The sequence below is a fragment of the Apodemus sylvaticus genome, chromosome 8 (genome assembly GCF_947179515.1).
Source record: "Apodemus sylvaticus chromosome 8, mApoSyl1.1, whole genome shotgun sequence".
NCBI lineage: Eukaryota > Metazoa > Chordata > Mammalia > Rodentia > Muridae > Apodemus > Apodemus sylvaticus.
The window spans coordinates 80,392,220-80,536,398 of NC_067479.1; the positions used below are offsets into that span (position 1 = coordinate 80,392,220).

Genomic DNA, 144,179 nt, shown 5'->3' on the forward strand with positions numbered 1-144,179 from the left:
AACTCAGAAATCCACCTGTCTCTGCCTCTCTAGTGCTGGGATCAAAGATGTGCACCACCATCCCTCAGTGGGAATGGGGGAGGTGCAGGGGAGCGAAGTATTTTTAAATAACTGAAACTTTTAAAAACTATTGGCTAAATTGGGCGGTAATGGTACAAGCCTTTAATCCCAGCACTCAGGAGGCAGAGGCAGGTGGATCTCTGTGAGTTTGAGGGCAGCCTGGAAACGAGTGAGTTCCAGGACAGTCAGAATAGAGGGGCTGGACAATAGGCTCAGTGCTTTTTTTTAAAGATTTATTTATTATTATATATTATTATATGTAAGTACATATTATTATATGTAAGTACACTGTCTTCAGACACTCCAGAAGAGGGAGTCAGATCTTGTTACAGATGGTTGTAGCCAACATGTGGTTGCTGGGATTTGAACTCAGGACCTTCAGTCTATGCTCCTAACCACTGAGCCATATCTCCAGCCCAGGTTCAGGGCTCAAAAGTATTTGCCACTCTTCTGGAGGACTTAGGTTTGGTTCCCAGAACCCACAAGGTGATTCATAACTATCTCTAACTCTAGTTTCTGGGGATCCCACATCTTCTTTTCACAACAGACATTCACCATATATATATATACAAGCAAAACACTGACAGCACATAATAAATTTAAATCTAAAAAATATTTTTAAAAGGATAGGATAGAATAAAATCCATGTCTGATCTCCTAATTAATTGGCTTATTTGATTTTTTAAAGGATTTTTTTATTAGAATTATGTGTACATCTATGTAGGAGTATGTGCACACACTTGTGTGCATGTGTGCTGGGGGAGATTATGCCCGTGGAGGTCAGAGGCAACCCCTGGAGCTGAAGTTACAAGATGTTGTAAGCAGCCAAACTTGGGAGCTGGAAGATGAACTGGGTCCTCTGCAAGAGCAGTAAGCACTGTTACCTGCTGAGCCATATCTAGTCCGTAATGTGCTATTCTCGGGTCTCATTCTGCAACTCAGGCTATGACTTGTAATTTTTAAGTTTTCTGTTTTGTCTGGAAATCAGCTGGCTTCTGCTTGCTGTACTTATTGTGTAAACACAGTTGAAAATAAAATAAAATGCTTGTGTTGTGATTTTAAAATCAAGCACATCCAGAGGAGCCTTGTACCTGGAACCCATCAGTGTTTAACAAAGTGTGAGTCGGTGAGTCTAACCACAGCGAAGGGTTGGACACCCATTCCTCACTGCTGTGAGGTCACCTCTTGAAGGCAAGAGCTTGAAAAGGAGGAAATTAAAGAACCAGAGGCATGCTGGGTCATTTTCAGCTCACGGTCTCCTGTGCATTACGGAGTGGGTATGTCGTCTCTTGACGAGGGACTGCATACTGACCTGGCATTCATGTTCATACACTGAAGATCAGAGAGGCAGTGCATCCAGACACTGAAGGGACAGTCTGTCCAACTGGCCTGAGCTTGATTTGCCTTCATGCTTCCTGTGTGACCCTTAAGGTAATGCACATCGAATTGGAAAACTGTCACATACTCTTGGTCTTAGTTATGTTTTTATTCCTGTGAAAAGTCACCATGACCAAGGCAACGAATATGAAAGAAAGCACTTCACTGAGGTTTGCTTACGATTTCAGGAGGTAAGTAAAGTCCATGGCCATCATGGTTGGAAGTGTGGCAGCAGGCAGGCATGGCGCTGGGACAGTAGCTGAGAGGTCACACCTGGTCCACAGGCAGGAGGCGAGAGACTAGGCCTGCATGGGCTTTTGAAAACTCAAAGCTCATCCCCAATGGCACATCTCCTCTAACAAAGGTAGCATCTCCCAGTCTTTCCCCAAACAGTTCCACCAAACTGTGGACCATCTATTCAAACACAGGCGCCTCGTGGAGGTCATTCTAATTCAAACAACCACAAGGGACCTTCCCAAAAGGAAGTCATGTTCATCATGTTCGCAGATTCTGGGTGGACGTGTCTTTTTAAATAACTGTGAACTTCGCGTTAGGAGTTTGCTCTGTGCTGCCTCCTCTGTGAAGTGGAGCCTGCCCTCCAGCCTCAGCCACCAATGCTTCCTAGACTCTGCCAGGAAGCTTCCCCGGACTGCGTATTGTTGTGACTCGGCAGAGCTTTTCTCCGGGGGGAGTTGTTTCACTTCCACAGATCTCTTTTCCCTCTTTTCTTATATTTATTTTTATTGATTCTTGGAAAATAAGCTAAATTCCAAGTTTTCCTTTCCCAGACCCAGCTTGCAGAAGAATGACTAATTATTTTTTTTTTGGGGGGGGGGGGTTGGTTTTTTTGAGTCAGGGTTTCTCTGTGTAGCTCTGGCTGGTCTCCAACTCAGAAATTCACCTGCCTCTGCCTCCCAAGTACTGGGATTAAAGACGCGTGCCACCACCGCAGGGCGCATGTAAGTATTTTGCCAGCATGTGCGTCTGTGCATTGCTGGTGCCTGAGAAGGCCAGAAAAGGGTTGTTGGAGCCTCTGGAACTGTGGTTACACATGAGTTGTAAAATAATAATAATAATAATAATAATAATAATTCTTGTCTTTAGTTTATGTGAAACCAAGCCATTATCCCTGGGAATTCAAACTCAGCAAGTGTTTGACGGCCAGCGCGCATACCTACCTGCACAGTCCTGCCTGAAAGCTGGGGCTTTTCTAGGGGGAAATGAGGTGCCATCATGACTCAGGGTTTTCAGATGATTAAGGAGTGTGGGGAAGTGGGAGTAGGTTATGGCAGAATAAGAATTCTTCCTGGTGCCCTAGCTCTACTCAGCCACCCAAAAGGAGAAATGTGGCTTATTGGGCAGTCAGGAATTTGAGTTTAGGCAATTATTAAAAGGACAAGAATCTACTGAATTTTGATCTAGAAAAGACCTTCAAGCATCTCGTAAATCAACCTCCATATTCTTGTGATATAAAACCCCTGTCTGGGAACTGACAGTTCAGTGCAAACTTAATTAGAACCATGCCATTGGCTCCCAGGAAAAAGACAAGGCTGCACGGAACAAAACTGCCACCAGATTAAAAACTGTCCTCCAGCCCCTAACCATATTTATGCAGATTCTTGATTCTCCTGTACTTCCTAGTTAAAAAAAAAAAAAATGCCTCCAGCATTAACAGTTGCCGAGGTGCTGTGCTCGAGGTGAGATCACACTTCAAGGTTAGCTAATGTAAACAGAGCCTGCCAGTATACACCGCACACACATGTCTACATTAACCAATTCAGTAACTGAGCCGATGTATTTGAAGAAGTAGCCTCTGGTCCTCTGCACCTGAACCGGAATGTACTTGCACCCCTCCTAGTCTGAACCCCCAAACCTGTTTGCTCTCCAAACCAGAAGCTCTTCCTTTTGTAGAGAGGAAGGAGCGCCCCCTAGTGAAACAGTCATTCCTAACCCCAGAATCAGTTGGTAAGACACTATTGCTAGTCTGGAGAGATGGCTCAGTGGTTAAAAGCATTGACTGCTCTTCCAAAAGATCCAGGTTCAATTCCCAGTATCCACACAGTGACTCACAACCTTCTGCAACTCCAGTTCCAGGGGGAATCCAACACTCTCTGCAAGCCTCTATAGGCTCCAGACACACGTGTGTGCATGGAAACAAAACACCAATACACACAAACTTTAAAATTTTATTTACTTATCAGTGTGTGTGTGTGTGTGTGTGTGTGTGTGTGTATGTATATATATATATATATGTTTTTTGGGGGGGTTGGATTTGGTTTTTTTTTGGATTTTGGCTTTTTTGTTTGTTTGTTTTTTGTTTTTCAAAACAGGATTTCAGCCAGGCGGTGGTGGCACACGCCTGTAATCCCAGCACTCTGGGAGGCAGAGGCCGGAGGATTTCTGAGTTTGAGGCCAGCCTGGTCTACAGAGTGAGTTCCAGGAGAGCCAGGGCTACACAGAGAAACCCTGTCCCGAAAAAACCAAATCCAAAAAAACCCAACGCCCCCCCCCCAAAAAAAAACCCAAAAAAACAGGGTTTCTCTGTGTAGCCCTGGCTGCCCTGGAACTCACTCTGTAGACCAGACTGGACTTGAACTCAGAAATCTGCCTGCCTCTGCCTCCCAAATGCTGGGATTAAAGGCAAGAGCCACCCATATCAGGACTTTTAGCAATCATCTGCAATTCCTAAATAGAATGAAGATGGCTCCATTGACCCATAGGGACTGGCATTATTGGGAGGTGTGGTCTTGTTGGAGAAAGTGTGGGAGTAGGCTTTGAAGTCTTAGACATTCAAACTAGGCCTAGTGTCTGACAGCTCCTGACTACTGCGTGCAGATCCATATTTAGAATTCTCAGCTCCTTTTCCAGCACCACGTCTGCGTGCATATGACCATGCTTCCCATCATGATGCTAATAGACTGAGCCTCTGAACTGTAAGTCAGTACCAAATTAAATGTTTTCCTTTATAAGAGTTGCTGTGGTAATGGTGTCTCTTCACAGCAATAGAAACCCTAACTAAGACAGGATACAATGCTGTCTTCTGGCCTTCTCAGACACACTCACATGCACAAGGACACATAGGTACATATACACACAGAGACACACAAAAGGGGTAGGATATAAAGAATACTTATCTGTTTTAGTTAGTTTGAGATGCCATAGCAAAAAATATCATAAACTGGTCAGTTTAAACAACAGAAATCCTCTTCTTCACGGTTCTGGAGGTTGAAAAATCCAAGACCAAGGTACCTGAGGTTTGGTCTCTCCTGAGGCCACACTCCCTCCTTCCCTTGTAGATGGCTACCTTCTTGCTGTTCCTTTTGCAGCCTTTTCTCTGTACATGCACAACTCTGGTGTCTGTGTGTCCTTGCTTACTATTCTTATGAAGACACCAGATTTATTAAATTGTTGCTTACACCTGTGACCTTCAGGGGACAAGCCATCTAAGTGCAATTATGAACCCAAGAGTTCCTGATCTGTCAGGCTGTCACTGAGCCTGCAGCTCAGTAGGCTGCCACAGTTAGCACACATTATTAAATTAACTCATGCACCATTATATAAATTCCAGCGTTGTCAAAAGGCTCCCTTTATCCTGATTAGAGAAATGATGCTTGGAGCCATCCCATTGGTTCTGGGACATATTTCCCAGACTCCACTCTTAGGGTGGATTGCTTCATTAACTAAGATGTATTGAGCAAATGAGCTTGGAATGAAGACAGGAGGATGAATAATTAAAATTTTTTTTCTCTGAAGCAGTAGAATCAAATGGGAAAGACATTATTTTAAGTCTCCAAGTTCATTTTGAAATCTCTTACATAAATGTGTCTGTTTATAGAACCATTCAGCACAGTTAAGTTCCTAAGAAAGCCAACGCATTGGAATTAATGATTTGAAGAAAGACAAATCTCTAGATATTTGCTTTTGCATTATCTTCTTGAATTATATGGACCCTAACTGTGGAGCAACAGAGCTCTGTATGTAGCTAAAGGCAAATTCTCTGTAATTGCTGAAAATATACCTGGGGTTTGAGGGTGCAAAATAATAACAGAAATGCCACATCTGGGTGGGTGGGATGGCTCAGTTGGCAGAGCCACTTAGTACCAAGCCTGACGCTCTGGGCTGGATCCCTGAGTTCCTTCCACAGGCTGGAATAAGAGAACCTACTCTTGACAGTTGTCTTTTGACCATCCCAAGTTCTCTGTAGTGTACACTCGTCCATGGACACTCCAACAAACATAATAAAAGTAATAAGAGATTCCACGCCTGAAAATCTGCATATGATGGGGAACCCTGTAATGTCTATCGGCGCTTGGTGGGTAGAGGGGTAGAGGATACATAGTTTGTGGCCAGCCTGAGCTACATGAGAAGAGAAGAGGGAAGGGGAAAAGGAAGAAGAAGGAAGGAAGAAAAGGAAGAGGAAAGTGAGAGGAAGGCATGCCTTTCTCACTATGAGCCATGGCCAGCCTCTCCCCCACCCCCACCCCCTCACAGCCCTCAGCACCTCCCTCTCTTGTCAGCTTCTCTGCATCCCTCCTGACTCAGCACCTCGCCAGAATGAGCCTGCCATGCCATATCGCCTGTGCCTTAGAAGCGGCCTCTGCTCTCTGCACAGACAGCCTCCTCGGACTCTCCCTGTGACATACAGAGCATCCACGATGGCAGTGTGCCCTGTCTCAGAATGTTCTGGAATTGTGCTTCAACTACAGTAAGCATGCTTGCTTTTACAGTCAGTGCTTCTGGGTGCACAGTTTAGGTTTTAGACATGAAAACTAACTTCAGGATAATGGGGTAGAGAGGAGAAGTTCAGATTATCCTATTCTTTTTCTGTTCTTAATGGATTGTAACTAATGACAGTCTGACTACTTATAAAAGGAAGGACCAATTCTTGGTCCCTTAAGAGGAAGTTCAAGATTAACAGACACATTCTTAAAGGATTGTGTTGTTTTTACCAACACACTTAAGTTGTTAAAAAAAAAAAATGGTACTTTGGGGCTAGAGAGATGGCTCAGAGATTAAGAGCACTGACTGCTCTTCCAAAGGTCCTGAGTTCAATTCCAAGCAACCACATGGTGGCTCACAAACATCTGTAATGGGATCTGATGACCTCTCCTGGTGTATCTGAAGAGAGCCACCATATATATGTATATATGTATATACATATATATAAAATAAATCATAAATCTTTGGGGAAAAAGGTACACTTAGGACTTGGTAAACACAAAAGATATAAAATTTACTGTGGTTTGCAGTGGTAAGGCTGGGCATGGTGGTGCATGCCTTCCTTTAATCTCAGCATCTGGGAGGCTGAGGCAGGTAGATCTCTGTGAATTTGAGGCCAGCCTGGTCTACATATTGAGTTCTAGGTGAGCCAGAGCTATGCAATACCCCACCCCACCCCCAAAAAAGGGGAAAAAAAGAAATAGAGCCAGGCAGTGGTGGTGCATGCATGTAATCCCAGCACTTGGGAGGCAGAAGCAGGTGGATTTCTGAGTTTGAGGCCAGCCTGGTCTACAGAGTGAGTTCCAGGACAGCCAGGGCTACACAGAGAAACCCTGTCTTGAAAAAAACAAACAAAACAAAACAAAACCAGACACAGCTGAAGAGGGCATCAGATCTTACTAAATACAGATGGTTTTGAGTCACCATGTGGTTTCTGGGATTTGAACCCAGGACCTTCTGAAGAACAGTCAGTGTGCTCTTAACCACTGAGCCATCTCTCCAGCCCCTAAGGCAACTCCTATAAGGGACAATATTTAACTGGGGCTGGCTTACAGGTTCAGAGGTTCAGTCCACCAGCATCATGGCAGGAAACAGGGCAGCATCCAGGCAGGCATGGCTCAGGAGGAGCTGAGAGGTCTACCTCTTCGTCAGACTGCTGCCAGAAGACTGGTGTGTAGGCAGCTGGCATGAGGGTCTAAAAGCCACAGGACCACATCTCCCAATAGTTCCACTTCCTAGGCCAAGCATCAAATTACAACACAGACAGTTCTGTCCGGGGTGGTGGACCCAGGGGCTCACAGGTCTTAGGCAAGTGCTCTACCTCGGAGCTACATCACCATCCCAGCCTCTCCCTTGCTACCTTCTCTGTCAATCTATGTCACAATCTTCTTTATAGCTTACTATGAGTAGTTGCCCTTCATTTTGTAATTCAAAAACATGCAGATAATAAATACTTGTCAACCAACTAAAATGCAGGGACTAAAATCCAGGTGAGTATTGTGTAGTAGATGCTAGGGTGACTACAGCCTTTGTCCCTTACCCACGTGGACTTCACTGACTAAAATAAAGACAATCTGTCAATGATAGTCACGAACTGTAGTCATGGCCACAGAGCAAAGACCACTCTGTGCCATGGGACTCTGAACAGGGAAGGTACGTTGTGTTACTGAGGATGTGGAGAGGTCAGGGGTCAAAGGTGAGGTGAACCTCACCTTTGGTCACCTCATATGACCAAAGGTGGGGTGTGAGGCTGGAAGATGACTCAAGGTTGAACTGTCCAAGAAACCACTGGGTGTTTTTGATATTTAGTCTCTACTGAATGGCCTCTGTTCCTCTATATTTTCTTATCCTCTGCTTATCTCCCAACCAAACTCTTGTCAAACTCTTCAGGGAGGCTTTTAATAAAGCTCTACAATGTTCAAAGGCAGGGGTTGGTTAACATTATCTGTAAAGGAACAAACAGTAAATAGTTAGGTTTGCTGGCCCCATGGGTCTCTGCTGGAGCTGGCATCATAGAGGAACGGGTGTTTGTTTGCTTGTTTGTTTGTATTTAAAGATTTATTTCATTTATGAGTACACTGTAGCTGTCTTCAGACACACTAGAAGAGGGCATCAGATCCCATTATAGACGGTCGTGAGCCACCATGTGATTGCTGGGAAATTGAACTCAGGACTTCTGGAAGAGCAGTAAGTGCTCTTAGCCATTGAGCCATCTCTCCAGCCAAGGAATGGGTTTTGGATCGTGAATTATGTGACTATGTTTTAAACAAGTCATATAATAGTATTCTCATTTTCTCCTAATTACTAGCATGCCAAGGGCTAGCCTTGGCTTAGAGAAGGGGTTCCTGAGAGAAGGGGTGTTTGGGAGTGGTAAAGGAACAAATGACTCAGGTCAAATTGTGAGTTACAAGCCTATGTTCTCCTCCAGAGAGCTTTCTCTTGCTATTCTAAAAGCTCTCTAGGTAGCTGCACAGCAAGCACATTTCTTAAAATTTATTTATTTATTTATTTAGTTTTTTGTTTTTTTTTTGAGACAGGGTTTCTCTGTGCAGCCCTGGCTGTCCTGGAACTCACTCCGTAGACCAGGCTGGCCTCGAACTCAGAAATCCACCTGCCTCTGCTTCCCAAGTGCTGGGATTAAAGGCATCCTCCACCACTCCACTACCCAGCAAAATTTATTTATTTTTATTCACTTTACATCCTACTCACTGCCCCACATCCCAGTTACCTGCAATGAATTCAGAGATTTGTCTGCCTTTATTAACCACATACAATAAACAGGCTGTGAGGGACCCTGCCCTGAAATTACTATTCCTTCTATGCCTGGGCCTGAACCTAAATTTTCTCTGTAGACCTAGGCTGACCTTGAAATCAAGAATCTGCTTGCCTTTGTAATCACGAACAAAAAACTTAGCTGGGTGGGATCTTGCCCTGTAATACCACTTCCTAAATCTCTTATCTCCTTCCTTAGTATCTTTCTGACTGGCTGGCTCATAGTGCAGCTGCCTCTGTTCTTTTAGATTTGTGAAGCTCCTTATACAATTCATTTTGCATCCTTATATTTTGCATAGTTGATAAATTACATATTTTTAAACTCATGTTTTTAGAGTTCTTTCCCAAAGCCTTGAGGGCTGTCCTGAAGGTCTCAGCATTTACCATTTTGATAAGACATAGAGGGACCCTTGACTCCTGGACTAGTGCTGTTTCTAATTATCATGGAGTTATTACCATTGTTAGGGAGAATTTTCCCCGAAGGAGGAATGTGAAAATATGTACACACATTGTTATACATAAGAGACCTTGAGTGTCTGCTGGCTCTGTTCCGGGGAGTGGAAACCGTGACGTCATTCTTGAGTTACAAGCTGACAAATAGCACACTGACTTTGTCAGCCATCCTCTGACTCCCATTCTAACAAGCTACTGAATAAAATGTATACTCCCATTGGTAGATGCTTCTGTATTCCTTTGTGTTTGCTACATATCAGCGAGACAGACATTTGACTTTTTTTTTTAATTTGTGGAGAATTATTAGTGCAAATGCTCAAAAGTGAAACTTTAAAGCATATGGCTGTTTTCAAGGTTTTGGCATAAATGCCAAATTTAAACAGCATCTACAATATAGTCTCCTATATCAAATCTTCCTCCCAACAATATATCTAAACATTTTTCCCAGAGCTCCAGCAGCATTTGAAAGATTGTATGGAAGGCTGGGTGTAGTGGCATTCACTTTAATCTTGACTCTTGAGAGGCAGAGTCAGGAGAATCTCTGAGTAAGATGTAGCCTGGTCTATACAGTTGCAGAACATCCAGGGTTATATAGTGAGACCAGGTCTCAATTAGTTCTGTCCCCTTCCCCCCCCCCCCCCCAACACACACACCCTAAACACCAAAACATGTTTTGGCTAGTTCAAATCATTGCATTTCTGGTTGATGTGTTAGCTGCCTAAGACATGAAGATGAACTCACAAATCTGGTGTCCAGTGACTGACTCCTCATTTGTGGTACCACCAGATGAATGTCCTGTGGTAGGATGCAGCTACCCACTGGGAGGCGATCTGGCCTGAAGGAGACAGATGATGGCATTGCGTTGCACTAGCTCTCCCTGAACCAAGAGATGAGCCTTGTGGACTTGGACCAACCACCCAATCCCTTATCCTGCCATGTGTTCTCAAGGACAATCAAGTGGCCTGGGTTTTTGTAAATCATTATGGTTTTCTCAGGCCTTCCCACAAATGTCTGCACACATAACTCTGTCACTACTGAACGAGAAGGGCTGCTGTCCTTCTGGTAAGGAAACTGAAACTCAGATGTAAAATGTCTATGATCCCAGAGTTATTGGTAGTGCTGGCATGTGTGCTGTTACTTGGTTTCAAAGCCAGTCCTTTATCTGGTGTACCAGGCCACGGCCGCGTCACCACCTCAGTGTCCACAGTGGCCAGGGTTAGGAATTCTGTATATCCCAATGGGTCAGTTATTGCAGCACACAGAAAAAGCATGCTACACTTCCCTTCAATGCAAGAGTCACTCAGTTGGGGCTGGAGTTATAAGGCAGGGCATTTTATTATTAATTGTTAATTGGAATCTACATTTTCCTTTGTTGTTCATTCTTCAAGGAGGAAGTGCTGACTGAGGACTGGGGCAAAGCTCAGGGGGAAAAGGCTTTGTTCAGAATTTAAAAGGGCCTGGGTCCGAACCCTGGCACTAGAATGGTACTAAAGTAGCAAACTTAACTAACTTAACAAAATCTCATCAATGCATGTTAACGAGCACGGGTGGCGTTTGGTTGATGGTTTCCGGTGTAAAGGGAAGAACAGTGGCTACTTGTCTCCCTCATGGCTGCTGCTTTATGTTTTAGGTAACTTCCATTTCTTGGGCCAGCATTATGAAATGGGGAAACTGTACCCCCCCTCTATTATGTCAGAAACCATTTTTCTTGTATGTGAAATAATGGCTGTGTTTCTGTATCCAGGGGTGTCCAGAGTGGATGTTCTTCATGTTTGAATGTAATGTTCTTAGGGATGGTATTTTTATATAAAGCCTTAAGGAAAAAGCAAAGCAGTGTTTATCCCAAATGCCAGACCTGGATGCCCTGTCCCTCAAGAGAAGCATCTTGCACCGGGGTTTGCTCTGAAGGGCATGGTTGCACCCCCATCCCATGGCCTTTTCTGATGGCAAGAAGCCTGTTCCAGATACTCAGGTCTGCAAAGCCAGAGGCAAGCTCCTCGTCGGTAACCCTGGACTTACAGTATCTGCATCACTGTCTGCTTTACACAAAACTTATCCTTTGGAAAGGAAAACTTTAATACTCTAAACTCTGAGACTTTGGGGGATTCCTCACCCCAAAGGTAGAGGTTCTCTCTCTCTCTCTCTCTCTCTCTTTCTTTTTCTTGAGACAGGGTTTCTCTGTGTAGCCCTGGCTGTCCTGGAACTCACTCTGTAGACCAGGCTGGCCTCAAACTCAGAAATCCACCTGCCTCTGCCTCCCAAGTGCTGGGATCAAAGGCGTGCGGCACCATAGCTCACCTTCTTTGACACTCTGCCATCTTTCAGAATGGAAACCTCCAAACCTCCAAACTGGCAACTCCCTAGCAAGGAATAAATACAACTTTGTCATTAGCAGTCCCCACCCCCAAATTATCAAATTATAGACTTACAAGAATGTCCTCCGTCTTCCCCCTCCCCCTGTTTTTCTTTTTTCTTTTCTTTTCTTTTTTTTTTTTTTTTGGATTTTTTTTTCCCCGAGACAGGGTTTCTCTGTGTAGCCCTGGCTGTCCTGGAACTCACCCTGTAGACCAGGATGACCTTGATCTCAGAAATCTGCCTGCCCCTGCCTGCGCCCAGCTTCTTCCCTTGTCCTTATGTAGGCCTCCAGTAGAAGGTGAGACCCAGATTAAGGCCATGAACCACGACTTCCTGACCCAAGCTGTTCTTTACTTGTGGAACTTGCTCTGCCCCAGGCTGGCCTTGAACTCAAGATTTGTTTGCCTGTGTCTCCTGGGACTAAAAGTGTGTACTACCGTGGCTGGGCCTAAGATTTCATGGCCACTATGCCTCAAGATCTGGATCACAGCTGTGCCCTTCATTTCTGGATTGTAGTTCATTCCAGATGTGGTCAAATTGACAACCAGGAATAGCCCTCATAATCCCAACCCTTAAAATTATAAAATTTTATATGGTCATCTTGAAATGACCACATAAAATTGTTTATTTCAAATTTTTAAACTTTCAGAAACTATTCAAGTTTAGGGAAAACTATTTGTAAAATGATAGAGGAAGTTTGATTTTTTTGTTTTTGTTTTTGTTTTTTGGATTTTGGTTTTTTCTCGAGACAGGGTTTCTCTGTATAGCCCTGGCTGTCCTGGAACTCACTCTGTAGACCAGGCTGGCCTCAAACTCAGAAATCCACCTGCCTCTGCCTCCCAGAGTGCTGGGATTACAGGCGTGTGCCACCACCGCCCGGCAAGTTTGATTTTTTTTTAAAAATTACTTTTCTAATCCCAATTGTATTTAAACAGATCCTGGAGAAGAGGCAACACTCTAGGCAGGTTGTAGTTACCCGCATTTGATGACAGGCACAGGAAGGTTGACAGGCAACTGGCTCCTATAGCCCAGGCTCTAGGCCCTACATGGCTGCTGACCCTGTCCTTTCTAAGGCAGACTTCAGTCTCAGGTGGAGTGTGAGGAAGACATCAGTGGGTACCCAGCAGGCAGCTCTGAGTGCTGGCAGTGTGACTTGGGAGAGAGTTAAGAGCATTGGTGGACACCCAGATGAAGCCATCCTTGACAATCAGTAGTCCACTGGACCTGCAGCCTCGCTTCTGTTCCCTTCTATGGTGTAGAGACATATCTAACAACATGGCATAAGCTTCCTCTTTCTGAAGAATCTTTTTTTTTTTTTTTTTTGTTTTTTTCAAGACACGGTTTCTCTGTATAGCCCTGGCTGTCCTGGAACTCACTCTGTAGACCAGGCTGGCCTTGAACTTAGAAATCTGCCTGCCTCTCTTTCTTTCTTTCTTTCTTTTTTTTTTCAACCTAAGGAGAGCACTTTGCAGTCCCGGCCCTTTATTTCTCTTTTGTACATCAGGCCATGAATTCGTATGAGATGGGCTCCAGCAGCTCGGGCTCCTTCCCGTTAGTCCTCACAAAGTGGGCTTCTCTGGGTGGTGCAGGCTGGCGCTTCAGCTGAACCCAGGTGCCCTTCTCTCTGGCCTCCTTTAATTCTGATCATTCTCTTTCACCCGCTTCAGGAAGCAGTCTCTGCTCTTTGAGTGCTTGATGTGCTCAATCCGCGCATTGATCCTCTTGGCCAGAATCTTGCCCTTAACTTGCTTGTTTACAATGATGCCCACAGCATGCTGGGTGACATTGTAGACTCTTCCGGTTTTGCCGTGGTAACACTTATGGGGCATTCCTTTTTGAACAGTGCCCATTCCCTTGATGTCTACAATATCACCCTTCTTGTAGATTCGCATGTATGTGGCCAAAGGAACAACTCCATGTTTCCTAAAAGGCCTAGAGAACATGTACCGGGTGCCTCTCCTCTTTCCCTTTGTGTTCGTCATTTTGGCGAGTTACTGGAAGATGGCTGCCGCAGCCGAAAGCTGCTTCTCTTTCTTAAGAATCTTAAGGTTCAAATTCTCTTAGAGCATGGCCCAGAGGTTAGGGAAGGACAAAAGACAATAGAATTCAGTTTTCTGGCTATGTTTACAGCTAGAACTCTGTGATTACACACTTGTAATCCATTAGGTCACGAGGCTGCCACAGGAGGATTGGAACTCGAGGGAAATGGAGGCTATGTAGAAGCACTGTCCATTAAAACCGATCTCAAAAACATGCATCTTTGATTTACATCTTCAGTTTGATTTTTAACTGATGTGGGAAGTGTTAGCCTGCTATGGGAGGTTTTTGCTTAACCCTCCAGGGTTATGGAGGTAGGTAAATCAATTACATCCCCAAACCAACACAAAGTCGGGCAGAGCGGTAAAAGATTTTCTTCAAATTCCACTGCTCTGAAGGAGGAAAATCCCAGCACTTGGGAGGCAGACGCAGGTGGATTTCTGAGTTCAGGGCCAGCCTGGTCTACAGAATGAGTTCTAGGACAGCCAGGACTAGCTACATAGAGAAATCCTGTCTCGAAAAATCATAGATAAATACATACATACATACATACATACATACATAAAATAGGGAGGAAGGTGAGTCAAACTTCAGTTAGTTCTGAGATCCAATTCTCTCCCAACCTTGCTCCTTGCATTTTTAGTCCGAACCTAAACGTAACCTTAATGAATGAAATGATATCCTTTGTTCTGTCCCCGCAACTTTCACTGAGAAAGTTTGGGGCACTTATTACTATATTTTGCGTAATGTAGAGGCTTCTCTTGGCGCCACTCCACGGGCTGAACTGCGCAGCCTCCTCGCAGAAGGAGGAGATGCCTCATTCTTAGACAATCGGCCTCTGGGCTAAGGCCCCAACCTCTGGACCGCCCCCTCTCCCGCCCAGGCCTCTAGACCACGCCCCGGCCTCCAGGCCCCGCCTTCGAGCCCAGGATGCACCTGGATGAAAACAAAATCCCACGTGACTGGCCCTGAGCTCAGATCATCATGGCGTCTCCCAGTGGGAAGGGATCTTGGACGCCCGAGGCTCCTGGTTTTGGGCCGCGGGCGCTAGCACGGGACCTGGTGGACTCCGTGGACGACGCCGAGGGGCTTTACGTGGCTGTTGAGCGGTGTCCTCTGTGCAACACCACTCGCCGGCGGTTGACTTGCGCCAAGTGCGTCCAGAGCGGTGATTTCGTCTATTTCGACGGCCGCGACCGGGAGAGGTACGGCAGCCGCCACGGCCCCTGTTGTTTCTGCTACTCTGTTTTCCTCTGGCTCAGTCACCAGAGGCTGGAAGCTGGACACCCTAGTCCGGGCCCAGGAGCCCGGCGAGTGTGGAAAAGAGAATGGAGCTGCTCTGCGCCGGCGCTTTGTTGCCAGTGGCAAGGTGGGGGTGGGTGCCAGGTGAACGTAGGTTGCTGTTCCCCATCACCCACCAGAGTTTCTCTACGGTCTTCTTGGGTACTGGGGAAATGGAAATACAGTCCCTTTGGACAAGTCTGCGTAGAGGAGTCTTAATTCTCCCATTCAGAAGCTTAGTTTTACCTTTTCCCGTCTTCAGACATACATACGTTTTACAGAAGGAATCCGCAGAGAACTGAATTGGTTAAGAGGGATTGAGCCCTGTTTGTGTCACAGGTTGTCACAACTCCATTTGAACGAGGATGAGAACTAGATTACTTCCTTCTGTAACCCCAAAGATGATTTTGTCACTGGGGATTTGGGACTGTTTTTTGAGTTGCAAGACCTTAGTTAAAAGAAATGCGTTTAGGAAAATATTTTGGCTTTCTTTTGAATTAAGGTAATTAAAAAAAAAGAATGCTTAGGTGAAGAGTCTTTGTCTCCTAACTTTTGTTTCAACAGTGTAGTGTCAACGATAATAAGATATGTAACTTTTTAGCATTTTTTTTTGTTTTTGTTTTTGTTTTTGTTTTTTTTTTTTAGAGACAGGGTCTCTCTGTGTAGTCCTGGCTGTCCTGGAACTCACTCTGTAGACCAGGCTGGCCTCGAAGTCAGAAATCCGCCTGCCTCTGCCTCCCAATTTAGCATGTTTGCTTGTTTTTTGTTTGAGACAGTGTCTCACAATGTAGCTCTGGGTGTCCTGGAACTCACTGTATAGATCAGGTTGGTCTGGAACTCGGAGAGATACTCCTGCCTCTTGCTTCCTGAGCGCTGGGAAAAGTATGTGTGCTACAGTGCCTGGCTTAGACAATTTTTTTGTCCTACAGTTGAAACATATATTCTTTTGTAACAACCATAAAAGTTATTGCCAGCTGCTGGGTGGTGGTGGTGCACACCTGTAATCCCAGCACTCTGGGAGGCAGAGGCAGGCAGATTTCTGAGTTCGAGGCCAGCCTAGTCTACAGAGTGAGTTCCAGGACAGCCAGGAACAGAGAAACCCTGTCTCGAAAAAAAAACCAAATCCAAAAAACCAAAAAAAAAAAAAAAAAAAAAAAAAAAAAAAAAAAAAGGGTATTGCCAGCTGATTACCAAGGAGACTTACACATATAGTAAGTGCCTTGTCCCAAGATCCCAAAAAAATTAAAACCCAGACATCCTGAATCCATATACTGGTGCATTTAACTGCAAGACTATGTAACATATAAATTTTGGGGTGTTTTAGTTCCCATTATTCCTGGGAGCATGAATGGGGCCCATTTTTTTTTCTTCTGAAAATATTGGTGTTTGTTTGTTTTTTTCTTTTTTTTGGTTTTTACAGACAGGGTTTCTCTGTATAGTCCTGGCTGTCCTGGAACTCACTCTGTAGACCAGGCTGGCCTTGAACTCAGAAATCCACCTGCCTCTGCCTCCCAGAGTGTTGGGTTTACAGGCGTGCGCCACCACCGCCGGGCTTCAAGGTTTGTTTGTTTGTTTGTTTGTTTGTTTTTTTAATGTATATGAGTATACTGAAACTGTACTGATGGTTGTGAGTCACCATGCAGTTGCTAGAATTTGAACTCAGGACCTTTGGAAGAGCAGTCAGTGCTCATTACCGCTGAGCCATCTTTCCAGCCCCTGAGAGTTTTCTTGAACTTAACTTTTTTCTCCAAGTCCAGCAGCCAGTTTAATTCAGTCCAGCACCAAAGAATATCTTGAATCTGTCTGTTTGCCATCCAGGTCTATAGTCACATGTAATCCTGTCTAATATGTATACGTGACCACCCTTGATTTTCACCTTTAGAAAAGCAAGCAAGATCATGTTAATCTGTTGCTTAAACCCTTCCCTTGCTTTCCACTGCAATTATAATAAAATTTGATCTCTTGCCTACTTATTTGTGGTTTCTCCTCCCTTGCCCATACTTTCTCTCTTCTGCTTGAACCTTTCTGTTATCAATATTCTTTCCTAGATCATACCACGAATTTTATTGCCCTCCACTCCATTTCCTAGAGCCTCTTTTGCCCCCCCAACACACACATACACACACACACACACAAACACATACAGAGACAGAGACAGACAGAAACAGACAGACTAGGGTCTTCATATGAGTGAGAATTTGTTGTATTACTCTTTGTGAGCCAGTGTTACCTCATTTAATACTACATTTCATCTCTTTTCCTGATAATTTCATTTTATTTATGGCCAAATAAAATTCCATTGTGTATATGCAGTATGTTTTCATTATCTCTTGGTGGACATCTAGAGTGCTCACCTGAAGTTAAATGTCCCTTCTGATCTTCCCTGCAAGACTCTCAATCCTTGCCGTCTCAGCACTTGGTGTATTTTGCGGTGGGATAATGCTTCCTTCACATGTAATGCTTTTTGAGTAAAATGTCAGCATCTAAAATGTCTTTCCTTGAAGGCACAGCTTCTTGTTCTGTTTTATCATCAGCTCTGAGCGGCAGGGTGTAGCATATTAGCATGGCCAAGGAGGGAGGTACCACTTCTCAACAGTCCTGTAAGTGTGGCTGGTGGGAGAATGCTTACCTGGTATGTGCAAAGCCTTCCTTTGACCCCCAGCATTGCAAACTCACAAATACAATCTCACATAGAAAGCTGTGTCTAGTTCTGAGCATTAGGCTGAGCTTTCTGGAGAGGGACGCTCTTCCGGTGGGTTTATTTTCCTTTGCCTTTTTGTTTTGTTTTGTTTTTCAAGAGACAGGGTTTCTCTGTGTAGCCCTGGCTGTCCTGTAACTCTCTTTGTTGACCAGGCTGGCCTCGAACTCAGAAATCCACCTGCCTCTGCTTCCCAAGTTCTGGGATTAAAGGCATGCACCACCACTGCCGGGCTTATTTTCCTAATGAAGTAGAAAAATGAAGGGCAAGTATCTCAGCCATTTACACCTTAGAGGACCACCACAGTGGCATCATGGCCGGCTTCCCTCCACTCATCCTTCCCTTTCCTGAACTGTGCATGCCTTCAGAAGCTATTTGTCTGCCTTTTGTTTCCAGAACATTACCCAATGTCTAATAGGATGAAAGACTCTCTTCAGGCCAGGACCACTGTCCTGATGATAGCCAGGCACCTTTGAGAGCTCTAGTTGGATGTCAGTACATGGATCAGCTACCCTGGCAAATTGCTGAGGAGAAAGGCTGCCTTACTCTCACACATTCAACTGATTCTGACATCTCTTGAACTTCCAGAGCAAAGGTTGCTTGTGCTACTGTTTCATTTGTAAATAATTCCGTAGTCTGTTTGCCTTTCAACTCCTTTTACTTTTACTTCATGAAAACTTTTCACTTGACCGAGTGCACGTAAAAATAAAGCCTGGAGCCTCACGCTCTGCTTTAGCCTAGACCAGCTGAAGGGGGGCAGGTCAGGGAAAACTAGATAATAAAGTAGGAAATGCCAATAATTAGGTCTTTTGGAAGAAATATGTGTCTTTTGGCTTTGGGGGATGACCTAGAACTATGTAGCCCAGGCTAGTCTTGAATTTGGATAATCCTCCCATCTCAGCCTGCCAAATGGTTTAATTCTGGGGTTATAGGCATTAGCCATCCAATCTAGCTGAGTGTCTTTAGATACTGTTGGGAATGGTATGAGTGTAGCAGACATAGAAACATTTCTTTCTTTATTGTCCAGGATACTGTCAGTCTCATCTCTCTGCCTGTGTTTTCTTTTCTTTCATCTGAACTTAAACTTCCACCTATTCATAAGGAACAAAGAACACGTTTCCCGTTTGTCATCCCTGTGGCATGAAGCAGTTTTTCCAGCAAAGTCTGTATCTTGTACTGCTGGTTGTTTACGCTGTCTTATCAGGAGCCCGATTTTTCTGGATTATTCGTTTACCTAACTAACAAAATAGCACTGTTGCCCAATAGAAAACTTGTCAGGTTGTGTAATCTCTTTCCTCAAATCTGGGAAACACTTACTGATTGCTTCGTGCTAGGTAGATGACTGGGAGCGGGGGTCTGCCTGCTGGGTTAGGAGCCAGGGTTTTCCTAGTGTGCAGGAGAGAGGGAAGGACCATTGTCTGGCCACGTGATAAGGTGAGGCATCAGCATTTTTTTTTTTTTAAAGGAATGGTTGTTATCTTCACCAAAGACTTAGAAATGCGCTATTGCATCTTTTACCCAGAAGCAGAAATACAGGATTTTAGGAAGTTGAGCTGGGTTTAAGGGATAAGGAAAAATGTTAGCTGTTACCTACCATAGGTTTCAAGGGAAATGCACAGCAAAAGTGCATTTAGATGCCTCTGGTTTCCCTGCAGTGTCCTTTTGGTTGTCTGTCTATGTCCTGTGGAAATGGTTTCTGGGGTGTCAGATGACTGGCTGAACAGGAAGGAATCTATGTTTGCTAAAACTTTTCTTTAAAAATTATTTTTCATATGTATATAGGTATTTTGCCTGAATGATGTTTGTGTACCCTGTGCATGCCTGCTGACCTCAGACCTCAGAAGAGGTGTCGGATCCTCTGGAACAGAAATTATGGATGATTGTGAGCTGCTGTGTGAGTGCTGGGAGATCAGACAGTACTTCTAACCTCTGAGACATCCCATCTGACCTGCTAATACAGTTTTAGTTGTTGGCTGTAGATAAATGCAGCCAGTACTGTAGAGATTCAGATTCAAGAAGACTAAGAAAGCCTTTGGTTATGATGGAAAAGAACTCTCTTGGCTTGAGAGTGCAGTACTCTAGGCAGATGAGGCTGAAGATTTATCAGTCTTTCTTCTGCATGAGTTTGTCCTTCCAGACCCCAGCTCCTACCCTACAAAGGTTGGTAATGATAGCCCAGCAGCAGACAGAGTTGCTAAGAAAACACAGCTTTTTTGGTTTTTCAAGACAAGAGTTTCTCTGTGTAGCCCTGGCTGTCCTGGAACTCACTCTGTAGACCAGGCTGGTCTCAAACTCAGAAATCTGCCTGCTTCTGCCTCCCAAGTGCTGGGATTAAAAGGCGTGCGCCACCACCGCCTGACTGATTTATTTATTTTCTTTCTTTCTTTCTTTCTTTCTTTCTTTCTTTCTTTCTTTCTTTCTTTCTAGATTTATTTATTTATTTTATGCATATGAGTACATTTTAGCTATACTGGTGGTTGTGAGCCGTCATGTGGTTGCTGGGAATTTTGAATTTAGGACCTCCAGTCAGTGGCCCCACTTGCTCCTGTCAGCCCCCTCTAAGTACACTGTAGCTGTCTTAAAAAGCACCAGAAGAGGGTATCAGATGGTTGTGAACCATTGTGTGGTTGCTGGGATTTGAACTCAGGACTGTTGGAGGAGCAGTCAGTACTCTTATCCACTGAACCATCTCTCCAGCCCAAGTTTTGATTTTCATAGGTAGATTTGAGGTGTATCTAAAAGGTCATAAACATTTTAATGAGTCATCTAAAGCATAGGCAGAAGGCCTAGTCCCCCAGGCTTGTCTCCCTGCCACTGTGTGAAGATTGCTGATGAGCAGGGTTCCTCTCAGGTCCAGACTGCTCCATCTGCTGATCTGCCATAGTTGAGTACTCCCAGACCCACCATTCAGAAGATCTCTCTTCATCTGCCAAGATTTCTACCCTGTGCTTTCTATTTACTTATTTATTTATTTATTTATTTATTTATTTATTGGTTTTTTTGGATTTGGTTTCTTCGGGACAGGGTTTCTCTGTATAGCCCTGGCTGTCCTGGAACTCACTCTGTAGACCAGGCTGGTCTCGAACTCAGAAATCCACCTGCCTCTGCCTCCCAGAGTGCTGGGATTACAGGCGTGCACCACTACCGCCCAGCTGGAGTGATTTCTTTTAAAGGAATATACCCTAAAAATGTAAGGAGGAATGTAATAAATAAATATCTGAGGCTGAGAATATAGGCCTGTCCTACCACATTTGGCTTTAGAAAGTCATTTTTAAGCCAAGTGTGGTTGCCCACGCTGTTAATCTCAGCACTAGGGAGGCAGAAACAGATGTTGAAGGATACTTGATCACATTATGGACCCAGCCTATGGCTCAGCTTTTGATCCTATAGCTTCCTGTTTACTGTAAACAAATAGTTTCCATGTGGCTTAGCCCTTGCACACACCTTAAGAGCTAAATAAAGTCAATCCTAGGTCAGGAGGCAGAGCAAGCAACCAGCCAACAGGGAGTCACCACAAGGAAAGAGAAGGGAGGACCGTTGACTTTTTTTTTTTTTTTTGCCAACCCCACTTTTTTTTTTTTTTTTGAAGATTTATTTATTATATGTAAGTACATTGTTGCAGTGTTCAGACACACCAGAAGAGGGCGTCAGATCTCATTACGGATGGTTGTGAGCCACCATGTGGTTGCTGGGATTTGAACTCAGGACCTTCTGAAGAGCAGTCAGTGCTCTTAACCACTGAGCCATCTCTCCAGTCCCCGGACCGTTGACTTAGAAGGGCATTTCAGACAGCATGGAAAGTAGGGAGGTCATCTGGGTGCTTTCTCTGCCTCTCTGAGCTAGCAGACTTTCACCACAGTGTCTGGCTCCTGGGGCTTTATTTGGTAAAATTGAGTGGCCAGGATTTAGTTTTTTAAAGCAACTGATGGATTTCTGTGAGTTCAGGTCAAGTCAGAAAATAAACAGTTTGTAAAGGCCACACTGTGTTGTCCATCTGTCCTGTTACTGGTGGTAGTGAGCTATTGGGGGCAGCAGTGTGCGTCTCAGTAAGGGCTGTGTCAGCAGCTTTATTTAGCTAGCCAGCTGTGAAGAATGCGATAGATCTCGGTATGCTTGCAGTGGGGAAAGGTACAAGAGAATCTGTGGCACTAACTTAGTCAGTGTTTTATCGCTCTGAAGAAACACCATGGCCAAGGCTAATCGGTGGTGGCATTCAGTTTCAGAAGTTGAGTTCATATCATCATGGTGGGCAGTGTGGCATCATGCCGGCAGACATGCTGCTGGAAAAGCTGAGAGGTCTGCATCTTGATCCAAAGGCAGCCTGGGAAGGCTGTCCTCACTGTGGGTGGAGCTTGAGCATAGCCTCAAAGCCCCCTAACCACAACACTAACCAACTTGCAAACCAGTGCATAAAACAGGAATCTACCTTCCACACAGCCTATTTTAACATAAAAGATGAACCATTAAGATTTCTTTGAATGTGGTGACTGTTTCTTTTCACTTTCTTTCTTGGAAACTATATGGTGTAATGAATCCATTTCTTGGAGCAGTGGAGTGGAGAATGGCCGAGTGTTAGAGCAACTGCACGCAGCCGCAGTCAGCCCTGCCCGTCACCACTGCTGCCTCGCAGGTGCTGCCCTACTTGTTCTTCCGTGAAGGATATCATAACATAACTTGTCAAGTATTTGGGGTTTTATTGTTATTTATTCTATTATTCCTGCTGTCATCTGTAAAGGTTTTATTGTACTGGGTTTTGTTGTTGTTTTTTTGTTTTTTAATTACCTTTTCTGAAGAAAGCCCGAGACTCAACCAGCACAGTCTCAACCAGCACAGTATAGACTTTCTGGTCTATATTGGAAATATAACTATATTGTTTTGGTTGTTTGTTATTTCATGTTATTGCTGTTGTTGTTTGTGGAGACAGGGTTTCTCTGGGTAGTCCTGACTATCCTGGAACTCAGTCTATATACCAGGCTGGTCTTGAACACAGAGATCTGCCTGGCTCTGTCAGAGTGCTGGGATTGTTACCTCATTATTATAGCTTATAAAAACATTATTTTATCCTCTGCACCAGTTTTCTGCCTAGTTTGAGAACCTCATGAGTTTGAATGCAAGTTTCTGTTGCTCTGTTGAGGTCAAAGCCAGTAATACCACTTTAGTCTCAACTCCTTAAAGGGGTTTCTACCCAGTTTGAGAAGCACTGTTTTTCAACTGTTTAAGGAGTTTAGTCAGTCTTGCTCTCCCCAAATGTTGCCCTATACTCTGCTGGATTGGAACTCTGGATTCTCCTGCCTCGGTCACTGGAGTACAGAGGTACAGGCATGCACTACGATGCCTAGCTTACTGTCACATGCAAGGCCGGGGACACACAGGTTTGTAGAGTGTACAGCAGTTCTTAGAACTCTATAGGATGCTTGTTATGTGTTGCAGGTACATGGTAAATGCCTGCTTTATTGCTGAATCTAGGGTTTGGTTTCTGAGTTCTTACATGGGATTGGCCTCATTATTACTGGGCACTCCGGTGCTTCCAGTAGAAATGTCTGTATCAATGGGGCTATTCTGTGGAGCTTATTTAACTTTTTATGTATTACATGTAAAGTTGCTGCCTTTGCTTAGTTGTTTAGTATATGTTATATATTTTCAGTGCTACGCTTTAAGGTCATGATTAAATCATGTTATCTTGTCCCTTTAGAACAGTGCTTCTCAAACTGGGTAGAAACCCCTTTAAGGAGTTGAACAACCCTTTCGCAGGGATCACCCAAGACCACCTACATATCAGACATTTACATAATTATAACAATAGCAAACTACAGTTATGAAGTAGCAGTGAAAATAATTTTATAGTTGGGGGTCATCACAAATAAGGAGCTGTATTAAAGGGTCACAGCATTAGGAAAGGTGGGAATTATTGATTTTTGAGGTAAGCTTCTGTTAGTTTTTTTTTTTTTTTGGTTTTTCGAGACAGGGTTTCTCTGTGTAGCCCTGGCTGTCCTGGAACTCACTCTGTAGACCAGGCTGGCCTCGAACTCAGAAATCCACCTGCCGCTGCCTCCCAGAGTGCTGGGATTACAGGCGTGCGCCACCACCGCCCGGCTCTGTTAGGTTTTAAACATGAGATTATAGAATATTTTAGAGAGAGCTTATGTCTGGATTATATCCCTGCGCCATGGTAGTAGCACATAGTTGCCTATGCAGGGATTTCAGGGGACTCACACCAGGGTGGCTGCTGTTTGCTGCTTTCCTAATTGTTTCATTCATAAATCCTAATTGTGCAACAAGCCACAGGAGTCCAGATATTGTCAGCCACTGTGAATTCAGGGACAGTAACATACGTTGTACCAAATGGTTGTAGAAATCTTTCAAGGTGGAACTTTCACAGACAAATGTCCATATTTCACAGATGTCTCATAGAGTACAGACTACAATATTACTATAGACTGCCGGGCGGTGGTGGCGGACACCTTTAATCCCAGCACTTGGGAGGCAGAGGCAAGTGGATCTCTGTTGTCAGTTCCAGACCAGCCAGTGCCATGTAGTAAGATCTTGTTACAAAACCAATCAACCAAACAACCAAACAAGAGTGATAAGAAACTGCTTAAATGCCTACAAATATGGAAACCACCATGACACCTCTGAATAATTATGGGGCAGAGAAGTTTCAAACTAAATTATAAAACAATACATGTTTATCAGAAATTGTATCAGTTGAACTGAAGAGATGCTGAGAGGGGCATTTATAGTTTCATATTCTATTAAAAAGTACTCTAAACAACACGGTCAGAGCTAGAGATTGTAGTGTTAAATGACAGAAGCCAGGCATAGATAGAGAAGTATTCTACAGTCTTACTTGCATGTGTGACCTAAAAGAGTTGGTCTCAGCTGAGGGTCTGTGTGGTTACAGGGCTGAGAAGGAGGAAGAGTAGCAAAAGCTTGCTCTGTTATCCATAGGTAAGAGCTGCAAGTCCTGGTGTGAAGTAGAATGACTAGATAGTTGCATAAGATAGGTTTTATTTTGTCTTTTTTTTTTTTTTTTTTTTTTGTAACAGAGCTGAGGACCGAACCCAGGGCCTTGCGCTAGACAAGCACTCTACCACTGAGCTAAATCCCCAACTCCCGTAAGATAGATTTTAAAAAGTCTCGAAAGAGTTCAATTATCTGTACCATAAAGATGCGATAAATGTTTGGGAGATTGATATGCCTAAGCAGATGTATAAACATTAAACAATCCATTTATGTATGAACACATCACATGTGTGTTCCTGGTGTGTGTGGGGGGGGGGGTTAGAAGAGAGCTTTGGGCCTGGAACTCTGAGTCACATGCTTGTGAGTTGCCATGTGGGTGCTTGGAATTAAACTTGAGTCCTGTGAGAACAAGTGCTCAACCATTGAGGCAGCCCTGATTTTTAATTTTTAATATTTCAAATAAATTTTAAATTAAGAGAGAGGTAAGCTATTCTAAATTTAACCTAAAAACTAAGTCCAAATGTATAGCCAGAAGACAGTGGAAATGATAGCAGCCGAAGACCAACACACCTAGAGAAACAGCAGTGGTGTGATACGCCTTCCTTTGCTAATTTGTAAGCTTCCAGTGGACATAAACCTACTTTACAAGTTGTCAAGATTCAGCCAGGCAGTGGTACACACACTGAAATCCCAGTGCTCAGGAGGCAGAGGCAAGTGGATCTCAGTAAGCTCAAGGCCAGTCTGGTCCACAGAGCAAGCTCCAGGACAGGGAAGACTCTATAGATCCTTTCTCAAAAGACAGAACCGAAGTTGTAGAGGAAAGCAGGATTAAATTAAGTGTGGCAATTAAGATTCTTTTCATATCGAGAGCCTTAACTACCTTGATGCAAGTTCATATTAATGGTGCCGCACACTGTCAGTCATGTGCTCCTTTGAGAGCATTATTTGGGAGGGGGGCGTCAGACAGCTCTCTGAGAATTCAGGCCCAACCTGATCAGCATAGGGAATTCTAGGTTAGCCAGGGATATAGAATGTCTCAAAAACAACAAAAGTTCATGTTGGTATTCTGATATGTGTGTTTTGGGAAACAGTCAGCATTGAGGTACAGGATACAGGATCTATAAACACTTTAAAGTGAGGAAAGAGCTTTAAAGTTGACAATTCTAACTTGGTTAAAAAATACCAAGCCAGGCTGTGGTGGCGCACGCCTTTAATCCCAGCACTTAGGCAGAGGCAGGCGGATTTCTGAGTTTGAGGCCAGCTTGGTCTACAAAGTGAGTTCCCGGACAGCCAGGGCTACACAGAGAAACCCCGTGGGGGGGGGGGAGTGGGGGGGGAGACAGAAAAAAAAATACCTGGTGGTGAGCAGCATCTATTTAGAAAGTGTTTACTTTCTGGATATAGGCATTATTTCCATAGGAATTTGCAGAAGTGGTCAGCCCAGGAATTGGTGGAATCTCATTTAAATGGGGTGTGTGTGTGTGTGTGTGTGTGTGTGTGTGTGTGTGTGTGTGTGTATGTATGTTGTAGGGTGGGGTGGGGGTTGGTAGGGTGGGGTGGGGGTTGGTAGTGTGGGGTGGGGGTGGGGAAGGACATGCAAATAAACCAGGATTTTTTTTTTTAAAACAGGTTTATTGACAAGAAGGAAAGACTAAGCCAACTTAAGAACAAGCAAGAAGAATTTCAGAAAGAGTAAGTTTTTATTCTTTAATTTGTAGAGATTGTTTCTTGCCACTTGTTTTAATCTGTTGCTTCTGTGTTCATATTTGTGAATTGCCTCCTCATTTGGCAGACTATCTTTAAAAGTTTAGGTCAGTGTGTGGAGTATCAGACTTACCAAGTGGGGAAAGAAATCGTGTCTGAGAGAAATAAAGCAGGAAAGAAGATCAAGTTTCTAGAAAATCTTGGCCTAAGACCCAAGTCTTTTCTGCAGTAATCCCAAGTGGTTGGGACAGATGAGTCACTCACTTGGCCCTGCTCACTAGTGGCCGGTGGACCTGCACCAGTAGGCTTTATAAGACCTAAGTTAGGGTTCACACAGGTCATTCCCATTCAGCTCCGTTCGTCTTCTTTGGGAATTGGTAAAGGGCAGTGTATCTTTTGGTAGTCAGTTTAGAGCAGTAAGGCCCAGCTGTCTGTATCACAATTCAGTAGCTGAGATAGAATGCTGTAGGATGCAGATTCTTGGATTCCTAGCCTCAGACTCTGTGATGTCTAGGCTAGGCCCAGGACTGAGTTGTTAGCCAGCCCTTTGTGACTGTCTTACTTTAAATCCAAGTTTAAGAATTTCTGTAGAACCTTCTGCCCTAAACTGACCTGGTAGCTCGCTCTCCTGTGGTGCCTGGTGGCCTTTGACCCTTCCTAAAGCTGCTCTTAGCCAGGGGTGGCAGGATGCCTCTGGATTCAGAAGACTGAGGTCAAGACTAGCATGGGCACATAGCCAGAGCCAGTATTGAAAACAAAAGAAAAGCCAAGGCCTAGAGAGAGGGCCCAACCCTGAAGAGCACTAGCTGCTCCAGCGGCCCCGGGGTCATTCCCAGCACCCATGTGGAAGCTCACAGTAACAGCAGTCTGCAGCTCCAGCTCCAGGAGACCGACCTGATATCAGCTCTAGTCTGGCATTTCCTCAGGTCCAGGTACACCCATGGTGTACAGACATACACAGGCAGACAGAACACCCATATACATGATGCATACTTTTTAGAAAATAGATTTATATCTTTTGAGCTTTATAAGATTGTCAGTAAGGGTTTCCATCTGTCTCTTTCCCATACAGAGTACTAAAAGCTATGGAAGGAAAGCGGCTAACAGATCAGTTGGTAAGTTTCAAGAAATATTTAAGCTGATTTTCTTCATACAGGAGGATGCATATTTTTAAATTGGTAGAGCTTAAAGAAATAATTCTTTAATTTAGGTTTTCACCACATTTGACAGTTAAATTTATTTGTAGTATGGTCTACTAAACTTTACATGGAGCTATGCCAAATGGAATCGGCCATTAAATTATACAACCATCATAAAGGATAATTAGACAAATCTGCTCTTGGCATACTAATATAGAACCAATAGAGCATTCGTTTTGTAACAATTATTCATAATAAACACATGATTAAATGCAAGATACTAAAGATTCAGCAAGAGCTGTGCATGGGTCCGCCTGGAATCCCTGTTCTTGGGAGGGGGGATGAGAAGGCTGGGACTTGGAGCCAGCTGGGCCTACAAGACATGCCAGCTCCAAACAAAAAGAAAAATAACTTAGCAATGGACTTATGCAGTGTGAGGGTGATAGGACCTTTAGAAGCCACAGACAGAAGCATCTTAGCATAGTCAACTAATTTAAAAGCTTTGCACATTAAACAAAATTAGCCACTAAGCTAGTGAATGAACACAAGTGTGTAAATTAGGGCCTTTTGACCCCTTCCCCCTGTCCACAGCATCAGAGTCTCCTGACTTGGGAAGAGTCTATGCTGCTGACAGAGCACTTATGTTGTCAACAAGTTCCTCCTAAGAAATGAGCACAGGACACAGACTTACGGCTAGTGAACCAAAGCTAGTAAAGGTATAGATAACTCTAGGTTCAGGAGTTGAGAAGAAACCATGGCTTGTGGAGCCAGCTTTGTCTCAGCGAATCTTACAACTATGTCCAGTTAATGTGGCAAATCAATTTTAATGATGTAAAAATGTGGTTAGTATATATGTATCCAAAAGAACTATGTAATTTTCAATGAAAAAAAGGTTAGATGCTGTTGTTCCCTTTGAATGTGTATTTTAAATATACTCTAAATGATATTTGGCAGCCAGGCGTTATCCCTGAAGCGTAGCCTGGTGGAATACGAGATTCTGGGCTGCCTGTCAAAGAAAGAGCTTATCTCTGACAAGGGGGAGGGACAATGGTCAACTTTTTTCTGTAGTGTCTAGTGGTAGCATCATGTATAATTTTTATGACAGGTAAAGAATATAAATGACTCATGCTGTGAATATTATAAATAAATAAGATGCTCAGTGAAAAAATTTTCTAAAATCTTTATAACATTCTCAGTTTTCTGTAGAATCCTCAGCCTGACTTAGTGATGCACCGTGGAGAGGCTAAATCAGGAGGATCATGAGTTTTACGGTCAGACTGGACTACATAATTGCATAGTCCTCACAAGATAAAAATAGGAGCAGATGTATTAAGTTTCTCTAAAGGAACAGAACTGATAGAACAACTCTGTATATGGGTAGAAAGGAGACTGGTTAGCATGACTTACCAGCTGTCGTCCAGCCAGTCTAATAGTGCCTGTCCACCAGAGTCCAAGAATCCAGTAATTATTCAGTCCATGAGGCTGGATGTCTCAGCTGGTCTGTAGTATATGTCAGAATCCTAAAGAAGTAGGCTCTACTAATGCCATGGAAGGAACACCTCAGCAGCAGGGTAGATGACCTTGGCAGTGATAATGAGGACAAGTAGGCATATCTTTCATACATAGTGTATGAGGTGAGCCCAGATTTAGAATGGGTCTTCAAACCTCAGATGATCTGTGTTAAAGGTAGATCTTCCTACCTCACTCAAATAATCCACTTAACCAGATGTCCCTCACATGTATGCCCAGTTGCTTGGGTTTTTTGTTAATTCCAAATGGAGTCAAGTTGACCAACAAGAGTAGACATCACAAGTCCACCACCCTTTGTTAGCTTGACATGCTTATGTCACACTTAATTTCCAAATGAAAACAATAACTAGGTCATAATTATACCTAACATTATAGATAGAAATATCCCACATACAATTGCAAATACATTGTATATTTCAGGCTAGGTAGCAATCCCTTGAGGGACATTCTTTTAGTATCTTAGAACGTAGATATGATAACCCCTGATATTATCTCAATTGATGTTACATTACATGATAAAGAAAAAAATCTATACAAGCACATTTTTAACAAAATATGACAGAAATACCCATGTCAATTATAATCCACATTGTTGCAGCTGGTCAAGTGGCCTTAGCTGGTATTTATAGTACTGTGCTCAACGGCCCTTTCTGTAGTTCCTCCACCTTTAGCAAACACTCAGCAGGTCTTGGTTCTTTTCTTGGAGAAGTGACCCAAATTTTCATACCTGAAGGATCTGTTCCCTTTATTATCTTGCCTGGTTTGGATTGTTGTAGTTTCCCAGGGCATGATAGCACCAAGATAAGACCAAAAGGATTTCCTGCATCCCAGACAGATCTTTCTTCTGTTTAGGAGAAGCAAACCAGTTTTCCCTTGGGAATCTGGATCAGTCACCCTACTAACACTGTATTCCTTTCTCTTAGCCTATTGGCTTAAGGGCACCAGAAACCTGAAGTGATTAGCAGGAGTCTGAGCTTCCTGATCTAGGGGATGTTTGTGGTGTCTCCTGGCAGGAGTGCTCTCTACTCTGCAACCAAAACTTCTGAGCAAGCAGAACTTAAGGTCATGGGAACAGGAAGTAAACTTTGCTAGGTGGTAACCAGGGCCTAGAGTGGAACCATTCCCGCCTCCGCCCCTGGATCCTGGCTGTGGGCGAAACTGTACCATATATTGGATGCTGATTCACAGCATATACAGCCATATACTGTACTTCTCTCCTCCCACCGTTCTGTGGATTTCAGGGGTGAGGGATGGAGGAGGAGTGGGGAGTGGAGCTCAGGCCATGCTTAGGCAGTCCTTTACCTGTTGAGCCGTCCCGCCCCCAATACTGGTCTTAACATGTTCTCCCCATCCTGAATCAGCTGGCCTGATAGAAAGATGGACTAGCCTTTTGAAGACACAGTTATAGTGCCAATTTTGGTGACAGCAGCCTGGAGGGCTGGCCAGGGTTCCTCAGAAGGCATTAAGAGTCCATTATGGGGGCCTGGGAAGATGGCTCAGTGGTTAAGAGCACTGACTGCTCTTCCAGAGGTCCTGAATTCAATTCCTAGCAACCACATGGTGGCTCACAACCATTTATAATAGGATCTGATGCCCTCTTCTGGTGTGTCTGAAGACAGTGACGGTGAACTCACATATATGAAATACATACATATATACATACATACATACATACATACATACATACATACATACATCTTTTTAAAAAAGAGTCCATCATGGGAAGTGAAGTAATAGCTGAGAGCTCATATCCCGACCATGAGACAGAGAGGAGGAGGGTACTGGGGTCATCTGAAACCTCAGAGCCTGCCCTCAGTGATAAATAACACCTCCTCTAGCAAGGCCACACTGCCTCATCTTTCCAAAACCCTCCATCAGCTGTGGACCAAATATCTAAACAGTCTGAGCCATTGTCATTCAGAGCACCACACAAGCCCTATAAGCTTTGGTGCTTTACTAACTGGGGACGTTGTGCCTGGCCTTACCATTCCTAGTGATGGGAAGGGACAGCTTCATGTTTCATATACTTTTCTGAGTCATCTGAATGTGGAACTGGGTTGGTGTTTTTGTGATGATACAAACACTCTGAATCTGCTCTGTCCTTATGGTAGCCACTAGGCATGTGTGTTGTTTACCCTATGACTTTTGCGTAGACTATAGGGGAATGAATCTTGATGTATTATAATTATTTTATGTTGGGTTTGAAGCAGGATTTTATATAGCTCAGGTGGCCTTGAAGTCCAGAACCTTCTGTCTCTTACCTTCCAAAGCTAGGATTCTAGTTGTATATCCCACCTGCGGCTTAGCCAGCTTGGTAGGTGGCTGTGAACTGGGTAGGATCTGTTGTATTCTGTAGCTGCGAACAAACTGGGTACTTGGAACAGAAGCTGAGGGATGTATGGGGAAGGGGTGAAAAGAAAGAGGCCCCAACTTTAATGGCGGTCAGACTGTTTAACAGTTTGGGCAAAGCCCCTCCCCCCAGACTCCAGGCTGAGTTCCTGCCTGGCGTCCTTGGCCCGACTGCTCAGGCAGCTGGGTGGGTCACCTTCTTATCACGAATTAGATCAGGAGGAACAACTAACTTCACCTACACTCTGAGCCTTCCTCCCTAGGTGGAGCAGGATCCTGCTGTAACCTACTTCCCTATTATGCCCTAAAGTCTGAGTCAGATTCCTGCCTGAAGACCTTGTCCTTGGCCAATGTCAAGTTCCTACAACTTGGCTTGACTCCCCAACATGGCTCTGTACATTTCCTCCCTTTTTTATTAATTTGAAAATGAGGTGGGGCTGGAGAGATGGCTCAGCGGTTAAGAGCACTGTCTGCTCTTCCAGAGGTCCTGAGTTCAAGTCCCAACAACCACATGGTGGCTCACAACCATCCGTAATGAGATCTGATGCCCTCTTCTGGTGTGTCTGAAGACAGCTACAGTGTATTTACATATAATAAATAAATAAATATTTAAAAAAAAAAAAGAAAATGAGGAGGTAGAAAACAAGTGGATAAATATTCTTCATAAGGAGGGCCTTAACCAGGGAGGGAAAGAATTGACCTAATTCCTCTTAAATATTGTATAACCTCTTTTTCAGAGAAGGGTAATAGGCTCCCTTATTATTTTAAGGACAGACGTTAACCCCTATGCAATTAGGTGTACTTCCTGGGGACTCAGAGGCAGAAATTCACCTCCCCATGCGGCGCCTTTTCTCCGTGCTCTAACCCATGAGAAAGAACTGCATATGTTTCTTTCTCATTGATTTCCCAGCAGCCACTGTATGGAAGCAGAAAATACGTTCCCCTTTGTAATCTACTGTAGGTCAACACAGTCATAACAAATGAAGTTATTATAGCTTTTTCTTCACTGCCTTCTAAGGTGGGCTGGAAAATCAGCAGTAATTCAGGTAGATAATCCCATGAAACTGACATTTGTGACATCTGTTGTATATTTTTAAGAGATGGAAAATAATGTCATGCAAGATGAGGATTGAACAGCTGAAGCAAACCATATGTAAAGGAAATGAGGAAATGAAGAAAAGTAAGTAATCCTTTGCGAGTGCCTGGGGTGGGTGGCCGGGGCAAAGCTGGCATGGGGTTGGTTAGTTTTCTCATGCTGTGAGTCCACACCTGACAGAAGCACCTTCTTCAAAGGAGCAGGGAGCTGAGGCCTCAGGTCACCGTGCAGCCACAGTCAGGAGGGAGAGACTGTGTCAGTATGTAGCTTGCTTCCTGTGCTTGTTCAGTCTGGGAAGCACACTTAAAGGGGGGTCTACCCTTCAATTAACCAGTCTAGAAACTCCCTTACAAACATGCCCAGAGGTTTATCTCCTGTAGTACTCAATCCTGCCAATCAAGTTGGCATATTGACCATCACAGGGTATTAGTGACTTTGGAAACTTGACTATGGGTTGCAAATATCAGATCCCTAATTTGAAATGCCTGTAAATAAGAAGTGTTTTGAATTTCAGATTTTTTTGAATCTTGGAATGTGTGTGTGTGTGTGTGTGTGTGTGTGTGTGTGTGTATTGAGATATGCTGTTGGGACCTCTCTAAAGATGAAAGTTGTTTGTGTATCAACGTGGAATTAAAATTGGAGCATTTGTCAGCAGTCAAAATGTCTGGATTTAGCCAGTCAGTGGTGGCACACGCCTGTAATCCCAGCACTGTGGGAGGCAGAGGCAAGCGGATTTCTGAGTTCGAGGCCAGCCTGGTCTGCAGAGTGAGTTCCAGGACAGCCAGGGCTATACAGAGAAACCCTGTCTCGAAAAAACCAAATCCAAAAAAAAAAAAAAAACAAAAAACAAAACAAAACAAAAAAATGTCTGGATTTGGGGCTGGAGAGATGACTCAGCGGTTAAGAGCACTGACTGCGCTTCCGGAGGTCCTGAGTTCAAATCCCAGCAACCACATGGTGGCTCACAGCCATCCGTAATGAGGTCCGATGCACTCTTCTGGTGTGTCTGAAGACAGCTACAGTGTACTTATATATAATAAATAAATAAATCTTTAAAAAAATGTCTGAATTTTAAGGCTAGGTGTAGTGGCACACACCTTTAATCTCAGTGCTCTGACCAAGGCCAGCCTGGTTTACACATACAGGACAGCCAGGGCTACATAGTGAGATCCTGTCTTCAAATGAAAGAGAAAAAAAATGAAAAAAAAGAAACCTCTGCTTTTAGAGCATTTTGCTCTCCAGATTTATGTATTTATTGAATATATCTTGCTCTGTAGCCCAAGTTAGCCAGAAATTCACAAGCCTCTTCTCAAGTGCCGCCCTGTACAGCACCACAGTCTATGTTACTTAACAGGGAAGCTGAGCTCTGCTGGCCTTCCTCTATTTTTATTTTTATTTTTATTTTTATTTTTATTTTTTTATTTTTATTTTTTTTTTTCAAGACAGGGTTACTCTGTGTAGCCCTGGCTGTCTTGGAACTCACTCTGTAGACCAGGCTGGCCTTGAACTCAGAAATCTGCCTGCCCCTGCCTCCAAGTGCTGGGACTAAAGGTGTGGGCCACCACTGCGCATGTCTCTCTCTCTCTCTCTCTCTCTCTCTCTCTCTCTCTCTCTCTCTTTCTCTCTCTTTCTCTCTCTCTCTCTTTCTCTCTCTCATACACACACACACACATACACACACACACACACACACACACACACACACACACACCCCACATTCTGCCTGCATGTATGTCTACAGGCCAGAAGAGGGCACTAGATCCTATTACAGATGGTTGTGAGCCACCATGTGGTTGCTGGGAATTGAACTCAGGACCTCTGGAAGAGCAGACAGTGCTCTACCCTTGAGCCTCGATTGCTTTTCTCTTTCTCGAAGACATCTGCATAGGGATTTTTTTCTAGAGTCCTCAGTAGTTTCTGTCTGTCTGACAGGGATGCCTTCACTTTAGTGCTCGAAGCCCTCAGCGCTAGGCTCGCTCACCAACACTGTAAAAACCAAACCCTCGACCACATTTGCACAGTCTGACTTGGCACTTACTTGTGATATTCAGTACACATGCAGGACTGTGAAACCATGGCTTTTCCTCTAGTGAATCCACCTTCATAAAACCTGTACTGGTTTCACATTACAGATAAATGCTTTAGATGTTACCATAATCATAGGTAATCAAATTTTGTGTCCTATGAAATCTTACATCTCTGGACACATTTATTTCTCAAGATTAGTGTTTTAGTTACCTGTTGTTGTTGCTGTGGTAAAACACCATACCAAGGCAGCTTATGAAAGAAAACCTTTAACTGGGCATTTGATTCCAGAGGTTAGTGCCATGATGGTGGAGCAAAGGCATGGTAGCAAGAAAGCTGAGAACTCACATTTCAAGCCATAAACTGGAAGCAGAGAGTTCAGTGGGAATAGCAGGAGCTTTTTAGGCCTTAAATACAATCCCTGAGCCATGCCTCCTAGTCCTTCCTAACTTCTACCAACTGGAGACCATTCACACTTGGGGCCATCTCATTCATACCACCTTTAGTCTTAAAAGTTTAGAGTCACCTTCATTATCTCATGAATCCCATGGTTTAAAAGTAGTGACTTAATGGTGGCATGTGATGCTATCAGAGCTTCCTTCCATGGAAGGTGTTTAGTCTCATGAAGTGTATATGTGATGTTGGATGGGCTGGACATCTGGCATTGGGCAGCATGGTGTATGCCTGCAGATCTATTTGCGGGGGGAAAGGGACCCGGCGTTTGCTTGCACTTTCCAGTGCTTGGGTTCAGCAGCACGAGAAGGTGTTATTTAACAATGGCTCTGCGTTTCCCCAACATCCTCCAGTGATACTCAGGTGAGTGTCCCATCCTTTTGAAGCTGCATAGTATACTGAACAAGTACATGCATAAAACTTTAATCAGCTCATTCCAACAGGTTCCTAAATTTTAAAACAAAAAGATAGTCACAAAGCAGTGTACCCTGTAGCTCATTAGAAAAATGACTTTGTGAATCTGGGAATTCAGGCAGAGAAGTTCAGAGTCTATCCTAGGCTTATGGCAACATCATAATGCTCTGTTGAAAAAAGGTTGTGCATTCTATTGTAGATTTTCAGACTGCTGTCAGCTCAGATCCAGGGCCTCACTTTGGGCTTCTGTGGATAGATAGCTTGGATGACTGCCAGAGCTGAAAGTGGTGCTTGATGAAGGTGCCCCTGGAGCCTCCCCACTGTCTTGTAAGCTGTGTTTAAGGAGCTCACAAAGCTTAGAAGTGAGTCATGCATGCAGCTCACAGATGGAGTGGCCGCAGAGAGGTGACTGAGGACCCTGTCACCACTGCTGGGCAAGATAATGAATCTTAAACTGTCCTGTCTGCTTGAGGACCTCAGCTAGGCAGATTCCTGAGTCTTGTCAAGGGTCAGTAGATATCATGGACATGATGGAGGTTTTTTTGTTTTTTTTTTTTTTTTGGATTTGGTTTTTTCGAGACAGGGTTTCTCTGTATAGCCCTGGCTGTCCTGGAACTCACTCTGTAGACCAGACTGGCCTCAAACTCAGAAATCTGCCTGCCTCTGCCTCCCAGAGTGCTGGGATTACAGGCGTGCGCCACCACCGCCCGGCTCATGATGGAGTTTTTAAACTACATAAAAGTAAACTTGTAGGGAACCATCCTGGGACAGTTTTACCCAGACACGTGCATGGAGCTGGCGTGGCAAAGGGATGTTTCCGAGGGGAGATGGGGAACTAAGACGTTCGTGCCAGCGCTAACCTGCAAGCTTAGCTCCTCAGAGACTGCAGCTGTGTCCCAGGGCCTTGTCAGGTGCCTCTGACAGCCTGCTTAGGAGGTGGCCAGGCTGCTGTGAAGGACTGAGAGTCGTGTGCCTCAGAAGCCAGAGGCCAGGCTGTGAGAGACAGGTGGGGGCATTTAAGGGCAGAGCTTGCCTGCCTTCCTTGTTTTGTTTTGTTTTGTTTTTTTAAGATTTATTTATTTATTATATGTAAGTACATTGTAGATGTCTTCATGCATCACAAGAGGGCATCAAATCTCCTTACGGATGGCTGTGAGCCACCATGTGGTTGCTGGGATTTGAACTCATGACCTTCAGAAGAACAGTCGGTGCTCTTAACTGCCAAGCCATCTCTCCAGCCCCCCTTCCTTCCTTGTAAAGTTTTATTTATTTATTTCCTTTTTTTCCCCCTCAAGACAGGGTTTCTCTGTGTAGCCCTGGCTGTCCTGGAACTCACTCTGAGGACCAGGCTGGCCTTGAACTCAGAAATCCGTTTGCCTCTGCTTCCCAAGTGCTGGAATTAAAGGCATGCGCCACCACCACCATTAAATACATATATTTTATTTATATGAGTACACTGTAGCTGTCTTCAGACACCCCAGAAGAGGGCATCAGATCCCATTACAGATGGTTGTGAGCCACCATGTGGTTGCTGGGAATTGAACTCAGGACCTCTGGAAGAGCAGTCTGTGCTCTTAACTTCTGAGCCATCTCTCCTGCCCTGGGACAGAGCCTTTCTAATAAGAAAAATCTGGAAATTGGGAAAAATAGGAACAAATACAGCACATTCCCAGATGGATAGTATTTTGAACAACAGTGTGGGGATGGGTGTTTGTAGGATTTCCTTAACATTGAGTGGGTCCATCTGAGATGATATCAAGGGTGGAGGTACTGAACATAGCCAGGGTAAAAGGGATATGTGGCTATGCCTGTTTGGAGGTTCAGAAGTTTGGTTTGTATTTGAGAACTGCCAGGCATTATCTTTAGTTTATAGCTTGTGCAGGAGCCATGCATGGTGACACACAGGTAATCCCATCCCAGCATTCAGCAGGTTGAGGCAAGAGGATCATGTGCGCACGTGGGTAGGTTGGAGTTGAGCCACCTAGAAATGGGTGGCACGTGAGACATAATCAGAAGCAACAGTGGGTGTGGAGAGAATGGCTTAAGTCAACTATAGACCAGCTAATGGGACCAATGTAGGGCGACTGCTGGGGTGGCACACAGGTCTACAGGAAGTAGTTCCTAGGTGTCTGTCTCAGAGCGAACAGTTGGTTTTTGTGACTCAAATGAAGCTTAATGTGAGTACAGTGACCCTAGCAAGCCTCAGACTCCATGACCCTAGGGATCTGTCTAGGAAGGCCCCAGTGGAGTTCCTCTGAGTGAGTGTGGAGGGGAGCAGTGCTGAGGCACCCTCAGTGCAGCACTGTTCACAGTCCTGTGCTTGCTGCATAGATTCCGAAGGCCTCCTCAAGAACAAGGAAAAGAACCAGAAGCTTTACAGCCGCGCACAGCGGCACCAAGAGAAAAAGGAGAAGATTCAGCGGCACAACCGCAAGCTTGGGGACCTGGTGGAGAAGAAAACCATTGACTTGAAGAGTCACTATGAGCGGTTGGCATGTCTGCGAAGGTCGCACATCCTAGAGCTCACCTCTATCATCTTCCCAATTGACGAAGTGAAGGCTTCTGGGAGGTACAGTAAGAGGGCGTTGGTGCGGGCAGGTACTGAGCCCTGCTTTCTCAGTATGTCAGCACCTAATTTGCTGGGCCTCATCTGGGGGTCAGTTGGTTTTCCTGATAATGAAACTTAATCATCTTCCTCAGCTCACAGTAAAGAAAAGCTGGGGAGGCAGCCAGAGCAAGGGGTGGCGCGGCTTGTGTTCTGTCACAAAACTGTCAGGTTACATGCTGGCTTAAATTCTTGGGGAAAACCATCTGGTCAGTCATGCAAGCTGGGACATTTATTAGTTGTGTGCCTGTGGGATACACTGTTGATCCCAGACCTGATTTCCTTGTCTGTTAAGTGGAGGCCGAAGTTACCGGCATCACTGAGTGTGAACTAGTACATAGACAAGGCCTAGACTTAGCCCCGTCTGGATTGGCCGTTTATTCTGTTAGCTGCTGAGGAGACAGCACTGTGACTCTAGTGCACAGGGGCTCTCAGAAAACTGGGGTAGAAAGGGCATCGATTCTCTTCCCCCTCCCGCCTCCCTATCTCTTCCTGGACAGCATTTATCAGTCACCTGGATGCTTTTTAAAAAGTTGACTTGAGTCTAGAGGCTCAAACCTGTATCCTAGTCTCTTGAAGGATGAAGCTGGTGGATTGCATGTTGAAGGCCAGCCTGGGCAACTTACTCAGATCCTGTTTCAACCTTAAAAAAGGGCTGGCTGTAACTCAGCTCGTGCCTGTACGGAGATGCTCTAACCCAAGGCCACTATGCCTGAGGGCCATGAGTCTCCTGGATCTGTTGCTCTGCCTGGGCTGACAGGAGGTGACTAGTAACCATTCTTTCTTTCTCCCCCTCAGTCTCAGTTTTGGTGTATTGCCAGATTTGGCTCCCTAAAAACTTAACAGGTCTGAGTTTTGCTTCAGACTTGAAAACCCATTCCCTCCCTGATCTTTCCAAGTACTTTGTATCTGGTAGAGCTGCTCCAGTGTGGTAGAGCTGCTCCAGTGTGGTAGAGCTGCTCCAGTGTGGTAGAGCTGCTCCTGGTGGCATAGACCTGTGATTCCAGATACTTGGGAGATTTATACAGGTAGACTGCAAGTTAAGCCTTGCCTGGACAACTTATGAAGACCCCATTTCCAAATAAAAAGTGCAAAGGGGCTGGGAATATAACTCAGTGGTAGAGCCCTTAGGCAGCGAGCAAAAGGCCTAGGTTCAATTCGTCAGTGCTAGTAGAAAGTCTAGATACAAAGTTGGTAAGTATTTTGGATCATGGAGAAAAATTAAATTACAACCAGTTGGCATAGAGACTACTGATCAGGCCTTAGAGAGAGGCTAGTAGTGCAGAAGCCCGTGCTAACATTACATCCCTGTGGGTCAGCAGGCACCTAGCAGTGTGTGCTTCTGGATTTGCATCCTACACCACAAAAGAGGGTCTTAACGGTGCTCTGTGGCTACAGGGTTGGGTCTGCAGCTGAGTTAGAAATATTGTAATGTAGATTTCTGTACCATGATGGCACATACCTATAACTTTAGCTCTAAGGATGCTGAGTCAGGAGGACCGGGAACTCAAGACCAGTCTCTATGGCACTGCAAATTCAAGGCCAGCCTGGGCTACACGAACCCTATCTTACAGACTGATTCTTTTATTGTGTTTTATTTTGCTTTGGGTTTCAGTATGAGGATTAGATCTAGGCCTCCCGTATTTGATCATTGCATTTTCCTTTCTAAGTTGGTAATTTGGGTGAAACTTTAAGATTCTTTGCAACTTTTTCATAAGGTTTAATTTTTTTTTTACCAAGAAAACATGTGCCTGTGTAGTTGTGTAGCAAATAATTACTTGTGGTCAACAGTAGGCCAGGCAATTCCACGGTGGTGCACCGTGTAGTGATGTGGTCTGTATTTACACGAGCTTCCATTACTGCTCACATGGTGCTGCTCTTGCTGACTGATTCTCAGGACTGTGGACATGTGTGTGTCTGGACAAGACATGAAGAAAGCCTCTCCTGTGCTTCTCCTCTCCTCGCTTGTAATTTTTTCTTACCATGTATTAGACGTATACTGTGGTTGCGGTATAATCTTTGCTGTCCGTTTGCAGAGACCCTGCAGACGTGTCTTCAGAGACTGACAGTGCCATGACCTCCAGCATGGTGAGCAAGCTTGCCGAGGCCAGGAGGACAACTTACCTCTCTGGAAGATGGGTCTGTGATGACCACAATGGCGACACCAGCATTAGCATCACAGGCCCTTGGATTAGCTTACCAAACAATGGGGACTACTCTGCTTACTATAATTGGGTAGAAGAGAAGAAGACAACTCAAGGACCTGGTGAGAAGCAATATTCTTTGAAAGTGTGTTTGTGTACAAATTTTGTGAGATGCACTGTGTGAGCCAGAGAGAACACTGTGCTGCGGTGAACAGTTGGGTTCAGTGTGTGCCAACTCGGGGCAAGCATGAGCTCTGTTCATCAAAGCTTCTCCTGATCCCAAAGGAAAGCCCCGTTCTCTGAAGGTGCCACACTGTCCCTTCCTCTTCCCCAGCTCTAGGGAGCCAGTGTGCTTCCCAGCAATGGTGAGATCATGCAGTGTGTAGTTGTCTGTCTGCTGTGTTTGAGTTAGCCTTCTTTTACAAGTTCATGTTCTGGTGTATGTTAGTACACCATTGCTTTTTATGGCCGAATACTGTTGCATTGTATGGCTACACCACATTTTATAGCCATCGCTTGGTGCCTGATGATTACTCACTTCTGGGTTAGTATTAATTCATAGAGAAAGGCAGATGAAGGAATTCTGGTTACGCATGACTGTTATCCCCGCATTTGGAAGGCTGGGCCATGAGGACTGTCCAGAGTTCAAGGCCAGCCTGAGCTACATTACCAAGCCTAACCTTATCTCTTATGTAGGGAAGAAGGGAGGGAAAAACTCATATTTGTAGAGTGTATCTTGCCTTTTGACTTTTGGCTTCAGTTTATAGCTTCATGCTGTTGGAGCATTAAATAGAAGTTGAAATGCTCCTACAGTTTGTCTTCTGGGGAGAAGGGTGGCTCATTTAGTCATTCAGCATATATATCTGATACTGCCACCACACAAAGTTATCATTTGACAAATACTTAGTGACGGTGTGCTTTGTGTCATGGACAGGGCTTGGTGCTGGAGAGATGACAAAAGCAGTTTTGTAGAGAAAGGGTTTATTTTAGCTTGTACTTCTATGTACTGTATTACAGTTCATCCTTGGGAATATGAGGGCAAGAATTCAGCTCTCTCTGTAGTCTCACACAGGCCACGGAGACGCTCACCATGGGCTAGGTCTTCCCAGGCCTGAGAACACAATCAGGACAAACCCACAAACATGCCTACAGGCTAGCCATCCCATGTTGTGATGAAGTGGCCAAGGGACCATGAACAGAACTAAGACAGTGCCCAGTGTAATCCAGCCCTTGGCCCAGGGCCCCGAGCAGCCCCCAGTGGGCAGACAAGTAACGGTTGTCAATTCAACTGTCCCGCACTGACAGGTGCTGGCCTGCACTGACTTCTGGGCTGGGCCCAGCTGGTTGTGTCCTAGGAAGATGGACTTGGGTCAGGCAGGCTCACCTGTCTCTAGTCCCACAGGAAGTCGCTCATCCTGGGCACGAGGTCCCTGCCAAGGTAGTTAGGCAGAGGACGCTCGGTGCGAGATGGGTGTTCTCACACACTGGGCAAGGCCGCCGGAGGTTCACCCACTGGCCCGATCCCTCACTATTGCAGAAAGACTCATTCATCCAACACCCTCCACAGCTCAAGAGCTGGCATCAGATTTTTCTGATGGTCTGGTCTATTTCTCCCTCACAGGCAAGTGGGTTATCTCACGTTGTGCTTTCTCCTGGACCAAGTTTAGAGCGTAGGTTTGTGGCCATCCTCTATTTCTGTGGCTGATTATACCCTGCGACTGCTTGGCTCTTTTATTCTAATGCTCGTGCTTTTCACCTTACAGTATCTATCTGTAAGCCACAGATTGTGCCCCCCCTTTTTGTTCTAGAAGTAGGTGCTAAGAGAAGAGACAGCAGATCTAGGGTAGGCAAAGGTACAGAGGAAGTGAAACCCTTCCATCTTGAGAAGTGGTCTTATGTAGCTCAGGCTGGCCTCCTACCTGAGCCTCCCAGTGTTGGTATTAACAGGTATGAGCCATCACATGGGCTATTGGTCATTAATCATTTAGGTGATCGATACCTTGCCAGGTCCAGTCAGTCTAGACTTTTTATTATGTTCGGCCTATTTCAGACTTTTGTGTCTGACCATAGAGTAAGTGTGAAGTCTAGTTATCAGTAATGTAATTCTAAAGCTACAAGTGAAAACCTCCCTGACTTCTGTGTACACTCTCAGACACAGAGTATAACAACCCTGCCTACACTATCAGCGCCGCACTGGGCTACGCCACGCAGCTGGTCAACATTGTGTCTCACATACTTGACATCAATCTGCCCAAAAAGCTGTGCAACAGGTAAGTCACTACGGTGGCAATGCTGTCTGTCATTGTCATCCATCTCTGTCTTCCTGGTGTGCCCTTTCACTAGCTGAGCGAAAAGCCAGTGTAAGCCCGAGAAGGTTTGACTACAACATAATGTCGGTTCCAAGGATGATCCCATCTCATACAGTCACAAACAGGATCTGAATTGCCCACAGACGCTCTGTCTGATTCCTGGGGAATAACTGAAGGAGGGACCAGGCAATATGAGGAGGGTGCTTCAGTCTCCACACAAGGGAGCTGAGGAATTGTATCAGTGGGGTGTGGAGGGGTTGATCGCTCTTATGAAAACCTAGTGTCTAAATGTGTCTAAAAAGAAACAGTGTACTCAGTGCGCATTAAGAGCGGCCACCTCCAGTTACCCATGCATTTCTAGCACATGTGTAAACGTCACATCACTGGACTGTAGCAACCTATACTTCAATGTTTTGCTTTTTTTTTTTTTTTTGGTTTGTATTTAAGCAGGGACTCATTATATAGCCCAGCTGGTCTCAGGATCCTCTTGCCTCAGTATCTGGTTGCTGGGTGTTCAGGTGTATGCTCAAGTAAATAGCTGAATTTACAAATTTACTGTGAAAAGGACCTGTGGAAATCGTTGAAAGCAGGGTGTGCATGTGTTTTCCCTCTTCTTCTGTCTTTTATGTACTGGGGATGGAACCCAGATGGGCAGCTTGTCTTCCTCCCAGCCCAGGGCGGGAAGTGACAGGAGCAAACCTTGGACAGGGACAGTAAGGAAGAAAACCATAGGCGGGGAAGGCACAGAGTCCCGGGAGGCAGGAGAGCACCCATGTGCCCCCTTGGGGTTGACAGCTGTCACTCTTCAGAACGTGCACTCCCACAGGTATCTCCCCCATAGCATTTCCTGTGGGTGTGACAGGAGCTCCAGAGACAGAGTCGCTCAGTCACCCAGGTACATGCATTTGCAGTTTCTGAAGATTAGTGGAGCTGCTCCCCAGCAGAGTCTAGGAGGGGTCTGTTTAGGCAGTTTACTAAGGAGGAAGAATGCACTGTGTTGGTCTGAACTGTAGTTCAGATCCTCCAGAAAGAACATTCCAACAGACCTTCCTCAGATCTGGAGCAATCTCAGACACTATCTGCTTATCTTACAGTGAGTTCTGTGGAGAAAATCTCAGCAAACAGAAGCTGACGCGCGCCGTGAGGAAGCTGAACGCAGACGTCCTTTACCTCTGCGCATCTCAGGTACGAGCCTGTGCCTTGAACTCTGTGTTTATTTGCTGCATATTTGAAAGTGTTAATTGAGCCTTTGCTTTTTCTTTCTAGCATGTAAATTTAGATCAGTTGCAGCCACTGCACACACTCAGGAACCTGATGCACCTGGTCAGCCCGCACTCTGAGCACCTGGGCAGGTAAGTGGGCTCTGCGGCTCTTCTAACCATTGTTTCTCTGTGGCTGCTTGCTCTTCAGTCGTGCTCGCTGACACAGTCTCCAGTGTCCCCAAGTCCCCCATTCTGTGGGAAGGATAAACGTACAGTACTGTGTGCAAGGGACAGCTGATGTGGGGGCTTCTGTGAGCCCTTGGTAGTCATTTCTGACAGAGTTGCAGTGGAGTCCGTTTAGCATGTGATGGATGTGTTATAGCAGAGCCAGGACCCTTGGCTGCCACCGTGTGCTTCTCCTGAAGTGCGCTTGTTTCCTATCTAATAACCTGCCCTTGGAAGCTGGGCCACCTCATGGACAGTTCCTTTTGTGCTTGCATATACAGTGTCTGTGGGATTTCTTTTCCTCACCAGATCAGCTTGGTCACCATTTGTTAGAGTTCATACAGTGAGCTGGCCTGAAGTTTTAGCAGCTTAAAAACCAGAACTCAGTAACAATGAATGCCGCTCTGCTCCATGGTCTGCTCTAGGGGACTTCTTAGTTGCTAAGACCAAAAGAACACAAACTAGGAGATGCTCACCTTTGGCCGCCCACGCCAGGCTCTTAACCACTGTCTGAGCTCTCATCAGCATGGGCACATTTGTGTAGAGATGGCACACACCTGATGTGTATATTCTTTGGAAAATGGGCTGTTATTAGGTGGTTTTGCTCAAACTGAAGGCTAATGTAAGCACTTTTGTTGGTGTTATTACAATAGTACATTAAATGAGTTTTTGAGCTGGCTGAGGTGGCAAATGCCCATAATCTGGCCACTCAGGAAACTTAGGCAAGAGAACCACAAATTAAGGCTAGCCTGAGCAACTTAGTAGAATCCTGCCTTCAGAGGGGCAGGGGTGTGGCTGAGTGATAAGACACAGGCCTAGCATGTGCTGTGCTTAAATTTGTTTGTTTGTTTATTTGAATTTTTGGACTCATCATATTTCAACTCCCAAGTTGGGGAGCATCTGTAGAAAGAAACCAGTGAGGTGTTCCACAACATGTAGTTCTAGAATGGCCTCTTGGTCCTGGGTGAGGAGTAAACTGGACTAAGTAGCTCTGAGGCCTGAAACCTCATCATTCTTTCAGCTAAGACAAGACCAATGAGAACTGCAGCAGATGTGTCACCAATTCCAAGGACAGGGAGAATAAGAAGGGCTGGCCCCTTTCCAAACTATCTATATAAAGTTAATTAAAAGAATTTTTTTTGGGGGGGGGCTGGAGAAATGGTTCAGTGGCTAAGAGCACTGACTGCTCCTCCAGAGGTCCTGAGTTCAGTTCCCAGCAACCACATGGTGGCTCACAACCATCTGTAATGGGATCTGATGCCCTCTTCTGTTGTGTCTGAAGACAGCTACAGTGTGCTCATATACATAAAATAAATCTTTTTAAAAAAAAAGATTTTTGGGGGGTGGAGGGCAGGCGGGATCATCAAGATGGCTTAGTAGGTAAAGGGACTTGCCACCAAGCCTGATAACCTTAGTTCTCCCTGCCGCACATGGTGGGCAGAGAGAAATGACTCCCACCATTGTTGTAGGACTTCCACATGCTTGCTGCTGCGTTCCTACCCCAGTGACACAAGCACACCAGTGATGCTTGTTTAATCTTAGGATTTAAGAAACCCAGGCAAAAGGATTGTGACTTAAGGCCAGCCTGGGGCCACTTAGTAAGCTCTTGTCCCAAGTACTATACCCTATATTTCTTTATACTTATAGACCCTCCTATGTTAGCATATAAATAGTATGCAGAGAACTACATACTATAGAAGAGAGAACTGAGTCTTGAAGCAGATCATGTGCCCACAGGACTGTTTGAGCTGAATTTGATGGTCGTGGTCAACAGTGTTGGCTAGTTGTCATTCAAGGGAGGGACCAGTTGTCTTCATACTATATCCTATATATATATATAAACAAGTCCCACATATAAAAGATCCTATTTAAAATAATACATAAAAAAACTAATAGAAAAGACTTTTTATTACTCATAGGTTAGGGAAAGAATTTTTTTCTTTTGGTTTTTCAAGACAGGGTCTCTCTGTGTAGCCCTAGCTGTCCTGGAACTCACTCTGTAGACCAGGCTGGCCTCGAACTCAGAGATCCGCCTGCCTCTGCCTCCCAAGTGCTGGGATTACAGGTGTGCGCTGCCGCTGCCGCCACCACCACCCGACTGGGAAAGAAATTTTAACCAAGCCCTAACCTCAAAACTTTGTAAAACAGAGGAGCCACACATCACTGTGCAGGGACCCACTCTCTAGTAAGAAAGGCCTCACACTTTAAAGAGACAACAATAAACAGGGTTGCAATTTCTACAGTAGAGAAAATAAACATGTACAGTCGGTCAGTCTTTCAGTCAGTATTAAAAAAGAGACCGAGTAACAGATAGACAAGGGAGTGGGATTGCTCAGTTATGAGTAATGACCTGGACGAGGGGCCAAGGGTCTCTCTGTGCACACACGAGGCTCAAGTGCAGTTTCCGGAACCCATGTGAAAAGCCAGGTGAGCAAGATGAGCACATCTGTAGTGAAATGGGAAGTTCTATAAAAAAGTAGGTGAGAATCACATCACTCCTGAAAGCTGTCCTGCGGCCTTCATGTTCATGCCTGCCCTGCCACCCTCCTGCTCATTGGCTGCTCTCTCTCTCTCTCTCTCTCTCTCTCTCTCTCTCTCTCTCTCACACACACACACACACACACAAGAATGGAGGGAGAGAGGGAGAAGGAAGGAAGGAAGGAAGGAAAGAAATGCAGCAAGGTAAGCCTCCTTCCTCTTCCATATCCAATAATGTCAAACTCAAAGCACTGTGGGGCGGGGCGGGGCGGGGCAGGGCAGGAGAATGGTGGTGTCTTATGTGGCCCCTCTGCCTGCACACAGGTCAGGACCCTTTGAAGTGCGAGCAGACCTCGAGGAGTCCATGGAGTTTGTGGACCCTGGAGTTGCTGGAGAGTCAGATGCAAGTGGAGATGAGCCTGTAAGCGATGAGGAGACTGACCTGGGCACAGACTGGGAGAACCTGCCGAGCCCCCGATTCTGTGACATCCCTTCCCAGCCGGTGGAGGTGTCCCAGAGCCAGAGCACCCAGGTGTCCCCGCCCATCGCCAGCAGCAGCGCTGGTGGGATGATCTCCTCCGCTGCAGCCTCGGTGACATCTTGGTTCAAAGCTTACACTGGACACCGCTAACGAGTGGGGACCAAAAATGCTGATTTTGTGCGTCAGAATCTTTCCCACTGCACTCTTCATAACCTTGTCTGTGTAGTTGCGATAGTGCTTGCAGGCAGCTATCGTCGGGACAAGATTAGCAGTAGGGCCTGGGCTTGGGGCCTCCTGGGCACCAAGTGTTCCTGACACATCGTTCTAGGCTTTGGTCAGGTCACAGGAAGCGTTTCCTGGTGATGAGGAATGAAAGACAAAGGCTGAGTTTGTTTTTCTGTCATTCTCTTGAGAGACCGGCCAGCAGGCAGGCCAGCGGCAGTTTTGGCCTCATCAGGGAGAGGTGGTTGTCTGGGGAGGGAGGAGATGAAAGCTATTGCTGTCAGTCATAGTGTGTCACATTCCTGATTTCCTACTGCACACCAAAGATACCCAGGTCTTTATTTCTGCGGACCCATGTCTGCGCATGGGGACTCTGCTGGGAAGTTTAGATGTCTAAACAGTTGTCTTGTGTTGGGAAGGGGGATAAGTCATGGCATTCTCTGTTCTGCACTCACTTTAGCCCAGACGATGCCCTTCCTTTCTCCTTCCCTGGATGAGCGTGCACAATGCTGCCTGAGCATTGGCCGAACACTTGCCTAAGTGCTCACTCACTCGCTATCTGGTTTCTTCCTCGGCGGCAGTGGTGGGTTATCTAGCAGGTGTTTCCAGGGACCTCTCCCCGCTTGTCCCTGGGGGTCTTCTGTCCCTGGGGTCTCTAAGGCTCTAAAGACAGCACCTGGTGCAGAGTGTAGCACCGAGCAGCTGTCCCAGGAAGTGCTCAGCTATCAAGGGATTTCCCCAGGGGCCTTTCTAATGACAATCTTAAGATAGAAAGCTATAACATGAGGGGCATTATGTCCAAATCGTAAGTAGTTCTTTATTTTAGTAACTTCAAAAAGGAAGTTCTATGTAACAGATTCCTGCAATTCTGTGAGAACCTCCCCCTCCCGTCACCATATCTTCCCGGTGTGACTGGTGTGATGGTACCTCAGCCAGGACTTCAGCAGCCTGCCATGCCCTGGCTTCTGTTCACTCCCCTGGCTTCTGTTCACTCCCCTGGTTGGTACTCTGCCTGTAGCCTGAGGTGCCAGGGAGCTTTTGCTATTGGGAGAACTGTGGAAAGGACTCCGTCCTGCCCGGGACCCCACCTTCCCTAGAGAGTCCTACTGTGAGGAGACAGCTGGAGTCTGTTCCGTGCTCAGCTCTGTAACTGCTGGCCTCGTGTTTTGCCACCTGCTTCTAGAAACTTACAGACTGAGTGTGATTGAAGGAACAAACCCTCTGGAAAGGAAGCTGCGAGCCTGGGAGGAAGCTGCGGAAAGTGCAGAGGTCCCCAGCTCCCGCCTACTGCAGTTAACTACAGATCCAGGAAGTGCAGGGCTGCATGGGGGCTTTGTTTTATTTAGTATCAACTAGGGGCACTTTTGTCACTTTCTGTCATGGTAAGTGACCCAGCACGGACAGCCTGGGCTGCTTGAGTATTCTGCACTGGATCCACCTGTTGTAAATAGTGTTAAATACACACTTCAGCCACTGTCTCCGTACTCTTTGCTGCTCATAGAAACCTTTTGTGTGGTGCCAGCACCATACATACACAGACAGCTTTCTGAGGGAAAAAAATGAAGCTGGTATTTTTTTTTTAAAACAGAAGCCATAGAAGTTGATCATGTTTTCCATTTAAAAATGATTTATTGGGTCGAGTGGTGGTGGCGCACGTCTTTAATCCCAGCACTTGGAAGGCAGAGGCAGGCGGATTTCTGAGTTCGAGGCCAGCCTGGTCTACAGAGTGAGTTCCAGGACAGCCAGGGCTATACAGAGAAACCCTGTCGTGAAAAAAACCAAAAAAAAAAAAAAAGATTTCTTGGAAGAAGGTAATACTGATGGACACTCAGAGGCACCACGCAGGCCGCTTTACATGGTCTCACATAGAACCAAGACATGTAATTTACCGTGGTACGGGGTCAGCATTGGGCGGGTTCAGGTATGCATTGGGAAAGAACCGTAGTGTCAGAACCCCCGTGCTGGGACTGACACTTCCAAGTCAGGGTGACCGTACAGATGTTTTCTAAACGTTTGTTGTATTACTGCAATAAAGCCTTTACCAGCACCTTGCTCTGTGTGCCCTTTCCCTGTTCCTGTTTATTTCTGCTGCTGCATTGATGGCAGCAGCAGCAAGAGTACAAGCTAACCCTGGAATGCGTCATAGAAATTAAAGAATACATTTTAAAGAATTTTTTGCTAGGTAAGAAAATTGTTTATAAAATGACTGGTTATTGGCTTTAGTAATGATGGCTCATCTTTGGCAAACACAATAGTTGCTCATCACCTGTGGGTTTCATTCTCTAAGAGGCAGGCTGTTGTTGATCTGTAAAGGAACAGGCCTCTGCGATGCCTGCGTGCGCCTGCCCTCAGCGCAGGAGAGGTGCTAGCCGTACTTCAGGCCTCGGGTCCACAGCTTTCAGGAGTCCTTTCTGTAATTAATCTCAGACAGGCTGCAGTAGCTTCCAGGCCATGTGGAGGAGCTGGCTAGAGGGCGAGAGGGACCGGTGACTGGGGTGGAACCCTTGGGGCCTGTAGGAAGGATATCAAAGGTCACTCGTGCCCATCCATGCTTTTACCTGGGATGCAGAGCTCCTTGGAGAGTGTGGGCTTCAGAGTCCACACCTGTCTGTCTTCCTACATAGCAGCCAGAAGTAAGTTACCACATAGTGTACAAAGGAAGGAAGGGCAGACTTCTCATCCCGTTACATTTGTCTGGTGCAGGGAGTAAACAGTGGGGAGAAAAGACAACTTCCCAATGGGTGTGGGTGTGGGTGCTTCAGACAGGAAGTCTGACCTAGGCTCGAGATCTGAGCACTCAGCTGTGAGCCATCACCTCCACTCAATATCTGGTGAGAAAATAGCCTGGAAAAGATTAGGTGAACTTTTTGTAAACACAAAATCCATCTGGGTAACAGTTTTAAAGTTACTTTCTGTGCACGCATGTGTGTGACAGGCACACGAGTGCATGTGTGGGGGTCAAATGGCAACTCAGGTGAGACTTTGCTTCTGCTGTGCCCCAGGGACTGAACTCAGCCTCACAGACTTGCTGGCAAGTGCTTTCAGCCACTAAGTTACCTTGGCAACCTAGGATAAAGTTAAAGAATTACAATGGTGAATCAGCAAGAGTCGCATTGATTTGTTTGTTGTTGTCTAGTGTTTGTAGGAAGGAATACTTGGGTGCGAGAGACGGTCTGATAGAAACTTAAAATGAAAGGCTGAAGCCATGGCTTAGAGGTCAAGAGTGCTTGCTGCTCTTGTAGAAGGACCTTAATTCAGTTCCCAGCACCCACATGGTGGCTCGCCCAACATGTCCCAGAGGACACGACACTTTCTGGCTTCCATGGCAGCAAGGACGCATGTGCTGCAAATACACAAAGCACACACATACAACTGTGTCTTATAAAAAAACTGTATAGGCCAGGCTAACTTCAAAGTCAAGACACCCGCCTGCTCCTGCCTCCTGAGTACGGAGGGAGGGAGTGCCGGGAGTGAGGGTGTGCCACCACGCCCAAGCTGCCTGTTTTTCCAGAGTCCTGGGTTCAGGTGGGTGAAGAGAATGGGCGGAGCCAGTTGACTATTGATGCTCTCAGCACCCACATCACCTTCCATACCTCCCTCAACTTTGAGTGTGGTGTTCTAGCATTTACTGTGACTTACAGAGACACCCCCGTGCTGAGGAAAGTTCTACATGTATTTAGTAGCACTTTTTTTTCTAAATATAAAGAGACTCTGGGACATAAACAAGTACATAGTCTTGGGTTGGGTACTTGCTGATTGGTTTGGCAGCAGTGGCTGGAAGGCATCTCCGATGTATAGTCAATAATGCTGGGGGTGGGGATGGGACAGGACATCTGATCAACAGTTGAGTAAGGAGGCCTCGTGTTGACAGGGAAATAACCATGCTTTCTGGTGGGTGCTTCTAGTCATGGTTTCAGGGAATTTTGTCCTCTTGATGGCCTTAGAGAAAGACCCATCTGACTGTCCTGGAACTCACTCTGTAGACCAAGCTGGCCTCGAATTCAAAAATCTGCCTGCCTTTGCCTCCCAGAGTGCTGGGATTAAAGGCATGCGCCACCACCGCCCAGCCATTTTCCTTTTTTAAAAATTGTATCCGGCTGCTCTTTAAAAGAACATCAACTCCTCGTACTATATAATGGAGGCCAGTATCCTGAGATCCAGTGCTGTGGTTCAGTGTGGGTAGAAGAGAAGGGGGGGGGGAAGGTGATTAAAGAGCATAGATTAAACACTGCTGTTGGAGATGGGCGCTGCTCTTCCTGGGTGCTGCATACTGCTCCCCACCCTGCCTCAGCAGCGAGCCTTCCCTGGCCAGCACTCAGCACGCTGTGCATGGTAGCTGTCTTCTACCAAGTGGTAGGCACCACATTTTCAAGAGGAATTTTGGGCATATGCCATTTTCCCTCAGTGCACACTTGAGAACCTAGTTCCCACATGCTTATCATTTCAGAGAGAAAACATTCAGGGGCCTACTTGTTTTTATTTGCAAGCCCTAAAACCTAAAAAAATAATTTGAGCTGGGAGCGATGGCACATCCCTGTTAGAGTCTGCACTCAGAAGGAGACAGTATTCCAAGTTCCATCATGAGAACCTGTCTTTAAAAACTCAGGAAGAGCCAGGCACCCCTCTAATCCCAGCACTTGGGAGGCAGAGGCAGGTGGATTTCTGAGTTTAAGCCCAGCCTGGTCTACACAGTGAGTTCCAGGGCTGCCAGGGCTACACAGCACTGACAAGGCTAAGGTAGAATGACGTAAGGCCAACCTGAGCAAGTTAAGACCCGTCTCTAAATTAGAACCCAACAGCACAAGCTTTAAAAGGGCAGGGGAACAGCTCAGTGGTGCGCTGTCTGCCTAGCACGGCCCTGAGCTGGATTCCCACCAAATGAAGGAAGACCAAATCCTCTAGAACATGCCTTTGTAGAATCTCCTGTCTCTACTAAGAGACCTCAGGAGAGACTGCCTGGGGGGCAGCCGAATGACCCTTTCACAGGAGTTACATAAGACACAGATTTATAGTTCATAACAGTAGCAAAGTACAAAGTCGCAACAAAAAACATCGCTGGGCTCACCACAACGCAAGAAGGTGTAATAAAGCATCGCAGCCTTAGGAAGGCTGAGAAGCACTGGCTTAAGAGAAGAGGAAGAGAAAAGGTCTTGTGGCTTTTTGGTTTTTGTTAATTACAGAAATTGTACTTATTAGAGGGAACATGTACACTATAACCAACATGTAGAGATCAGAAGACAGCTTTGTGGATTTTATTCTCTATTGGACTTTCTGAGGATTCCAGGGGTCAAACTTTGGTTGGTAGATTTGCAAGGCAAGCACTTCTACCAGATAGCAGGTTGCCGGCCTCGCCTGCTTTTAGTGGGTTTCCTCCCCTATTATTCCATAAGGGATGCTGGCTCAGCCCCATTCCACGTCTCTTCCCAACTGGTAACTAGTGACTCTTCTACCCACATGTAACAAACAAGGCCAGCCACTCAGAGTGGGAGACCACACCTTTAAGGTTTTGCTTCAACAGCTAGGCACAGATAAACTCAGAGGCACCCAAAAGTCCCTAACCACAGTGTTTGTTCTTCCCATAAGGCTTTGCAAATCAGCTATGACCATGAACTTCCATAGTTAGTGATGTGCATGTCAGAAGGCATGGTGCACTTCCCACACAGGCACTTCATTAGTTCCAAGATTCTAAAACTAGCCTTTGTGAACCCAAAGGAAAACAGACTTGAAGGATAGAATCCCACTGTGTGCCCAACATGCGATTACAGGACTTCTACCGGGTGAGTTGATAATATTGATTCATTATTGGCACTGTTCAGTGTGAAGAAGGGTTTAGTGTCAGAATGACATGGCATGTATGAAGCAGTCTGTGAATGAAGACAGTCTGTCAAAGAAATGGCAGCAGTTGAAGGTATGGCAAAGAACTGGGAGTACTTAGTTATAAACTGTCCAGATGTTCTCAAAAGGCTAGCAGGCACTCAAAGTCCACATTGCAGAGTTGACTAGACAAAGCCTAAGGGAAGCCCACGGTCAGGCCATAAGCCTGTGGGCTGCTGGGAGCCACTGGCAGAGTAGTCTACAACAAGCTGTACAGCCATAGCTCCTGTAAGGACTTCTCTAGACAAGCCTGATCTCCTGGGATCAGCTGTGTCCAGAGGCAAAGGTCTTTTAAAGTTCTCTTCAGGTTTCTCATCCTTCATAGACAATTAAGGGAATGAGCCAGAGCCCTCCAAACCTGTCAACAGTCATCAATGAATTGGTACTAGCAAGCCAGGCCTGGTGGTACATGCTTGTAACTCAAGCTACTCAGAAGGCTGAGGCAGGAGGATCATAAATGTAAGGGTGACCTTAGGCTACTTGAGACCATCTCTTTAAAAAAAAATGTGAAAAAGGTTGGGGATTTGCTGATCAAACATGGGATATAATCATGTTATGGAATGTGTACTGAGACACTGACACGGTAGGTGCCCAAACTAGTGACCCTGTGAGTAGGGGAACCCCACACAGATACAGAGGGACATGTGGGGGCGCCTGGCCAACACAGCAGAGGGGTGGGGCCATCAGTGCATAGGATGAACAGATACACAGGCAAGCACATTATGTTTAGGGGTTTTGTTAAGAGGGTCTCACTATGTAGCCCAGGATGGTCTCAAAGAGGTAATCCTACTGAGTGTTGGGATTACAAGTTATGTACAATGCACATGCCCTTGGTTCCTTCCCCTGGTAGCAAAACTCCAGCCATCTCAGGAATGGATGGGGACCTGGTTCCCAGTATCTATGAAGGACAGAGTTGAAATGAGAGCTGGGGTAAACACTAAGGTGTAGCAATGCCTCCTGAAGACCTGAGGGTGGATGTTTTCTTTGACTGGGGTGGGACCCTTTGGCAGCGCAGGATGGGACCACCATGGCATGCCGTGAGAGTGGGCCATTTTCCTGGGGGCTTCTGATAGGGTTAGTGGTTAACCCTGGCCGCATCTATAGGACTGGGGTTCAGTTTCCAGCACCTACAGGACAGCTAATAGCTGTCCGTAACTCTGAACTTAGAGAACATAATGCCTTTTTGGTCTCCACAGAACTGCATGCATGTAGCATACAGACATTACACAAACTCTTTAAACCAAAAAAAAAAAAAAAAAAAAAAAAAAAAAAAAAAAAAAAATTCAGAGTGGATTATTTTTACATTCAACACTAGGGGGCCACAGAGTCTCAAAAACCAGCATTACATTCTGGCAGCCTGAGTTTGGCATGGGGGTCAGGGGGGCTGGCTCATGCCACCAGTGAGCATTGGGAAGCCTGCCCTGCCACAGTTTGAAGCAGGCCATCTATTTCTGAGGTAAGGCCAAGTGCACTGGGGGCATCCTGTGCCCTGCTCTCAGCCCAGCCTCTCACAGCTGCATAGCATGATAACCAGGTCAGGAATGCTGACTCATGAAAGCCCAGAGTTATTTATCTTGTGCACCCACGTGGGAGAACCACAGGCAGCAAAGGTTGAACACACAGCGCATGAGGTACGTCACACCCTTGACTGTCCTGTATGTTATCTCTTTTCATCCCAATTATGAGTCACAACAAACTTACAGGACACTCAGATTGCCAGTTTGGCACAAGCCAACAGCAGATGTCTTGAAGATGAGCTGTTTCCAGCCTCTGGTGTTGCTGTCAGACCAAGGCTGAGTCTCCAGGCCTGCATAGACGGCATAACCCACTTGTCAGGGGGTGGCCTCCCTGGCATGGGGTCACTGCAGTCTCAGCCTGCTCTCAGCAGTTACTGTGAAGGATAAAAGAAAAACCCAAACCAGAGAGATGGCTCAGCAGTTAAGAGCTATGGGCCCAAGTTTGGCGTTTAATACTCATAACTGCTTGTAATTCCAGATGTTGGGGATCTGACATCTGGCTTACAAGGGCAAATGCATTCATTTGTATACACAGACACACAATCTTAAAAATCAAAACTGGATTCCAGTTTGGAAGCCCCTGGCCTCATGCCCCTCTGCTCCCCACCACAGGCACTGCACAAACTCAACATGTTAAAAGTCTATACAATTTTAAACTTTCAATTTAAGGAAAGATGATTTTGTAAAATAAAAAGTTAACCTCCCTCCTTCTAAATAACCTTGTCTTGGGGTACATGTGAAATGTCTCCTCTTGTCCCAGCACGCCTCAAGCTCAGCAGTTCTTAGGCCTTGTCTGTAGAGCTCTGGGATCACAGGCATGCGTCACCACAAATGGCCTGAAAACAAACAGCTCGCTAACACGGGAGTTGGAGAGGTGACTGCAGTTAGGAGCACTGCTGTTCTTCAGAAGACTAGGGCTCGACTCCCAGCAGCCACGCGAGGGCTTACAAACCTACTCAGGCCAGTTCGAAGGGAGCCGATGCCTCTTCTGGCACGGGCAGCCATGTGATGCTGACTTAAATGCAGGCAAAAGACCCACACACATCAAAGGTTTGTTGTTTTTAATTACAACTTAGTGCAAAGGGCTTTCTAAACCCTGATATGCTAGGACCTGGACAGATGACGTAGGCAGAAGGATCTGGGTCAGGTTACTGGGCGGCTCGGAACACTGCAGTGGTGCATCTGCCACTGTAGTGGGCGCACACAATCCACCTTTGGGCTGTAATGGCTCGGCAGTGAGGAGAGCTAGATGCTCTTGCAGAACACCCAGATTAGACGCCCAGACAGTTTCAGGGGGTCCAGCACCCTCTGGTTTCCTCCAACACTGCCGGAATTTACATGAACATTCATAAAGTTAATAAAATCTTAAGACCAGACTTCATTTAAAAGGTTTATTTTTTATTGTTTTTTTAAAAAAAATTTTAACCAGACAAAAGGATGCACAACATTTTAATCTATTATATGATATTGTCTTATTCTGTGGTGATTATGTTTAGTCAGCTGTTCATAATATACAATACTGAATTTTAATCACGATATTTACAGAGGGGTCAAAGCACTCATCTACAGGTAAAGGCGCTCGGGTTTAATGTGCACGTTCACAGCCCTATGCAGACACAACCATTATATACACTGTAAACACCACAGGGCATATCCGTCTCCAGTCGCCACTCGCACACACAGGAACAAGCATCCGGGTCTAGGGTAGGGGCCTGGCTTTCCTTTTTGAGGCATAATTCTCAAAGGTTTGCTTCCCTTCTCACTCACTCCAAATGCAGAGCCAGTGTTGGAGCACTTCAGGATCCCCTTGTGGAGACTGCCTGGTGACCTCTGAATGGCCTTGATGGAGGGAGACAGGCAAGAGTTCTTCACAGCTGGATAGGTTGAATGTGAGGCACAACTATACAAAACCTGGGGCTAAGTCTTGTACAGCTGGGACACAGTTTACAGCCTGAGCAGTGGCAGTCAGATCTGAGCAGAGCTCCAGAGGGGCCGGGTGAGGTCGCAGCCCTGACGGCTGACCCTGGTGATTGACTCACAGGCCTGTCGCCTCTCCCGTGGACTCAGAACTCCTCCTCTGTTTCACTTCCCCTTGACTTCTTATGGATTGCCCGGTTAAAGCTATGGCAGGCAGGCAACCAGTGATTGTCATGAAGGCCTAACTTACAGCCAGGAAAGCCCTTCTGAGACTGGTGGCAGCACATCCAGTACCCAGGCCCGTATGGCAAAGCCTGGCAGTAGGGTTTGGGGTGCCACCGGCACAGGGACACATCCCCTTTCACGTACTTTTTCTTGCACTGCTTGCAAGGGTCTTCCCTGTAGCGCGGGTCTCGGACCCACCGAGAATCCGCGGGCCTGATGTTGTAGTATTCGATGATGGACTTGAAGTAGCGGCAGGTACACTTGAGGATCGCTAAGCTGAGGGTCGGGAGCAACCTGAAGATCTTCACCATGATGTGGTGGGGCAGGCACGCCATGTACTGCTGAGGTTCCAGAAGCTGCTGGATCTTAAACCTGGTCTCTAGGAAGTCCTGAGACACCTGCTTCTTGCAAGTGGCTGCCTCAAGAACCTGTAAGGTGCTGCCTCCCCCAGAGGCTGCTGGGACGAGCGGCTCCACGGGGGCTTCTTTCTCCTCATGTGCACTGCTGTCCTCAGCAGCATCTTGAGGCGGACTGGCCTCTGACACCTCTGGCGCTGGGTGGTCACTCAACTTGGGGTGCTCGTGCTTGTCCTGTCCCGGTGACAGAAAGAACAGCATCCCAGGAAGAGGCTCTTCAAGGGAGTCTAAAGCAGATGGCTCGGCTTTCTCTACTGTGCACACAGTGATGCTGACGCACAGAGGTTCCTGCCTCTGCTCAGGGTTGTGGTTTGTGAGTGGTACAAGCTCTCTACTTCTACAGCTCACAGCATCTGTAGGCAATTCATCACATCCCTCTGCCATCTCCACGTCTCCCCGGCTGCAGTTCTCCACAGCTGTTTGCGGACCCGGCTCTAACTCTGTGCTGGTCGTGTGGCAGCTCACACCTGCTGGCAACGAGGGACTGCTCTGAGAGGGCGCACCCCAGGCCTGCTCCCCTACAGAATGAAGGTCAGTTACGGAGAGTCCTTCGCCCACAGATAACGGCTGCAAGGGGTGCCCCGGAGTGTCGGGTGTGTCTGCAGAGCCCTCCTCATCCTTGTCGCTGGCCTGAGAGCCATTTGTGAGCAGCACCCTGCCTACATTCCGACGGAAGCTGTTATTCCGGGACAAGCTCCCGGGTTCCCGCTGGCCCTGGTGCTTCAGGCACTCTGACTCCAACCTGGCTACCATGTCAAGGACACGGACCGGCTCACTCTGGGATCTGCCAGTCTCAGGATTTTCTCTTTCCTTGGGTTCTTCACAAGTCTCTGGAGCAGAGAAGGGCTCAGGTGCAGGTGGCATACCTCGGGACTGGCCAGAAATCTTCACAATGGCAGGCGAATTTGTGCAGTTTTTTGTGCAGCTAGCTAGCAGAGCAGTGGCTCTCTGCTCAAGGAAGGCAACCATCTGTATCACTGACAGAGGCCTCGCAGTGTAGACACCGTCCCCACTGTCCCCCACGTAATGCACAGAGCAGTGCTCGACACCGCAGGCAAAAGGCTCGGCCTGGTAGCACTGGCTGTTGAGCTCCCTCATCATCTCTAGCTGTAACTTGGCTTTCTTAAGATCCCCTGATTTTTTCCTCCTTTTAGTGGCTCTCCCATCGATATCCCAGGAACTTTTTATTTTCATAGAGCCTATCCTATTGCTACACTGGTGGGATGCAAAGAATGCAATTTTCTCCTTCGTGTTTCCAGGTTTGACAATAGCCCAGCTCCCCGGCAGTCCCTCTTCACTCTGGGGCACTGCTGCAGACGGCACATTCTTTTTGGCTTTAACATTCAAGCTGTTCTCCACAGGGCTCTTCCCACTCATACTGCACAGAACATTTGGAGAAAGGATCCCGAAAGGCTTTCTAGATGATGCTTTGACAAGGGAGGCCGAAGGCAGGTCGGTTGGTCTCACGTAGTTGGCTCCGCCCTTTCCATCACTGTCAGCGGCGTCCCCGCGGCTCATAGGCGGGCTCAGCGTGTCCCTGTTGATTTCAAGAGGGCGCTCTTTCTTCTGGAGTTTCCAGTATGGCTTAAGGTGCATAACAGACGCCCTGGAACAGGAGAACAGAGCTGACTCAGGTATCTTGCTGCTGCTTCTAGCAAGAGAAATGTATTGTCCCGACTTCTAACAGCTTTACCAAAAGTTGTATTCTGACTCATTTCTAATACACAAACCAAGAAGAACCAACCACTTTCTATGGAATTAACAGCCAGAAAATAAGCTAATTTTGAATGATACATTATAGAAAGGGCTGTTAGTTAATGTAAATTAGTCCTTTAAAGTTCATTTTCCTGAAATTGCTTTTTTAAAAATCATACCTTAGGGCTGGAGAGATGGCTCAGCGGTTAAGAGCACCGTCTGTTCTTCCAGAGGTCCTGAGTTCAAATCCCAGCAACCACATGGTGGCTCACAACCATCCTTAATGAGGTCTGACACCCTCTTCTGGAGACAGCTACAGTGTACTTACATATAATAATAAATAAATATTTTAAAAAAATCACACCTTGGCACAGAAGTAGGAAATATTAACTCCTCCATATTCCCCAAGTTGTTCATTTCACCAGGGTTTCATGGTGGCCAGGCTGGCCTTGACTTTCTGATCCTACCTCCACCATCCTGAGATTATACGCAGTGCTGGGAGTTGAACCCAGGACTCTGTAGATGCTAAGCAGGTCTTCTACCAGCCCAACAGCACCATCCTTTCCTCCATGACTAGTTCTCACTGCCCAACCCATGCTGGTTTTAAATTTGTGATCCTCCTGCCTCAGCTTCCCTCAGTGCTGGGACTCTGGGCATGCATACCATACCTGACCCTATTAGATTGTTTGGTGGGTTTGAGTGTATGGCATTATCTCGGGCCCTAGTAGATTTATCCTTTTTTTAAAAAAGGCATTTATTTATTTATTTATTTATTTATTTATTTATTTATTTATTTATTTATTTATTTAATGTGAGTACACTGTAGCTGTCTTTAGACACTCCAGAAGAGGGCATCAGATCTCATTGTGGATGGTTGTGAGCCACCATGTGGTTGCTGAAATTTGAACTCAGGACCTTCAGAAGAGTAGTCAGTGCTCTTAACCACTGAGCCATCTCTCCAGCCCAGATTTCCAGTTCACCACAACTAACATTTCATTCATTACAAATATTCTCACAGTTGCTGTTTATGACTTGTCTGTCATGTGCTCGAACTTTCTAAACAGTCATTCATATGAACGACACATCCTTACTGACCGTTTGGCTCAGACCAAGTATCATATCTTGACTATTAAACCTTCTGAAGCTATCTTAAAGAAAACAGAGGCCATACTCCTTATTCTTAAAAAGTTTGAACTAATTCAGACAAACAAAACAAAACAAAACCAAACCATGGTGCCTTTTCTTCTTCTTTCCTGGTGGGTGAGGACAGGAGGCATTTCAGAGTGTGGCAGAAAGAGGATACTTGCTGCTGTCCTGCCCTGGGCTCTGCTCGGTGGCTGATTAGATTAGCTAGAGAGGGCAGATACAACTTGGGCGAGGCCAAGGCACACTTGGTCTGAGTGGGAATGTTAAGGGAAGGATCGACACACTAGATATAGTCCAGTGATCCACAGCCTTGCTACAAAGCTCCCTGGGATTGAAGACATCCAGGGACGTCTGGTCTCCTATAAAGTGACCCAGCCATGCAGTCACAGGCTGGGAGTGAGGCCACAACAGTTTCAGACCTACGCATGGGGAGACCCAGTCTGGCTGAGATGATTGCTCAGACATGCATCCTGGGGGCAGCGAAGTCTAATCCTTCCCACAGGCTGCACACTGAGTGCCCGGGACAGAGCAGCCTTTAACTACAGCCTTCAGGTGTAGGTGCTGACTGTGGAGATGTTCTTTACCCTTCATTTTAACTTCTAGGTTAGCTCGGTTTCAGCTGTCCTCTAACTATGGAAATGGAAACTCTGCATTTATGGTACGTAAAGTGCCTTTTTGTACATTAATTTCTATGTAAGTGCAGGCACACGCCGTGCAGCACATACGGAGAAGTCGGAGAACAACGCAGGAATTAGGTTCTCCCCTTTCCCATGTGAACTCTAGGGATCAGTTCAGGCCCCAGGCGAGGTCGCAAGCACCTCTACCCAGGAGCCATCTCTCCATCCCGGAGTGGATCTCAACATCATTGTGATCGATCGCCTCTGACACCTCAGAACCTCAGTGTGGTGGAGAGCTTCCCCCGTTCTGTACCGTAACAGTTTAACAGCTTTCTACCATATGCGATAATCTAGCCTTCCCACAGAACTACCCAGAATCCTTCAAGAACAAGAGGATACATAAGAGTCATAGCAGCTGGGTGGTGGTGGCGCACGCCTGTGATCCCAGCACTTGGGAGGCAGAGGCAGAGGCAGAGGCAGAGGCAGAGGCAGGTGGATTTCTGAGTTTGAGGCCAGCTTGGTCTACAGAGTGAGTTCCAGGACAGCCAGGGCTACACAGAGAAACCTTGTCTGGAAAAACCAAAAAAAAAAAAAAAAAAAAAAAGAAACAAGAGTCATATCAAGTGCTGTCTCTCTGAGCCAACTGTGTGCTGAGTTTTCATGTGAAATGTAAGTGAAATGAAAGCAGTGTAGGTTGGGGGACATAATAAATTATCACATAATGATCTCATCACAGAGCACCTGTGAATAAGCGTGCATGGCCTTGCATCGCACAATGTTTTCTTTGCCTCTCTCACTCCCATGGTGTTTAGGTGCCGTGTGTTATACTGGCTAGGTTTATGTCAGCTTGACACAAGCTGTAGTCATCTGAGAAAATGCCTCCATAAGATGTGGGGCTTCTTCTTACTTAGTTATCTATGGGGGAGGCCATAACCCACTGTGGCTGGGCCATCCCTGGGTTGGTGATTCTGGGTTCTATAAGAAAGCAAGCTGAGTTAGCCACAAGGAGCAGGCCAGTAAGCAGTTCCTGGCCTCCACATCAGCTCCTGTCTCGTGTTCCTGTCCTGACTTCCTCTGATGATGGGCAGTGCTGGGGAAGTGTAAGCCAAGTAAACCCTTCACTCCCCAACTCGCATTTGGTCACAGGGTTTCATCCCAGCAATAGTAACCATAACTAGGTCGGGTCAGTAAAAAAGAAACATTAGTAATTAATTCAAATTAAAGAAACATTTGAAAACAACTAGTATAGTTAGGGAAGGCTTTTGTTCGCACATAAACTTTAAGTTTGCTCTCCTGACAGTAACTGAATGAACAGTTGAGCGAGATAAACTGGAGGTTTCCCAGAGGAGGAAAGAGGAGTGAGTGTTTCCAGTGCACACGGCTGCTGGGGAGGGAGGCCTAGGAAGTGCGTGAACTCATGTTGCTGCTGCTGAAGACTGGGAGAGGAGTGTCACCGTCTCCCCTTCCCTGGGGGGACACTCAGCAGTTCTGAAACAAAAAAATGCATCTGGTAAGACTTAAGACTAAAAAAAAAATCTTAGTTTTGGTTTAGTTCCATGGTTAATTAAGGATGTAATGCAGGGTACCAGTGCATCTGTTACAAAAACCCAAAAAAAAATAAAACCAGATGGCAGCACTCTGCTCCCGCCACCCCCGTCCCACGGTTTCTGCGGCTGCCTCTTCATCACGTTATCAGAGTCGTGCGAGCACCCGTCACTGAGCTGCATCCCCAGTCCTCAAATCCTATTACAAAGGCCGCTGTCATTAGCCAGGAGTGATGGCACAAGCCTCAGGGCCGGCACCTCATACAGACACAGAGGCAGGGGTGAGGACTGAGAGGCTGTGAGGACAGTGTCAGAGGTGGACACCTCCGCAGCTATAGTGATGCTGACCCAGCCGGGGCTACAGGACCCTTCTGTAAACAAAGTCCTTATACTCAAGCCCTCCTCTCTTGTGCTTAAATCAAATGTAACCGTATACAGCACCTCCAGCTTCTCAGGCTCTTGGGAAGGTCCTTAGAAATTAAGCTGTCTGGGATCACTCATCAGTGTTCCCGGGATTAGGCCCAGATTCTGTCTTAAACCTTACACTAAGGAGCAAGAGTCTTGGTAACTGTGTCTGTTGCATCCAGCAAAGGGAACTGGGGGGCTCTGGCTTTGGGCTGGGGAGGTTATCAGGAGTAAGGCAGAACTTTGTAACAGGAAGCAAGGTAAGTCTGTGCTGGAGCATCCATCCCAACTGGGTAAAAAAGATGTATTTCCTTGTCTTTCTCCTTGAAGCAAACTTAAGTGGACAGGCTTTTTATTGCCCAGGTCTTCAGCCTTGGCTGCTCAGATTCGTTCTTTCCTTTCCTAGCTCTTAGACAGGAGAGGCCCTCAAGGGTCATCCTCTTTGCAGAGACCATGGTTCCTTCCAGGTGATGTCTAGATGACTATTCCTAGCTCTGATTAGCTCCCACACAGTGACTCTCCATTTTGCCACTTCCTGTGGCATACTGTCCTAGCTTCAAAGCCTACTGTGTGGTAGAGCAGCTCACCTGGATGTGTCAGTAAGAGCCTCACAACCCAACACTACTAGTTGATGACAGCCTCAGGTACCCACACTAACAAACGAGAACTGAAGTCACTTAGATAACTCCCCCCTGTCCCTACCTAGTCAGCAAACTATGCCTCCTCTGCATCGCTGGCACAGTTGCTAGGTGAGCAACCAACCATCTTATCCCGGTTGCACTGGATGGCCAGGAAGGGCAGAGTCAATCCGCGGGCTCACACTCCTGCTCTGGCCTGCTGTGCTTCTCACTTTGGAAGCTTATTCATAAAATTGTTAGGATGGGACCGAAAGATGGAAGCTAATCAGAGCGTAAGTCAATTGTGAAGCAGCGCGGTCCATAAAACCTAACAGCCTCAGCACTGCTCACACCACTATCTACCCTACAGATAACCACCTCCTTCTAACCACTTAGTGTTACTGACTTGTCAGGACTGGATACTTACACAGTGGCTGCTACGAAGAAGCAGAAAACTGAACAGTTACTACAGACATGACAGGTTATGTAGGGCAGTACGGGTGCCATGAGAGTCAGGAGGGAAGGAGAGAGGAGGAGTGGGCATTTTAGAGGGAGGCTCCCCTGAGCTAGAGGGCTGAGAGGCGTTCCCTTCTAAGCTAAACCTGGAAGGAAGACAGAGGAAGCCTAAGAGGCTCAAAAGTAGATGAATGCAGGTAAGTGAGAGGAATGTAAACTAAGCGACTAACAGTAGAAAGATGGTTTGTAAACAGGCGAGATTCTAATTCCATTACAATTAGAGGGTGGAGGGGCGTCAAGGATCCTCAGGTTTATGGCTTCGACAACTGCATGAAGAACGGTTCATCTCAGTGGACGGTGCCCAGACGACTGGTCAGATCTGCACACGGGAGGAGGCAGAGGCAAGTTCAGTTTCTCAGCACTGCGCAGCTGGAGTGCCTGCAGAACAGGAGATAAGAGGTCAGGTCGACAACAGCAAAGGGGCAGGAAGACAGCTGTCACTGAAGCACCTCAGTAAGAAGTAACGCTGTCTGAACAGAAGCTTCCCAAGATTCTGTGTGATAAGCATGCATATAACTTTTATAATAGAAAAAAATGTGTATAAATGTAATATAGTAGTGCATGCTAGAAGGATGAAAAATTTGACAAACACACACACACACACAAATTTTATCTCAAAACGCCTCAGTTGCTGCCATTCTGTAACAGCACACAGCTCCTCACTCACACAAATGAAAAGGGAGAATGTGGTTAGGAGAAGGGAAAGGCCTAATGTTTTCTGAGGACAGTCAGCTGGTGGTGGAGTGCTCGGTACCCTCTGTGAGGAACTGCAGTGTGGAGAGCGGTAGTGATCAGGGCAGCTTTCAGAAGCTCGGCCGGGAACCAAACTCATTTCCAGGACTGTGGTGAGATAGTCAACTAAATAACTCAAACCTAGACAACGTTACACAGTAATGGCCAAAATCTAGTTTCTAAAGTTCCACATCAGAGTTTGAGGTCAGCCTGGTCTACAGAGTGAGTTCCAGGTCAGCCTGGGCTATAATAGAGAAACTCTATCTTGGAAAAACAAAAAAACAAAACCAAAAACAAACAAAGCAAAACAAAACAAAAAAAACCCTCCACATATTCTGGTTAGACACTGTCTATAATTCCAGCTCATAAAAGCCTGGGAGGAGGCAGGCCAGATGTCAGTGATTGGAGTGCTAGAGCGCCGGCTGCTCCAGATGTCAGTGATTGGAGTGCTAGAGCACCGGCTGCTCCAGATGTCAGTGATTGGAGTGCTAGAGCACCGGCTGCTCCAGATGTCAGTGATTGGAGTGCTAGAGCACCGGCTGCTCCAGATGTCAGTGATTGGAGTGCTAGAGCACCGGCTGCTCCAGATGTCCGTGATTGGAGTGCTAGAGCACCGGCTGCTCCAGATGTCAGTGGCTGGAGCGCTAGAGCACAGGCTGCTCCAGATGTCAGTGGTTAGAGCACTAGAGCACCGGCTGCTCTTGCACAGGGTTTGCTTGCCAGCACCACAGGATGGTTCACAGCCATCTATAACCAATGCCAATGATACCTGTGTGGGCAGCAGGTAGGCATATGGTACAGGTACACATACATACATGCAAGTAAACACTTATACACACACACCAAAGTAAATACACAAAAAGTAGGAGAATCGTCATCTAAAGATAGTAGACAATCACAAAGTTAAGCCACAAAGGATTAAATTTATGTGTTAGAAAATGGGCAGACTGTGGTAGGTCACACTTGTAATCCTAGCTTTCAGGAAGAGTGAAGCAGGATGGCTGAGTTCAAAGTCAGGCTGGCAGTTGGGCGGTGGTGGCGCATACCTGTAATCCCAGCACTTGGGGGGGCAGAGGCAGGCAGATTTCTTAGTTCGAGGCCAGCCAGGGCTACACAGAGAAACCCTGTCTCGAAAAACCAAAAACCAACCAAACAAACAAAAAACCAAAGTCAGGCTGGCTATATTACATTCCAGGCCAGCCTGGGCTATGATATGAGACCTACCTCATACATGCCACAACCCCAAGCCCCAACAAAAACTGTGTATGAACACCAAAGCGTGAAAACCCAAAGTACTTTTTCATGTGTATAGTGCTGGGGTGCAGGCCCAGAGCCTCACACACTAGGCAACACCAGTGACCAGCTACACCTCTAGCCCTTGGTCTTGGTGTGCCAGCGCAGACTCTGCCCGTCCCAGCTGCACACGCTAGGGTTACAGGTACTTACTGCCATGTAGTAACTATGTAGAGGGAGAAACGTGATCCGTAAGGGAATACGTGATGAGAATAGGAAAAGAGACAGAGTTTTCCGACTGTCTCAAATGTTCTAAAAGAGCTCCCAGAAAATATGTACTGCGTCTTCTTCCCCAGAGCATCACACAAATGATTAGCAATCCCAGCAACACACTTGCGGGGGCTCCTGAATCTGTTCAGTTATAACGAGGAGGCAAATACCTATAGTGAATTCTGATTGTCAGCTTGCTGGGATTTGGAATCGGTCTGTGAGGAGCTTCTAAGCAAGGTTATCAGAGATGGAAGAGTGATTCTAATGTGAGGTGTCAACTGCATAAGGACAAAGATGCTCCTGCACTCTCTGCCCGTGGCTGTGAGGTAATGTAAGCCTCCTGCCCTTCCCCCAACCATCCACACCACCCACTGGAGCCTCTGAAGCTGAGACTCAGAGTAAGTCCTTCCTTCCTTAAGTTGCTCTTAGGTCTCTTGTACAATAAGTCAGGTCTCTTGTACAATAACAAGACAAATAATTGCTACATTGACTTCTACGAACCGATGGTCATGATAAAATTAAGATTTTACTGGGAATAAAGCTGCAATTCAGGGCTGGAAAGATGGCTCAGTCGTTAAGAGTACTTGGAGCCTTTATGAAAGATGGAGCTGGGTTCTATAACTCCAGTTCCGCTGGCTCCACCAACACCCTCTTCTGGCCTCTAAGGATACCAGGCACAAATGTGGTGCATGTTCAAACAAGCAAACATTCATACACATAAAAGAAATAACTTTAAAATATATAGAATCTCTTAATATGTATGTCCCCCCTTTTTTTTTTTTAAAAAAAAAGACAACTTGGTGTGGTGGGTCATATCTCTAAGTTAAACACTTACGAGGCTAAGGTAAGAGAATCAAGAACTTAGAGGCTGGCCTAGACTACAAAGTAAAAAAACAAAAATTACAAATGCCTACTACCACAGGTGGCTGCTGGGCATGCTAGCTCACACCTGAAGTCTCGGCTCCTCAGGAGGATGAGGTAAGATTCTGTTAGCTCCAGGGCTAATGGCCAGCCTGGACACCACACACCACATCAAGGCTCCATAAACAAAGTAACAACTAGAACCATCTAGGTCATGTACAGTCCAAACAAAATTACCCAGGACGCTGAGGGTGTTCATCAAGACGGCTCTGCCTCTGACATGATGTCAGTTTCTCTGCGCACAACCAGAAGAGTGATATGCTGACATTATCAGATCATTGAGTCTCAAAGAAAGCACAAAACACCCACCCACCACTATTAACTGGACAGGAGCCAGGCCAGGAGGGAGGAACAAAGAGAGGCCCCGAGAAAATGCACGTCATATCCCTCTAGGCACTAAAGAATGTGCCCAGCTCTCATACGACACAAACAGCCCTGTGTGAGGGAAAACAGCTCTGTTTTTGTTTTGTTTTGTTTTTTGGTTTTTTGGATTTGGTTTTTTTTCCCGAGACAGGGTTTCTCTATATAGCCCTGGCTGTCCTGGAACTCACTCTGTAGACCAGGCTGGCCTCAAACTCAGAAATCTGCCTGCCTCTAGGCAGAGTGCTGGGATTACAGGTGTGCGCCACCACATGGCTCGAGAAAACAGCCTCTTACATGAGCTCCAGAAGACCCGGGGAGGGCTTCGTGGGGAAGCGGCTCAGCTCTCCTTTTTCTGTCAGTTGAAGAGAGCAAGTCCTGACATGTAGCTCAGGGTAATTTTGAACTCAGGTGCTCAGTACCTTCTGTCCAGCCATGTAGCCAGGCTGTAGATACCTGGCTTTGTCCATTTATACATGCTTTAAAGGAGCATTCACCAAAGCCTTTATGGCTGAATCTGTCCTGGGATGATGAAATGGTTTAGTAATGCATAGTGAGAAAAAATTAGTTATCTCTTTAAACCAACCAAACAAGAAACCAGGGAGAATGGCCTTTGGAAACATGCAGCTCTAAAGAGTTTGATGTTCACAGCTTCCATCTCAGAACAGCCTCAAGGTTGCTAAACAAACTAACTGCCAAAACTTAAGGAATTTGTGGTGACTCTATGGGACAATGGATAGCTGAGCACAGGACCTCACTTGACCCTGCAGCCTTATCTGAAGTCATTACTCCTCCATAAAGGCCCTCTTTTTAAAGTTAGTCAAATTCTGAGGTACCAGACAATGGGCAACAGACAATGGTGCGGGCATAACTCCTAACATTAAAGTGTATATTAAAACTTGCCAGCTTTAATATGCCTTGAAATCACACAAAAACAAAAATAACAATTGATTCACCTGTGGTAGCACACCGTTAATCCTGGCATGGAGAAGGTGCTGGTAGATCACGGAGGCCGAGGGCAGCCTGGTCTATAGAATGATGGACAGAGACAGGCCAGAGACGAGAGAACGAAAGGGGGGAGGGAAAAGCAAGCAGGAAAGCATGATCTAAGAGGACTCAGGAGCTCCCTGCTGGCAACACAGGGCAGTCTTCTAGCTCACTCAACAACTCATACAGGAAGGAAAACATGCTATCACTCATCATCATTACAGTGTCTTTATATCAAGTACAGTGATCACCTAACCTTTTTTCTTCAGTCAGCAAATCCTTTGAAATACTGATCAAAGAAAGCAAACCACTCCGGAGGAAATGGCGTGGATCTTCCAAGCCTGTCAGAGACCAACACTCTAAAGTTCACCAGGCTCCGCAGACTTACGTTGCGGCCAGGGCTGTGACTCATTTGGCACAGTTCTTTAGTGTGCAGGAAGCCCAGGGTTTGGTCCCTAGCACAGCATAGCTCGGATGTGGTGGTACAACTGGGAAGTGAAGGCACTCAGACATTCAAGATGGTCTTCAGATACACAGCAAGTTTGAGGCCAGTCTGAACTACATAAGACCTCTCTCAAATAAACAAACACAAAACAAAAATCCTCTTAAAACTAAGTAAGCCTGATAACTTGAGTTTGATCCCAGGAAGCCACTGTGGAAGGAGAGAGACAGTTGTTCTCTGACCTCATGTGTGTTCTATATATACAGCACATGCGCTCTTATCTCTATACCCAACACACACACACACACACACACACACACACACACACACACTCAAGACTAAACATTTTTTAAATGTTTGTAACTGAGACTGCCTTGGAAATTACAGGGCCTAGAGCAACATGTTCACATTAGCTACTTCTCCAAAGCACTAGCACAGCACAATCATCGATTCAGTAATGAATTTTAAATTTTAAATACTAGCCAAGACTATGGGGTAAGAGGAAGGAGAATTGGGAGAGGGCTCTGTTGGTAAAGCGCACTTGCCTTACAAGCATAACTGCTGAGCTTGATGGCCAGGGCCCAGATTAAAAAAGCTGGGCGTAGTGATGTGCACTCAGTCCAGCACTGAGGACTGACGAGCTTCCTGCCAATCAGCCTAGCCTACTTGGTAGGTTCTAGGCCACTAAGAGAGCCTGTCATCAAAACAAGGTAGATGGAGCACCGCCTATCTATAGCTGTCCTCGGGCCTCAACACATAGACACACATTCACAAACAAGTCAATGCTCACATGTGCTTGTGTGCACATACACATATAATCTAACTGTAATGCTGGCTGTAGAGGCTAGGATAAAAAGAGAAAGTATGTAATAGAAGTCACTAACAGGTAATCATTTTATTTGGTAAGGAGCATACCAAACTCACAGCCAACAAAGACACTATGCTGTGAAATCCTAAGGGCTGGCTTGTGTTCCTGCTCTGACCATCCTTTAAAAGTAATTCTAGATGTGTTCAGGAGCTGAATCTGACTAGTTTAATAACTACAGCCCCAGAGCCTTGCTCTTGCATTGTTGAATTTGAATGAATGATGTGTTTTCTACGAGACAGCCTTAGCACAGAAAGGGGTACAGATGTGACCTCCAGTGGAGGAGCTCAGCCAGGCCGCTCAGACCCAAAGCATTGCGTACCACATGGAGCACTAAACTGAAAAGACGTCTACTCGTTGCAAACATTGAGCACACAATTATTCTCAAAAATTACTTAAAATTCAAAATGCTGGTAAATTACCGAGAAACACATTCTGGGCTAGTGAAATGGCTTAGTAATTAAGGTGCTTGTTGCTAAGTCTCACAACCTAGTTCCATCCCCAGAACGCACATGGTAGAGGAGAGAGGCAATCTCCAAAAGTTGTCTTTTGATCTCCTTGAGGACCACTTCACATGTACACACACATGCATATACAGACTAATATTAGGGGCTGGAGAGATAGCTCAGTGTTTGAGAACACTGTTTGTTCTTCCAGAATATCCAGGTTAGATTCCCACGATCTGCATGGAATTTAATGTCCTCTATGTCCTCACCAACAGTCTCAGGTAAGCCTCGATGGCCCTGAAGTTAGACAAACTCTAAAGAACAGCAGGGAGAACAGAGGGTGCTGGTGTCAGACAGACGGCTGCTTTTACACCTCCTCAGGAACGCCTCCCCATAGTTGTCTCATTACAGAATCTTACTGAGCTAGACAACTTCTACTTTCTGGGCTGCCATCTCCAGCTATTTGCTTATAAAATAGTTAAGAGGTGACTAGGATTCAAGAAGTATTCGTTCAGATGCTACAGAAATATCCCCCTGGTATAAACACTAACTGAGGGCTATGGCAAGGCCCTAGAAGATGCTTCCCAAAGGAGCCCCAGCTGCTTTAGGATAGTCACACGGAAGACGGGCAGCTAGGAAGCGAGACCCACTGTAATTATAAGCCTGAGTCAGTATCCATCTCCTCCAAGCCTCCTTTCTACAGAAGGGCTGGGATACATGTTGGCATTCTGTCTAAGCTCCACCCCACACTTACCTGGCAATAGCCAGGTATGCCCCGCCCCATAGACCTGGCCCACTATAAAAGGAGCTACTTGCCCCTCCTCTCTCTCTCATCTCTCTGCCCCTCTTGGGCTCTCCTCCCTTCCTCCCTCTCTCCACGTGGTCATGGCCGGCCTCCACTTCTTTTCTTTTCTCTCTCTCTCTCTCTCTCTCTCTCTCTCTCTCTCTCTCTCTCTCTCTCTCTCTCTCTCTCTCTCTCTCTCTCTCTCTCTCTCTGCCTAACTCCCATCCTCTGGCCTGAATAAACTCTATTCTATACCATGTCTGTGTGGTCCCTCAGGGGGAAGAGGTGCTTGGGCATGGGCCCGCCTGGGCACCCCCTTCCCCTACACCGCTGTGCCACACTCCCTAAACCCCCTTCTCTCTTTTTAAGCCCCCTTCATTGGTGCATTGGCCTTTCAATACACACACTTGTCTATACGAGCACATGACAAAGCAAGGCAAGGAAGACTGACAGGAGTTCAAGGCCAGACAGGGACACACATGGACTAAGCAAGACTGCATCTTGAAAGAGCACCCGCTCCTGAGGGAAACAGCAAACCCAATGTCTTCTATAAGCTACCTATACTAAAATTTTAGTACAGACGTATTTTAGACTTTACTGTTCAAATTGATTATGACACAGCACTTGACTAGCATTTTTGTTTTGTTTTGTTTTGTTTATTCGAGACAGGGTTTCTCTGTATAGCCCTGGCTGTCCTGGAACTCACTCTGTAGTGCAGGGGCTGGCCTCGAACTCAGAAATCCACCTGCCTCTACTTCCCAAGTGCTGGGATCAAAGGCGTGCGCCACCACTGCCCGCAACTAGGATGTATTTTAAGGCTCTGGGTTCAGCCCCCATAGAAAAAGGAAGCAAGAAAAACAAGAAGTGGAGGCCTTACAACAGCTGTAGATAGTATCCAGGTAAAGAAATACATGTTAATTTGGACACAAACTGACCCCTGCCAAGCCGAGAAATGACTAAGGAGTCTAAGACAGCACCCTAACTGGAGGAACTACAGGGAATTTGCAGTTTAACTGTTATCAACTACTTAATATATATTATACTAAAAATCTCAATACTAAATCCTGTCACTAACCAGTGTCATAGAAGATATTAACTCAAACAAAAATACAGTTAAAGACAGCAGACTCTTTAGATGAAAACTTCTTTCCTCATAGGCTGTGGTTCAAAGTCAGTCGGAATGATAGAATCAGTTATCACCGTTTTGCAGCTTTTACTATGTTAAGTACTCTAGTACTGATAAGTTACTAATATTACAAAACCAACACAATCAGACACTAGAGGGACTCCTGATGAGAAAGAAAAAACACTTTCAAAAATAAAACCTAGCAGCTGTACTCTGGTCAGTCCTGGAGAGCCAGGTCCTAATATACAGGAACTAAGGCAGGACGGGAGCTAGGTCAGCCTCCTGAGGGATATCTAGAACGCCAAATTCTGGACTTTGGGGAAGCTCTACAATAATTGTTTAAAAAATCTTGATTTTTTTTATCTTCCAACTTCAAACGGAAAAAGTTAGGACAGGATATATTTAATAAGAGACTCAATGAACACGTAATCCTAGCAGTTGGCAGGTTGAACCGGGATCAGGAGTCCAAGCCGCTCCTGAGCTATGTGGGTAATAAACGGCTCACACTTCAGTGCAAAGCTCAGTTCTTCTCTACTTACTGTTGTTTTTTAAGAGAAGCAGGCAGAGGCCTGGAAACTCAGGGTCCACGAGCCCTGAAATGTCCCCGTGTATAGCGCAGGGCTCCAGGCTTACTGGCTTGGAGGAGGTCTGGTGCCCCCCCACCCCCTGCTGCCTTACTCCTTCCGGGTTCAGACCCGGGGCAAGTTCTTACTCCACACCACACCCATTACTGAAAACTGAACAGGAAATAAATCAGGAAGCAATTTAAAAAGAAAGAAAAGGGAGACACACACTAGGAAATTAAGTAATAAAAAGAATCTGACTAAAGGTGACAATGGCAAATGCCAACCAATTTCTTTCTTTTAAAGAAAGCTCAAGATGTGCTGTTTGGAGAAAAGGTCTCCTGCTCGAGTCCGGGCTGGCCTTGGACTAGAGAGTCTTAAGTGCTACAGTTACAAGCATGAACCAACAAAGCTGGTTCCATCTATCATTTTTTAAACACACATGTGTTTTCTTTCTTGCTGTATAAAAAGAAGTGTATGTATGGACAGGGGAGGGGCATGCATGGCACCGAGAGCATGGCAGTCAGGACAACTGTCCATTCTCTCCTGGGCCATATGGGATCTGGGCCTCAAACGCAAGTCATTCAGCTTGGTAGCAAGCACTCTTAGGAGCCCTCTTGTTGGTCTACACAGGTATGACTTAGCTTTCACCAACTTTAATAAAAGGTATATGTAAAGATTTAAATAAACACAAAATCTGCTATTTTAAACAATCTTGTATATCCTTTTATAGCAAGAATTATGACTGCCCACATTTACATAAGTGGGGACAGAGAAAAAACATTATTATGTAACTATCATAGGAACTTAGTCACTAATATTTATTGACCACTTAGCTAGATACAATCAATATTCTCATTTCACAAATGTGGAACTTATCAAATTAAATTTTAGTTAAGAGCACTGGGTGCTCTTCCAAAGAATCTAGGTTTGAGTCCCAGCACCACCTAACGGCTTGCTACTGTCTATAACTGTCCAGAATATGACACTCCCTTCTAGACTCCTCCAGTGCGTGTGGTTGGGGTGTACAGACATATACATGCAGGCAAAACACTCATGCAAATAAATTTAAAATAATAAAATCAATAGTCGCCGGGCAGTGGTGGCGCATACCTGTAATCCCAGCACTCTGGGAGGCAGAGGCAGGAGAATTTCTGAGTTCGAGGCCAGCCTGGTCTACACAGTGAGTTCCAGGACAGACAGGGCTATACAGAGAAACCCTGTCTCGAAAAAACCAAATCCAAAAACCAATAAATAAATAAATAAGAATAAGAATAAAAAAATAAAATAAAATCAATAGTCACAGTCAATAAGTGTCAAATGAATTATGTAATTACCATCAATTACAGAGGCTCTTCCTGTTAGAAAGTACAGTACATTTGATGGTTTTTCTTTAATCTACTTCTACACTTCCTGAAAGATAAGTCTCAGATCAAAGTTACTGAAAGTTCATTTTAAGAGAAAATAGTTCTTATTGGGGCCTGGTGGCAGACTTGCAATTCCAGTGTGGTGGTTTGAACGGGAATGGCTGTCATAGGCTCTAATGTTTGAATGCATCTCCAGGGCTGCAGCAAGCCTGCCTGCCTCTATGCCTGCCACCATTATCCCCAACATGAGGACCACGGACTGATAAAAGATATTTCCTATCCTTTCACAGGCAGTGAGAGGCCAGTGATTGGGAGAGAGGAGGCGGAGCTGAGAGAAGGAGGGGCCTGGGAGCTGCACGAGGGAGTGGAGTGGAGCAGAGCGGGAGACCTGCACATCCAGATGGGTCAGATGTGTTTCTGGTGTGCTGGGAGGTTACAGATATTGGGATAAAACTTTATCATTGTAATGTGGCTTTATGTAATTTGGAGTTTCATAACCATAAATATATTTGGTTAACTACTCAAGTTTAAGAGTTATGCTTTGCAGGATACTTGGAAGGAGTGGGTGCTGGGCAGGAAAGAGACCCACAGGGACTTGGAGCAGAGGCCTGGTGGGGCGGTACCATATTTTAACCTTTTCACACTTCAGTGGATATAAGTAGCCTCAGGCACAGTGTCTCCTTACAGCAAATGAACAAGTGCTGAGACCCCAGCTACTGGGAAGACAATGATGTAGTTAGCATGGGAAGATTAAGTTCAAGAACTAGCTGGGCAATCTAGAAGCCAAAAGGGTGGCTTATCTCTTGTAATCACAGCACTGGGGAGACTGAAGCAAGACTTGTCTTTGGCCATTTGGATTAAGTACTTTTAGTTTCAATGACAAAGATATTACAGAAAAACCAAAGGGTGAGAAACAGGCCATCACTAATGTGAAATACAGGGAGAAACTAAAGTAGGTTGCCCCTAATTAGAAGCCCCAATGTTTATCTAAAATCTTGTCAGAGCTTTTGGGTTGTTCTGTTTTAATTTCTTCTTCTTCCTTCTTCTTCCTTCTTCTTCCTCCTCCTCCTTCTTCTTCTTCTTCTTCTTCTTCTTCTTCTTCTTCTTCTTCTTCTTCTTCTTCTTCTTCTTCTTCTTCTTCTTCTTCTTCTTCTTCTTCTTCTTCTTTTTTTTTTTTTTGAGACAGGGTTTCTCTGTATAGCCCTGGCTGTCCTGGAACTCACTGGCTGGCCTCGAACTCAGAAATCCGCCTGCTTCTGCCTCCCAGAGTGCTGTGATTACAGGCGTGCGTCACCACCGCCAGGCTTGTTTTAATTTCTTAATTTTAAAATAAGAGTCTTAACTCTGTAACCTAGACGGCCTAGAGCTTGCTGTGTAGACCAGGCTGGCCTTGATGCCCTGAGAGTAATGCTGTAGGACAGCATGCCTGCTCCCCAGAGTCATCATGTATGCGCTTGAGGATTTGCAAAGGGCCTGTAATTGACAAATGATGAGCTGCTGCTGTTCCCACACTTCCTTGCCCAGGTCTCATTCAACGTCCTATCCTCAACCCATCAAAATTACGGACCTGCCACCATCTGTCTCTTTTAAACTGCCAGAACTGTGCTTTTGCTGGGGCAATTACCCTACATGATAGTAGGATAATCTTAATTCTTTTCTGTATTCTTCAGGGTATGCACCAAAACGGCTTATACATGGGAAACATTAGGTAGAGTGGAATCAATGCCAAATGTAAGGACTTAACACAGCCAGTAGACAGAAATCCCCCAAACAGCATCATCAGGATCCCATCAGTCAGACAGGGCAGTCGAGGAGCTGAGAAAATTAAACAACTCCTTCTGTTGTTTCCTCATCTTGTGCCTTCCCCCTGGCAGGTGAGAGGTGGACAAGCAAACAAAGAGGGTGCTGTCTAGGCCGCAGCGCCGCAACCTCGGTTACGTTCTTGCAGAGCAAAGACATATGGACTAGGTAGCAGCTTTTCCCAGTTACAACAAATATTCCCATGTAATGTCAGATTTTAAAGAAAATTGGACACCAGCTTTGTGAAAACAGTCACTTTCACAATAAAGTCATTTAGTTTTTAATACTGTCAAATTAGATAGAGAAAAAAACTATCTTTGAAGCCAGCATGGTGGCACATGCTTTTAATCCCAGCAATCAAAGGCAGAGGCAAGCAGATCTCTGTGAGTTCAGGGTCAGCCTGGTATATAAAGCCAGTCCAGGACAGCCAGGGCTATTACACAGAAAAACCTTATCTCAAAAAACCAAACCAAACCAAACCAAACCAAACCAAACCAAACCAAACCAAATCTCCAGCTCTCATTTTGCTAACAGTTTAGCTATGTAGGCATTCAGCAACCTCCCTCTCACTTCCAAAACCCCAAATCCTGTTTTCTAAAGTGTAAAGACACCAAGTCTTAATAGAAACATTGTATGGACACCCCATGATTCTTAACTATGCCAAACAGAGGTGTCTAGAAGCATGTCTACATAGATTCTTTTTAAAACTAAAAAATGCCAAACTATTATCAGCACAAATAAACTCTGTTATAAATAAACAGATTCCTAAACACCAAAACTAGAAAGGAAAATACCAAGAAGCAAAAATACTTGGAGGCTTACTTTATAAAATATAATTAAGAAGTATACTTATTTCTGTATAGCAATGTTATACTTATTTTAAAAACATATAATTAACTTCAACAGAAAACTCCAACTTACCTGACTCAAAATTATTAGAAAGTATGCACAGATCACATCTAGAGTCCTTAGTATTTCTATTTCTAATAAACCACATGAGCGGCTGACAGCAAAGATCAAATGTCACCCCCAGCACAGAAAGCAGAGCACACTGGACGGTAGTTCATGAAAAGTCCCTCCAGGCTCCTCGGTTGGTCCCAGCTAGAGCTGCTGTTTGGGGATGTTATGGAACCTTTCAGACATGGGAATTAGCTTCAAAATGTCGGGACATGGGGCTGGAAAATTGGCTCAGTGGTTAAGAGCACCTGTTGTTGCAAAGGACCTGGGTTCAGTCCCCAGCACCCACATGGAGGCTCACATATGGTAAATGGATGGACCTGCAGGCAAAACACTCATACACATGAAATAAAAATAAATCTTAAAAAAAAAAAGGACATGAAGACAGGGTGCCCAGGTAGAGCCCAGCACTCTAATGAGGCTCTTTCAGGTTCTAGGAGACACAAGCAAGCTAAGTTGCTTCTTTCAAGTATTTTGCCATGGAGAGCAGAGACATGTGGAGAAGAAAAGCCGGGAGACGAAAGCAAACGGAAATGCAGTAAGAGAAATGACTGCTTTACTACTCCTTCAGTATTGACCATCTTATAGAAGACAGCAACCATAATCACAGCTCGCAAAGTGCTGGAATTTGTGATGCATGGTTCCAACCTCTTCCTTTCCACACTCAAAACAGGATGTTCCTTGCTTGCATTGCTTGGTAGTCAATCATAGGCCACTGGAAAAAGTAAGAAAGACAACACAGATAGAACCCCACCCACCTTCCCTAAACTTAGCAGCACAAGTTTTCTGGTGCTGAATCACTTCTACTTGGGGCCACTCTGCAAGCTGATCCTCTTTCTCCACACTCTGTTAGAGATCCTAACGTCAGCACAATCTGTCAGCCCCTCAACATCTGTACTCACAACCTGCAACCATTAGGTAAAAAAGGAGGTGGTGACCATTCAGAAAACAACACCAGCTCAAGGCCTGCTATCTTCCAGACCTGGTATCTTCCAAGACTAACCAAGTACTGGTTAGTTCTCCATGTCTTGACATAAGCTGAAGACCAGTAGGTGAGAGGAAGCGTCAGTGAGGAACTGTCCTAATCATGACTGGCCCACAGGGCATATCTGTGGGGCATTTTCTTGATTAATGGGCGAGGGAGCAACCTACTGTGGGTGGTTCCATCTTTGGACAAGTGGGCCAGGTTGTAAGCAGTGTTCCTTCATGACTTCTCTACTTCAGTTCTTGCCTCCAGGTTCTCGCTCTGATGTCCCTTAGTATAAGTCAATTAAACTCTTTCCTCCCCAAGTTGCTTCTAGTCTGTTTTTTATCACATCAACAACCTAAGACACTCCCAACAGACAGACATAGTCATTACATCATAAATTCCTGATACACTGAAACAAGATGCAACACATTTTGTAAAATAAAAAGATGTAAATAATTCGGTATACTAAACTACTATGAAAACATTTAGCAATATGGGTTTAATTCAAGAACTAATACTTAGTCCCACCATCTATCAACAATACTTATTTCTCAGTTTTTGACAGCTTATTATCAGACAATCTGAGAAAAAAAAAAAACTCTACACCGATTAACAAATAACATTACTGGAAAACAAAACTGATGCTTACCTGCACTGGCTGAGGCGCTGTGAAGAACTGAAGGAATAGCCCTAGTTTACATTCAAGCAGAGTCCTAAGGAGCCAGATCTTTCAGCCAGGTATCACGAGTGCCACTGCCTGTAATCTCAGCCTTTAGAAAAGGCTCAGGAGCCGGGCAGTAGCGGCAGCACACACCTAACGCCATATGATAGGAATTTGAGAATCTCTTACTGTCCTTCCATATATAGTTTTATCTTCTATGACCATATGTATGCTTTGGGGGTTTTTTGTTTTGTTGTTGTTGCACGTGGGAGGCAGAGGCAGGCGGATTTCTGAGTTCGAGGCCAGCCTGGTCTACACAGAGAGACCCTGTCTTGAAAAGCCAAATAAACAAACAAACAAACAAACAAACAAACAAATAAAGACAGGCAGGCTCAAGAGTTTAAGGTCCTCATCAACTAATAGCAAAGTCAAAGCCAGCCTGGGCCACATAAGATGCTGCCAAGAAAGAGAAAGAGAGAAAAAACGAGAGAAGGGGGGAGGGAGAGAGGAAAGGAGAAAGGAAGAAAAGAAAGTCAGTTCATACAGTGAAATCAACATTATTTTGCCTTTGAACAGACTGTACAGTTAAGAAAAACACTGAACACCTTAATCACTAGGAAAATATTTTAACATCTAAAGATACATAAGTTTCAATATATTAAGACTCTTGATTTCCTCAAGGTAAAAATGGAAACTAAACAACGTGCAAGTGAAGGTCTCAGCAGCAGGACACACCAAACCCAGCCAGGCATGACCACATACTGCCTGTGCTCTGAGTCTTCTGTAGAAGGATCATGGGTTTGAGCCTAACCTGGCCAAGAGAGGGCGGAGGGAGGAGGGAAGGAGGGAAAGAGCAAGGGGTGGGGTGGGGTGGGGTGGGGGTGCTCAACTGTGTACCCTAGCACCTGCCGAAATGATCAAACCCTCCAGAAGAAACTGTAGGACACACACTTAGACCGCATGCATCAACCTCAGGTTCAAGCCAGTATGAGTCAAACTGGTATCAAAAGAGTATTTATTAATTTGTTATAAAACCACACACAGGCCTCGGGAGGCAGGGGCAGGTGGAGTTCATGGCCAGCCCGGTCTACAAAGCCTGGGCTATTATACAAAAAAACTGTCTTGAAAAACCAAAACAAACAAACAAACAACAACAACAAAACAAAACAAAACAAAAAAAAAACCCCAAAGCATACATATGGTCATAGAAGATAAAACTACATATGGAAGGACAGTAAGAGATTCTCAAATTCCTATCATATGGCGTTAGATCAGTAACCATTCAGTGCAGAAGATGAGAACAATGTAGGAAAAACTAGTAACAGATATTAAACCAGAGATTTATGAAGACCACAAAGAAGGTAACGGATTTCCAAGGCACACCTCCAGATCTGTGACACTGCTGTTGTGTTAAAACTTAAGGCATCTGGCAGGGTCTGCAGAGGCTAGATTGTCAGAAATGCAATGCTTAACTTGGAGGGATTGTCTTCTTCTATTTCATTAAACATGTATAAAGCCACCACAGCCTCTGATTTGGACATTCAAGTAAACAGTTTGTCGTCCTCAGCCCCACAACAGTTCCGAGCCTTCCTTATTGCCCTGCGGTTGGCCCCCCACTCGTGAGCACCTGCCTAGGTTCTATCTAATCGTACTGTCAGAGGGCTAGCACAGTGGTGACTCCATCTTCTTCTGGTGTGCCTTCTAAACTGGGGAGATGGATTTTTAAAAGATACACAGAACATAAAAGAGTAAAGGCTGTGGGCAGAAAGGGAGGTACCATGACCACACACACACAAATAATAGACGTAGGTCAAGAACTTCAGAAAGCTACTGTACAGTCAACCAGATCATAAAATAAAGTGGTGCTACTGTTAACACAAAATCCATGAAACAATATGAACACTCAGCTAAATGGCAAACAGAAACAGGAGGGTAAGAGCATCAGGCTTTCACAGAGAAAACAAGCAGGAACATTTTGGGTCTGGAGCTGACCTGGTATGCAGTCAAATCAGGTTTGTTTTTTTTTAAAGATTTATTTCTTTTATGTATTATATGGGTACACTGTAGCTGTCTCAGGCACACCAGAAGAGGGCATCCCATTACAGATGGTTGTGAGCCACCATGTGGTTGCTGGTGAACTCAGGACCTCTGGAAGAGCAGCCAGTGCTCTTAACCACTAAGCCATCTCTCCAGCCCCAAATCAGTTCTTAAAGTCTCAGATTTGAAATAATTTTTAGGAAAACACATATGGAGACCTCCAAATACTATTCAGGAGGATGAAATAATACAGAAAGAACTCCCCCTCCGGGCAGTGGTGGCACATGCCTTTAATCCCAGCACTTAGGACACAGAGGCAGTCGGATTTCTGAGTATGAGGCCAGCCTGGTCTACACAGTGAGTCCCAGGACAGCCAAGGCTACACAGAGAAACCCTGTCTCAATAAAAAACAAAAACAAAAACAAACAAAAAAAGAACTCCACCAAAGCACATAAAAAAAACCTAAAAACTTAGTTACTCATAGTAATAAAGATATAGAGGAATTGCAGAGTTTATTACTCTGAAACTAAATTTGAATAGAAAAAATGACACCATATCATGGCTCTGACCCTGTTCAGAGTGTCGGGGTTACAGACATGTACTACCACACCCAGCTCTTAGCTATAAACCTGGCCACAGTTACGAGAAAGCCATAAATCTAAAACCATGCATAGTCTTGCACAGGCTCTCATTTGGGAGAAGACAGAAGGAGGGAGAGGAAGAGAGGACTTGAGAGGAGCAAACCCATGGAAGGCAGTGGAAACAGGTGCTTTTAATTTAATGTGGGAAGAAAAGATATCAATAAAGAAAAGGCCACTGAAACTAACATGTTCTTAACACAGAGCTACCTGGAAACAGAAGAAATAGGAAAGTTTAAGAAGCTAAGAGGAAAATCTTTGGTTTTGAGACAGGCTTTCCCATAGCCTAGGCTGGTCTCCAGCTGCCCTTGTAACTATATAGCCAAGGATGACCTTGATCCCCTGACCTTCTTACCTCTGCTTCTCAGTGTTTGGATTACAACCATGCAGCACATCATGCCTGGCAAAAATCTTATATATACTAAATTTTAAGAAATATCACATCATTGTGAATTTCCCTTTTGGTCTCTATATTTATAAAAACTTTTGGTTATAAAACACCCCCATGAGTATATGACAATACAACTGGACTTGGTGGGGGCGTTTTGGAAGGGGAGTGCACTAGGGAAGCGGAAGGACCTGGTAGGAATGGGAATCCAGTGTGATGGGGTGTATTATTTTTTTTCTCAAATTACTATTGACTAGAAAGCTACATCGGTAAAATGCAAAGATTAAAAGGTATCAAGAAAACTAATTAAATATCCTTTATAAGATCAAACTGGCCAGGCGGTGGTGGCACATGCCTTTAATCTCAGCATTTGGGAGGCAGAGACATGCGGATTTCTGAGTTCAAGGCCAGCCTGGTCTACAGAGTGAGTTCCAGGACAGCCAGGGCTACACAGAGAAAAGAAAAAGACAGGGCTACCTGTCTCAAAAAGGAAAAAAAAAAAAAAAAGATCAAACTGGTTTAGGTGATACAACTAAACAGTTTTAACATGTGGGTGCTCATACTGCTTTGACTTTGAAATAGTTTTCTTGATTGCCCTGAAGCTTTCTAGATGCTCATTTAGTGAGTTATGTTTCTCCCAAAGATGCCTGAGTGGGATTGGGGAGCCAGTCAGTCAGCAAAGTGCTTGCACAGAGCATGAGGAACTGAGCTCACATCTCAGCACTCTCATAAACACCAGCACAGGCGCTGTAATTCCAGGGCTGGGGAGTTAAGACAATCCCTGGAGCTCCAAAGCTGGCCAGCCTATTCAAATAGTGTAGCAATCCTATCTCAAAAAATAAGGTGTGGAGTGGTCTGAATCCCCAGCCCATCTACTTCTGAAATAAATGTTATCTCACTGACTTCATTTTTAGTGCTTTTAAACCTAAGAACAGGATAATGGCTGAGACGTAGCTGTTGACTGAGTACTTAGACTTGCTTAAAGCTAACATGCATAAAGCTCTGGGTTGGTCTCCAGACCACATAAACTGGGCTTGGTGGTGCACACCTATAATCCTAGCTAGCATTTGGGAGGCAGAACCAACCCCACAAAAATACACAAGATGCATGCAAACATACATCCCTAAACATCCTTTTGAAATTACAGCTGTGAGTCAAACAAACACCCTACCATAATGTTTTCAAGACTGCTCAGCGTTTTTAAAGATGCTCCATGGCCCCTCAAGAATGTCGGACCACTGCTGTTCTCAATGATCCCTATGCCTCACCGAATCATCAGCCCACACTTCCCTCCAGTCAGTGCACTAGCTGGTTTAATTCTCCATATGCATATCTATAAAATAAGCTTCTCAAACTCAACAGTCCAAGTAAAACTCCTCATTCCCTTTGTACATTCCACTCACATTCTTAAATCTTCCCCATTTAATAAACAGAAACATGCTTTCCCACCTGTTAACGCCCACCACCCTTCCGACTCGTTCTTGGCTCCATTTCCCCCTCACACATCCCACTAGGTCTGCCCTCAAACGTTACCGAGTCAGCCACTGCTCGCCACTGTCCACTGCTGCTCCCCCACTCTACCCCCCATTCAATAAGCCACCATTACTTCACTTTGTTCCCTCATCTATTCTCAGATTGTAACAAACAGCCTTGCTAAGATCTGAGAAACGCACTTCAAAATCTCGAGGCCACCCACATGGGCAACTTGGCCCAAGTGAAATTACTTTTTATGTTTGTCTCACGTGGTTCTCTATTCTCCTAAACTTTGGCCAGTTAGCTGTTTCCTCGGTAGACTGGGAGGAAGACAGGGATGATAATGATGCTCAACAGGAAGTTATCTACTATACAGGTGGACCTGTAAGAAGTTCACCTGGATCTGATTTTTAGTCTTTACAAGGTGACAGAATCCCAATTCAAGGGACTGTCTTTCCCGTACAATATACCTTAGCTGTGCTGCCATATTTGTAAGCTAAGGACATTTAGATATATCCTGAACAGGTCACACGGTCAAATCTACAAAAATGCATTTAGGAGATATATATATATATATATATACATATATATATATATATATATGTATACACACACACACACACACACACTCCTGAAAGCAATAGAACAGAGAACCCTGCCTCAGAATAAACAGATTCCTTGTTACCATGGTAACAAGCCACTTTGCTAAAAGTGCAGAACATTCTGGAGCTTTGTCCCCCCCTCTCCCCCCCCCCCCTTTTTTAAATTTTTTGAGACAGGTTTCTCTGTGTAGCCCTGGCTCTCCTGGAACTCACTCTGTAGACCAGGCTGGCCTCAAACTCAGAAATCCGCCTGCCTCTACCTCCCAAGTACTGGGATTACAGGCGTGCACCACTACGCCCAGCTTCTGATGTTTTGTTCTTATTAGGAATGAGATAGGACCAAGAGAGCCAATTTTAGAGTGTATCTATAAACATAAGGTGATATGCTTGACTCTTAAGTAACATTTTACTTGTCTGGTTTTACATTGTCTGGTTTACAGCAAACAAAGAAGACTAAAGAAACCTAAAGTGGGGCTGTGTTTGGTTATGTACAGCTCTAGTCCTTCATAGAGCTCCGCATCACAGATGTTCACACTCAAAGCATACTAGGAAATCGACAAGGGTCCTGTGTAATGGTCTTGTTGCAAATAAAGATCCACTGAGGTTAAACATGGAAGTAGGGAAAGCAGAAGGTCGTGTGGTGTGCAGGGCACTGGCGCCGAAGTGCTGACAGCGCTGAGAGCCCTCAACCTCAGAAGATGTGACAGTGGCTCGCGCTCGTGCCCCGTAGGCTGAACCCCTCATCTCCAGGGTGACTGGATTTGGAGTGATACTTAAGGGATCAATTAAATGGAGACACATAAACAGACCTGTATGTACCCCTATATAAAAGACTTTGAAAAGTCCCTCTATCTCCCCCCCCACACACACACACACAAAACATCAGCTCACCAGGAAGCCGCAGCCGCTTCCCACTGGGCTCAGTCAGATCCCAGGCATGGAATGCTGTTAGTAACCTCAAGAAAATATCCATGTGCCTAGGGCAGTTAGGAAAGCGAGGTGGTCGTTCCTCCTGGCAGGACTGGGCAAGTCTGCCCTTGAGAGACATCTGGGGATGATCTCCTGGGAGCACAACCAGGTATTCCTGAGAAGTCAAATCCTTTCTGACCAGTCACTGAGAAGAAAGCAAAGGTCCTCACCAGCGTCTACAGGCAATGCTTAAGATTCTTTTACTTCACAAAGTTCCTGCCCTAAAATTCACCAATCGAGAAATGCTAAAGCCATGCCTGGCTGTTTCCCTTTGTCTGTTTTATTTATTTAGAAAACACCATGTGCCATGGTGGGCGTGGAGGTTAGGATGGTTTTCCTTTCACCACTGGAGGAGACATGGGGATCAAACTTGGGTCATCAGACACAGCATCAGCACCGCAAACTGCTGAGCCATCTTGCCAGCCTACTTTGTCTACTTCATATTTGGTTTTTCTCAAAAGATGAATAAAACAAGATTACAGCATTAGCAAGTTGACCCAAATGAAAAATATTTTAGTGACTCTTAAAAGATATTTTTAATGGTTCAACCCACACTGGTTTCTTTTTAGTTGCTATGTTCCCATTTTGTGTTACCATCTGCCATATTAACAGATTTAACACAAGCTTTAACAGAACTATGACTGTGCACTAAAAACTACAAACTTTCTCACCTCTTAGAGCTTTAAAGACTTGTGAGATTTAGAGACAAGGCCTCAGTATGTTACTTCAGCTAGACTCAAACACAATCTCCCTGCCTTAGTTCCAGAACAGCCAGCCCTACACTGGGGTTCCCTGCCTAGGGAAGAAAAAGAAAGAAAAAAGCATCTACTGCAAGCCTGTGAACAAAAACAAAACAAAACAAAACAAAAAACAAAAAACAAAAAACAAACAAACAAAAAAAAACATGCTGGTCCATTCCTGGCCCTACCCCATCCCGCCGGCAGCAGCTTCAGGCCCCCCCACCATGGCCCCCATGTTACTCCTAAGGCCAAGAGAAGAGCTTGTTGAGGGGTCTGCTCAACCACACACTCCTGTCACTTCCACAAGGCCCGGGGCCTGAAGAAGCTTTTCAAACCTACAGTGAGGGCTCAGTCAGTGCCGGCTCAGCAGTAGACTGTTGTCCTGGTCTGCACAAGGCTCCGGCTCACTCCTCACTCCAGCAAAAGTAAAATAATAAAAACTCCGTGTAATATTCTCTAGACCATGCTTTTAAAGGTCGCACATTATTTATAGATTCTGTATTTCAAACACATGTTGTAGGCAATGCCAAGGAAATGCAGATCAGCTTCTGAGGAGGGCCCACGAGAACCAAGAATATCCCAGTTTTTCACTGAAGGTAAATTCAAGGTGATTTTTCATATGAACAAAGTTCTGGAGAGACTCCTTCCAGATATCACAGAATGTTGGTCTTGAATATGAGCTTATAAAGAAACCTGGACCTCCTGCCACCCCTTCCTTCCTAAAGAGAAGCATGTCTGGGAATCACTGGGAATTACAAGGTCCAAAACCAGCAGCTGGCCATATAGTCTGACCAGCACATCAACTAGGGGGAAGAAGATGAAAGAAGAAGAAGGAAGGAGGAGGAGGAGAACTAAGGAGGAGGGAGAGAGAAGGGAGGAGGGAAAAGGAGGAGGAGGACCACGACCACCACCACCACTACCACCACCACCACCACCATCACCACCACCTGCCAAAGAGGATAGTGACAGAAGATTGGGAAGAAGAACAGAGACTCCGTTTGTATAAATGAAACCTAGCAACTAGATATTCTTATACATGGATCTTTATAACAACCACTGTAGTGATTTAAGGGACAGTGGTCCCCATAGACTCATATATTTGAATGCTTGTTTTCCTGGTTGGTAAAACTGTTTAGGAAGGTTTAGGAGGTGTGGCCTTGTTGGAGGAAGTGTGTCTATCACTGGAGATCTTTCTCTGCCTCTGTTCAGGTAAGGATGTGTGCTCTCAGCTACTGCTCCAGTGCATGCCTACCTGCCCGCCGCCCTGTTACCCACCATGATGGTCATGGATTCAGCCTCTGAGACTGTAAGCAAGCCCCCAGTTAAATGCCCTTTTGTATAAGTTGCCTTTGTCATGGTGTCTCCTCACACAACAGAACAGTAACTAAAACAACCACCAGTCCTCACAATGTTGAATGCCAACTTTCACCTGGGTCCACGTGGAACTCATATGTCCTGTGTCTAAAAGGACTTTCAAGCATCTATTCACTTTAGTTACAACAGTTACTGTCTCAAACCACAAATATCTTCTGAAAAATTAAAGCATGTGTGTGAAGCATAGGTATTTAGCTCAGTGGTAAAGTACATGCCAAATATGCAAGAACCTGGGTTCAAAAACTCAGCACAGAAACAAACAGCCAAACAAACAAACAAGAAAAAGGAGGCGGTAAAACATAGTCCTTTCTAGAGGAATCCAAGAGTTTAACTGACCCAGAAGCTTCCACCCTCATTCCTCCTCACCCCCTTTCATTTGTTTTGAGATGGTGTCAAGTTTGTTTTGAATCTGTAATGATTCTCCTGCCTCTGTCTCTCAAGTCCTGTTTCCACTTTAAATCATCACCTTGTTTCCCAGGGTATTTCCTCACTGGCCATGCATGTATCTGTCAGTAAAAACAAGGCAGCAGAATGTGGAGTAGTGGATTATGAAACGGTCTGCCTGCTCTGAAATAAAGGGCACTGACAGTCTTAGCAGGCCATTCCCATGATACCTAGGACCCAAACTCTCACAGGAGTAAGGCACAGTTAACTGCCTACCAGAGTGGCTGAGTAACGAGGTCACTAGAGCCAGCCACTGACGGATAACTGGAATTGCTAAAGAATCCCCAACAATGAAATATTAGTGTTCCACTTCTTCTGAAGAGCAAACAATGTGATCTGATATTGCTTCCTCTTCCCACACATTCATAAGCAAACAAGCAACCACAGGTCATTCAGTTTCAACCACTACTATAAACTTTAAGGAAATGAGAAAATTCCTCCCACAATAAGCAAAATCTTTTCCTGACTTGCAAACCAACTGGAGATTGGCCAGGCTTATTTCCAAATCCCTTTAATAGTTGAAGTCATTTACCTATTTTATCAAGAATTCTAAGCAGGCATGCGCACAGCAATTACAGCCAGAAATTTCTGGAAACTCAGATGCTGAAGAACACCAAGTTGTAAGGTAAACAGCAGGGAAGATCATCCCAAAGACACAGAATCAGGAAATCAAGGGCAGGAGCTGCTGCTTCAGGGTATTAAGCACTTGCCTGACAGCTGTGAAGACCAGATGCCCAAGCCTTCAATTAGGTAATGCCAGGCAGGCCTGGCCAGCCGCCTATAGTCTCAGCACTTGGGAGGCAGAGACATGCAGACTCCTGGGGCAAACTGGATGGCCAGGCTAGACATAATTGGTGAGCTCTAGGCTCAAAGAGAGGTCCTGCTTCAGTAACTAGAAAGTGATGAAAGATACCTCCATATGAACATACGCGTGTGCTCACATACAAGCACACCCACCCACCACACACCCACCCACCACACACCCAACAATTCAAACAAACAAGTAGCAGGAGCAGGCTAAAATAGAATGGCTGACATCTTCCTGAGACATTATCCAATTTCTCTCTCTTTTGTCACAGGTACATACTTATCTGCCCTTCTCCCTTCCCCCGCTCGGATACACTGAGTCCTCTGGGAACATCTGGACCGCAGAGGTGATGAGGTAATGCTGCAAAGCCAGCATGCTGAATGCTGAACAGCCTTAAAACTGGAAACGCAATCTCAAAACCAAGGTCTCTAACTTTCTCCCATCTGTCTGTCTCCCTCAGAGCAGAAGGGATGCTCTCTGGAGTTGCTGTCTAACTAAAGTTCTTCCATAAGGAATGGCAGTCCTAAGCTCTCCTCCCTATAACTTGTACAATAGGAAAGAGTGACTTCAGGAAAAGATGGCTGGGATAACACTATGTCCAGAGCCCAGATGGACTTTGCCCCAGACTGTTATTGTCTGTTCTTTGTGGCTATTTATCTTCCCTTAAACCATTTACTCAAAATACTCAAAACTGCTGTGTCCTCAGCCTCCAGCTTCCCTAGGAGGAGTATACAAAATTCACATGCCTTTTCTCTTGCTAATCTATTGTGGTCTATGTCACCAGAACTCAATTTTTGGAGCCTTCAGAGGGGAAAAGAGAAGTTCCTTTAACACCTACAAAGTGATCAGGTACACACAGACCCTCGCCCATGATGTACAGTACACTGGTAAACATCCAACATGTGGCAGAGGGGGTAAGGAGAGAGATGTGTATCTTTCCGTGTGTGCTGACTCAGCGGAGCAAACATCTTATTACAAACTGTTGCAAGCTACCAACTGATGTTATGTACTACTTAACCCAGAGCTAACAAATTCACAAACACATGCATTGCCAAAGGAAACCAGAAGATGAGAACAGATGCCCTGTGACTGGAGTTACAGACTGCTGTGAGTACTATGTGCGTGCTGGGAATTGAGCCTGGGACCTCAGGGACTCACAGACAGTGGGCAATACAGGTGTTTCTAGTTCTTGAGTCCTATCCGGCTATTAAACTAGAGATTGGTGTGACACCAGGCTCAGACAGAGTTTACCATGGAGGCCGTTGCAGCTTCTGCTTGACGCTTACACTGACCGTCCACAGCCAGCCCCACTTTCCCTTCCCGAAGGCCCAAGCCCCTAGCCTCTGTCTGCTGGGCTCACACAAGCTTCCACCTTCTTGCTTCACTTTGAGTCCCACACCAAAATATGTGAGGTTCCTCTACTTAGGTGTGTAATCAAGGTCTATGTACTTTGGGTTATCTACTAGTTGTCGGTATATTTGACGGACTAAAAAAATGTATCAAGTGTCTACAAAGTTTAACTTTCTCAAGCAGGGACTAGAAGAGTATGTCCTACTATAATCAAAGACTAAACTAGGCTGGGGACTGTGGTTGGGTGGGAAAGAGTCCACCTACCATGCAGAGTCTTGGGTTTGACGTCCATCGATGGGATGGTATCAAGAGCATGGAGGAGGACAGCTGGAGTCATGGAATCTAAACCAAGATAAAGAAGACAGAAGATCTAAACAAGAACTCCAGTACAAGCAGGCAGCACTATCTTAAGATGCTGGCGGCAGGATGGCAGGCATAACATTTCATCCAAACAAAAGCGAGCGTTCGGGAATACAGAGCATCCGCATACCTCAAGAGGATTATTCCTGAGGAGAAGCTGGAAACGCTGGGCTACAGCAGCAAAAATAGGAAATCAAATAAATATATAAATGCCAGAGAAAAAAAAAGAACACTTGTGTGACAGTGACACGAGCTTAGCTGAACTTCCGTCTTAATACATAAACACCTGCTCAAGGACAATTAGGCAGACACTAATTACCCACATTAGAAGGACAAAGAACAAAAACATTTCTGGGGATGAGGAAAAAAGTTAACTCCTCACAGCTAAGGCTGAAAACTCAACAGTTAGAGCATACGAGTGTTATTAATGGTCAAACATGGCGGAAAAAGCAGTTGGGAAGGAGGCTGACAAGAGGTCTGGAAAGGGTGTTGTGAGTAAGAGGTGAGAAGGCGCGGTGCTAATACCCGCATCTCGGGCACTTCGAGGCTGAGGAAGGGAAGACGGCCGTGAGCCTGGGTCAGGCTGAGCCACAGAGCAGGACCCTAAAAAACAACAGTTGGTAAAGAACGAAGATGAAACTGAACAAGCTGCCTCCAGGGAAAGCTGGCAATGAAAAGCACAATTGCTTGTGAAATGCAGCGCTTACAGAGCTATTAGAAGCTGCATGCATTTAATATTTAAATTAAAATACAAAACATGGCTAGAACAAGCATTTAACTAGTTAAGTCATAATTCCTATTGAAAGGGGTTTTACTTTAACTGTGTGCGTGGCTGATGAACCACGGTTCCATCCTCTGGGGAGGACAGTGTTCTTGTCCACTGCCACCTCCCTCACCCCACCCTCGGGACTCCTTTTTCACATTAATAATCAAAAAATTCCCCTAAAAGAACTTTTCTTTTCTTTATAATAGTCTAAGTTTCTACAACAAAAAATGTATTACTTGAATAAAACTATAGCTGTCTGATTCTGTGTGATATTCCAAATTATCTGTAACTCTAAGTTGTTTCTAATGGTTTTATTCCTATGTCACTTGGCACACCTAATTCACCTCAGGAACAGAAAAAGTTACCTCAATAGTTCATGCATTTGGCGACACTCTAGTTCCTTCAAGACAATAGTCAGAGCACACTATACAGGGCTATTTTTACTCAATATTGTATGAGAAGTTAAAATGATCAACTCAGTAAATTCTCAAATGTCCCTTAAGATGGCCACAACTTTGATCTTTTTTTCTTTCTTTCCTTTTCCCTTTCAAGACAGGGTTTCTCTGTGTAGACAGGGTTTCTCTGTGTAGCCCTGGCTGGCCTAGAACTTGCTCTCTAGACCAGGCTGCTCTCAAACTCAGATCTGCCAGCTTCTGCCTCCCGAGTGTTGGGATCAAAGGTGTACTACTGCCCAGCCGACTTTGATCTTTCATACTGTTATTTCCAACCCCGAAGGTAACATTTGTAGTATGTAAATATAACCTGAAATATGAAATACACTGTTTTAACTGAGACACCATTTGTTTCTATACCTTTACATAACTTGATTTCTGAGTGTATGTAGTAAGGCAAATGTGTGGACGTAGAGGACATCTTTTTGGGGTTAGTTCTCTCCTTCCACCATGGATTCTAGGGATAAAACTAAGGTCATCAGAGCTGTGCAGCAAGAGCTTTGATGGGCGGAGCCTTCCTCTTTATGCAGTAGCTTTAAAGTCGATTCCTACTTAGAAACATTACCATGACCTGAGGTTTCTAATCACAACTCAGACAGTAATGCTGTTCCCAGTCAGGATGACAGGGACCCCATGATGGCATCATCTTTACAGAGAAATTTGCTTACAGAATCAGCTGAGACAATATGTGAACTATAGTCCAACCAAGGCAGACACATGTGTGCATTTATTCCCTTTAGAGTGACTTGGTTTGTTTTAATCTGGATTTATAATTACCTCTGTATTTAAGGAAAACTGGTTCCACAGCTTGATATGCTAGTAGGTAGTAGTTTATGTTAATTTTAAAAACCTAACATTAAAAAATGCTTGTTCTTAGCATAGAAGTAAGCTAAACAAACAAAGGCAGCCAGCCTACCTTTCTCATCCTCTTTTGGCCTAATGATGCTAACCACTACCTTGTTGCATTACTATTAGTAACTCCTGGTGTTAAAGAGTATCATCTGTAAGTTCATCAACACTCCCTACTTGTACTCAACACAGGAAGAATAATCCCACAACATGAAATGCTACTTAAATTTTCTTTCAAAAGGCTGCTACCAGGGTCTGGAGAGATGGCTCAGTGGTTCCAGGAGCCTGCTGTTCTGCTAGAGGATGTGAGCTCAGGTGCTGGCACCCCTGTCAGGCGGCTCACACCAGGCTGGAACTCTATCTCCTGTATGTCAGATGTCTTCTTCTGGTTCTTGGATCCCTGTGCTCATGTGGATATACTCACACGGACCCCCTTACACATAAATAAGAACAGATCCTTTTGTTTTTTAAAACAAAGCTACTACAAGATTTTTTTTTGAAACAGGGTTTTTCTATGTAGCCCTAACTGTCCTGTCCAAGTTGGTTTGAACTCAGAGATCTGCCTGCCTCTATCTCAGTTGGAATTGAAGGCGTGTGCTACCACACCTGGCTTAAATGTTTTTTTTCTATTAGGTTTTCTAATTTCTACAAAGATCATAACCATAGCTTAGCAGCTGGTATCATTTTAACCTTACTCGAAGCTTCCTGTTAAGCCTGCAGTACCTTTTGGTAAGAAGCCCTGTCCTCTGTTTCCAGGAAGCCCACTATTTCCTGATAAGCGGTGGGTGCCACTCCCATCAGATTCCATCTCACCAGCCTGGGGAAAAAAGCACACGTTTTTTGTTCTGTTTGGAAACAGTTTGCTTTTTTCCATTCTGAGTTTTCCCAAACTATTTCAGGGCTCTGACAATCCCACCCAAGACTAAGTTCCCTCCTGGGAACAGCAGCCTCATTATCACTATTACAAACAGTCACTCCTAATACCTGCCTGATAAGGATCTGGAAACTCAAATCCCACCCTAGGCAGTCTAAAGATAAACTTGTTCTGTTTGGAAAAACGGTTCAAGGCCCACAGCTCTAGCAGTATCTGTGTTCCAGTCAAACTTCTTCAGTTTTCCATATATTCTTACTAATATTAAGATTTCATTGCTATTTCCTTCCTTTAAAACCAGTTAATCAGGAATACTGCTACTCCCTGGTCCCTCTCTCATTCAGGAACAAGTGCCCTGTACTTTACTTTTAGGGTAAAGCAACTGACCTCCTGTTTCAGAAATACTTTGTACAGTACATGTGTTATGTGGTAACTTTTGTTCTTGGCAAGCTAGTCCTCCAGTCTGGAAAAGCAACAGGAGATAACCTTAAGAATCCTTTTCCTACACCCCATCAAAATGGACAACTACTTCCAAACTTATTTCTTCCAGAAAATGTATCCAAAATAGGTATAAATAAAATCAATGACAAGAAACAGAAAAGTAGATAATCACATGCACACATTTATCTTCACTTTGCCTTATAGAAAAACAGTATTAGAGAAATGTGACATAAGCATAGATTATCATTTTGGAATCCCTAAATTCATTCTGCTAGAGGGGACTCCATAATCCAGTCTCAGAACACTACCCCTAAACCACAACTCACCGGAGCCAGCTAATCCCTAAACTTTAAATCCAGAGGAGTACAATAAATTCCTCTGGCAGAGCCTTTAGCTCCTCTCAGCATATTTTAAAATGAAGTGTATGTGGATATATTCACAAAAGAAAATCAATTCTGGTATTCAGTGGAGGAACTCAGCAGGCCAGCAAGCACTCTAATACTGAATCACAAGGCCAGCCCAGTTTCCTACCCCAAGACAGGGTCCACTGAATAATTCTGACTGGCCTGGAACTCACGAGCTCCTCCTGTCTCTGCTTCTGCTTTTTCCTTTTTAACAAATTAACTAACAGGCTAATAAGTTTATTTACTACTTTAATTTCTAATTTATGACCAGCACACAGAGAAACCCTGTCTCGAAAAACCAAAAACAAAATAAAAAAATTTAAAAAAGCCCAAAACTAAAACAAACAAAACAATAACCCCATAGTCTTAGCTTGTACCTTAACACCATACATATATAAAATGAAGATAATTACCAGATTGTAAAATAATTGTAATTTGAAATGTAAACTGTAAAATCAGATTACTACCATGGTGATGCTCTCCCTCTCCTCCCTCCCCCTCTCTCTTTTCTCTCTCTCCTCTCCCCTCCCCTCCCCTCCCCTCCCCTCCCCTCTCCTCTCCTCTCTTCTTTCAGTTTCTCTGTACAGCCCTGTCTGTAGGAACTGTAGACCAGTGTCTTAGGGTTTACTGCTGTGAACAGACACTATGATCAAGGTAACTCTTACAAAGCACATTTAATTGGGGCTGTTACAGGTTCAGAGGTTCAGTCCATTATCATCAAGGCAGGAACATGATAGCATCCAGGCAGCCATGGTGCAGGCAGAGTAGAGTTCAACATCTTCATCTGAAGGCTGGTAGTAGAAGACTACCCTACCAGTGGAGCTAGGACTAGAGTATCAAGTGACACACCTACTCCAACAAGGCCACATCTCCTAATAGTGCCACTCCCTGGCCCAAGCATATACAAACCATTACATTCCACTCCCTGGCCCCCCATAGGCTTGTTCAAACCTAAGAGTCTATGGGGACCATACCTAAACATATCATAAAGCAAAAATACATTTAGTTCAACTTCAAAAGTCCCTACAGTCTAAAGCAGGCTCAACATTGTTAAAAGTTCAAAATTCAAGGTCTCTTCTGAGATTCATCCAATCAATGAACTGTAATCCCCAAAGCAAGACAGGAAACCAGCTGGGCAAACTCCCAACTCTGCAACTCCAAGTCTGATGTCAAAGTGGTCTTCAGATCTCTAACACCCTTTTCTCTGTTAGCAGCTTTCCTCAGTAGATAGCCCATGGCTCTGACATCTTTACCATCTTGGGGTGTCCAAGTCAACTTCAGCTTCACAGCTTGTTTTACTGTCTGGGATCCACACATGATGATCTGGGCTCCTCCAAAAGGCTGGTGTCACTTCTCCAGCTGTGTCCTCTGTAGCACTCTAAACTCAGGTTGATCCACTCCACTGCTGCTGCTGTTCTTGGTGATCATCCCATGCTACTAGCATTTCCAATACACTAGAGTCTTCGGCAACTAGGTTTCACCAACAGCTTCTCATAGGCTCTCTTCATGGTGCCAAGCCTCAAATCCTTTGTATGACCCCTTCAGTCCTGGGCCATCAAGTACAAGTGAGGCTGTACCTTTCCAGTGGCCTTCCTTGGCCTCTCACAGTGCCGAGCCTCAGCTGCTTTTCACACTTCATCTGAGTGACTCTTACACATTACCAAGTACAGCCACAGCATGAGGTGCAACCTTGGCTATCTCTGGAACACAGACAGCTTCTTTGTGCTCTCAGAAAACACTTTCCAGAAGATTTCACATCAGTGATGCTGGTCTCTTCTTAATCACCACTACTTTCCTAGCTCCAGCTAACCAGCATCAATTGTCCCAGTAGTCCCTTGTATTTTTCGCTCTAAAGCCAGAGCCACATGACCTGTCATGTTCTGCTGCTTTTTTGGAACATGCCCCTCCCCCCTTATTCTATTACCAGCTTTCTGTTTTCTGACTCCCTCTCTGCCTAAGCTTGGCTCTTCTGTAACTTGCTCTGTAGATTGACCTGAACTCAGAGACCTGCATGGCTCTATCTCCTGAATGCTGGATTAAAGGTATGTACCACCATGCCTGGATCTAAATTTAGCTGGATAGGATCTTGCCACAAAGTCCCACTCCCTTAATCTGCTATGTCCTAGAACACAGGACTTGGCTCTACTTCACTTCCTGGTGTCCCTTTAATACTCAAACCATATATTTTATATTTTTCCTTTCTTCTTCTTCTTCTTCTTCTTCTTCTTCTTCTTCTTCTTCTTCTTCTTCTTCTTCTTCTTCTTGTAGTATTTATTTATTTATTTTTGGTATTTTTTGGGTGGTTTTTTTTTGTTGTTGCTTTATTTTGTTTTGTTTTGTTTGTTTTGTTTTTTTGAGACAGGGTTTCTCTGTGTAGCCCTGGCTGTCCTGGAACTCACTCTGTAGACCAGGCTAGCCTAGAACTCAGAAATCCACCTGCCTCTGCCTCCCAGAGTGCTGGGATTACAGGCGTGTGCCACCATCACCCAGCTATCTTTTTCCTTTCTAAGCTTGCTATGTTTGTTCAAAATGTTCTTCAGGAGAAACTTAACCAGAGAACAAAAGTCTCTGCTGGGCTTTTTTTTTTTGAAACTTCCTTTGTCAATGCAATTAATATAAATCTCTTCACCTTAGCCTCAGGTGAAGCCTCTTCAGACAAGGGCAAAAAGCAGCCATATTCTTCATCAAAAATTCTACAAAAACAGTCTCTAGGCCACATACTGAAAATTTTCACTGAAACCTTTTGGGCCAGGTCTGCCCAGTTCAAATCATTCTCAGCAACAACATCTTCCATCTTCCTACTAGGATGGCCCACTGAGCCCCACTTAAAGCGTTCCACTGCTTTCCAAATCCAAAGTCCTCAAATCCACATTCTTCCAGACAAAAGCATGGTCAGGCCTATCACAGAAATACCCCAGACCCTGGTATCAACTTCTGTCTTAGTGTTTTACTGCTGTGAACAGACAACATGACCAAGGCAAGTCTTATAAATGACAACATTTAATTGGGACTGGCTTACAGGTTCAAGAGGTTCCATCCATTATCCTCAAGACAGGAACATGACAGCATCCAGACAGGCACGGTGTAGGAGGAGCTGAGACTTTTACATCTTCATCTGCAGGATGGTAGTGGAAGACTGGCTTCCAGGCAGCTAGGGACTGGGGTATTAGGTTACACACCTACTCCAACAAGGCCACTCCTAATAGTGCCACTCACTGGCCCAAGTACATACAAACCATGACAACCAGGCTGGTCTTGAACTCATAGAGAACTGCCTGCCTCTGCCTTCAGAGTGCTGGGTAGCAAGTGCAGCCACACCCCTATGCTACATTCTCAAACCAGGGTTATTACAGTGTGTTCCCTGAGAAACCAAAGGTGTTACTTTCTATGTGTACCAAGTCATCAAATTCTGATTTACTTCATATATTCGGTATTTTGTCATCCACTGGATTTTCCAAAGGACAACTGACCCTAGAAATCAATCCCTTAAAATAAAGGTTTAGTGAGGAGAGGGGCTGGGACTTAGCATCTCAGCAGCAAAGCACTGGCCTAGCAAGTGCCAAGCCCTGGCTCTCCCCCTCAGACAACAAAAACCTATGAACAGAGCACATAAAGGTAATTTGATGAAATAAGTGAATATATGAATGAACTGGCTTTATGCGCCTGCAACTCTAAGCAAAATACTTGTTTTCTCTGGTTCTCCATCTGTCAGTCAGTACCATGGGAATAAATGCTAACAGGCAGCCACACAAGGGTACCAGGACGGACTCTCTCCTAAATGGGCCAGGAAGCATGTATTACGGAGGTAACCTGAAGCACTAAGGAAGCTTTCCCGAGTTCAACATTACACATGTTTACATTGTTTTTCTACATCATTTATAAGATATAATAAGAGTTAGGTGCCGAGTCACATGCCAGTAATCCTAGCTTAGCAAAGACAAGAATATCACCACAGGCTTAAGGCCAGCCTGGTCTACAAAGTCTGTCTCTTAACAGAAGTTAAAGAGAAAATAGAACTATAATAAAATATGATATAATTGTCTAATGTCACCAAAGAATTTCTCCATAACTTAAATTCAGCAAACAGCAATTTTTCCATAGAGCCTGATGTTTTTTTTAATTTTTATGTGTATGGGTGTTTTGTCTTCATGCATGTCTGCTCCACATGCATACCTTGAGCATGTAGAGGCCAGAAGAAGGGGTTAAAGCGTCCTGGAGTTACAGGGAAGTGGGCTGAGTTGCCAACTGAGTGCTGGGAACTGAATCCCAGGCCCTTGGGTGAGCAGCTGGAACTCTTACCTGCTAAGCCAACTCTCCAGCCCCAGAACCTCCTTGTTTTAAAGGAAAAGAACATCTGGGCCTGGTGGCACATACCTATCAGCCTGCTTGGGAGGCCAAGATAGATCCTGATTCAAGGCCTGCCTAGGTAATATAACAAGCCAGCCTCATACAAACAGGACTAAATGCAATCAATCAATCAATCAATCAATCAATCAACATCTCTCTCTCTCTCTCTCTCTCTCTCTCTCTGACTGATTATACAGTAGTGATGTACATTAACAAGAGAAATTACTAATCTAATACGTTGGCACGTGTCTAACCCTAGCACTCAAGGCTGAAGCAGGATTACTATATGAGTCTAAGGCCATGTATGATCTACACAGCCAGTTCCAGGATATAGGTTTGAATGAGAACGGCCCCTATAGGCTCATAAATTTGAATTCTTAGTTCTTAGTTGGTAGAACTCTTGTGAGAAGGACTAGAGCAGTGGTTCTCAGCCTGTGGGTCGTGACTTCTATGGCAAAGCTCCATCTCCAAAAGAGTTACATGATGATTCATAATAGAAGCTCAATTACAGTGATGAAGTAGCAACACAAATAATTTTATAGTTGGGATCATCACAACATGAGGAACTGTATTGAAAAGCTGCAGCATTAGGAAGATTGTGAACCATTGGATTAGGAAATGTGGCCATGTTGGAGGAATAGTATCACAGGGGTGGGCATTGAGGTTTCAAAAGCCCAGAACTAGTCCAGTCTCTCTCTGACTACTACCATGACCTTCCTGCCTGCTACCGTGCTCCCGGGTCACAAGGTCATGGACTCACCTCACCCTCTGAAACTGTAAGGCTTCCAATTAAATGTTTTTATAAGCCGGACAGTTGTGGCACATGCCTTTAATCCCAGCACTTGTGAGGCAAGGGCAGGCAGATTTCTGAGTTCGAGGCTAGCCTGATCTACACAGTGAATTCCAGGACAGCCAGGGCTACACAGAGAAACCCTGTCTTGAAAATTTTAAAAAATAAATAAATAAATAAAAAGTTTGTATTAGTTGCCTTGGTCTTCATGTCTCTCTTCACAGCAATAGAAAAGTAACTAAGAGCTACACAGAAAAACTGTCTCAAACCAAACAACAACAATAAAATAAAAAAAATAAGCACCAAAGGGATAGAATTCTAAACCAGAAAAAAATAAACATTTGAAGGACACTAGTCACAAACAATTATTCAGCGCTTAAGTATTTAAACACCCAATTAAACTCACACAAGTACGGCAGCCATTTCACTTCCCACACATTCGCTTTGCTTAACACTGTGAAAAGAATTCAAAGACACTGAAACCAGCCAGGGCAACACAGTAAGACATCATCTTAAAAAAAAAAAAAAAAGCCAGTGTGGTTAGAAGTCCTGTACATGTGAAGTCTGAGTCACACACACACACACACACACACACATACACACACACTGTAGTTGACAGCAGGCCAGTCGTTCAGGAGCACAGCAGCAGCAGCGGGCAGATTGTGTTAAAACCCAGGAGGGGAGGGAACAGAGCTTGGGAGCTCAACCACCCGCCATGCTCTCCCGGTTATCTGTGGTAGTAACTACAAGCTGCTCAAAGACAAAGGCAGCGGCTATTTGGGGCACCTTCCTTGTGGGGCAAAGAACAAACACCACGTGCAATTCTCAATACACAGTCTTCCTTTTATGAGAGCCAAGGCTGTAGCCAAATGAAATGGGTGATCACACCTAAAGGTCTTGGAATTAGTGAATGCTAGAAGAAAAAGTGACCCTTCTGCACACAAAGTGCCCTTCTCCTTACACAGTGGACACTGACTACTTGGAAAGCAGTGCCAGACAAAGGCTCTCTTTTTCAAAGCCAGAAGTCCTGTTTCTAAACACAGAGAGTTGAAATATCATCTATTGCCGTGCGGTGGTGGCATGCACCTGTAATCCCAGCACTCTGGGAGGCAGAGGCAGGCGGATTTCTGAGTTCGAGGCCAGCCTGGTCTACAGAGTAAGTTCCAGGACAGCCAGGGCTACACAGAGAAACCCTATCTCGGAAAAAACCAAATCCAGGAAAAAAAAAATCATCTATTACTTCCTTCTATAATTTGTAAACTTAAATTACGTGCACTGGATGCTACTTGTTTTTGTAATTATGAAAAGATAAACCGGTATAAGATATGTTCTAAGGGGATGTGGTGAGGTGTGGGGGAAGGGGGGGCCTCAGTGGGCCCAGCCACACAACAGTATAGAATAGAGTTTATTCAGGGAAGGGGAGTTAAGAGCGCGCGCGAGTGTGTGTGAGGGGCCAAGAGCCTCTTTTATAGTGGGCCAGGCCTACCCAGCTATGCTAGGTAACTGTGGGGCGGAGCTTAGACAGACTCCTAACAGTGTGAGATACACTGTTCCAAAGGATGCTTGCAGAGCAGCTCTAGCAACTGCCTTTCAAGTCCTTAGGTGCTGCCGTTCTAACTTCTCTAATGCAGTTACACGACCTGCATTAAGCAGCCTTTGCTCTTATGAAGACAACTGTTGCCCTAGCTGGTTGCAGTCTCTCTGAATTCTTTTCTCAGTGATAAGCAAAGCAGCATTAAGCAGCTGTGTGTTTTATGCTGTTCACATAACTCAACTTTATGGGCTAGAGAGATGACCCTGGGAAAAAAAGCACTGGCTGCTCTTCCAGTTTCAATTCCCAGCACTCACAAGCAGCTCACACACTGTAACTTTGGTTCCAGGGGATCTGATGCCCTCTTTTGTCCTGCATAGGCACCAGTCACTCAAGTGATGCAGACATAATATGCAGGCAAAACAATCATGTTGGGAGTTGGTCTGTTGCTATGTATACAAATGCTAAATCCTGAACCCCAAGATCAGGCTGCCCTCCAGATGAGTGCATCTTCACATGTACTGGCCTTTGTTGTATAAATCTTGTTTCTCATTTAAAGCTACTGCTTAGTAAAAGGCCTGTGATTGAGAGGTAGAGAAAGGCAGGACCTGAGAATTGAGTGAGTGGTCTCAAGACTGACCATGGGAAAGAAGAAAGAAGGTGGGGGTGGGGTGGGGGTGGGGAGCAGGAGGTTTCCCTTAGACGGAAAGGACCAGAAAGAGCCCAGGTGAGACTCAACCAGCAAGCAACGTGGAGAGTGCAGCTGGAAAACAGCCAGTCTAGTGCAGAGGAATAGCATCGGGCAGTTCTCCAGTAACTGCTAGAGCTGATTCAATTCGTTGGTAAGACTCTGCCTCAATTATTGGGGGCTGGCCGGGTCACAAAAGAGTTAGTAAACAACTTACAACAGCACAGCCAAACACATAAAATTCTAAAGATTTTAAAAGGAAGGGCCCTTTTACATGCTGACCTACAGGCCAAACTGAGGCTCACTCTTCCCAGATGACTCTAGCTTGTGTCAAGCGGACAGAAAACTAACCACAGCAGCACTGCCATTTCTAAGTTCTCATCAAAGGCAACAGCAACCACAGCCTTACCCTCTGCCACCTCTACAGAAGCCCTACGAATTACTATCAGAGAGTCAGTGTGCATGTGTGCACACCTTCATTCCAAAGTCCGGAGTCAGTTCTTTCCTCTCACTGTGCACTTGGACCCTGGGATGACCTTAGGTTACTCTCCACTCACTGAGCCCTAAATAATGACTTCTTTGTTGATCCATTCAACTGTCCTTATGACAGCAGCAATGGATGCTCTAAACATCTCACAGCCATTCGGCAAGACTCTCAGACCCTGTCAACAGCTACTATATATATAAACCACAGATTCAGACCGCTTCAGCCAGTCATTCCACATGTGCTGCCAGACCTAGGAAACTCTGCCCCCCCCCCCCATCAGCCCCTATAAAAGCCTTTACTTCTTCCTGACTCAGTGGATAGGATAGGCAAGCCAAGTACTCCTGTGCAGCCTATGCATTCTTTTTTTTTTTTTTTTGGTTTTTCGAGACAGGAAAAATATGCATTCTACATAGTATGACTCTGCAAAAAGTTTGTGGTTAGCAGACCTAAGACTACCTGCATGGCTGCTATATAGTCAGCCTTTCCTCAAATGGTTCCGTCCAGGAGACATATTCCTTGTGTGCTGTAAAACAGGTCCCCAGCTGGGCGGTGGTGGCGCATGCCTGTAATCCCAGCACTCGGGAGACAGAGGCAGGTGGATTTCTGAATTCGAGGCCAGCCTGGTCTACAGAGTGTGTTCCAGGACAGCCAGGGCTACACAGAGAAACCCTGTCTCGAAAAACCAAATCCAAAACAAAACAAAACAGGTCCCAAAAGACTTAGCTCAGCGGTCTGACTGGTTCCATTGGCTGCTTCATGACCTTTCACTGCAGTTAGAGCAAGCTGAGCGGGCTGCATGGAGAGCAGATGGCAGCAGGGCTGTTGGCTCTAAGCACAGCACCAGCTAGAGTAGTGCTGAGTGCAGCCAGGAGACCACACTAAGTGAAGCACCAGGAGCTGAGACTGTGGAAGGTGAAGAAGCAGAAGGAACTGGAAACTGCGAGGAGAAAGCCTGCAGACTATCGAAGGAGCGTGACAACACTACAGGGTTTCCCTGCTAAGGGCACCACTGTGGCAGGGAGCTGAGCAGCCAGCAGCCAGGGGATCTGGTAACACCTAAAGTTGTAACACTAAGAGCCAGTTACCCAGGGCTGGAGAGAAGGCTCAGTGGTTAAGAGCACTGACTGCTCTTCCAAATCTTCCAAAGGTCCTGAGTTCAAACCCCAGCAACCACATGGTGGCTCACAACCATCTCATAATGAGATCTGATGCTCTCTTCTGGTGTCTGAAGACAGCTACAGTGTACTCACATATAATAAATAGTGTACTCACATATAATAAATAAGTCTTTAAAAAAAAAAAAAGAAGAACCAGTACCCAGCATTCAGAGCTTCCAACACTAAACAAACTTCACTTGCCTACTGGAGATTTCCCCTAAACTGGTGGGCAACCCCTTCCTCTGGTGACTGCCACTGGGGTCCTCCAGCCCCAAGTTTCTAATCTCTCTCAGAAGCCTTAGCCTTTGTGTGTGTGCACATGTGAAGACCAGTGAGCAACTTTGGGGAGAGTCACCAGCTGTCTTTTTCCCCAGATAAGGCCTCTCACTGCCTGAAACTCATCAAAGCTTGGGGGATGCTCAAAAGATCTCCCCCTCCCCCGCCTCTGCCTCCCCAGCACTGGGATCCCAAGCACCAGACTGAGCAGCCTTAAAGCAAACAAAACCTAGGTCCTAGGATCAGATGCAGGACCTCAGGACCTTGCAAAACAAACATTTTACCTCATGAGCCATCTTCCCAGCATCTTCAAAAACATTTTTTTTTTAAATCACTTTGCACACTCAGCCAGGAAAGATGATTACAACACAAACAGGCAGGCACCCAAATTATTTGGTATTTACAATGACTTAATGGAGAAAACCCAACACTAATGGTGAAGTTGCTGGCAATCCTGACTAAGTAAACAAGGGAAAACAAATCGAGTTTCATCATTTGTCAAAAATACATATTAAAAAACTTTTCTAAATTATACATCAGAACTGTGTGGGCTTTGTTTTTTAGGGTTTTCAGTCAGGGTCTCACTGTGCCCCAAGTTAGCCTCCATACAGCAGGCTGGCCTGAAACTCACAGGTTCTGGGAGTACAGGTGTGAGTCATCACGCCATGCTTGCAAGTAATTCAGCTTACAATAACAAAATAAGTAACTTAAAAAAAAAATCAGTATTCTATACATTTAAGACCAATGTAATGGTCTAAAAGATTGCTTAACTGACAGAACACAGCACACGAAAGACTAACCATTTCAACCAATGCCCACTACACACACACTGAAGTACAGAAACTGCTATTCTCTGGACACTGTGGAAGCTGTGGCTTGTGCATTTTGTGGGAGTTTTGTGGCTGTTTTGCAGTTGACTTCTATGAATCAAACAACATTTATAATGTCTAATTAGACCTCCAAATAGTCTTAGAAGTATTTTCACAGATTACAGTGATGATAATTGTGCCAGTGCCCTGGAGGATCCGTGCTCCCACTACTGACAGCATGAAAGTACAACACTCAAATGCACAGCGGCTTCTTAGTTTTTACTGATAGAATGAAACTCATAGCAAACGCTACAATTATAAGCATAATCCTACACCTAGAACCAGGTCCATTAGAATTGAGGCATTTACTAACAACTTGAGCAGTGTATCACAATAACTAAGCAATAAATCTAAACATTCTTTCAGCAGAAAAATCACTTGTACAATTTTCTTATACGAAATCCTAAGTTTAATACCTATATTGTTTTTAAAAGATGTTTCAAGGCCTTTAAATTTTGCATTTTGAAATATACATGTGTGTATGTTAAATGAGGGCATCTATTTCTCTATGACTTAGCCTAATCCTAGAATCTTCAATTCCTCTAATGATTCCATGTTTAAAGCCCAGCAGTGTACCAGTATTAGCTTGGCTAACACACTCATTCGATTGCTTTACAATACCAGTCTACTGACCACCACCATCACAGCAATACCCCCACCTCTCTACTTGAGTCCCAAGCAGGTATCAGACCTATGAGATTTATCATGAGAATTCTCTTCCAAAGTTTAAGGATGCAGATTTGTGCGCAAACCTTCCATCACTGTGGGGTGATGCTGATGCCAAGGTCCTGTGTCCGTCAGGGTTCTCTAGCCACAGAACGGATGGGTAGTCTCTGCAAAGTAGGGAATTTGTTGATGACTTACAGTCTGTAGTCCAACTCCCCAACAATGGTCAGCAGCAACTCTAGATGGAAGTCCAAGGATCTAGCAGTTGCTCAGTCCCACAAGGCAAGCAGGTGAGGAAGAGAGTGAGTAAATCTTTCTTCTTCCAATGTCCTTATGTAGGTCTCCAGCGTGTGGCGCAGATTAAAGTCATGTGCCACCGCACCTTTAATCGCAGATGACCTTGAACTCAGAGATCTCCCGGTCTTAATCTGGAATTCATGGCCACTATGCCTCAAATCTCCATGCCAAGATCAGAAACTTGTATCTCTCAGCCTCCATATTAGGATCACAGGTGAGCCTTCCAATTCTGGATTGTAATTCATTCCAGATATAGTCAGGTTGACAACCAGGAATAGCCACTACAGGTTCTATTCCCCAATTGGTTGCCTATTCCCCAATTGGTTCTTTTTGTTTTGTTTTTTGTTTTTGTTTTTCCAAAACAGGGTTTCTCTGTGTAGCCCTGGCTGTCCTGGAACTCACTCTGTAAACCAGGCTGGCCTCAAACTCAGAAGTCCACCTGCCTCTGCCTACCAACAACTGGGATTAAAGGCATGCACCACCACTGCCTGGCCCCCCGATCAGTTCTTAATCTATCAGTAAAGATGCCACTGGGAAATTGCTGGGCGGAAGGAATAGGCAGAGATTCCAGGTCTTGGCAGGCAAGGTGGCAGATGCAGGAGAAAGGAAAGGGGAGTTCTCCGTACTCCGGAGGGAGAAAAGCCAAGCAGCCATGTGAGATCTCAGATGGAGTGGCCCCAGACTGCTTCTACAGGGAGTAGGCCGGGGTGCTGAGCTGGGAGTACTGGGAAAGGCACGCTAGCCGAGGCCGACTGGAGGCGCCCAGGAGTTGAGCCAATAAGCCAAGCTGAAAGTGATCAAGTGCGTGTGTCTGTGGTTTTCACCCAATATTCATTCAATATCCTCTGGGAAGGGGCTGGTAGCGCAGCCCGTTCCTGGAGCATAGGTAGGGTGGCAAAAGCTACACACTACACATCATTTTTGAAAGTTATAGTAGTCAAAGGCAAAAGGCAAAACTTTTTAAATTCTACTCTGACTCCAACAGTCCAGTCCACTAAGGAGCTTTAGTGAAATGTACTTCATGATCACTGACCCATCTGAACTGGAGAGTAAAAGGAACATCTAGAGAATCACAACAAATATAATTATATAAAATATGCCTATTTCTGTAAAAGAAAACCAAACAAAACGTGTTTGTGACTTTGATTTTTCCTCTTTAGGTCAAGAGAACAATGAGAAATCACAACTCCAGGGATGCCAGAGCAGGCGGACAGTGAATACATGCTTCTACAGGGGCAGAATGTACATGGGGGAAATAGACAAAAAAAATTAAAGCTCAGTGAACCTGAGGCCCTGACCCAGTTTTTATTTCCTCTGACACAGGGTCTCAAGCTCCTGGAGTCTGGTGCCCCCTTCCTCTCACCCTCCCCTGTAGCTGGACTAAAGGCTACTGATACACTAAGCTTATTTGACTTTACAATTAAGGTAATGATTCTTGGAAACTATTACTTTCTATCTTTCTATCAGCTCACTGTGAGGAATTTAAGTACAATGTAAATGTGCTTTACGTATCATTCCACGTAGCATGACATTAACTTGATGTATGGTCTGCATTTTCAAGACATTGTCAATACACTGGAGCATTAGGATGGAATTACTTGTCTACCTATCACATTGGGCAAATTAGAGCTGGCCATGGCCATAATTCTTTTGTACTTATGGGAATGGCAAATATAAAAACTGTGACGGCAAGAAAATCAGGCGTGCTCTCCAGTAGCCGCTCCTCTGGGTAGCTCGATGTCTAGGGATTCATCCACAAAACAGCACACAAGAAAGGGCACTCACTGTGGCACTGTCTGCAACAGAGAAGGATGGCAATGCCTACAGTTCCCAGTCTCCCTTTCTTCTGACGTGGCTATAACAAGACCTCCGTGGACAGGAACTTCTAGAAACCTCCCTGTTAAAAAAGGTTAGCCTTTGCTCTTTGACCTACACTGCCTGGAGTGAGTCTACCTGAAGATCCAGACAGGTCACTGAGGACTTGGACAACACTGGAAGAGAAAGAGCCTACACGACCTGAAAGGTGAGGTGACAGGGGGAGGACAGATGGACAGACTAGATGCCTCTTCTCGTGACCACAGCACTTGTTACGTGAGTGCAGACAAGAGAGAAAGCGCTGAGCCACCCGCTCTGTATGCGCTTCTGTGTTACACCTTCGCTGGCAGACAGGGAAGAGCAGGCACTGCAAACATCACCCCAAGCCTGCGTGCTGCCGAGCTCCTGCATCAGAAATGTTTGTTTTTAACTCATTATCAGGCTTCCTATCTCACAAATAATTTGTGTAATGATTAACAAAAATATTAAAAAGATGATGATGAGGAGGAGGAGTTGGAGCATCAAAGTACCACATATTTCTTTTAACATTTTTTTGGTTTATTTTCATTTTATGTGTATGAATGTTTTGCCTGCACATGTGTATGTGCATGTCTATTAGAACCTCTGGAACTGGGTTTATAGACCTACCACAGGATGCTGGAAGTTGAACACAGGTCTTCTGAAAGAACAACAAGTGCTTGGAGTCACAGAGCAATCTCTCCAGCTCTTGTTTATTTATTTATCTCCTCCTTTCTTCTTACAGGAATGTACAGGCAGTGACAGGAGCAAGGACAGGGAGGCATCCTGACAGAGCAAGCCCCAGACTTGGGAAGCACTGACTCAGCACTGTGCGTGTGGCCACAGCACTGACCCCTTACAACAGGCCTCTAAGCCACACTGAGGCCCAGCCAGCCCCTGCTGCGGCCAGGCAGCAGACTCCCAGAAGCTTTGCTGACACATGAAGGACAGCCAAAAAGAAATGGAAATAAAACATAGATTAAGGGGCGGGGGAGATAATGAAGGCTAAAATGTTTAAGGCAGGAGAACAGAAAGTGGTCTGAAAGAACAGACAAGGCTCAAGCAAGCCTGCTGTTTCCACCGAAGGGACGCACTGACAGCCAGGGAGGAGGGGGGTATGCACGGCTGGCACGCTCGACATGGAAGCACAGGACCTAGCCAAAACACATGGTTTTCCATAAAAAAGCCATAGCTTTAGACAGCCCTGCATGAGTTAACCACCGTAAGATCCACTGTGTCTTAGCCAGTGGTCTACTGCTGTGAACACCATGACCACGACAACTCTTTTTTTTAAAAAAGCATTTAATGGGGGCTGGCTTATGGTTTCCGAGGTTTAGTCCACTGTTATCCTGGTGTGGCAGTGTGCAGGCAGACATGGTGCTGGAGAAGGAGTCAGTTCTACACCCAGAAACACAGGCAGGAGGAAGAAAGCAAGTCCCAAGCCTGGCTTTAGTTTCTGAAACTTCAAAGCCCAGCCCCAGTGACACACTTCCTTCCCACGCCTCCTACTCCCTGGTGACTGGGCCTGTGGGGCCACTCATTCGAGCCAGCACACACTAGATAAGAGAGTCACAGTGTAGGAGAGGGCAAGGGAGGGGAGGCACTGTCGAGTCAGTCCCGTGAGTGATGGGAGGGGGACAAGAGCACACGGCGGACTGTCAGCTGGATGGTCAGCTGAACATCGCACCACCTGTTCTTAACAGAGATAAACAAAACAGCCACCTACAGTTAGCCGGCCACGAGGGGGCTGAAGAGATGGCTCAGCAGTTAACAACACCTGATGCTTTTCCCGGTGACCCAGGATCCAAATCCTGGCACCTACAAGGCAACTAACAACTGTCTGTAACTCAAATGTCAAAGGGTCCGACCAGCGCCCTCTTCTGGTTGCTGTGAGCAATGCATGCACATGTTGCATAAACAGGCAGGCCACAGAACTCTGGGATGTATACTAGGTAAGATAGGGCAAAACCAGAACGGGGAAGTGGGAAGGGGTGGGTGAGAGGACAGGGGGAGAAAAGGGGGCTTATGGGACTTTCGGGGAGTGGGGGGCTAGAAAAGGGGAAATCATTTGAAATGTAAATAAAAAATATATCGAATAAAAAAAATGACTGGAAAAAATTTTTAAAAAAAAGTTTAAAAAAGAAAAACAAAGGTCCCAAAGAAGTCATATAGAGTGGACTTTAGGGTGGAGAGAACCAAGAACAGAGCTCCTGAGGAATTGCAATAATGAACATCTGCAAAGCCTGTAGATGGATTAAACATAGAAGTGAATCAAATAAATGAAATGCATCAAACTGAGCACGGGTGTGGTCTTTTCAACAGTTTTTGTTTCAACCCCATTTTCCTTTTTGAGACAGGTAGCCTAAGCTGGCCTGAGACTGACTGTGTAAGTCAGGCTGTCTTCAGACTCCTGCTGACCCTGCTGCCTCAGCCACTAAGGATGTATACTTTCTGAAACTATTTTAATGCAAGGTTTTACTGTGTAGCTCATGCTGGCTTTGAACACAAAATCCTCCTGCTCCAGCCCCCACAAGGTGAGGATTGCAGATAAGCATCATCATATAACTATTCTTAGATCATTTAAGACTGGGTCTATTTTGGGATATATAATTTTAGACTCCATTTCCTATATATTTCTATGTAATGATTATAATTATACTACATAAAATAATGTTCCTTTACTTTAAAAATATACAATAAAATTTAGGACCTTGGGCACCAAAGACTCCTGGAGGCTTGCAGAGTCCATGCACTGGAGAGCCACCCCAGCAGCAAACCCTGGTTTTTGGCACCAATACCAGAATGACAACTACTGAGGCTTAAGACACAGAGATCCACTCAAGTACAGATCCACCCAAGATACAAATAACCGTTTAACTAAACATACATACATTTCAACCCAAAGGAGACATCAACTATCATGTCGGGTTGTCAGTGGCAAACACTACATGTTAAGCTCAGAGTATGCACCTAGCATTTTGTGAGGCTCCAGTACTATGAAACAAAACAGAGCCAAACATCAAATTGTTCTGATAGGCTTGAGAAGGCACAGTGAACCATCAGCTTTAAATTCTTAGTAAGCAGAGGATCCTCTGGACTACACATTGGCACAGACAACAATCACTAACCTTTCAGAGTAAACACTCTGAAGACAAGGCTGTACTTTCCAATATATTATCATCTTATAAACCAGAACCTCAGCAACATAGAATAACAGGACATTCAAGTCTAAGTCACGTTTGGTGAGTGCAGGGAGCAGTACGTTTAGAAATAAATACATCAAGCAAACAGAAAAATCAAGCTAACTATACTAACAGGCACATAAGAGCAATGGGAAATGTCTTAAAGAAGAGTGAGCAAAGCCGGGCGTGGTGGTGCACGCCCGTAACCCCAGCACTCGGGAGGCAGAGGCAGGAGGATTTCTGAGTTTGAGGCCAGCTTGGTCTACAGAGTGAGTTCCAGGTCAGCCAGGGCCACACAGAGAAACTCTGTTTTGAAATACTCCAAATAAATAAATAAGTGAGCAATTATACAGATTATTGCACTTCTGGGCCAGCCAGGGTTAGAGTAAGACCTTGTTTTGGATGAAGAAGCAAATAAACAAATGAATAAGTAAAAGCCGGAGCAGTTAAGTGGAAGGATCCGAGAGAACAGTCCAGCCGAGAATGCCAGAAAGCACTCAAGACTCACGAAAAGATCTTTACCAAACAAAGTGCACATATTTACTTATGCATGTATTCCCTACATTTTCATTTCACGGCTGTGCTCAGAGGACAACATGTGGAAGCAGACTTCCTCCTTTCACCACATGGGTTTTGGGAATTAAACTTAGGTTGTCAGGCTTGACGAAAGGCTCCCACTGAGGTATCTTGCCAAACAATCATATCCTTTTTTCTTCTTTTTCTGAAGCAGTGTCTTGCCATGCAAACCCGCAAACTGCCTGCAAACCCAAACTCCTGTAGTCTCGGGCTTTCAAGGGTTGGGACTGTACACACCAGGCACTGTGCCAGGCTGATAGTATCGTCCTGAAACATGTAGTCTTCATCTTGTGTCTCTGACGGCAGCTTAGGGGTACGGTAACTCTCAGTCCCTATGTTCAAATTCAAGGGCTGGGAAAATGGTAAAGTGTTCATCAAGCTAAGGAACTGAGTTCAAATCCCCAGAACCCCCATAAAAAGCAGGCACTGCAGACTAAGCCTGTAATCCCAGCAATGGGGATAGGGAGGCTCAGAGGGCAGGGACAGGAGGCTCGGAGGGCCCAGTAAACCGGGGAAGTCAGGTTCACCAGGAGACCTTGTCTCAGAACGTCAGAGGGACAGAGCTGGAGAGAAGCTCAGCCATTAAGAGAACTTTCTGCCCAGACAACCCATGTTCAGTTCCCCGTCCCTACACGGGGGCTCACAACTTAACTCAGGTCCACAGGGATCCAAAGCCCTCCTCTGGCCTCCACAGGCTCTGCACACACACAGTACACAAACATACTTTAAAGCGAAATACACACATAAAATAAATCCTTAAAAATAAAGATGGTGAAAAATGATCAAGAAAACACCCAGGGTAGGGCTCCAGCCTCTCCTAAGCATTCAAGCACACACCCACACACACCACACACAAATGAACGCATTTCAAGCAACACACACAAGATAAAGATTCCCAAAGGCACATAACTACAGTAAAAACAAGTGATTTTCTAGTAGCTTATACAATATATATTGAGATCATCCATAATACAGACTCTTTAAATAAAGAAATTTACAATAATTCATCTTTCAGAGACCATCAGACTGGTATTTTGAAAGTTCTAAGTTCTTTTATTGAAAGTTTTAAGGTAACAATATGTCACTAAAATGTCAAATTACATCTTAATTTGAAGCAAAGTTTTAACTAACTAGTTTACAAAACGAGTATGTAAGCCCTTCAGTAAAATGAACCATTTATCTGGCTGTTAACAATAAGTGTTGATTATTTATAACCACCAATATGTATTTTGTAAAGGGAGTGTTACATAAGGCACTGAGGGAACAGCAGAAGATCACGGGAGAATTCTTAAAGACTTGCACTCACCTAAGAACAGAGAACCTGTAAAACTGAACTGAGGAAAGAGACAGAACATACTAGAACAGCATAGGAGCTTAAGTTTTAGGTCAGCCTGGGCTACATAGGAAAGCTACTGTCTCAAACAAACAACTAATGTACTTGGTATCAATGCCTAGTTTACATTTCCTAGGAAATAATGGGTCTTAAAAGTCCACAAATTAAAAATGTTAATATATTTCTAGTTCATCACGCTAATCATTATCACATGTTCAAGAAACTGGGCAGGGAGGGAAGGTTCCTTAGAAGGCCTCAGACCCTCTCTGAACTACTTGCTAAGAGTTCTTCACCTACAACAGCTGACAGCCTGGACGACAGAAACTTACACCCTTCGACTAAAGTGCGTGGGGGCTGTGGAGGTTCTGAGAGCCCAGGGACTGAGCCTGAGGTAACATCTCCTGCCCTCCTTTGGAAACTGGCTGCCTCTGCTGGTTCTTCAGCAAAAAAGTAAACGGGTCCTCTGAGCTATCCTTATCACGTACACATTTTACCCTGAGAAACTCCAGCTAATCAATAATTATCTCTGTAATTCCTAGAGTGATTTTTATGGCTTCAAATAAGCAATTATATAAGCATGGTTGTTTTAACTTTTAAAACACACTCTCCTAGCAGATGTGAAACTCTGGATTTAATTCCCAGCAAGCACACACACATACACACACACACACAGATTCCTCTCTACACTTGTAAAGTGCCGCATGGCTCACGCTGTGTTCTTATGGGACAGTCCTACCCTACAGAGTTATCCCACCTCTAATGTGCTCATAAAATGAAGGAGTTTTCTTTCTTCAATCCACACAATCCTTGTTCCATATTAGAGGATCAGGATAGCAGTAGAGAGTAAACAGGAAAGACAAATTCCCTAAAAGTGAACAATTGCTGGCTAACTCGACGGCGCATGCGCTGTTAGCATCTACAACGGCCCTGGGCCTTAGGAAGCCCCTCCTCTCCAACAAGGATGTGTATGTAGGTAGTGTGCTAGTCAGGTTCTTCTCAAGAGAAGGGGGTCTCAGACTTCATACTGCCAAAGGTATCTATGGAATAGCTTAGGAGCCCTTCCACAGCTCCTCCACAATTCCTTCCCTCCGCATGTCCTTGTGTAGAGCCACATGGCATGAGGACATGGGATCTGAAGGTAACACACTATGACCACAACGGGGCAAAAGGCATAAAAGCTGAGCTCGGTAATGAAGGAAGGAAGCGAGCAGAAAAGGAGGTGAGAGACCCAGGACTCGGTCAAACCTCTCACTGGTGCTAGCCAGCAAATGACTTCGTTTTCGGTTTTAACAACATTTTAAAAATTAATGTTACCATTGATTTCATAGGTTCACTCAGAAAACTCCAACCCATGAGTTTGTTGAGAAACAACAAAATTAGAAAAGGCTTTATCTTCACAGAGAAAGATAATCTGAGAGGATGAGTTCAGTTCTTCACACAGCACACTGCAGACAAACTCCATCACGGCTTCACATGGAAGCAAAGTTCTCACAAAGACAGAAATAACATGGCATTCTCTTAAAGACTGCCATTAAACACAGTGACAGCGGCTTCTGGTTCAAACCCCGGACAGAAGGTCTGTGCTGGCAGTAGGCACTCAGCAGGCAAGTTCTGCACTGTCATTCTGGGGTTTGTCCCTGGGAGCTCCACTGAATGTAGGGAGTCAGTCCGACAGTTACAAATCCTTCCTCATTACATCCCGGTGGAGAATGCCAAACGTCCTTCAACAGTGAGTCCGAGTCAAATAGACCCACAAGAGAGGCTCTCCTCTTACACACAGAGAACCTAGCAAATTAAAGCCTCTGGGGTACAAACAGAAGCATGTCTTCCTACAGATTACAACTGAGAAGCCCTCAGAGGGTCAGACAGTTCAGTCTGGATCTGGAACAGAAACAGCCGCCAGCAAAGGTAGAGAGAGGTCAGAGGCAGGCAACAAACACGAGGGGAGGAAGAAATAATGAAGTCAGCTAAACCTGTGATGAGACAGGACGAGATTCCCCACAAGTCTGCCTGTCCCGTCACTCTTTCCTCCAATCGCGTCATTACGAGAGGCTAGAAAGACCGTGCCAGGGTTCAGGTGACTGGCTGCTCTTCAGTTCCCAGCACCCACAGGGCAGCTCACAACCTTCTGTAACTCCAGTTCTAGGGTTTCCAACATCCTCTTCTGATCTCAGAAGGCACCACACACACATGGTACGCACGTGGCCACACATTGGACACATGCATATAACAGGAAAACACGCATATACTTGAAAACTAAATAAGTTTTTTAAATTCTCATTAAATTCTGACCCTAAAATCCTGTCTATTAATAATCTATGGCAGAACTTCCAGTCTTTTTAAAGTCAAGTCCTTTGCCTGATGACAGCTAGAGCGGACAGGTTATTTGCAGCTGGGAAATTATAATCAGTATACTAGCAGAGAGCTCCCTCTTCACAGCTCCTTACCATGTTCTCCTGTGGTGGGAGGATCAAGGATTCCTGCAAGACTTTTCCAAGGGCGTACCTCACCACATCCTGAAGCTCCTAACAACTGGCTTCAGTCAACGTCAGGATGCAACATGGAATCTAGGGGGACATATTCACACCTCATCTTCCCAAGGTCATACAAAAATACCTTCACTCCTTTCTAGCAAAAGCCCCACATATCTTAACCAACTGCAGCAACAACCTCAAACATCTAAAATCCAGCCTTTCCTCTAAATGGCTATGACTGAGAATCAAAGGTGAGACTCGCCGTCATGCAGCGACTGCCGTCTCAACACCAGCTGTAAAACCCAACAGCTCTCACCTTCCAAATCCACTGGTGAACCAGGCACGAGCCCAAAGGGGAGCAGAACACACATTAAAAGTAAATCGCTCCTTAAACCCGTCACTTAGCACAGACTCTCTCACCAGCACATTAAACCCTAGAGTTCCACAGTCTCTCTGATGGCTGTCCGCTGTCCGCTGGCCAAGCAGCAGCCACTCCCATGGCTTTTCTGGATACAGGCCAAGCTACAAATCTCTTCAACCTCGCCTTGTGAGCTAAAGGTCTACAGGTCTTAAGGGTAAGCCCCATCCCTAAAACTCCATTGAGCTCTGCCTGGTAGGGGCACACTCCATCATGGCTCACTTCTTGGGGATGGGGGTGGGGCCAGTCGGGACTCCAAAGTTCCCTAGAGCATACTTTGAAATACAGGTAAATACCGAATGTCTTTACAGAATGTATTAGTGTTCATGGTTTCAATATCTCCTCCCTCTTCCCCTCACCCTCACCCACCCTCCCTCTCTCTCTCTCTCTCTCACACTCTCTCTCTCTCTCTCTCTCTCACACACACACACACACACACACACACACACACACAGAGAGAGGCAGAGACAGAGACTGCTCTGAAGGAGCCTGAACCACACATATCAAGCCAAAGTTTAAGATCTTCAGAGAAGTGGCCATTGTGACTTAGTTACACTTGGGTTACTTAGACACTGCAATGTGAGGACCAGAACCTTGAAGTCCTCAGGGCCTGTGCCGGGCAGGGCAGCTGTAAAGATGGGACGTGCTCTAGGGATTACTGTCTTGAACAGCACCAGCGTCCAACCTACTCTAATCTCTTCACCCAAAGTCCACCTGGCTCCTCCCTGCATGCTCTCTACAGAATCTCCCTTCTCCTTTACAACATGGCCAGTCTGAGCCATGTCCCACTCGTCCCCTTCTGTCCCGTTTAGGATGAAGTGTTCTGTATAACTGCTTTTTTCCCCCATGTTACCTCGAGCAGTGGAGAGACGTGTGCACTGTCAGTGCTTGCTTCTGCCACACAATTCTTGCTCGGAAGGTGTTTTCAGGAAAGCATGAGGACACGGCGTACATCTGTCCGGTTGTGTCCCTTTACAAGTGGCCTGCCATCCCTCCTTTCCTACCCACCCCTCACTCCCACCTCAGTCCACGTGTCCCTGCAGTTCCTTTCCCAGCAGCACTCCCCCAAACCTGTTCCTTCTCTACCTCTCCCCGACTCCCAAGCCACCCCCCACTTCTGCTTCTGCTTCTAGGTGTGGCTCTGCCCTCCCTCAGAACTGCCAAATGAAATGCCTTGCCTGGGTTCTTTACAAACAGAAATTAGTGTTGTGCTCTAGAGGCTAGGAAGCTCAGGGTGCCTCTGACATCGTGGGGAGTCACGAGATGACAAGGTCAGACAGGTGTCTGCCTCCCTCAGGAAGGAGCACCCTGTGCCCATCACCTCTGCTCTTCCTGCCCACTCGGTCTCTAACAGCAGGGATGTGGGGCTGCAGAGAAGTCTTAATGACTGTAACACAGCAAAAGATTAAAAGCCACTTAAACTGACCTGATAACAGGAATGTTCTGACATCTTGACAGGGTTACATGAATATGTACACATATGTGTATGTGATTTGTACATTTTACTATAAATGTATTCTGAAGTGTGTGTGTGTATGTATATATGTAGTATAATTACTATGAACTACAACAAAAATTAAGATTGGCCAATAAAAGGGAGGACTAATACAGGTAGTAAAAGTCAGCTATTTCACAGACTATTATGGAATTACAGAAATCTACTTGGTGGATATTCATTAGTCAATGCTCAAATATTTTTCTGTAATGATTAACAATTTCCTCATAAAACATTAGGAAAAAGAGAACACTCATCCTCCGCAAGCACTTAAGTCCACAAACTAAGAGAGCACGCGTCAAGAAAACATACACCGGTGAGAAAGAGTGAGGCCAGGCAGGCTGCTGGAGCCTGCTTAGACTCTCAGACCTCGGAAGGCTGCGGCACGGAGACTGAGGTTAAGACCAGCCAGAACTGTATGATAACATCCTGCCTCAAAAGGCCAAAACTTGAAGGGAAGAATGAAAGAGGAAGAGGCAGATAGTAGCTGCCCCTTCGTCTACTTGAGTCTGATGGCCTCCACACACAAGCTGTGGCCTGAGGCCCTCATCCGTCCATTCATTCTGGGACAACACAGCTCAGGAATGTAATGGTGCAAGTCCTTGTCTGAGGCTATGAGTACCTGAGTTTCTAATTCCTCTTTAAACTACCATCTGGATGAAACCTCTGCCCAGCTAAGTGTAGCGACAGTAGTTATCAGTCTGACTAATCCCACAGTCATCGTGTTCCCTACAGTCACGTCAATGTTAAACAAAGGTGAAGGGACAGCGTCACAGCTCTCGGAGGATGAGTAAGGCTCTTGCTACACAGTATGAGGACCGAGTGCAGATCTCCAGGACCGAGGCAAGGTTGTGCACAGTGGCACGTCTATGTCCCGGCTCCTGAGAGGTCCCTTGGACTCACCAGCCAGGCAGGTCTAGATAAAGCAGCAACCCTCAGCTTTAATGACACTCTGTGGCAAAGTGACATCTTGATATCATCTGGTCTGCACACATCTTCCCATGTAGGAGGGAACGCTTACACAGGCACAGGAAGGAAGGAAAAAAGGAAGGAGGGAGGGAGGGAGGGAAAGAAGGGAGGAAGAAAAGGTAAGGCTATGCAGTAGGCATCACATCACGCGCCAGTCCCTGCTCAAAAGTGTCTGCTGGCTGACTGTGTTGTACTGCACGCACACTAGCACAGGCTTGGACTGACAGACTTACACTGTGATTACAGTAGGAAACGGACATGATGGGTTGTGAAGCTAAGTATTCAGACAGCATGCACTAGAGCAGTGGCTCTCAACCTGTGGGTTGCTGCCCCTTTGGAATCAAGCAACCTTGTCACGGGGGTCACCTAAGACCATCAGAAAACACATTTACATGATGATTCATAACAGCAGCAAAATTACAGTAATGAGGTAGCAGCAAAAAATAATTTTATGGCTGGGAGCATCACAATATGGAGAACTGTACGTAAGGGTCACGGCCTTAGGAAGGCTGAGAGCCACTGCTCCACAGTCTGTGAAGCAGTAACTGGAGAGGAAGTTGAAAAGGAGCAGTTAAGGAGTTTACTAAACACTGAGGTCATGTACATTTGAATTACTAACACCATCCTGCATGATAACACAGCAGGCTCATCTGCTCCAAAATCCCATACACATAAACAGAACTGGGAAGATAAACTAGACAAGGGCTGACGGGCACCCATGCCCAACAACCTGTAGGGTGCTGGAGCTATCCACCTCTTTCTGTTGTTGCTTCCAGAGGATTGCACACAGATTCCGCACCTGCTGAATTCTGCCTGACACACGGGGCCTGACAAGGGAGGGGTTTGTCACATCCCAGGCACTTCTCCAACTATCTGGTTTTAAACAGCTGCAGTTTCTACAAAGTAGCACTAAATGAAGTCTCTCAAGATAAGTATGTCCCACCAACAAACACCAAGAGGAAAATCGGCCAAGGTCTCAATACTGTGGAAATTAAAGTAGGTGAACATAAAGTGAGTTTAGAAAATAAAGTAGAAAATGTTTATAGGATTTTGATTCTGCATGTTAGCAAGCTATCCAACACAGTGTGAGTATCTTAAGGAGTCCAGAGCCACACCCTCATCCACCACCACGCTCGCCTGGTCCAGCGGGAAGATGCCACAACACTAATGCCAGCCTCAGCCCCCTCACGTGCTGTAAGGAACAAAGGTCTTAAAATAAGCTTTATCTCAAAGTTCCATAAAACCATTCCAGAAGTGAGAGCTGCTTCCTAGACCCAAAACTGCACAGCGTGGGTGAGAGCAGCCCGCTAAAAGCAGAAGCAGCAGATTACACAAACGTTCCCAGTTCTGCCTGGTTATGCAATGATACACCGAAGCAGGCTTCTTCGTGCGCACCATCACTTCTTAGTAACATCACAGCACACTAAGACTTTTATTCCCCACCTATTAACTCTTTTCCCACATGAAAATAAAAAATAACCCCTCAACAAGGCAGGCAGGGAGGTGGACAGGCACTGCTGAGCACGGCTACTGCCATCAACTACGGGGTTTTCAGTTCCCACTTAGATTCACTTCCTGGGACTGCAGAGATGACTCAGTGGTTAAGAGCACTGACTGCTCTTCCAGAGGTCCTAAGTTCATGGTGGCTCACACCCATCTTAACCATCGGTAATGGGACCCAGTGCCACCTTCTGGTGTGTCTGCAGAACAGCAGATCAGATATTTACATAACAGTTCATAACAGAACCAATATTACAGTTCTGAAGCAGCAATGAGATACTTTTATGGCTAGGATGAGGAACTGTACTAAAGGGTCACTGCATCAGGAAGGTGGAGAACCACGGACACAGACCACGAAGGAGGCTACTGTTCAGCACTGACTCCTGTCGGTGTCCATTTTAGTATGATGTTCAACTTTAGGACATACTGCCTGTGAGACCATCCTTTCATCTTTAATAGGTTGATTGGCATAATCCCACGACACACCCACATCAGCAGTTTCACATTGGTCACTGGTGTTCAAATTTTATTGTAGGAGCCTTAACACTGTTACCAGTTTCTAATGTCTTTAAAGGAAAAAATTCTGCACAATGACTACTGAATTACCAAAGTTTGGTGAACACAAAAAATAAGGCTTATGAGAAAGTGTCGCCTTAGGAACCCACCAGTAAGGGCCTGGGGCTCAGTGCCAATATTCACACAGGAGACCCTGAACTTGAATCTCAGGACACCCACACCCCAAAACCAGTATTAACAGACAATTTCTGCTTCATTTCATTTCCTGTGTTAATTGGCAGTTCATCTGCACACTGAGGCAAAATCCAGAGTCATTAACTGTCCAGGAGCCAGGTGTGATGCACACACAGGTAGTTCCAGCACACCAGACACACGGGCGCTAACTACTGGGTGCACATTGAGTACTACACCACGCAAGTACAGGGAGACCCTGTGGAGAAAACAAAATTATTAAACAAAGATATATCTGCAAAATATATATATATATTTTAAGAATGCAAATATTTGAAGAACAAGAAGCACAAAGTGCTGGGGGTGGGGAACCCTATTTCAAGTAACTGTCCCTGAGGAAGCAAGGGCAGCTCCTACTGCAGCTTCCTGTCAAAAACCCGAATTGTAACTATTCTTCAGTTTTAAGTCCCCTACCTTTTTGAACCAGATGCTAGAAGGAAGGAAGGATGAAAGGACTATTCGATGGAATGTCCCCAGCAGGTTAGCACACCAGCTTCTATGCAGGGCTACTATCTTTTCAAAGCCCGAGAAAAAAGCAACATTCACAAAAATCACCTGCTAAAATTTCTAATTTCACATTGGAAGTACTACTGACAAAATTTAAGTCACCTGACCTCAAAAGTAGTCTTCAGATGTGTTATGTTAAGTTACAGTCCAGCCTTGGGGGAGGAGGCGTTGCAAAGAGGCTTATTGCTGAACTATAGTCACAGAAAACCAAATGTCCCTGATGAAACGGGGGGGGGGGGGGGCCCAAGAAACACCTGGATAAATGACATCATCGGGTGATTATTATTTAAGAAGAGTGTTGGATTGATTCAAGCTCCCCTTCTTTGTAAGACAAAGTTCATTCAAGATCTGCCTGCCTTGGCCATTCACTAACAAAAAAAAAAAAAAAAAAAAAAAAAGCTAACAAGCAGATCGCTGGTCATTTAAAAAAAAAAATTAAAAAAAAAAATAAAATCACCAGAATCATCAGCCCTCCAGTTGGTTCAGCCCCCGCACGCACCCTCCCCAGCAACTGCTACATCAAACCATCAAACTGAGTTCAGCTTCCTTAAGGCACTTAGAGTGAACACCCCAATACCCTTTCCACACCCCACTCCCAAGATCCCCCATGATTCCTCTATTTCTAAACCGAATGTCCTTAAACTGTACTACCGATGCTCTCCGAAATGAAGTTTAAGCACCTGACAATTATTACATTCAAACTGTACGAAGCCGAGATCCCACGATTTCGGTTCAAATCTCCTAGGACCGAACTTCCTTTTTCTCCCCGCGGGTCCTCCCCAGCCCTTCCGCGCGCCAAGGTCGCCACTCGGGGCCTGCTGTGACATCACGGTCTGTCTCGGTAGAACCCTGACATCACCGGCACGCTGAGCCTCGGCACTGTGACCTCACCACCGCAGGGTCGCACGCCAGGGCCCCCCCGGGGAGGGTGGAGGAGGCGCGCGCTCACCTGCACGGGGATCACCCCAGCCCCGCGCCCCGCACACAGCCCACCCGCGGCGGCCTAGCTCGGGTCGCCCGACTCCGGGCCCAGGGAGCCGCCAGGCGCACGACCTCGGGGCCAGGCCGCGCGGACGGTTCTCCGGAGGACGCGGCGGCGGCACCCCGAGCGCGGCGAGCCGCGGTCCCCGCCCCCAACGCTCGGCCCCGCCGCGGGGAGCAGCGGGAGCCGCCACGGTGTCCACCCGCCCCGCGCCCTGCAGCCCGGCTTCCCTGCCCGGCCCACCTGTGCTTCTGCCGGGCCGGGGCCTGGCCCGGGGCTGCGGGAGCCCGATGAGGCAGCGGCAGGCCTGACTCGCTCCCCGAGACTGAGGCGGACCAGGAGCTCAGCGCTGGGCGGCGGAGCCCAACGCTCGCCCCGAAACCCATTTGTTTGGCTAAACCGGCGTGACATCACGCGCCGGCCCAATCGACGGTTGCCCGGGGGCGGGGCCTTGGAGTCTGCGTTCGCCAGCGCCCCCTGCCGGAGTCCGCGAACGCTGTGGGTAGAGATAGAAGCTGCTGGGGCAAGCGCCTCTGAGCACGGAGCTGCAGAGATTGGCAAGGACCCTAACTAACCCTAGAGCACTGAGAGTGACAAACTCATTAATGCTCCCGGGTGGTCCAGAAGCATTAATATGTTTGACACTGTTAGATATCCAACGTGCTTGGGCCCCAATCTTGGTTCTACCACTAGTGTATTTCAAATTTGTAAAATGAACTACTTAGCAAGCCCATGGCCCTGGGTTTGATCCCTGGTATCCTATACACTGGGCATGTTGCTTCATATCTGTAATCCCAGAGTTTAGGAGGTGATTGCAGGTGGACCACAAGTTCATGGTCATCCTCAATGGCAAAGCAAATTTGGGATGGGGTGGGTTGGGAGGGGGCAGAGTACTGACTGCTTGCTCTTCCAGGGAAACTCGCTTCAATTCCCAGCACCTACAAGGTGATTTGCATCTTGTCTGTACCGCCAGCCTCAAGGAATCAGACTTTTCTGGCCTCCACAAACACTGCATACACGTAGTACGCAAACATGTGCAGCCAAAACACCATACCCATTATAAAGAAAAAATTTACAAAAGAATATATTTTCCATGAAATTATGGCAGAAGTACCTAACACAAAGTACATAAACTTTAAAGTTCAACTGCTAATCTACAAGAGCCTTGTAAACATGTCAATGAAAAAAAAACAGGTTTTAAATATTTCAAGCCATTGAATCAATAAACAGCCTTTTAATAATCTTTAAAATCATTGTTTCCATTGAATAATTTTAACCACATTGGACAATGAACTGGCTAATTTTATGTCAGCTTGACACAAGCTAAAGTTTTCTGAGAGGGGGACTTTGAGCATTTTCTTAATTAGTGATTAATGGGGGGTGGGGGGGCTAGCCCATTGTGGATGGTGCTATCCCTGGACTGTTGGTCCTGTGTTATATGAGAAAGCAGGCTGAGGAAGTCTGAGGGGCTAGCTCCTCATCAGCTCCTGCCTCTAGGGGTGTGGTGTGTGTATGTGTGTGTGTGTGTCTGTCTGTCATGTGTGTGAGTCCCAAAGAAATCAGAAGAAGGTGTCAGATTCCTGGATCTGAAGTCACTGGCTGCTATGAGCCTTTTGGAGGTGTTGCTCAGGGGCTGAGCACAAGTTAGCAAGTGAAAGGCCCTGGGTTCAAATCCCAGCATCAAAACCGGGGGCAGCTGGGCTTCTCTAGCCCTTTAAGAAAGGAGGGGCTAGCAAGATGTCTCAGCAGTTAAGAGATGGCTGCTCTTCCAAAGTAACCCAGGTTCAATTCTCAGTACTCTCGTGGTGGCTCACAATTATCTATCACTTCAATCCCAGGGGATCCAACACCCTCTTTGGGCACCAGGCACACATCTGGTGCACACACATGCAGGCAAAACACCTATACACACAAAATGTTTTTTAACAGCCTGACTCAAAACAGGAGAAAACTCTTGTGAAACATATGTATGATATATATGTGAAGTCTTAAAGAATCAAAATGTCAAAATAGGACCAGTGAGATGCTGCAGCAGACAAAGGTGCTTAATGTCAAACCTGACAACCTGAGTCCACGCCCCACGCCCCACCTGGTGGGATGAGAGAACTAACTCCCAAAAGTTGTCCTCCGCATGTGGGCCGGGGTCTATGAATACCTCCACACATGTGCATGTGCACACACGCATGCACACACACACACACACACACACTTGCAATTTTTAAATATAGAAATAAGCCATGCATGGTAGTACACATCTGTATTCCCTGAATTTGGGAGGCTGAGCCAGAGGTGGCTGGCAGTTCAAAGCCACTCTGGCCTACACAGCATGTACCAGGGCCTCCTGGCCTGTATTGGTCACTTTCTCATTGTCATGATCAAATACTTGATAAAAGTAACTTAAGGAATGGAGGGCTTATCGTGTGGGGCTGGAGAGATGGCTCAGTGGTTAAGAGCACTGGCTGCTCTCACAGAGGACCGGGTTTGACTCCCAGCACCCACATGGCCTCTCACACTCTGCTGTAAGTACAGCTTCAGGGGCTCTGACACCTTCTGACCTCCAAAGGGACCCCAGGCAGACGTGACATGCAGACATAGATGCAGGCAAAGCACCTATAAAATATATTATAAAATTAATAAAGATATTTTCATTAAAAGAGAGAGGGGGTGTTTCTGTTGCTCACAGTTTGAAGCAGAGAAGGCATGAACGAGGCAGCTGGCCGGCATCCACAGCCAGGAAGGAGACAGGAAGGAGAGCTGGATGATGGTTCTCCGCACCTTTCCATCCAGAGCCCCAGCACATCCGACCGTTGCCACCAACGTTGTTGAGGCCGAAATCTTCAGTTGTTTCAGTTGCTGAGCAGCACAAGGCTTTGAGTGTGCGTGTACGTGGGCTCCAGGGATGGAAGTCAAGTCATAAGACTTCTGCAGCAAGATCTTTTACCCACCTAGCCATCCCTAGATGCAGTATCAAATTCTTAAAAGAAAAACAAAGCCCAATTTTTTTTAATCCACAGATACTGCACTAGAGCCCAGGAAACCAGAAAGAACTTTTGATAACATGCTATCAATGTATAAGCCATCATCTCGGTACAACGGTATCTGTGCCAGGCTTCTAAGTGTCAATTCTTTAACAACAGATGAAACTCCCAGAAACAGCACAGTAAGGTGGGGTGGTGCATGCCCTAAAACATTTATACTTGTGAGACTGAGGCAGGAGGACTGCCATGAGTTCCAGATCATCCTGACACCTCTGAAAAACACAAACCAAATCAAGCAACTAAACTCTATGTAAATGTCCATAATATCTAAATATAAATGTGATACAAGTTGGATTTTAACAAACTACAAAGCTAAGGCATGTGCCTGTGCTGGCATTTAGAAGACAAAGGCTCAATTGCTACAAGTTCCAGACCAGCCTAGTCTACATAGCAAGACAGGTTTTAAGTATGAATAGAGATGGTTCAACTTGGAAAAGGCTCAAAAAAAAAAAAAATAGCTTCATTGACTTCTGCTGTGCTACACCTAAACCGGCTAGGTAAGCAGTTTCGTTCATTAATATATTTAGAGACAGGGTCTCACGTACCCCTGGCTGGCCTTGAACCCACCAGGGGCTGAGCACAATGCTACACACCTGTAACCATAGGACTCTAGGCTGAAGCAAGAGGATCTTGCATTCCAGACCATTCGGAGCTAGGATCTTGCATTCCAGACCATTCGGAGCTGCAGTGAGAAATCTGTCTCAGCAAACAGACAGACGGGAAGATAGAGAGAGGCAGGGGCTTGGTTGTTGAAGGCCACAGTCTCAAAATAAAACCTGAAAGTATGAGAACGGCAAGACTGAAGATTGCTGCTTAAGTCTAGGACTCTGGTTAAAAGTCAGCTGTAAAGAAGCAGAACTGGAAAGCGCCGCATCCTGCTATCAGGGTCTGTCCTGACACTAATTTTGAGGATAGGATAAATCTCTGTTCTACTTCTTGCATGGCATTCTGTAGCAGAAGGAGGTATGGAGACACAGCTAAAGCCTCAAGTTAAGGCCTCCCTAGCTATCCCACCAAGTGTCCTGAAAGTAGACTTTTATAAAACTAAGGAGTTCTTTGGCAACACGAGTTCCACTCATGTTGATTTATCATGTCCCGTAGCTTGACAGCTCGGAGAGATGGGGAACTGAGTTGTGTTCATGTTCCAATGCTTAGGAGCTACTTGGGAAGCAAAGGTTGAGGGAGATGCCTTCAAAGATTTCTTTTCTCCTCTAAGAATAACCGTGAGTTTGCACTGAGAAGCATTTATCCCCTGTAGTCATTAGAGGCGGGATTATTTGAGAAATAGATAGGAAGATGAGAGACATCTTTTACATCCCAAGAATCCTCCTGAAACTTCCCAGATGGTTTCAGCCATTGAAGTCAGTGGGAGAAGATTTAGACCTGAGATCTGGAGTCGATCAAGTAGAAACCCAGAAATAGGGCTTCTTACAGCAAAAGGCTTAAGAATTGCACCTAGAAAACCAGCATAACAATGCTGCCTTAAGAATTAGAAAAAAAATCACAAAAGGAGAATTCAACCTTGTGTATCCTAATAATTATTATAGCACACAAAGATTAAAGCCACCTTTGTTCCAAGGACAAAAATATATCAGGTCCAAGGTAGCAACTCATGCAAATAATCACCATCACCACCACCATCATCACCATCACCAATACAGTAATCATTATCATCATCATCATCATTATCATATCACCATCACCATTACCATCACAGTAATCATTATCAGCAGCAGCAGCAGCACCAACACCATCATCACAATTGTCATCATCACTGTCGTCATCATAGCATCATCATACTCATCACCACAACCACCACCATGATCATCATCTCCACTGGTGTCCCCAAGCTCTGTGTCTCTTCAGTCTGCTCTCAAAAGTGTGACCCATCCTTGCCAGACAAACTCCTCCTGTCTTAGCTAAAATGTCTCCCCTCTAAGAGCATCCTCTAACTCTCAATCCTAGTAATTTAGCCTGGTCATTTTCCTTTCTAATTCACATCCCCAGATCATAACAGGTACACAATACATAGTTATTAAACTCATTAAACTATTAATACTTTTTCTCATTAAAAAATAGCTGACTCTAGGACATCAGTACTAATTCCCAACAGATGGCTGACAGAAGTCACAAGAGAAGTCTCCGTCATTAGACAGAAGACGGCTTGAGTAAAGGCAGATCCTGAGTTAGTGCAAAGACGCATGGATGGTAGGGAGCCCAGAATCTCCCAGAGGCACCAGAGCATCCTAAAGTAAGAGCATTGCTTTGATATGAGCTACACTACATTAAATATTCTCCGTCAACTGATCACAAAACTATGTGTTCTAGTCACTGAGCACTTAGACTAGCAGTAGCTGGGAAACCACAGATAACTGATCACTGCTGGCTTCCTGGGCACCAGGAGCAGTGGATCTGCACCCACGGGCAAATAACAATTGACCTAAGCCAAGGACTTTCTTTCCACAGGATTGATTTCACTTCCAAAAGACATTCTACCATTTCTAGAGACCAACAACTAAGATGAGACACTGCAGGTATTCAACAAATGTTCCACATTTTGCATCACACAGCACAGTCCCCGCCACACACAGCAGAACCACCCAAAATGCCAATAATCCCAAGCTTGAGAAACCCCGTTCTAAGCTTAACAATGCTGGCCAAGCTCCGTGATTGACTTGCTCCAGTGAGCAAGACTCAAATTGTAACAGTAAAGCGCAAAGAGAAGTCCGCTGGGACATTGTTGGAAAGGAGGTTTTGTTTTGTTTTGTTTTATTCAGACATATCTTGTAGTGTAGCCCGGGCTAGCCTGGTATCATTATATAGCCCAGTCTATCCACAAATTCCCAGTAATCCGTCTGGCTCAGCATCCTAACAGGCACATAGCTCCATGCTGAGGTACAAGGACTTTTCTCACCTTCAAGAAGACTGATAAAGTGTATTACACACTTTCCTACTTGGGGGGAGAAGGAAAGGGAGGAGTAAGAAAGGAGGGAGAGGAGGAGGAGAGGGGTAGGAGGTAAGACACAGACACAGGTTCTAGCCCAGCTACGAGATGCCTGTCGGAGGTGGTGGTATCAGGAATCCTAAGACCTCAGCGTAGTTAGCAAAAGAAACATAGTGAGGCCGGCAGGCGTCAGTACCTGCATCCTTCGTGGGATCCACGAGGCTCCAGTTAACCAACCTTGAGACTTCTTGTCCTAGAGGTAATACACCCTATTAGTATGATTATTAAGGACTTTATAGGGCTTAAGAAACTGTGGCTGAAGACATCCTAATGTATACATTATATATTTTTATTTTGTTTAATATGTCAAATAGGAAATAAAATATGGGGAGAAAGACCCTGGCCTATTCTTTTGGGAACAAGTCTGGTGGTTGCTTAATAACAGTAATTTTTATTTTTGATGTTTCCAGAATATTATTGAATTAATTGTAACAGAAGTTAATAAAAAATAAACAGTGAGGAGAACTTTTTCTATGAATGCATAAGGTGGTATTCTCTAAATAAAGCATCAGGATTCAGTGTGCTATTTTAAAAGCTTTAAAAAGATGTTGGCCTTCCCTAATGTTTGCAGCTTAACTGGAGGAGCCTTCGGCATCATCGAGAGACCAGCCAGCCTGCCTAGCTCCTGTTAAGTTCTTGCACACCTAATTAGCAGGCACCTGCCCCAGCAAGGAGAGGCTGTCTAGCTAAAATAACCTAGGTGTGTAGCATGCTAAGAGAGTCCAGGGAATGGATTTTATTCAGAATTGAGTTCTTTGAAAACGTCAGCAACTTTTGGTGCAGTTTCTGAGTTTGCTGACATTTTCTTAGCAGCCATAATGATGCTTTTAATGCCAAGTCTTGCTTGAAAACACCACCAACATTTCAAAGCTCACACACACTGTGTAAATACGACAAAACTTAAGATGGATTTGTGACAGAGACCTATGCCAAAGGCAGTGCTCAGCGCCCTTCTCTCACCATGTTGAATGCTGAGTAAGAAGGGAACCCCCGCAGCAGCAGACTGTTCCCACTGTGAAAAGCCTGGACGGTCCAGCAGCAGATCTAGCCTGGTTTCCTGCTGATCTTTACTTACCTTGTTGTGGGCAGTGGCCGGAGGGTGGGGGGGGGGTAGGAGTGGGGGGGAATGGGGCAGGAGAGAAGTAGACTGCAGAGACACTGCCTTTGACCAGCTGACTGGGGTGCTCTAGGAGACGCCCACATCAGTGACTGAAGCACAAGGAAGAATTGCTCTTCAGGGACAGGGACCTGTGGGTAAAGAGGGCTTGGAAGGGGGGAGAGGAGTTGCTGCAGCTAAGCTTTAGTTTGATTTACACAGCACTTGCCTATATAGCGTGAGGATGCTTCCACACTGGTCAGTTTCAAGCTTCTGTGATGGAGTTGGGAAGGGATATTCAGAACTGCCTCTCAACAGCTCCTGGGTGCTAGCTTCAGGACACGAGAACTTTTGATGGGGAAGTTAAGGCAAAGAAAAAGTAACAATACCTCCCGGGCTTTGCTGCTTCTCTGTAACATCAGATCCCCGAGGAGAATAAGGGAAGGAACACTCTGACCAGTGGCCTCCAGTTCAGGTGGCAAGTGGAAAGGAAAGATAACTCTGAGCATCCGTCAGCTTGATAAACACAAGGATGCTCTAGAAGATGAGCCTTAGGATGCAGTCGGCATCTGTGAAGGATCCTAACGGAGACCATGATCCTATATAGGGCTCTAGACCCTTGGTCTCCACGACATTGTTGGATACTCCTTCCCTGGTGATACAGAGGGTTGGTTCCTTTGTGATTAGTCTTGGATCTCTGACCAGTTTGAAAGCTAGGAACTTAAGGGTATTTTCCAAACACCTCATTTGTGCACACATTTTCTCTCCACAAGCTATCAAGTTTTCTCCAGTCTAAATAATTCTCAACGGACTGCTGTGAGTCTTCCTTTTATAAGGAATAAACTATCTCTGATGATATCTCACCAATCCTTTTCAGTCTCCCTGGAAGGAATTTTGGTTTGGGCTTTGGAGTTCAGCGCTTCGTGGCTTCCGCTCCTTACGCTCTCAGCGTTGGTCTCCATATTTGCTTAGGAAAGAGTCTACATTGTATTTATTAACTAAGTTGCCTCTAGGTTTGCTTGTTTCTTTGTGAAAATTCATTTCTCTTCTTTGAAGTTATTCTGATAGAACATTCTGCCAGTGCTTTGGTCTCTCCCTTCCTGGAGCTCTGAATCCTGCTTTCCCCGCACCGGCACCCGCTGTCGATGTTCTTTGGTGAGGGTCTAATACAAAGAGGACCGTCTATTTTCCTGTGGGCAAGAAGGTCCAAGAGAAATAATCAGAGCGGGTCCCGGTGATAGAGGGAAAAATTCCCAGCTCTGGAACAGGAGACTGTCCAAGGAAATGCCTGGTGCCCTTTTCCTCTCACTGTTTCCTCCTTTGCTCAGCGGGCCTTCCTGCGTCTGGAGGTAATTTCATGTCTGAGCTGAGGATGTCTCTTCCCTTTCTTCTCCGCATCAACCACATCGCTCCACAGGCACAGTGCCTCTCCGGGTCAGCTCCCCAGGACTTTCAGATCACTTCTTTCTATAGACTTGCCTTTCTTCCGACACTGTGCCCGCAGTGATCCAAGTGTCTCACCTCTGAGAAGCTGCTGTCACTGAGGTTGGGCGTGGGTTCCGTGCTACAGGGAGAGGAGCCCCCTTTCCTTGGCCTCCATCTCTTCAGGCTTTAACATCGTCTTTCTTCTTCACGACCTTAATGTTCTAAGCTTTCTCTCCAGCCCCTGGAGCAAACGGGTAATGGTGGACACGGCTGTTTCTCTCTCTCTCTCTCTCTCTCTCTCTCTCTCTCTTTCTCTCTCTCTCTCTCTCTCTCTCTCTCTCCCTCCCCCCCCCCTTGTTGGTCCTCCATCCCCACTCTGCCTTAGATTTCTTGGTTGTCAATTTATGTTATGTCCCGATGATTGTTGTGGTTTCTGCTCCCTCTCTAATTGCCGGAGGGACTCAGAACCCCCGGCATTCTGTCCTTTTATGGGACATCGATGTAAAGGGCTTAAGTCCTGGGAGGAAGGCAGATCAATAAAGAAGAAAACACCACGCTGAAAAACAATAATTGTGGGAATGCAGTTACTGTTTGGAAACTTCTACTATGGCCACCAACTTTTACTGACCTCTTCCCTTACATCTGTTAGCATTAGCATACTATATCTACATTTAGGGTTTGTTTGTTTGTTTGTTTGTTTTCTTTCTTTTCTTTAAAAGCCTCTGCACAGTAAGTCAGTTTAGCAATTGATTTTTTTTCACCCTCCATTCAGGCGCCCAATTCCAAATTTCTCACATTGTGTGGGTTTCTTCCAATCTTTCTACAACTGGGTCCAATTTCTCATTTTTGGCCAATTTAACCCATGCGCTTGCCTTTTTTTTTTTTTTTAATCATTTAAAACATGTTCCATATGTCCTTAGCATTTCTAGACTTTTTCTGTGGGATATGTTCATTCATGTCTTTTATTCCACTCTACAGTTTCTTGCAAACATAGCTTTATGCTTTTTTGTAAATTGGAATTTGCATCCAAAATTCTATCTGGCTCTTCTGAAGCCTCTTGCATTTCTGCCACACATTTTGAATTTTGTTTTGATGGCAGTCTTGTTTTGTTTCTCACGCCTTCTAAGGACGGAGTCATTCTCATGCTGTCTGTCATACCTCAGTTTGTCTGAATGTTGTGTCCTGTCCCTTCTTTCCTAAGGTCCTGGTTTTAAACCAAAGGAAGAGCCGGCAAAGCTGGGGTCTTTATCAAACAGTACTTCCATTAAAATTGACGAACGTTTCCCAGGACCTTTTCCTTCTCCCAAGGGGGACCTGAGTTTTCCCATGTAGAATATATTGGAACACCTGGTGAAATCTAATCGGCGGTGATATTTACTGACGTTAACTCTAAGCTTGATTATTTTATTGTGTAAGAGTTTATTATTGATTTATTATTCACTTATTTGGCTTTGTTCCCCTACCCTACCCCCCCACTTCAGACAGGGTCTCACTGCAGACCAGGCTGCACTGAAACATTATACAGAGCTCAACCCTTGAATTTACAACACTCTACCAAGTTCTTTGATTGTAGATCTATGTGCCTTGCCAGGCTGGTTTAAGATTTTTGTTGTTGTTGTCGTCTTTTCGAGTTTTCTAGTTTCCTATATTACCTTACAATTTTTCTTGTAAACTTCAGGGTTTTTTTTAAGTTAACAAATGATATTTTTGAGGAAATTCTTAGACTCACAACACAATTAAGTGGGAAGTGCAGAGTGTTCCCCTCCCCGTGTAGCATCCTCCACTGTTTGTGACACTGTGGTGCATCTGTTACAGGAATGACCCTACACTGGCACATCCCTGTCATCTAAAGTTCATCATTTACGTCACCGTTATCACTTGGTGTCAAACATTTTCCACTTTTGGTCCAGTGTGTAATGATATGCATGCATCATTGAGGGACTGCATAAAATGGCTTCACTACCCAAAAAGCCTCCTGTGGTGGTTTGAATATGCCTGGCCCAAGGAGTGGCACTATTAGGGGTCATGTCCTTGTTGGAGGAAGTGTGGTGAGCTTTGAGACCTTCCTTCTAGGTTCCTGGAAGTTAGTCTTCTCCTTGCTTTCAGAACAAGATGTAGAACTCTCAGATCTGCCTGCACCATGCCTGCCTGGATGCTGCCATATTCCCATCTTGATGATAACGGACTGAACTCCTGACTCTGTAAGCTAGCCCCAGTGAAATGCTGTCCTTTCTAAGAGTTGCCTTGGTCATGGTGTCTGTTCACAGCCATGGAAACCCTCACTCAGACACCCCTCTATGTTTGGTCTGTCCATCCTTTCCGATCACATCCCTGATGATCAATAAATTCTATTGATTCCATGTTTTTATTTTTCTCAGAGTGGGATCTAGTATGTAGCTGTTTCTTATTTCTTTTTAAAGCTTAAGTTAATTTTTTTTCAGTACTAAGAATTGAACTCATGGGGCTGGAGAGATGGCTCAGCAGTTAAGAGCACTGACTGCTCTTCCAAAGGTCCTGAGTTCAAATCCCAGCAACCACATGGTGACTCACAACCATCCATAACAAAATCTGACTCCTTCTTCTGGTGTATCTGAAGACAGTTACAGTATAATTAGATATAACAATAAATAAATTAAAAAAATTGAACCCGGGTCTTTATTAGTACAATGGCATCAGTCACAAACCCCAGTAGATGTAATATAAAGTGCTTAGGAAAACATTGGCCAATGGCTTCTTTTCTCTTGTAATTTATTCTCCAGTCCTGGAAACTTTACACTGTCCATAAAAGTAAAAATAAAAATGATCTCTTGTATTGGTCAAGGTTCTCTAAGGGAGCAGAGCTGCTAGAATGAGTGTATATTTTAAAGGAGGATGTTTTGGACTTCTTATAGGTTATGGTCCAGCTAGTCCAATAATGGTTGTCCACCAGCAGAAAAAAATCCATCAATTCAAAACTTGTTCAGCCTACAAAACTGGATGTCTCTGTTGGTCTTCAGCCTCTAATGCAGTTGTACCAGCTGCTCAGGTTTTGATTTTAGCTCATTCCAGCTGTAGTAAAATTGACAACCAAGAATAGTCATCACAAACTCACCTCTTATCAAGTTGATACACAGTTATATCTCCTTATGCTTCATTTGGTTAATTTTCAAATGAAAATAATAACCAGGCCATAATGATACCTAATATGTTATAACTATCCCAGGTACAACCACAAATATATTGTATATTTTAGAATAAGTGGCCATGTCCTTAAATATGATAACCATGATATTTTTTCAACTAATATTACATTACTTGATAAAGAAATCAAGAAAAGAAAATACAAATATCTACTCAAGCACATTCTTAACAAATTAGGACAAAAACCACGCATGTCAATTATGTGATCTTCATTTCTGCAACTGATCATGTGATCTTAGTTTTTGTGACTACCTTTCTCTACTACCCATTCTATGTTCCTCCATTGTGGAGAAGCAATCCAATTCTGCCTTGTAAATCTGGATCAGTTGCTTTCCTAGTGCTGTTATTACTTCTTAGCCTGTTGGATTAAGGGCAGCAGAAGAACAAAGTGGCCTGGGAGGTCTGAGTGGCATGTTTTATAGTGTCTCCTAGCAGGAGCACTCCCCCCTCTAGAACCAAACATTCTGGGCCAGCAGAACTTAAGGTCCTGAAAACATGGATTAGAAAGCAAAGTTTCCTAGTAGCTCACTAGGGGTGATAGCAAGTGGAACCATTGCCCTTTCCAGCCCTTGATTCCTGGACTAGTGGATCCTGGCTGTGGGAGAAACCATACCATCTATTAGATGCTGATTCAAAGCACATACTGCCTTCTAGAGATTCCTGCTCCATCCCTCAGACCCCCCTGCCACCTAACTGACACTGTCACCATGTCTTCACCATTCCATGATTCCATCATGACAGCTGCTTCAGGATGGTGGGAGAACTGATAAAAAAAAAAAAAAAACCAATGGATACGCCCACTGTCACACTTCTTTGGCAGTGTGCTCCTTGGTCAGAAGCAATGCTGTGTGGAATACCATGAGAGTGGCTAAGGCACTCTGTGAGTCCATAGACAGTAAGAAAGGCAAATCCAAAAGCCAGAATAATTATCTACAACAGTAAAGACAAACTGTTGTCCTTCCTATGGAAGAAGTGGTCGAATATACACAAGCTGCCATCAGGTCACTGACTGGTCATCCAGGGAATGGTTCCATATCCAGGCCTCAGTATTGGTCCCTGCTGTTGGCAGATCCTGCACTCAGCAGCAGCTGTAGGCTTGGTGAGTGGACATGCATGTTATGAAGCCCAAGCACAGCCTCCATCTCTGCCACCCTGGCCATGGGCCCATTGGGCAAAGACAGGGATGGCTGGGGAAAGAGACTGACAAGTTCAGTCCTTCAGTGCCATTAGAGGCTACTACTTTAGGGTTACAGCATATACTGAAGACTATCAGAGACATCTAGTCTTGTAGACCCAACAACTATTAGATTATTGGACTTTATGCTGCCTGATAAACAGCCATTACTAGAATGACTGAACCCCAAACTATAAGCCACTAATAATAAATCCTGTACATTTGAGATGTTTGGAAGAAGATACCCAAAGCCCTTCTCTAGTCCCCTCATACCTGTGATAAACATGCACAGCTGCACATATCACAACACACACACACACCACTGAAACAGAAAAGCATGGGAGACAGCTTATGAATGGCAAGCAAATAGCCATGACCTGACCCAGACATATCACCTACAAGGCAATTGTGGTGCCTCTAGGTTTTCCACAGCATATGGACAAAGAGCTTAGGTGTCTTTGCTTGAGAATATAACATAAAACTCCCATGCCATTAAAAGACCCGATTAGCTGGGCGGTGGTGGCGCACGCCTGTAATCCCAGCACTTGGGAGGCAGAGGCAGGCGGATTTCTGAGTTTGAGGCCAGCCTGGTCTACAGAGTGAGTTCCAGGACAGCCAGGGCTATACAGAGAAACCCTGTCTCGGAAAAAGAAAAAAAGAAAAGAAAAGAAAAAAAAAAAGCCCTGATTACTGCTCTGCTCTTGAACTCTGAAAAAGGTCAAACCCACTAACACAGATAAATGCAGCACAAAAGAGACAATTTTAAGTGCCCAAAGATTGCCTGCTGGATGTAAATTCTTAAAGGGACCCTCAGCTAATTCTTTTGTGTGTTGTTCCAAACATCTACTGCTCCTGGGAGGATGAAGGGGGTGCTTGTTGGAATGGACTTTGTAGGATAAACACAGTCACCTATTAGAGTTCAGACTGTGGCTGCTAGAACTGCAGTGTGAAGCCGGGCGTGGTGGTGCACGCCTTTAATCCCAGCACTCAGGAGGCCGAGGCAGGGGGACTTCTGAGTTCGAGGCCAGCCTGGTCTACAGAGTGAGTTCCAGGACAGCCAGAGCTATACAGAGAAACCCTGTCTCGAAAAAAACAAATCAAAAAAAATAAATAAATAAAAATAAAAGAACCGCAGTGTGCTACATAGCCTGGGTTCATCCCTGCCCCACCATCTGCTTTCTTCATTCTCCTCTATGCTTTAGAAAGATGATACCCAGGACCTCAGACCCTGGGATCCCTTAATCTGTGGCTTTCGATGGAAAATGACCAGATTGCTCCCCAGAAATGGCAAATGAGAGAAAAGTTAAGATTTATACCCCCATGTGCCTCTGGTCATGGCTATGTTATGTGATGGCCACAACCATGGCGGGGTTGACATAGGACCTCACACTGAAACCAAAATCAGCTCCAGCTTCCCGGGTCTCAGGTGATATTGCTCCCTCCCTGGTCTCTTCAGGTTTACAGTAGCAATAGGTTCCACCTGTTTGTTGCTAATCCCAGGTCTTTCTCTAGCTTTTGTTGGGTGCCTTAACCTGGCCCACACATCTGAAAATAGTGTCTCCATTAAATCCTTCCATATGACTCAGTAAGTGGGTCCGCCATTACAGCCCGAGACTGACGGTCACATTATGTTCATATTCCGGAAGGGAGATAACGCTGTACTTCTTACTCCTGACCTTATCAAGCAGGTCACGTTCACACAGTCTGAACAAATATACAAAGAAAGGCCTTTTGTAGCACTGGAGATAAAGGATGCCTCTGCTTCTTTCAGTATCTACTCCCCAATTTTTCCCACCGGGGCCAGATCTCAGCCTTTCTCCCCACTCCTTAGTGTAGCTGCCTCCTTCCCTAATGCTAGATTCATTGTCTCTATCTTGAATCCCCCCTTCTCCCGAATCCCAGGACCAATTGCCTTTTATGTCAATGACAACTCTTCTGATTCAGTCTGTTTCCAAATGGGATTAGGATTTCTAATTCTGGAGATCAAAGTAGAAAGGGTCAAAAGACGGGCTAGGGAGGACTTCTAGATGGTCTTCCTTCATGTTGTGTAATCAATAGAGTCACCAGATTCTGCAAGCCAGGTTACATACCATGATATTGCTTCTTACAATAACTGGAAAGTTTGCTAAAGGTGACCTCTGATGGCTGGCCCAAAGTATGTCTGATTTTGGGAAGAGAAATAAAGTAAAACTGGGCAGTGATGGCACATTCCTTTAATCCCAACACCTGGGAAGCAGAGGCAGGTGAATCTCTGAAAATTCAAGGCCAGACTGGGGCTACATAGAAAAACCCTGTCTCAAACACACACATACACACACACACACACACATACACAAAGAGAGAGAGAGAGACTGGAGAGAGAGAGAGAGAAAGAGAGAGAAAGAGAGAGACTGGAGACAGAGACAGAGAGGCGGGGTTGACATAGGACCTCACACTGAAACCAAAATTGGCCTTGAACAATCAATTGTCCTCCCCAGTGAGCCTCTTAGTCCCAGGGATTGCACACATGGGACACCACGGTCATCTTGAGTTCGGCACTGAAGGAGCGATGAGCTTAAACCACGTACAAGAAAGACGGAGTTCCAGGACACGGGCAGTGATACGCACACAGACCTTGAAAACATGGCATTTGGGAAGAAATCACTATATCACTTTGGCGTTAGAAAGAAGGGAGCCAGATATCACTTACACCCACGGCACTTACAGTTCCTGTACTGTGGAGGCTGAGGCTGAGGCTGAGGCTGAGGCAGGCAGATTTCTATGACTGTAAAGTTAGCCTTGATTATATGGTAATTTCCAAGCCAACTTGGGGTAAAGTAAGACTTCATCTTAAAAAAAAATAAACAAAGCAAACTATGCTTGGGAGCACATACCATTAATCTCAGCACACTGGAGGCACAGATGAATGTGAGTTCTAAACTAACCTGGTCTAGATATTGAGTTTGAGACACACACACACACACACACACACACACACACAAATAGGAGACCATGCATGCCATAGCAAGGGTTTTAAAGGGGTCTTCAAAGACTCATAGCAGGATTTTATAATTCCATGTATGAATTGGGCTAAAAGTAAAGAGAATGTGACAAGCTAAAAAAAATAAATACAGTCATCTAGATGTGAGATTGTCTGAGGTTGTATCAGGTAGTGGTCTTTGAATTCATTACAGAAGAAAAATGTGCACATAACAGGCTAAACATGGTTGAAAGGGGAAACGAGAAGATAAGGCTGACCTCAAGTTTGGGGATGCAGGGAGACTGGGAATGATGTTTTGGGTGAGGACAGAAAAATCTTACAGAGAGGGGAGTTTGGGAGGAAAGATGAGGTTAGTGTGTCCAGGTGGCCACTGTGCTTCAGGTGCACATAGACCTGGGGACTGAAGGACAGGGAGAGCGGAGCCCTAGGCCTTGAGTGCGTGGCTCTCAGGGACAGACTGCACATGAAATGGAGCAGGCCATACGCTATGCCAGGAGACTATGTGGACCTTGAGGACAAGAAGTGAAATAAGCCAGTCACAAAAAGACATAAAAAAAATCTCCCTCATGGGACCCATGGCTCCAGTTGCATATGTAGCAGAGGATGGCCCTATCTGGCATCAATAGGAGGAGAGGCCCTTGGTCCTGCGAAGGCTAGATGCCCCAGTGTAGGGGAATGCCAGGGTGGAGAGGCAGGAGTGGGTGCATAGAGCCCCAGTGCGTGGTGATGTAGTCTGAAAAAGCCAAACTGAAGCGGACACTACAACAAAGAACATCAGAAGCCAGGCTGGAGGAGGATTGGGAAGATGTTGGTCAAAAGACACAATTGTAGTTACATGGAGGAGTGAGTCCAGGAGATCTGATGTAGTTAATAACAATGTATCACCTACATGAAAATCCCTAAGACAGTAGGTTTTCAGTGCTCTACAGAAAATGTGTGTGAAATAAAGTATATATCAATTAATCTCATGTTAGCCCTTTTATGAAGCATACATATTTTGAAATATCATTCTGTCTACTACAAATATATTTTTACTTGTCAATGAAGAGAAATGTTTCAAATAATGACAAACAGCCTTTGAACATGCCTGTCTTCCTGAAGCTTAGAGAAATCATTTTTGAGGGGTTCATTATAGACAACAATCAAGAAACAGACAAACAAATGTAGAAAAATGAAACAGCATAGGAAATCTGGGTGTGATATAGCGTCCTATTATCCCATCAGTTGGAAAATGGAAGCAGGAGGATCAGGAGTTCAAGGCCAGCCTCAGCCATATAGCCTTTTTGAGGCCAACCTGAGTTACATAAGAAGGGAATCCAGTATTCCCATGCCTTTGATGCATAACAGATCTTGTGGGGCCGTTTGCCTATAATAAAGATAGGAACACAGTCTAGGGGATAGCTCACTTTACTGCAAGTGCTTGCTATGCAAGCATGAGGACCCAAGTTTTGATCCCCAGTACCCACATAAAAGAAAAAATAAAAACAAGGTGTGCAGTACATGTCTATAATCCTAGCAATGAGGAAGTAAGACAAGAGGGTCATTGGAGCTTGCTGGCCAGCTAATCTAGTCAAATGATGTCATCAGAGAGCGCCAGGTTTGGTAAGTGATTGAAGGAAACACCTAATGTTGGCCTCCGGCCTACAAACCCAGGAACGACACACACACACACACACACACACACACACACACACGCACACACACACACGCACACACGCACACATGCCCAACATAAAAAGAAAACAAGGTTCCAAATCCCAGACCTGGAACTTGCTGTACAGACTGGGCTGGCTTCAAGCTTGCCTCTCTGCTGTGCCTGTCCCCTGAGGGCTGGGATTACAAGTATGCCATCATGCTAATTTCTTCATCTTTGATTTTTTTTTTAATACAGAGTCTCAGGTAGCTTAGGCTGACCTTGAACTGGCTATATAACCAAGAGTGACCTTGAACCCAAGGCTGGGGTCAAACTCCAGACCTCAGGACCTTCTCTACCTCAGAGACGGCACACATCTTCCACCACACTCAGCTTGCTGAGAGCTACTAAATATTGAAGTCATTAGAAGGTGTAACAGGAGCTGTCTATCCTCTGTGCTATTAACCAAAAACCCAAGACAAACAAGACTATTATCTTACTGGATATTTGTTGGCCCATTTTCTTGAGCTGACCACATGTTGGCTTTAGGGATTGTGTAACCTGAGAGAAACCACTCACCCTTCCCTAGGATCTACTTTTCTCCACCAACTAACATTCTCTTTACTTGGTTTTTCTAAAGCTTGAAGCTTCCATGTTTGCATGTGGAGCTGCATGCTCTCCTGAAGAGGAGGTGCCTCTACACAAAGCTCCAATTGGGTCAGCAGAACCAATCACCAAGAGCATGGAAGGCTATAGGCTGGTTGTCACTAATGAGGGAACACATTCATTATTGAGCCGGGTCGGTTCCTCACACTGCTGAAATTCCCTGTAGCGACCCTAACCCCAGGATGGTAGATCTCTAGGTAAGAACCATGTGATCACCCTCTTTCACTGGCATACTGGCTGATGGCAGCCCAGAGAAGAAAATAAATAAATATGTTCATAAGGATGCTTCTACCTAAGTCAAAATACTAATAGATCAAACAGCAGCACTCTCTACTAAAACCTACAATGAGATAGGATAGCCCTTGCCACTGTCCTTGGGACCCTTGAGTCCTGACCCTGACAACATTCTTAGGATACAACTTCGTTATCATCAGCCAAGGCAGATCTCGGCTCCAGGCAGCAGCATGGCGAAGGAGCATGGGGCACATTGAAAACAGGGACGCCTTTATCACATGGCCACACCTACCTTAGAAGTATGCTCAGAAGTGGACCTTACCCTGGGGTGACCACCTTCCTGTAAACATTCTATGATGATGCAATAGGGGAAATAGATTTAGAAACAGTGTTCATTTTCAGCTACTCTAAAGAAACGAGATTAGTGGAGTTGGGAGAATGATCTCAAGCCTGGTAGCATAAGAAGTGGAATGTTAATACACGGGAAAGTGATAATTCATTTCTAATCTAGTAAACAAGACAGGGATAAGAAGAGAGAGAAAAATCCCAATATTGAAAAATAAAATAATGAAAATCAACCAATAAATTATGAGGTAAAGGAACTGTTGTTTGGGACCTGCAAGAATCATTCAGCTCTGTCCAACAGAGGACCCGGGTTCAATTCATAGCACCAACATGGCGGCTAACAACCATGTTGTTCAATCCAGAGATCTGAAGCCCTCTTCTGGCCTCCTCGGGTATCAGGTACACATGTAGCGGACAGACTTTAAATACCTATGACATAAATAAAATAGTTTAATTAAAAAAAAAAAAGAACTGTGCCTGGATTCTAATTCAAATAGCTCAGAGAGCAGTAACAAGCTACATTCTTAACAAGCCTGTGATGAATCTATTACGTAAGAATAATTTCAGCTATGGCACAGACCCGGGAGAGAGTAATTGGGAAGTTAGCTCTTAAGTGCTTTGTAAACCTTGTTAGTCATGCAGATAAAAGCTATTGTTATTAACAGCAATGCTTACAACAATATAGTAAATCTTTTAGGAACACATTGACTGAGTTAAGGGTGAGATTTGAGGTTTCTCATGACCTCTTCAACACTGTTCGTTTAATGTGATTGGTATTAGTGGCTTTAATAGAATTTAAATTTTTCTCACTAACTTGTCCCCCTACTGATCACATATCATTTGCCAAATTTTTATATCCAGAAAGCAAGAGGATTAAGTTAGCCAGAGCCAGACTGACTCCATGACAGGCTACAAACTGGAAGTTCGAGATACTAGGCCTAAGTTTCTGTTTCCCAGAAATGAGAATCCAGATCCAGGATCATGTGGTCAACCAAGCACAGCCGTGGGCAGCCAATCCAAGGACAGCCAATCAGAGGACACCTTGTCATCTGGCCTGAAGTAAGAATAGCTAGCTAGAGTGAGTAAGGGCCTCCCCAGGAAGGTCTCCAGAGCCTAACCAACTATAGAATTACTCAGACCCCTAGAGATAGGGGCAAAAGGTAAAAGGTAAAAGGGCACATATCTCTCCCTGGAATTCCCCCAACTGACAATAAAAGCTGGGCCCTCGAGTCCACCAGGGTCTCCATCCCCAGATAGGGAGATCCCTGCATGCAGAAAATTCAGCTGAATAAACACTCTTTGCTGTTGCATACTGTTTGAGTCTGGGATCTTCCTTCAGCAATTCTTGGGCCCTAACAAAAGAAGTGGAGCAGCCACTTCTGTTCAGTAAGTCTGGAAACGGAGTAGAAGAGTCAGATCAGAGGATGATCCCAGCTATAACATATATACCAGCAATGTATAGGGTAAAATAAATTTTTTGTAGACATAACAAATGGAATTCTAAAGTTCTCTATAAACTTTTACATATGTAGTAGAAATTCCTCGGAAAGAAAATATCTCATGTTTTGGATAATGGATTTTACAAGTTACAGTAGGAACAGCAGACCGGTTGCCTCTCTCTCTGGAGACATTTCCACTCCTGGGTAGCCACAGTTGGTGTGGTCTTGGTCTGCAAGGCAGCTATTGGTAGGGAAATGGTTTATACACAGGGAGCTTAGCTGATGACATGATTGTGAGCATGGGAGCCATCTTTGCCATGGTCAAAGAAGAGAATTATTATAGGAAGGAGCTCCATTCTCTGGAAAGAAGATACAAAAATCTACAAATGAATGGCTAACTTCAAGGCTGGGACAGGGTGAAGCCAAAGTGTTCCTGGAACAAACATCTCATTAGACAAGAAAGTAACAAAGCACTCAGAAAGATGATAAAAACCAAGAAGGAGAAGAGCCGGTTTGAAGGTCTCCCATTAGCTAAGTCTGACAGTGTGAATGTCAAATTCTGACAGCAACAGACTGGTTCCTGCTGAAACCTGTACTGTGGATGCTTAGCAAAGCTTATCAAACAAGCTTATGCTGACTGGGCATCTGGCTGGTCACACATCTACCCCTCCATTATACAGAGCATGCCTTAGAGACCAGACTCCCCTGACTCGTGCCCCAGCAAATATAAATAAAAGTGTCAAAAAGGGGAAGGAGGTGACAAAAGGTCAGCATAGTGGAATAGAATTGTAAGCCCAGTGTGCGGAGGGCTGAGGCAGGAGACTCTTAAGTTCAAATCTAACATAGCTAAACTGTCTCAAACACACCCACAAAGAGCATGAGAAGGATTGGCCCTGAGTCCGATGATGCCTCTGGACCTAGCCCCAGTTTCTAAGGACCATGGAAGACAGAAGAAGAAACAGAACAATATGATGAGTCTGGGGTCAACAAAATATGGTAAGGAAGTCGGAGTCAGATCAGTATTCTACAGTAAATAAATATAAGGGGAAGGGTAGAGGAGAAACTGGTAGACCAAAAGAGATTCCAAAGATACTACAAAGGTTTGAGGGGCTTTCCCCTACACACATATCAGACATTTGCTGAGGCTGTATGAAGTTGATACTAATAAAGATCTCAAAAGTGCTCATTAGCATTTTCTTAACTTATTTTGAAACAGGGTCTCATTATACGGTCCAAATGGTCTGGAAGTCATGACTTTCCTGCCTCAATAACACAAATACTAAGAGTCCAGGCCTCCTGGTACCATGCCTGCCTTGTTAGTCTTCCTTTTCTTTTCTTTCTCTCTCTCTTTATTTTTAACCATTGACAGAGGTAGAATACACTCAGGCCACATATGTAGTTAATGACATCATTAATTATGTACACTTAGGTTAATCATCCTTATTAAAATCTAAAGTTCATCAAATCCAAAGACAATAGCTAAATATCAAACAATTTTTAAGAGCATGATTTGGGGCAAGAGTAAATTGGTGTATAAATACACATGCAGAAGTGAGGGAGTTGTATAGAAATGCCAGAGAATGACTCCTCAAAAGCCAGAAGAGAGGCTGCGGGAGAAGGGAGGGGAAGGTGACTAGCTGGACCACTGTAAGGGATGCCTAAGGATGCTGGGTCGCTTCTGAGTTTGGAGTTAGGTTATGATTACAGGGATAGTCATCTTACTATAACACAGAAAGCTCTGTGTTTATGCTGTTAGTGTGTGTTTCTAGTTAATTTAATAATTCAAAGGTTTTAAGAGGAGGGAATTGGGAGGGGTAGATTTGGTCCAAACATATTCAATGCATGTATGGACTTATTTATAAAATTATTTATTGTTTATTCTTTTCTTTTATTGAAAATACTTTTTATGTAATATATTCTGATTATGGCCACCCCCCACAATTCCTCACAGTTCTTCTCCAACTCCCCTCCCATCTGCATCTGCATCTTTTCTATTTCTCACTAGAAAACAAACAGGCATCTAAAGAATAATATGAACTAAAATAAGATATAACAAAACCAAACAAATCAAAATAGGATAGAACAAATACAAACAGAAGAAAAAGAGCCAAAGAAAAAGCACAAGAAGCACATATACGCACAGAGAGACACGCATGTTGTAAAACACAGAAAACCCATAAAAACACAAAATCAGAGTTCATTTTGTGTTAGCCTTTGTGGTGGTTTGCTTGCCCCATGGACAGTGGCACTATTAGGAGGCATGGCCTGATTGGAATGGGTGTGGCCTTGTTGGAGGAAGTGTGTCACTGTGTAGGTGGGTTTTGAGGTCTCCTAGTACTCAGGCTCTGCCCAATGTGGAAGAGAGCCTCGTCCTGACTGCCTGCAGATCAAGGTGTAGAATTCTTGACTCTTCAATACCATGTCTGCCTGCACGTTGCCATGCTTCCCACTGTGATGATAATGGACTGAACCTCTGAATCTGTAAGCCAGCCCTAATTAAATGTTCACCTTTGTAAGAGTTGCCTTGGTCATGGTGTCTCTTCACAGCAGTGGGAACTCAAACTAACACAGCCATCTACTGCTAGACATGGGCTTACTTTTAAGAGTGGCTTGTTTCACCAGTGAGTTCCTTTGGAGAAAACCAACTTAACATTCACAAGTGTTGTCTGGGTTAGGGGTGGGGTTGTGCCCACCTCTCTCAGCCCCAGCACCCCATTTGGCACATGCCACCCCAGGCTCTGTGAGTTCACCGTGCCTGGAAGGCCTGCCTTCTTGGTGTCCTCCATTCCTTCTGGTTCTTACATCCTTTCCACCTCTGCTTCTGCAGAATCCCAAGTTCAGAGAGGAAGGAATAGATGGAGACACCTCATTTAGAGCTGTGAGTTTCAAAGTGCCCCACACTCTGTGCATGGTCTGGTTGTGGGCCTCTGTATTTGTTCCTGGAGCATGGAGCTTCTCTGGTGATAGCTGAGCAAGGTTCTGATCTATGAGTAAAGCAGAATGTCATTTGGGGTCATTTCACTGCTACTTCCTTTAACAGAACAGCAGCATTTGGTTTTTTACCTGATCCTTTATTGGAAAGAATAGAGTCGGGTGAGGAGATCTCTGAGTGCTCGTGGGAAAACTCCAAGAAAGCAAGACAGGAGTCTTCTGACCTCAGTTTCTTCAAAACACAGAGTTGTTCTTGGAATGTGTTCTCATGATCATTCCAGAGGTGACATAGAAGAGTGCGTTTACTTCCACTGTTGTTCTTCATATGCCTCGATGGAAAAACCTGTTTTTTGCCATGCAAGGCTTGTCCCTATGATTGTCCCATATGGATGGCTTAAAGTCATGAGAACTTTACTCAGGTGACCTTTCATAACCCTCAGGGTATAAATTGTCTGATGCTCTGAATAAAGTCCCCTATTTCACAATTCTTTAGTCTGCCTCATTTTTTAGGGCCTGTTCTCCCAAATTTACACAGCCAACTAGGGCTGTAAAGTCCCTGGTCTATTTAGTCTCAGGTTCTTGGCCACCCAAGCAGCACTGGATATTGGCTCCATCTCATGGAGTGAACTTTAACTCAAATTAGATATTGGTTGGTTACTCCCACAAATTTGTATGCAACTATGACATCAGCTTATCTTGCAGGCAGGTCACCATTGTAGACTGAAGTGTATGTAGCTGAATTAGTGTTAACCCTTGTGCTCTGGTAGGATGCAGAGCATCTTCCAATAACAAGAACACTAATCGATAAGAGTGAAGGTTCTAAGTAGGCACCTTCTCAACTTCTCTGTGTTCAGTGTGTTACGAAGGTGTTGTATTCAGC

General features: G+C 45.1%; 2 protein-coding genes and 1 pseudogene across 9 annotated transcripts; 1 reads left to right on the top strand and 2 right to left on the bottom strand.

Annotated features, from left to right (window-relative positions):
• Window positions 1–13,189: 13,189 nt before the first annotated feature.
• LOC127691677 (60S ribosomal protein L21-like) lies at window positions 13,190–13,753 on the bottom strand (annotated as a pseudogene).
• A 970-nt stretch (window positions 13,754–14,723) lies between these two features.
• On the top strand, window positions 14,724–49,143 carry Atg14 (autophagy related 14). Its single transcript, XM_052191682.1, has 10 exons — window positions 14,724–14,978; window positions 26,345–26,407; window positions 27,492–27,534; window positions 32,536–32,617; window positions 37,757–37,994; window positions 40,067–40,296; window positions 42,327–42,444; window positions 43,578–43,668; window positions 43,750–43,835; window positions 46,713–49,143. Exons 1-10 carry the CDS (start codon window positions 14,758–14,760, stop codon window positions 47,017–47,019), a joined length of 1,479 nt encoding a protein of 492 aa, XP_052047642.1. The 5' UTR covers window positions 14,724–14,757; the 3' UTR covers window positions 47,020–49,143.
• Window positions 49,144–55,859: 6,716 nt separating this feature from the next.
• Fbxo34 (F-box protein 34) lies at window positions 55,860–120,553 on the bottom strand. Of its 8 annotated transcripts, XM_052191676.1 has the most exons (5): window positions 120,398–120,553; window positions 92,038–92,131; window positions 89,152–89,229; window positions 63,796–63,958; window positions 55,860–58,646 (listed from the first exon to the last, which is right to left on the bottom strand). In XM_052191676.1, the coding sequence occupies exon 5, from the start codon at window positions 58,634–58,636 to the stop codon at window positions 56,546–56,548; it is 2,091 nt and encodes a 696-aa protein (XP_052047636.1). In that variant the 5' UTR covers window positions 58,637–58,646; window positions 63,796–63,958; window positions 89,152–89,229; window positions 92,038–92,131; window positions 120,398–120,553; the 3' UTR covers window positions 55,860–56,545. The 8 variants fall into 8 exon arrangements, with proteins under 8 accessions (XP_052047636.1, XP_052047638.1, XP_052047634.1 ...); XM_052191678.1 differs by lacking the exon at window positions 92,038–92,131 and having other exon boundaries at window positions 63,796–63,899; XM_052191674.1 differs by lacking the exon at window positions 92,038–92,131.
• Between the last annotated feature and the right edge of the window lie 23,626 nt (window positions 120,554–144,179).

Coding starts and splice junctions, on each gene's coding strand:
- Atg14 (XM_052191682.1), top strand. CDS start 14,758: ATGGCGTCTCCCAGTGGGAAGGGATCTTGGACGCCCGAGGCTCCTGGT. Junction 40,297..42,326: donor GAAGACAACTCAAGGACCTG/GTGAGAAGCAAT, acceptor GTACACTCTCAG/ACACAGAGTATAACAACCCT. Junction 43,669..43,749: donor TTTACCTCTGCGCATCTCAG/GTACGAGCCTGT, acceptor TTTTCTTTCTAG/CATGTAAATTTAGATCAGTT.
- Fbxo34 (XM_052191679.1), bottom strand. CDS start 58,636: ATGCACCTTAAGCCATACTGGAAACTCCAGAAGAAAGAGCGCCCTCTT.